General features: G+C 51.5%; 29 protein-coding genes across 29 annotated transcripts; 15 read left to right on the top strand and 14 right to left on the bottom strand.

The window, feature by feature from the left end:
* Nucleotides 1-4934: 4934 nt before the first annotated feature.
* Nucleotides 4935-6775, top strand: CkaCkLH20_12657 (amino acid permease; the record flags this gene model as incomplete). Its single annotated transcript, XM_038895370.1, has 3 exons — nt 4935-5335; nt 5395-5688; nt 5746-6775. The coding sequence occupies 3 exons, from the start codon at nt 4935-4937 to the stop codon at nt 6773-6775; spliced, it is 1725 nt and encodes a 574-aa protein (XP_038739319.1).
* An 814-nt stretch (nt 6776-7589) lies between these two features.
* CkaCkLH20_12656 (amidase) lies at nt 7590-9391 on the bottom strand (the record flags this gene model as incomplete). The annotated part of the gene is made up of 4 exons (XM_038895369.1): nt 7590-7737; nt 7787-8655; nt 8705-9258; nt 9316-9391. 4 exons carry the CDS (start codon nt 9389-9391, stop codon nt 7590-7592), a joined length of 1647 nt encoding a protein of 548 aa, XP_038739318.1.
* Nucleotides 9392-12510: 3119 nt separating this feature from the next.
* On the top strand, nt 12511-13532 carry CkaCkLH20_12655 (uncharacterized protein; the record flags this gene model as incomplete). Its single annotated transcript, XM_038895368.1, has 2 exons — nt 12511-12608; nt 12662-13532. 2 exons carry the CDS (start codon nt 12511-12513, stop codon nt 13530-13532), a joined length of 969 nt encoding a protein of 322 aa, XP_038739317.1.
* A 6222-nt stretch (nt 13533-19754) lies between these two features.
* On the bottom strand, nt 19755-21943 carry CkaCkLH20_12654 (major facilitator superfamily transporter; the record flags this gene model as incomplete). The annotated part of the gene is made up of 5 exons (XM_038895367.1): nt 19755-20359; nt 20463-20915; nt 20965-21033; nt 21090-21330; nt 21410-21943. The coding sequence occupies 5 exons, from the start codon at nt 21941-21943 to the stop codon at nt 19755-19757; spliced, it is 1902 nt and encodes a 633-aa protein (XP_038739316.1).
* Nucleotides 21944-23070: 1127 nt separating this feature from the next.
* CkaCkLH20_12653 (uncharacterized protein) lies at nt 23071-23986 on the top strand (the record flags this gene model as incomplete). The annotated part of the gene is made up of 4 exons (XM_038895366.1): nt 23071-23713; nt 23765-23841; nt 23892-23900; nt 23951-23986. The coding sequence occupies 4 exons, from the start codon at nt 23071-23073 to the stop codon at nt 23984-23986; spliced, it is 765 nt and encodes a 254-aa protein (XP_038739315.1).
* Nucleotides 23987-24229: 243 nt separating this feature from the next.
* Nucleotides 24230-27505, bottom strand: CkaCkLH20_12652 (major facilitator superfamily transporter; the record flags this gene model as incomplete). The annotated part of the gene is made up of 3 exons (XM_038895365.1): nt 24230-25232; nt 26001-26072; nt 26124-27505. The coding sequence occupies 3 exons, from the start codon at nt 27503-27505 to the stop codon at nt 24230-24232; spliced, it is 2457 nt and encodes an 818-aa protein (XP_038739314.1).
* Nucleotides 27506-29281: 1776 nt separating this feature from the next.
* On the bottom strand, nt 29282-30411 carry CkaCkLH20_12651 (uncharacterized protein; the record flags this gene model as incomplete). The annotated part of the gene is made up of 6 exons (XM_038895364.1): nt 29282-29729; nt 29852-29937; nt 30000-30051; nt 30118-30181; nt 30242-30259; nt 30312-30411. The coding sequence occupies 6 exons, from the start codon at nt 30409-30411 to the stop codon at nt 29282-29284; spliced, it is 768 nt and encodes a 255-aa protein (XP_038739313.1).
* A 2069-nt stretch (nt 30412-32480) lies between these two features.
* CkaCkLH20_12650 (major facilitator superfamily transporter) lies at nt 32481-34095 on the top strand (the record flags this gene model as incomplete). Its single annotated transcript, XM_038895363.1, has 5 exons — nt 32481-32777; nt 32831-32845; nt 32900-33301; nt 33355-33538; nt 33596-34095. The coding sequence occupies 5 exons, from the start codon at nt 32481-32483 to the stop codon at nt 34093-34095; spliced, it is 1398 nt and encodes a 465-aa protein (XP_038739312.1).
* A 388-nt stretch (nt 34096-34483) lies between these two features.
* Nucleotides 34484-35638, bottom strand: CkaCkLH20_12649 (uncharacterized protein; the record flags this gene model as incomplete). Its single annotated transcript, XM_038895362.1, has 4 exons — nt 34484-34839; nt 34897-34966; nt 35031-35275; nt 35332-35638. 4 exons carry the CDS (start codon nt 35636-35638, stop codon nt 34484-34486), a joined length of 978 nt encoding a protein of 325 aa, XP_038739311.1.
* A 3858-nt stretch (nt 35639-39496) lies between these two features.
* On the top strand, nt 39497-41963 carry CkaCkLH20_12648 (periplasmic beta-glucosidase; the record flags this gene model as incomplete). The annotated part of the gene is made up of 3 exons (XM_038895361.1): nt 39497-39767; nt 39818-40127; nt 40187-41963. The coding sequence occupies 3 exons, from the start codon at nt 39497-39499 to the stop codon at nt 41961-41963; spliced, it is 2358 nt and encodes a 785-aa protein (XP_038739310.1).
* Nucleotides 41964-45972: 4009 nt separating this feature from the next.
* Nucleotides 45973-47535, bottom strand: CkaCkLH20_12647 (choline-sulfatase; the record flags this gene model as incomplete). Its single annotated transcript, XM_038895360.1, has 1 exon — nt 45973-47535. One exon carries the CDS (start codon nt 47533-47535, stop codon nt 45973-45975), a length of 1563 nt encoding a protein of 520 aa, XP_038739309.1.
* Nucleotides 47536-48315: 780 nt separating this feature from the next.
* CkaCkLH20_12646 (MFS sugar transporter) lies at nt 48316-50162 on the top strand (the record flags this gene model as incomplete). The annotated part of the gene is made up of 6 exons (XM_038895359.1): nt 48316-48511; nt 48571-49072; nt 49124-49350; nt 49405-49715; nt 49765-49996; nt 50056-50162. The coding sequence occupies 6 exons, from the start codon at nt 48316-48318 to the stop codon at nt 50160-50162; spliced, it is 1575 nt and encodes a 524-aa protein (XP_038739308.1).
* A 610-nt stretch (nt 50163-50772) lies between these two features.
* CkaCkLH20_12645 (uncharacterized protein) lies at nt 50773-51892 on the bottom strand (the record flags this gene model as incomplete). Its single annotated transcript, XM_038895358.1, has 2 exons — nt 50773-50832; nt 50882-51892. 2 exons carry the CDS (start codon nt 51890-51892, stop codon nt 50773-50775), a joined length of 1071 nt encoding a protein of 356 aa, XP_038739307.1.
* A 1632-nt stretch (nt 51893-53524) lies between these two features.
* Nucleotides 53525-55045, top strand: CkaCkLH20_12644 (FAD binding domain-containing protein; the record flags this gene model as incomplete). Its single annotated transcript, XM_038895357.1, has 1 exon — nt 53525-55045. The coding sequence occupies one exon, from the start codon at nt 53525-53527 to the stop codon at nt 55043-55045; it is 1521 nt and encodes a 506-aa protein (XP_038739306.1).
* A 1049-nt stretch (nt 55046-56094) lies between these two features.
* Nucleotides 56095-57310, top strand: CkaCkLH20_12643 (uncharacterized protein; the record flags this gene model as incomplete). The annotated part of the gene is made up of 3 exons (XM_038895356.1): nt 56095-56142; nt 56191-56284; nt 56337-57310. The coding sequence occupies 3 exons, from the start codon at nt 56095-56097 to the stop codon at nt 57308-57310; spliced, it is 1116 nt and encodes a 371-aa protein (XP_038739305.1).
* A 1828-nt stretch (nt 57311-59138) lies between these two features.
* Nucleotides 59139-60224, top strand: CkaCkLH20_12642 (uncharacterized protein; the record flags this gene model as incomplete). The annotated part of the gene is made up of 1 exon (XM_038895355.1): nt 59139-60224. One exon carries the CDS (start codon nt 59139-59141, stop codon nt 60222-60224), a length of 1086 nt encoding a protein of 361 aa, XP_038739304.1.
* Nucleotides 60225-61579: 1355 nt separating this feature from the next.
* On the bottom strand, nt 61580-61951 carry CkaCkLH20_12641 (uncharacterized protein; the record flags this gene model as incomplete). The annotated part of the gene is made up of 1 exon (XM_038895354.1): nt 61580-61951. One exon carries the CDS (start codon nt 61949-61951, stop codon nt 61580-61582), a length of 372 nt encoding a protein of 123 aa, XP_038739303.1.
* A 358-nt stretch (nt 61952-62309) lies between these two features.
* Nucleotides 62310-63115, top strand: CkaCkLH20_12640 (uncharacterized protein; the record flags this gene model as incomplete). The annotated part of the gene is made up of 2 exons (XM_038895353.1): nt 62310-62577; nt 62634-63115. 2 exons carry the CDS (start codon nt 62310-62312, stop codon nt 63113-63115), a joined length of 750 nt encoding a protein of 249 aa, XP_038739302.1.
* A 133-nt stretch (nt 63116-63248) lies between these two features.
* Nucleotides 63249-64578, bottom strand: CkaCkLH20_12639 (uncharacterized protein; the record flags this gene model as incomplete). Its single annotated transcript, XM_038895352.1, has 4 exons — nt 63249-63694; nt 63753-64194; nt 64258-64362; nt 64414-64578. 4 exons carry the CDS (start codon nt 64576-64578, stop codon nt 63249-63251), a joined length of 1158 nt encoding a protein of 385 aa, XP_038739301.1.
* A 3838-nt stretch (nt 64579-68416) lies between these two features.
* On the top strand, nt 68417-69439 carry CkaCkLH20_12638 (uncharacterized protein; the record flags this gene model as incomplete). Its single annotated transcript, XM_038895351.1, has 1 exon — nt 68417-69439. The coding sequence occupies one exon, from the start codon at nt 68417-68419 to the stop codon at nt 69437-69439; it is 1023 nt and encodes a 340-aa protein (XP_038739300.1).
* An 824-nt stretch (nt 69440-70263) lies between these two features.
* CkaCkLH20_12637 (uncharacterized protein) lies at nt 70264-73978 on the top strand (the record flags this gene model as incomplete). The annotated part of the gene is made up of 3 exons (XM_038895350.1): nt 70264-70409; nt 70458-70672; nt 73866-73978. The coding sequence occupies 3 exons, from the start codon at nt 70264-70266 to the stop codon at nt 73976-73978; spliced, it is 474 nt and encodes a 157-aa protein (XP_038739299.1).
* Nucleotides 73979-74502: 524 nt separating this feature from the next.
* CkaCkLH20_12636 (duf1337 domain-containing protein) lies at nt 74503-74960 on the bottom strand (the record flags this gene model as incomplete). The annotated part of the gene is made up of 2 exons (XM_038895349.1): nt 74503-74674; nt 74773-74960. The coding sequence occupies 2 exons, from the start codon at nt 74958-74960 to the stop codon at nt 74503-74505; spliced, it is 360 nt and encodes a 119-aa protein (XP_038739298.1).
* Nucleotides 74961-76663: 1703 nt separating this feature from the next.
* On the bottom strand, nt 76664-77797 carry CkaCkLH20_12635 (60s ribosomal protein l16; the record flags this gene model as incomplete). Its single annotated transcript, XM_038895348.1, has 5 exons — nt 76664-76802; nt 76858-77116; nt 77170-77223; nt 77375-77510; nt 77699-77797. The coding sequence occupies 5 exons, from the start codon at nt 77795-77797 to the stop codon at nt 76664-76666; spliced, it is 687 nt and encodes a 228-aa protein (XP_038739297.1).
* Nucleotides 77798-78773: 976 nt separating this feature from the next.
* On the bottom strand, nt 78774-79892 carry CkaCkLH20_12634 (BAG domain-containing protein; the record flags this gene model as incomplete). The annotated part of the gene is made up of 1 exon (XM_038895347.1): nt 78774-79892. The coding sequence occupies one exon, from the start codon at nt 79890-79892 to the stop codon at nt 78774-78776; it is 1119 nt and encodes a 372-aa protein (XP_038739296.1).
* A 2320-nt stretch (nt 79893-82212) lies between these two features.
* CkaCkLH20_12633 (glutaredoxin) lies at nt 82213-82643 on the top strand (the record flags this gene model as incomplete). Its single annotated transcript, XM_038895346.1, has 2 exons — nt 82213-82414; nt 82474-82643. 2 exons carry the CDS (start codon nt 82213-82215, stop codon nt 82641-82643), a joined length of 372 nt encoding a protein of 123 aa, XP_038739295.1.
* Nucleotides 82644-82944: 301 nt separating this feature from the next.
* On the bottom strand, nt 82945-84156 carry CkaCkLH20_12632 (chalcone-flavanone isomerase; the record flags this gene model as incomplete). Its single annotated transcript, XM_038895345.1, has 1 exon — nt 82945-84156. One exon carries the CDS (start codon nt 84154-84156, stop codon nt 82945-82947), a length of 1212 nt encoding a protein of 403 aa, XP_038739294.1.
* Nucleotides 84157-87818: 3662 nt separating this feature from the next.
* Nucleotides 87819-91556, top strand: CkaCkLH20_12631 (putative F-box domain-containing protein; the record flags this gene model as incomplete). The annotated part of the gene is made up of 6 exons (XM_038895344.1): nt 87819-88715; nt 88911-89843; nt 89954-90634; nt 90718-90829; nt 90875-91254; nt 91302-91556. The coding sequence occupies 6 exons, from the start codon at nt 87819-87821 to the stop codon at nt 91554-91556; spliced, it is 3258 nt and encodes a 1085-aa protein (XP_038739293.1).
* A 1117-nt stretch (nt 91557-92673) lies between these two features.
* CkaCkLH20_12630 (3'-5' exonuclease) lies at nt 92674-97369 on the bottom strand (the record flags this gene model as incomplete). The annotated part of the gene is made up of 5 exons (XM_038895343.1): nt 92674-93639; nt 93693-93898; nt 93954-94166; nt 96205-97104; nt 97150-97369. 5 exons carry the CDS (start codon nt 97367-97369, stop codon nt 92674-92676), a joined length of 2505 nt encoding a protein of 834 aa, XP_038739292.1.
* A 520-nt stretch (nt 97370-97889) lies between these two features.
* CkaCkLH20_12629 (helicase required for RNAi-mediated heterochromatin assembly 1) lies at nt 97890-99500 on the top strand (the record flags this gene model as incomplete). Its single annotated transcript, XM_038895342.1, has 1 exon — nt 97890-99500. One exon carries the CDS (start codon nt 97890-97892, stop codon nt 99498-99500), a length of 1611 nt encoding a protein of 536 aa, XP_038739291.1.
* Nucleotides 99501-109152: the final 9652 nt, after the last annotated feature.

Raw genomic sequence — 109152 nt, 5'->3', positions numbered from 1 at the left:
TGCGAACCTCTTACGAGATATTTACCCCATCAATTCCATCGATACCCTATTTCCCCAACTGTGCGCTCTTTTTGCCCGGTCAAGACAGTGAACCAGACTCCAATGGACTCTTGGAACACCGCGCGCATCCATTGGCAAGATCCATCTTGCATTTGCACTGCCCAGTCCTGGGGAAACCGGGGTTGTTGTGAGGAAGCCTGACAAAAGGTACGAAAGCTCACTGGAGACTGGGGTAAGGTCCACTGGGCGGGCTCTTAGGATCAAGCGGGACGTGGAATGACATCGACGACATCGACAAGAGTCCAAATGGGTGAGGTGACAGCGACGGAAACGCTAGAAAATGCATGGAAGAACGCTATGTTAGCGACCCAGAGACGCAGAGAAACTCCCCGTCGGAGGCTGGAGAGAAAAGTTGCTGTCCGTCGCTAGCCGAAGAAATCTTGGCCAGGCATGATGGAAAGGTCGTGCGATCGATAACTTCAGTTGATTGGCAGTCATTGCGATAAACATCTCATTGCCCAACATAGGGAAATGAGCTGACTGACAACTTACTGCTGCACAAATCTCTAGGTTGGGGCATGCAACTATCGAACCCGTAGACCTGCGAGAGTCATGAAGGCGGGTGAAATCTCTTCAGGTCTCCCAAGAACGCAGCTCAGCGCTTATCAGGTTGTGTTGTGGCGACAGGTCTACTTTCCAGCTGCCGTCTCGGTTCAACCGGGCCAAGATAATCCTCAAATATTCAAAAGGCACGCATACGAGCGCGATGGAGCAAGATGGGCAGGAATGCCTTGGATTGCCGCGAAAATACCTCATCTAGGACTTCTTGGCGAAGCTGACCCGGAGCACGATGGCGCAATTTCAATCTCCAAGTTGGCACTAACAAGACCGGAGCGGAGGACCGTTATCGACTTCGGGATTCTGGAGAGGACGCGCACATATCGTCCCGGGACGCCGTACGGTGCCGTCTGGTTGGACGGTGTTTGCGGTCGGCCGTTGTGGTGATGAGATGAAATTCGTCATGAACAGCGGGCCCAGGCGAAGGGTTCGTTCACCGACGCGAGAGAGGGCATTATCCCTGACTCTTGGTAGAGGGGCCAAATGGATGGAGACCCGCCTCAGATGCCAGATCTCGCAGTATGTATCCGTACGTGGGACCTACGGACGCCGGGGATTAAAAACCGGCGCACTTCGAGTCGACTGTCGGCAAAGACTGAGACCCGGGGATGAAGCTTAGAGTCTGGAGATGGATGGAGAAACATCGGTTGCCGAGAAATTGTTACGAGCTGCCTCTTGTGATGGCAGTGCACTTGGCAGACATCAAAAAGCACTGCGATCTAGGTTTGGTCGTTGCCATCGAAATTTTCACTGCCAAGTCGGTGCCGTAGTCGAGATGGCCTACCTGAAAATGTAGTATGTGTGACGGCCCTTGCCACCGTTGCATCACATCTTCATATCGCCCGTCTAAAGAGAAGGAGGCTGACCGAAGATATGGAAACTCCCGTCAGCCCAAGCTGATGGAAATGCGCCAACGCCAGCGCTAGCTTGCAGGAGTTCCGAGTTGTGCAAAATCGGACGATGGCCTGGAATGTGGGAGACGGCAGCACACCTATTGGGAATGGCTCCCGCTTGTCAAACGACGCCAACTGATTCGTGAAATGCCAGAGACGGGGACAGGGGGCTCGATTCCGGCCATGTGCCCGTCTCGACGGTGAAGTCAACGGTGGCCCGAGGCTGACGTTGGCCACCAGTGAAAGATTTTGTAGGAAATTGCTGTGCATCTTGGCTTGGAGAAGACAGACCGAAACATTCCATCCACTGACCTTTGACAGTAGGGGACAATCTGCCCGAAGCCATCCCAAGCCATCCGATGTGGTCCTTCGGCAGTCTAAGCTAAGAACAGCCAAGGGCGAGGATAAGCTCGGCCAAATCCATGCCCCAAGCCCACTAAACAGTGACAAGGCCCGCGGCCAAGGGGGGGCATGTGGAGGAGATAAGGACCTGCTTATTTGGGTCAGAGATAAACGTCTTGGCGGGGAGACGAGAAGCTCTTCTGAATGGTCAATAGAAAGCTGGGAAAATGATGGATGGAGGGGGGAGCAGGGAAGATGGTGGCGGAGTCGTGGGTGGTGCCCTCGTTTCTAGAACGCACAATGGAATCTTGAGGACGCGATATTATCAATACGTGTTAGTGTCGACTTGCGATTAGGCCTGGAAACACTCCCCGCAAACAGCTGAACACCTAACAGTTTCCAGTAATGAGTACGTACGACGCGAGATGCTCGCTGAAATGCACCTGCAGTGTTTGGATACACCGTGACTCGAGAATGCCTCCCGGCGAGGCTCTCTCTCTCTTCCGGGCCTGATAAGATGAGCTGAGGTACCAGGGCATTCTTCGGTGAGACAGCCGGGAGAGGCTGGAAAGGCGTCCAGTCCGTCTCCTCCTAGTCGTGCTGGGCGTTTTTGCCGCCATTTTCCTCTTACTCTCCACGAGTACAGGCAGCTAAGCAATGCCTAGCTGCGGGAAGATGAGACCACAAGAACTCACAAGAGATGGACAAGTCTCTTGGGAAAGCCAAAGCACACGTCGCTCTAAGATTCTGGCGTGCTGGCGTGCTGGCCTAAGTCCCAAAGCAGCGGCCGTTCTGTGCTACTTTGACAGATAGCCGCAGCTCAAGGAGCTATGATCAGCATGGTCTACCGTCTTCGTTGCTGTTTGTGTCATTTTACCTTTTTTTTTATGCACCTTTGGGGAAGAATGCCACTGGATGAACGGGCATGCCGATATCTATCGTGTCTCGTGCACCTGCTGAGCTATACCAACTCGCCAGGCTCTCCCAGCAAGCTGATCCGGGCGAAAACGTCTGGGCGTGATTGGCGAGATGGCCTGAATCGTGGCTGAAATATGCCCCCGCAGATTGCCCGAATGAACGTCCATCGCGTGAGCGTTCTATCTCTTGGCTCTCTCTGAGTTGCTGGATGAAGACGGGGTGGTGTCGTGATGGTCCTGGAACAGCTCCCGTAACCGAGTTGGAGGTGCGCCTTATCCGGTCGCCCAACGCCTGAGGACGCATACAATGTGCTAGTTCACGTCTTGTAGGCTTTCTGAATTCTAAAGCGACCGACGTCTTCGGCTGTTTCGTGCGGTATGAGCTAGGCTGACGAGATATCCCGTGTCTTACGGGCAGATTTTCGTGGTTGACAGCACCATACCAGCAGGGTTGGCTCGGCCGCTGAAGCCACCGTAGTAAATCTCGCGATGAATGTAAATCAAGCGCGAGGAAAAGAGCTTTACTGAGTGCGCCTTAGAGATAAGCGACGCCTCGTCTCAACGGTGCGACGCGCGATTCGTCGAAGAAAATTTATGGAATTTTCAACAGCCAAGTTGGGGGCAGCTGAGCGAGCTGCCTGATTGTCGCGTACCTGCGGGCGTTTCTCAGGGACTCCAACAGGGCAGAAAGATGCGTTCGGTCTCGAAGGAAGCCCTCGCATTTGGCCATTTTCTTGGTGTTTTCTTGGTACCACTGGTATTCCCCATCGCGACTAGGGGTCTCTCGTCTCGACAGGTACCTCTTTGCTTGTCCCATCTAAGCTTTTTCCAACTTTTGGTATTCCCATGCAGAGAACTCTTGGAGAGACTGGGCAATCTCTAGGCAGAGCCGGTGACCAGCTCTCGATTCCACGACTCGTGCTCGGCGTCTGGCGATACTTGGCGTTAAAGAGTGACTTTGTTGCCAAGTCCCTCTCTCTTCACTGCCCTCACAGCTGCTGTGTCGATTGAGAATTGCCCCCAACCTGCTCCGCGTTCACCACCCCCGCACCAGGACAGCCGAGTTACTCCAGAGGGCTTCACTTTCTTGTGACCTGCCTTCCATGATGCTCGCCAAGGCTGAACGACGCTTGATATGTGTCCAATCATGATCTCAGACTGAACTCACTTGAACCGTTTTGCACTTCCTCCAACACGACCGCGGCCACCGAAAACGACTGTCTCCTCACCCTTGTTGCCACAACATCTTCCATTCGTCCCACCCCTGTCGTTTACCCTCGTCTCTTCTCCACGTCCGGTCTAGTGCCTGACAGACGCCGTTCCTCCACTCTGTTGCCAGTGGCATCCCCTCACTTTTGCCCGCTGTTCTGATGCCCAGTTCTTTCTCGCTGAAAGAAGAGATGGGGAAGCGACTCGAGAGACACGGACGTACGCACGCACGCATGCGGCGGCTCCCTGTCCAGTCTCCACGCATGAGCAGAACCGTAAGTGCGGTGCGGGACATTGACTCCATAATGGGGAACTTGTCTAACCCACAGAGATACCGCGCAACTTGGCAAGATAGCAGTAACTAAACGCTAATATCACAATTGTAATACATACAAGTCAGGACCGTTCGGTACCTCTCCGTCCGACCAGTCAACCCAACACATCTCGGCGGCGTCTGCAGGGATCGCCGGACGGGGTCTATCTTAGCGTTGGATACGACACGATTTCTCTCCCCCAGTCCGCAGCCAGGCCAGTCCGCCAGGTCCAGCCCACGAACTGGCGAGGCGAACTGCCAACATGGAGGAGGTAAGCTACGGGACGGAGGGGAGGTACAGGACTGGGGTGAATGCGCCGAACTTCAGTCCACAGCATGCAAGCTCTTACGTTACGTTCTGTCTATCAAGCTCTTACGTTCTCTGCTTCCGTCTCACATGCGGCACCTTCTATCGCATCCGTTCCCTACCCCCCCGTCTTCCGTCCCGTCGACGCGGCACCCAGAACTTGATTAAAGAACCTCCAACCCCCCTTCACTCTTCGTCGCAATCCCTTCTCTTTCCCCTCATCCCTCTCTCGCTCCCAGAGCTCTCTCGTCTGCCATCCCATTCTTTGATACCACGACAGAGAGTCTCCTCCAGTGTCAGGACTGTAGTAGCGACCACTCGTTCACGCAGCAACCATGAGCGACGGCCTCGTGAAGCGGACCTCCTCTTCGGAGGGTCCGCATGACCCCGAGAAGACCGCCTTCCACACCCAGACCTACGACAACGGCGATGCCCACATCCGCGGTTTCGAGACCAGCGCCGAGACGTCGCTACACCGCGGCCTCAAGGCCCGCCACATCACCATGATTGCCATCGGTGGCGCTATCGGTACTGGTCTTATTATCGGCACCGGAAAGGCCCTTGCGCAGGCCGGCCCGGGCTCCGTCTTCATCTCGTACACTCTCGTCGGTTTCATCGTCTTCCTCGTCATGGCTGGTCTCGGTGAGATGGCTGCCTGGCTGCCCATCTCTGCTGGTTTCACTGGATACGCCTCGCGATTCTGCGACCCCTCTCTCGGTTTTGCGCTCGGCTGGACGTGAGTTGCTACCGTGTTTCTGCTCGCTCATGTTCGACGCTAATCATGTCGTATGACAGTTACTGGTTCAAGTACATCATCGTCACGCCCAACCAACTCACTGCTGCTGCTTTGACCATCCAATACTGGGTTGACCGCGATCGTGTGAACCCTGGTGTTTTCATCGCCATTTTCCTGGTCGCCATCGTGTGCATCAACTATTTCGGCATCAAGTTCTTCGGAGAGTTCGAGTTCTGGCTGTCCAGTTTCAAGGTCATCACCATCATCGCCATCATCCTCTTCTCGCTCATCCTGGTTTGTGGCGGAGGTCCCAACCGTGACGCGACTGGTTTCCGCTACTGGAAGAATCCTGGGTAAGTCTTCACTCGAGCCATACCTCGGTCACGCCGGCGATCTGACACGCTTTCTAGTGCCTTCAAGGAGTACATCGACACCGGTGATGCCGGACGTTTCTTCGGTTTCTGGTCCTGCATGGTCAACGCCACCTTCGCATACCTCGGTACTGAGCTTGTCGGTGTTACCGTCGCTGAGGCCCAGAACCCGCGCAAGACCGTCCCTCGCGCCATCAAGCTTACATTCTACCGCATCCTGTTCTTCTACTGCCTCAGTGTCCTCCTGATCGGCATGCTCGTCCCCTACAACTCCCCCGATCTTGTCTTCGCCAACAAGGCTCAGACTGGCGCTTCCGCGTCCCCCTTCGTCGTCGCTGCCAAGGTTGCTGGTGTCAATGCTGTCCCTGACATCATCAACGCCTGTATCTGCGTCTTCGTTTTCTCCGCCTCCAACTCCGATTTGTACATTGCCAGCAGAACTCTGTACGGTCTTGCCTCTGACGGCTCTGCCCCCGCGATCTTCAAGCGCACCGACAAGCGCGGTGTCCCCGTCTACGCCCTCGGTTTCTCCGCCATGTTCGCCCTGTTGGCGTTCATGAACGTCTCCAGCGACTCGACCAAGGTCTTCGGATACTTCGTCAACCTGACCACCATCTTCGGTCTGCTGACCTGGATTTCCATCCTCGTCACCCACATCTGGTGGATGAAGGCCCGCGTTGCCCAGAACATCCCTAACGAGATCATGCCCTACGTCGCTCCCTTCGGTATCTGGGGCTCCTACGTTGCTCTCTTCCTCTGCTGTATCGTCGCTCTCACCAAGAACTACGACGTCTTCACTGGCGGCAACTTCGGCCAGGAGAAGTACAAGACCTTCATCACCGGTTACCTTGGCATCCCGCTCTACCTCATCCTCATTTTCGGCCACAAGTTCTACTACAAGACCCGCGGCGTCAAGCCCCACGAGGCCGACTTCTACACCGGCAAGGACATCATCGACCGCGAGGAGGAGGAGTTCCTGGCCCGCCAGGCTGCCGAGAAGGAGGCGCGCGGTGGAAAGGAGAGCCGCGGCGGATGGTTCTACAGAGTCTTCATCTCATGGCTGCTGTAAGCGGTTCGGGGAGTGCGTTTTACTGTCGTTGAATGAATATCATGTCCTGCGAATATACCACGGTGTGTTGGTCCGCCTAGTCGTTCCATAGATATACCAATCTAGACCAAACCTGATTAATCTTGCGCAATTCTTTTCTGGACGTTTTGTGACGTTGTGGTGTCTGTTTTGGTGTGCTTCGGAGATGGTCGGCTTTGGGAGCGCAAATTGGCCCCCGTTTGTGTGGGGTCGTCGTGGTGAATCCTACCCACCCACGATGACTCACATCTTGCAAGGCTTTATCAATACACAGAAATCTTTGCCGTTTATCTGTTCATCAAGCAACATTTCAAGCACGGTAGCTCAGGGGTAGAGCGCTGGGCTCATAACCCAGAGGTCCCTGGATCGAAACCAGGTCGTGCTAGAATTTCTTTTGCTTTTTGTTTCTTTCACAGTCTTTTGCTTTCTAGTATCATGACGTTTGGGAACTGGGCCGGCATGGCTTCCTGCATTGCTCCTACTGGATTATTGAGCTTTTTTGCCCCATGTATGTCTCAGGAATACGATAAAACTGCCCCCAAGAGAGTGGTTCAAGGCTTCAGGTACAGGGCCATTGCCATCGGTAAGTTCACCAGTTCCACGGTAGGTTGACTGGTTGCACCTGGGAGCGCGAATGAGGTATGGCTTCCGGCTTCTGCCTTTGAAAACCAAAAAGGTGTGCGTGAATAGGTTGGATCTGGGTTGCCCAACTCTGTCTACATCGAAATTGTGGTCATGACCTCGCAATCCCGACCGGACATCGCCATTATATTTATTCTATGCTACATGTTTGCGTTCAATAACCAGCATAATCCCCAATCTCAATATTGGGTGTAATGTACGGCTGCACCTTGGACCTGGTCATCGTCCTCTGCTCATAGGCATATGCTAATCCGATGAGCTTCGCCTCCTGGAACTTAGCCCCCAGAAAACTGATTCCAAAACTGGCTTTCGTTAGTAAGACCTCAGCGGGTGCTGGATCAATTGACTCACGGAACGTGTGGCCCAGTGTCCACTAGATTGCCCCTCCTGTTCATGGCCACTGTCGCGTTCGCGGGGTAGAATCCGAGCGGAACCGTCACGACAGGTGCCCCAACAATCGCAGCCCATGTACTCGAAAAGCTGGTCGGCAATATCACTGCGTCAAGGTTATGCCTCGCCAGCGTACCAAATAGCCCACCTTCGCCGCCGAGGTATTCGCTCTCCTGCAATGCCGCCCAGAACCGTGGGTCAGTGTTGTTGAACCCCTGCTCGTCGAGAGCCTCGTCCCAGATGGCCGTATTACGATCGGGATAATCCTCAAGCTCGTGTGATTGCGTGAACTCACGCAAGTCAGAGAGTGAAGTCAGGTTGTTGGGGTTGTAGTTCAGCTTGCCGAGGTAGGCGGCCAGGTTGGTGATGAAGTCGGCATTAAGCACGATGGTTTCCGAATTCGACTGCGCTAACTGCTGCGCAGCCGTGAAGTTTGCATTATCCACGATCGTAGCCCCTGCGGTTCTGAACACTCCCAGAGCTTTCTCGAAGGCATCGGTCTCCGTCCCTGTCGTGTTGTCGGAGAACAGCTCAATGGCGTTGCGCGGAATGCCGATACGAGCTCCACGGAGGGCGTACATGTCGCAGGCCGCAGGGTAGTTGGGGATCTCGCCGTTGTTGGGAATCGCAGACGTGTAGTTGTCTTTGGAATCTGACCCCGCGATTGCGTGCAGGATATATGCCGCGTCCTTGACCGTTCGGGCCATCGGTCCAATGGTATCTTGGTGCTCGCTGATCGGGATCACCAAATGTCTTGATGTGAGACCGACGGTGGGTTTGATGCCCACAAGGTTATTCCGTTGAGATGGTGATACGATTGAGCCATCGGTCTGGCGCGCATCAGCTTCAACTCATGAAAATCTCAAGACCCAAGCGTACCTCAGTGCCCAAAGAGGCGAGGGCAAGGCCTAAGTCGGAAGCAACTCCGCTGCCACTGGAGCTTCCACTGGGGTCTTGTTGAGGATAGTACGCAGCATATACTTGCCCGCCGTAGGCGGACCAGCCATTGCTCGTGTTATTGCTTCTATAGTTGGCCCACTGGCTCAGATTGGTCTTGCCGAGGATGATGGCGCCAGCTTCGCGAAGTTTCTTTGCCATGAAGCTATCCTGCGGCACTTTGGCTCCAAGCAACGCCCATGAGCCGGCAGTGTTGTTCATCTGATCAGCAGTCGCGATGTTGTTCTTGATGAGGATGGGGATCCCGTGGAGAGGGCCTTTGATGGTGCCATTGGCGCGCTGAGCGTCCAAATCGGATGCAATGGAAAGTGCATCCGGATTCACTTCCGTCACGACATTCAGTGTGCTGTTGACTTGACTGATGCGACCTAGATAGGCATGCACAAGGTCGACGCTGGTGAAGAGGCCATTTTCCAGGCCTTCGGCCAACTCGTCAATCGTGACATCAAGGAGGCTTGGGAATGGGATGCCCTTGACTGAGACAAAAGTCAATTCACGCACGTGAGAAAGATGACTGGTTAGAGGACACATACCAGTCAAACAACTCACTATGCTGGCGATTCTCAACCAGATCAAGGCCACGGCCACGAACGACCGATGCACAGCCATGACGGAGAAGTGTGGGCAGGAGAAAGTACCCAGGCTCCAATTTGACGAATCCGAGGTCCGACGATGCTTTACAGCTTGGCTGGTTGGCTTTGACGCCAAGTGGCATGGACTTCGGTCTGATATATGTACTTTGACATCCTGGTCAACGTAGCTGTGGCCTGCATGCCTAGCATTGTTTACCGATGCATCGCGTGGTCTAGCGTCGCTTCCAGCACGGCACCGATCACGGCAAACGAATGATAAGCAACTCAGGATCGCGTAGCCTCCAGTCCCGCAGATAGATGGCATCTTTCACCAAGACAGGCAGCTCATTTTGATAAGAACTTGGCGGGGAAAAGTCATGACGTAAATAATTGCAAAATGGTTCGGCTACCTGCAGAAGGCCAGTAGGCGAAGTGGTATTCCGTCCAGTTGTACGGATAGACTGAAGTGCCGTCCACCTCAACATGCGTGGGCTTGCACAGACGAAGGGTCATGCAACATGCTCATCAAAAGTGACCTAAGGAAAAGGATCGCGCGGGGAAGCAATGCCGGTGCGCCGGGGTGGAGCGGGGCAAAACTCCGTTGGTGGAGGCCGATACGTGACTCCACGTCCGGCGGCCTGAGATTCGGCTTACTAAGCCGGCTCGTTCTTCGGGTGGAACCGCCGAGCATGCCGTGGCGGAGTAATATTCTTCCGAAGACTATCGCCATGATTGTGGAGATCCCGGCCCCGTCGGCTCAGGTCGCATCCAATCGAGTCCGCGGATTCCGCCGCCTGCTTCAGTATGCCCCGCACAAGTGATGATGCCCTCATTTCCAACGTTTGGCATCATTCCCTACTTCCACACAACGCACGCGGGGACAAGCTGTGACTAGCTAATCTCTCTCGTATATTTCTCTACACCCGAATTCTGGCAAGAGTCACTGTCTTTCTCTACCTACTGGCTTACCGACCCTCGCTGTCTCAGCGCTCTTCTTGTCTCGATAACCTGCGCGAATGCGATTGGAGATTACGATTGGTTCATGCGTGGGCATCGGATACAAACCTGCGTCATATGCTGGGGTCTTTCTGGCAAAGGTTATGACAAGATGTGCATGAGTGGCTGTGTTGAGGCCTGGGCCCATATGCTCATTCTCTCACAACTCTGCGACCAATCGCTCGCGTGAAATCTGTTTCTGCGCGGACTTCTCGCAGGAGCTGATCTTCAGCAATTCACTGATTAGCATTGCCGAGACCTCCGCTCCGAGGCGGCAGGAGGCGGACACCATCCGCGACATCTCGCGAACTCTGTCGTGGGATGCCGCCTCATGGGATAGCGAACATGGCAGACAAACTTCGCCGTACCTGCATTTGCGCCTGAAAACATCCAGTCTTCCGATACGCTGATTTTCGCCGCATAAGGCGGCCACCTCCCATCGGCCAATGACTCTGGCACAACACCCAAACATCCAACCCGCGCAAGTTGTCCTCGGCCAGTCTTGCCAGCACCTCTCATTCGAACAGCCGCTTGAAACGATTTTCGCTTGGCGTCGATCCCGGTGGGTGCTTCCCAGTATCCTGGGTGACCAACTTCGGGCACATGAACTCGAGCCATGCCTGCTTCCGCCGTTGTTATGCAACCGGGCCAAACACGGTCGTGCGATCTTCTGCTGGTCTCCGAGCCACGTCCGTGAGCAGCGTCGCTTTGCCGTCTCAACTGCAAATGGAACTGCCATCACGTCCGCATGAGGGCGCCCAGTCTTGTCATCTGACTGTCTCTTGTCCGTTGTAATGCGGTTCGCTACGAGATGCTACTTTCCTCTTGACGCCATCTGAAGCCCGTACGGCCGTTCCACACGGCAGCTGTCACTGTCGTAGGAGCACCTTGACGTCCAAGGAGCCGCTGTCACGATGATTGATGCGGTCGTTAATCAGTCATTTCCTTGGAGTTGACGTTGGTTTTGCCTCGCTCGTGACGCAAGATTGCATTGCGTGAGCATAGGCAAAACTTTGGGGCAGAGCCGCGAGCTAATCCGACCATGTCGACCATGAATTCTGCCTCTCCTCTCCCCAGAACGTGGGTTCTTGGATGAGATGCTTCCGCGGCGAGTATGATTTTCTCCCGCGCATGGGCTGAGAAGTTTAGTTTCCTCGGCAGACGGTGAATAACTTCCCAACCTGCAGGTGGCCAACCAAGGACCACGTAGGGCGCCCTCGAAATTTCAAAACGTTTTCGAGGTAGAGCTAACGCAACTCTACTTGAACTATCGTCAGAATCAGGGAAAGACTGAGAGTGTAAGCTTCCCGAAGCCTCCAGCCTGCATCGGGGGATGTCGAACCGCCAGGTAGTGTCCCTCAGCCACGACCACCATCCCTTGCCTGGACGCTCCTTGTTCTCGCATCACTTTGTGTAGGTAAGCTTAAGACAGGGCTCCGCTTGCCGAAGAGTCTAAGGAGCTCGCTTCCAGGCACACCTCCAATAGAGGGGAGTGAAACCACATTAGATGGGACGAATCGATATCTCTCGCGTCCTCCTGCAGGAGTTTGCCTGCGGCCGACATCAGACGAGAAGTGCCTCCACCCACGAAACACCACATCGAAACGCCATTTCGCCCGAATAAGTCAGGACATCGGGCGACGCAGGGAGATGCCTTCATCCATGAGGATCCGTCGCAAACTCCAATTTAGAGAGCCATCCTCGTCTTCGTCGATCCGGCAGCATGCGGAGGCGTGGCTCACGCGGGGTCGGGCACTTCAAGCCGGTGAACTTTGGCACCTGTCTCTATGGACTTGCAATTACTGGTTTCAGAGACTCGCGAGTCGTCCTTCCGGTGAATTTTAATCTGAAATCGCGGCCAATCGATCGGCAAGCCCGCTTGTTGGGATAGTGCGGACGAATTTACGCAAGGTTTGGACGAGGACTGAATATCCTGGACTCCAACCAGAGGTCGAGGCCATTCAGAGAGAAGTACTAAAGGCAGATGGCCCGACCCAAATTATCATGCTGTTCGTCAGGCCGGTCCCTCAGTTCACGCCCACCCCCAGGCATTGCAGATACGAGTATAGTCCTCCCAGCAAGCACCAAGCTTGACTTGGTCAGCAATATCTTATCTTTCATTCACCATTAGTATTATCAACATTCAGTTCACTCACTAAGATGAGGTTCTCAACTCCACTTCTCTTACTTGCCTCGGCCCTCCTCGTCGGCATCAACGGTGCCCCCGCCGGAACCGACGTTGCTGCAAGAGAGTTCAAGTATGCGCATGACGGATGGTCCACGACAATGTTACTCAACTAACACACCGCAGCGAACTCGGTCCCCAGGCCGAAGTCCCCCAACTTGACGCCGCCGCCGCTGCTGCCGATGCTGCCGAGGTTGCTGCTGTTGAACAGCGGAACGCCGCCTTGGCTGAGCGGGGCGAAGAGGTCGAGCTCCAGTCCCGACAGCTCCTTGGTCTTCTGAAGAAGGTCCTCAAGAAGAAGAAGAAGAAGAAGGCCAAGAAGGCGAAGAAGGCCGCGAAGAAGGCTAAGGCGAACGCCAACCCAGCGAAGGCGAAGGCCAAGGCCAAGGCAACGACACCTCCGCCTCCCAAGGGCAGTGTCGCTCCTCGGCCTGCGGCTCCGCCTCCTGCTCCGGCCACCCCTAACACGCCTGCCACGCCTAATACGCCTCCTGCTCCTGCGGTGCCTCCTGCGGCTCCTGCGGCTGTTCCGCCCGCCGCTGTTCCTCCCGCCGTCCCTCCCGCCGGTGCTCCGAAGAAGGCCTCCGGCGCTGGAGCTGCTAACGCTGGTGCCGCGGCAGCGGGCGCCTCCAAAGGTAAACCAAACAACAATCAACCCAATCAACCCGCCCCCATCCCTGCCGGTGCTGTCGCGGCCGGAGCTCTTGGCGGTGGTGCTGCTGGTGCTGCTGCTGGAGCTAAGCCCAAGCCGGGCAATGCACCCGCATCGAACCAGCCGCCGCCTGCCGCGGCTCCTCCGCCGGCGGCCCCGCAACAGGGCTCAAATCCCATCAGCCCCGCTCCGGCTCCGGCAGGAGCAATCGAGGCCGGTGCTTTGATCGGTGGTGCTCAGGGTCCTAGACCCGGTACACCGCCGGCGCCCGGTGCCGCCCCTCCCCCGAAGCTGGCCGGAGCAGGAAATCTACCCCTTGCTGTTCCCGCGAGAAAAGCCGAGTGAACTTTTGTGTTGACGAGTCACTTTGTGCAGGGAATTGAGTCGGCGTACTTTCGGAGATAGCGATCACTCGGGAGAAGACGGATATGGAACTAAATCGACACGGTCCTTTCATTATTCATGGGTAATCAATCTAAATTCTTTCATCAACTCGATAACTCAATCTGGTGGTACATACCGAGTGACGACTTGTGGGGGATCTGAGGGTGCAACGGGACGGAAGGCTTTGGCCTGACAGGGAATATGGCACTGTGTACATAGTCACGACCTTAAAAATCATGATTTATGACTGGCGATCTCAGTCCATCTGTCCGCGGTGCCATGACGCGACAAGGGTGTTCCTCTTCGGCGCTCGCCGGTCCCTGGCTAGCGGAGAATAAAGTGAAGCTTAGCGTGTCTAGTGAGAGTTTTTATGCATGTAGGAAAGTATGAATCGTGGCAAGCTGGGCGATAAAGTTTGTGCCTGGAGCGGCTTCATACTCGAATGGGTGCGTCCTTGCGTGTGGCCTTGGGCCAACGACCTAGCCAAAATCGCAGCCTACCCCGATGAATTGGCCTTCGAGCATTGTTCGGCGAGGCACGATGGCTCCCTGAATAAGAGATCCCCTTACCGAACCTAGATATCCCTCGGGGGGATGTAAAATACCCACACAAGGCGACACAACATATCGTCTCTGCATCTTGAACTGTTTATTCTGTGATCTTACACGTTAAACGCCCAAGATAACGGAGGCAATGAATGAGGAGTAGATGGGCCCGACATCCCGAGGGAATGTGTCATGGGGCTCGGCAATCGTGGTAAATGTGCTAGATAGGGATCGTAGTCAGCATATAATAGAGGCAATCTGTTGTGATAGAAGTGTCGTTAGAAACAAATCCTGATGTTAGAAAAAAGTCTTGCCCGCCATACCTGTCCTACATAGTAAGTGAGGTACGGATACCGACTTCTCAAATTCACTGTGACGGCTGTGGCTTGCGCCCAAAACATCACCGACCACCCGCGCTAATGCTACCGGTCGCCCAGCCTGTCTTCTCCCCCAGAAGGCCACCCTTACCACACACGACGTTTTGAACCTTAGATGACGCCCTATCTGTAAAAGGTTTTGTGCACTTTTGCGAACTCCCGGGCCATTTGTGGCAATGACCGGCGCGGGCGACGATGTGGGGCATTTGGCCGGGTGGGACACGGAGACGGACGCGTGGGGCACCGGTAATGTGCCGGGCCCGGGCTGTTGCAACATCGAAAAACAACACAATCGTCGCGACAGGATCGGAAGCGTAACTCACACCACATATGCAGGTTCGTCAGGCAGACTAACTTAGACCTGAATCTTGCCTAGATAAGAGTAGGCAGCAAATAACGGATCTGTCATCGATTTACATTGCAATTTTGTAGCGTGGCACGAAGACTGGTCGCATCTTTTCCACTGGGCATGATTTCCATGACAATACCTGCCTGCGGAAGACAATATAAGAAACCAGGGATTTTTTTCATCATTGATTCAATACATTCGTCAACCACGGAACACGCGTACTTAGTTGTCAACCATACCGGAGAAAGGACCTTCGACCTTCTAGGTAGTAGGTAGGTAGCACCTTCGAGGTTGTGGATCTGGCTGAGTTTGTACGGAGATAGGATCTTCTAGAAGCCACTTGAGGACTCTCAGTGCCGGGTTTAAATTTTAGGAGTCCGCCGTCACTAATCAATGTCATTGCAGGACAATCGCATTGTTGCAACTTGCGATCAACACCAAGGATCGAAACCCGCGAAATTTTTATCGAGACCCCAGCCCTCACGCATTATGAACCAATCCGAAACCCGAAACTTGCAGAACATGCCTGCGGAAGTGATTCTTCTCGTCTTGGACGCCTTGCTCGGAGAACACCCCAGAGGTGGATACACCCTGCCAGAAGTCATCGAAGAAGATTCCTTCGCAAAAGACGAATTCACCACTCTCAACAGCGTTAGGCACGCCGTTCATCTTGGTGCGACGTGCAGAAAGCTTCACGCAATCATCAATCCCACCGTAATCAAACACGACATCAAAATCAACTATTCATCCGCATTGCTTCGTTCCACCAAAATTGGCACAATTGAGGGGGTAGCCAACGCTCTGCATCATAGCGAAGATGTCAACGCCCCAGACCGAACAATTTTCTACCACTTCCGGCTTCCGAGCGAGGTCAAGGACAATATCATGGATCACACCAGGTTCCCAATACTTTCATCCTTGACATCGCTGCACTGGGCATGTTTCCACGGAAACGCCCTCTTGGTCTCTTTTTTGATTGAACAGGGTGCCGATGTGTTGCGACGAGCCGATCTTGGATTTCAATATTATCGCGAAGAAAACGACGGCAGGTTAACAATATGGTGGGAGGAAGAGGAACTGGGCCACTGTCATCCACAACGGGCGATGTTCTGCAATTCAGACTCGGAGTATAAGGCTTTCAAGTGGGGTGCGGACGAGTACGCTTGGGACGACCCTCTACCCTTCCCGGTTGGAGCCAACGCCCTCTTCTTCGCTCTCAAAGGAAGTTCAGCACCCGGTCACAAAAGAAGATGGGAGACTCAGCTTACGCCAATTGTTTTTGCACCTACCACGCGGATGCACCCTATGATGCCTCGATGCCCATGGTGGCCGAAGACAGCAGTGGATGCCGCCTTGCCATAGCAAAGGCATTGATCCACAACGGGTCTTCCCTCATAACCCGTGAGAAGGGTCGCGTGCATGCTTTGCACCAAGCATGTACCTACCGAGAGATCGAAATTGCCGAATTTTTGATTCGAGAGAAGGCAGTTGACCCGAACGTCCGGGACGCAAAGGGAATGACCCCCTTGCATCACTTGGCAGCCAACTTGGAATACGCTCCTGCTCGTCGAACGAATGAGATGGTTGAGCTTCTCTTACAGTATGGGGCCGATATCAATCTTACAGATGTGGATGAATTTACGGCGATGGACTACGGCTTGCCTCAGTCGCCTCGCTCATTGTGAAGATCATCGTCCATGCATTAGGGGCCAAGAGTTTGAGTTGGGGGAGTTTCATGAGAGCAAAGTTCATCTGGATGAGAAGTTCAACTGCATAGGCATTGTGGAGTGGGCGTAACGATAGTAGGATTGCTAGCCCTGGTAGAAGAAGCATCGAGACAGACGTGAACACCATTTTACTGTCAGCTTAACATACTTGCATAACTCTTATAGACCAGCATCCCTCATCAAGGTCTTGCCCCCTCCGACCTTAAGAGTGAGGCCATTCACACGCCACCACGCACGCTATAAAGCTTATTAGGATAGAGTTTTATTCTTTTAGAATATTAAATATTAAATATATACTCATTAGGTATAGCGAGATATCTATAACCAGATTATAAGGGTGGCTGCATTGTATTACGCAGCGTATTGCATTTGTTAATATACTTGCATAAATCTTAACCCCGGCAGAACACCAGCTTGAAGGTTTCTTATGAGAGCCCTGAGCTTTTGATTGAGTAAAGTGCTCTTCTCATGTGATGTCGCGAAAAACATGTTGTCCATGTGTCGACGACACTTTGGAACCAGTCAACAAAGCGAAAAGTAAGGTGACTGAGATTTTGATCTCCAGAAGCAAGCTTTTACTGTGCTGTTATAGTTTTGTCAAGATGACATAGTCATGGAGCTCAATCATGGCATAGTCCAGCCAAGGATCGCTGGTGTTCTCGTACGAAGCATAGAGATTAGTCACAACTCAAAACGATCATAGGCTATTACCACACCATACACTTCGGCTTTTGACTTCCTGGTGTATAAAGGGATGTTCTTATTGTAGGAAATCTGATGTTACCTATCAACTGGGTTGACTGGCCTAGTCTGGTGCAGTAGTTGAATTGCTACCTAATACGCGAGATAGTTTTCACGACTGTTAAAGACGTCGGCACGCCTAATATCAACAATTTCCGCCATACACATGCCCTCAAGCCACTCGGTCCGATATCATTAGTTGTGATATTGTCGGTCGTGAGTGCCCTTGTAAACATTTGTACGTCACTTGCACAGCATTCTTGACGTACAGCTTAAGACAAATCTGCGACTTGAAAAGTCAGTATTCTTGACAAAGATGATTTAGAACACTTACCACGAACAGGCGTTCAATGTACTTGAAGACATTAGTCCAGATGGACCATTTCATTTGGATCAAGGCTTTCCATCTTGGTTGAAGGGATGGATACCACAATACGAATAGCTAAAGTGTCCGCAAGAAATAGCAAACCTAAGGTTCCTTCATTAATCACTGCTTCTTTCTAGAAAGTAAGGCCTGGTTAAAGGTGCGTGGTCGAGCTACCCCAAGAGAGAAGAAGAAAAGATCTTGTAGCTCCCAATGCCAGACCGCCGCTATAGATATAACTTCGACACTTAGAAGCAAAATCGGGTAGTACTAAATCCATCATAAGTGAGGTGTCTTTAAAAAGCTCAAGCAAGGCCAGCATTTATGGCGACCTCTCATCAAAAGGACGAAATAAGCACAGTTCCATCTGGAATCAGAGGGTTGTATTAAGATAATTATGGTCTAAACACGTCAGTCTGCCTACGGTTTAAGTGTCTTCAATGTCGTTCATGGCGCTAAAACACATGAAGATGAACTGTTACCCGGCTCGGAATGAGCTTTACGGTGGTTTAGCAATACGAGGCTCCACAACACACTTTTCACAATACTAGCACTCTAGACCGTGTTATCTCTCAATGAAATAAATGGATATAGGCAGCGCTACAACACATACGGCTGTCTCACTAATAGGTATGATATGAGCCTCTGCTTCAATATATAATACACATGAAATAATATGAAAGACGTGAAAGCGCCATTCACTCGAGTGCGTAGTCGAAGACGACTTTAGGAAGGCCCAAAGTAGCCCATCCAGTCTCTATTTAGTCGTCTGATGAATCCACCATGTATGCAGTCATCAAGTAGTGCTAGCTTCAGAATGGCTGAGAATGGCGTCAGTCTCTAAACCAACGTCGCCATGGACATGACTGAGACCCAAGTTAGGCACTTGCTTTGACTAGACAATCTAAGCCTATTTGATGATCGAGACTTCAAGTCTCCTCAACCTTGTCTTTGACATGTTCTCATGACGATTGTCAGCAGTTCATTACTTCAATCTTGAGTTACTAGACTGAAGTCAAGATCACCTCCAGATCAGCAAATCACAGGCCGTTTACAGTGCAAGGATCTCCCGGCTCAAGCATGCTGAACCCTCCATTCTTCCGCACGGCTTCGAGGGATCAGCAGTTAGTTCGAGCGACTCCTTACAGACTACATGGCTCAGCCGGGAGGCAAAAGCTTAAAGGCTAAAATATTTGATAAAAACATCGATGAAGAATAACCTCCAAACTGGAAAAGCAGATCACGAGGAGTTCATTATACATCAAGAAAACTGTGTCTATTGTAGCAGCATGATGTGCCGACATGCGCAGCCTTAGTACAGGTTCAGCCATCAAATCATTTGAAATCCTTCCGCCGGACTTTGACAGGAGCTGTCCAATCTATCAAACGTGACAATGCCAGTGAGCCGAGATGCCACGTGAATGCGACTTTCGGCGCACGACGACTCTTTCTCTGGAGCTACCCCTCTTTTAGGAAATCTATGCGCAGCAAACGCACGACCATCAGACTGCCGGTGTTGTGCTGAGGCGAACAGAGCTGGGATCTCCATGTTTCCATGCCGGCCCTCTCTGTTTCAACGCAAACACCAGACGACCCATGCCGGACATGATCAGCCCTGGGTATCTCTGAATTCTTCTCTTGTTGTGCAGGGTAACCGCGCACCCGTTCTCGTGGAGGATTTACCCCGTCAGAGTACGTTTACTATAAGAGGTATTCGATTGATCGATCGTGCAAGATATCATGTAAAAAGGTTTGCATGATCGACCATTTGAATAATGTGGTGATAGTGCCATGTAATGCCCAAATCTGGTCACATAGGTATCTCGATGTATTGATCTTTCGGCTTAGTTTGTGATCGAAGCCTTCTCCGTGAATCACATACAAGATCCCGAAGCTTGGTAGAGAAGACGCTGGAATGGATGGCGATAATTATCTTGTTTGCAGCGTCAGCCGCAATGGTTATTGGCCAGCCGCACTCGCTTTGCTTTGCTACGTTGTCGTGTATGTATGTAACTTGGGCTGAATGTGCCTGCCAACCAGATGTACTTGACTTTGTTTCCCGATATAAGACCAAACGTCTCTAAGCTTTTTGCCGATCCTCTTCCGCCTGCGAAGCCTTCATTCCTCCGCGTCTCGCCCTCTCCGCGCGCCACTTGGGTCCCAAGAACTGGTTGACCACCTGAATAGGTGAAATCGCAATGACTACCATGGACAAAACCAGAAACGCCGTCCCTGGCCCCACAGAGTTGATCATCTGTTCGGCAAATGCCACCCCCAGAGCAGCCAATCCGCACCGCACCAGATTGTTGATGGCTGTCGCACTTGCGCCTTGCCCAGGGCACAAATCCGAAATAATCGTCTGATTCAGAGCAAATATGGCATTTGCTGAAGCCGCGATGAGAAATTGCATGGTCAGCGGAAGCGCAATCCATCCGTTGCGTGACGTCGCCGTTGGGTATGCCAGGGAAAAACCATAGCCAGTAATAGATGCGGTGAATAAGGCCACGATCCACGGCAGCCGTTGTAGCCGAACCTTCTCAAGAGGGAAATCGACAGGTATGTCTTTCGGTGACAGTTCCTCGTCTTCTCTGATGTTATGCGTCGCTTTGTATTCGGCGGCAATAATTTTGTAATCTCGAGTCAGGAGCTTTCCAGCCAAGACGGATCCAACAATGGTCCCAAAGCCTGTTCACATGATTTATTAGTTCCATTCACACGTGTGCTTCCCTCGGTTAAGAGGCTTCAAATTGCGTTGCATCTGATGGAAACGGGGGGCAGGTTTACTTACCGTTAGGCAAGAACGCAACACCCAAGAGAAGCTCGTTCAAAAATGGAAAACGAGCTTTGAAGACTGGTGTTGTGCTGGTTGTAACCATGTTCCAGATGGCGTAGATGAAACCACCCCAAATAAGATTGATAACGAGATCCTTCTCTCTAAAAAGTCTGAAAGGTCTTAAAAACGTCCAGATCGTCACGCTCTTGCGGTTCAAAGGGCCATCTGGATCCTGCATGTAATGAGGCTCCGAGGTCACGTATCTGATGAGAGGTTTGTAGACAGGGCCATCGAGTCTTAGTGAGCCGTCTCCGGCAATGCTTCTCATTGTTTCCGGTAGGAAAACAACAATGGCAATGAGAATCAGTGACGAGGCAATGAGCAAAAAGACAAACACGGACCGAAACCCGAGTGAATTAGCCAAGGCCCCGCCGAGGACAGGACCGATAGCTGTGGAGAAGTTCCGAACTGTTCGTTGCATCAGGTTTCTGATCATGATTGACAAGATTTGACATACTAGCTTGATAGAAGCTGATGAAAGCTCCACGCTCGGAAGTCGGAGAGATATCCTGGATGACTCCATTGCCTGCAACAGTCGTCAGTTACCATTCTAGGGAACTGAAGGGAAGGCCGGCGAGTTACCGATGCTGACAGTCGAAGCACTGCCCGCGGCCTGGATACCCCTGAAAATAAGCAACACGGGGTAATTTGGCGAGAAGCTAAGCGCGACGTTGGCGCCAATGTAAACTGCAAAAGATGCGATGTAGGTAGGCCGCCGACCCAACGTATCAGACATGGGACCCCATAGAAGAGGGGAAATAGCTTGCATGACCAGATAAGACGTGATTGTGAGTGAAACTTGTGAGGAGTTCACTTTGAGATCCTGCAAATAATAATCAGCGTCTCGATAACCCTCGCACTCTCAAACAGGACGGGAATCCGCGGGCCACGCTTGCTCTTACCCTCGCAATAGCATCGAGAGAAGGGTTGTAGATATTGGACGACAAGCCGCTGAAGAGTCCTGCAGTGCCAATGATAACAATGACCACCCACTTTTGTCGCTTCGGGAAGACATGATATGGCTCGTCGTTACTGGACTCATCTTCGTCTTCCTGTTCTTCCACCTCATTGGCGTCATCAAATGGGTTTCGGCCGCTTCCTCCGCGTGCTTCATCGTATGGGTGACTGAACTGTGACTCCTCAAATGATTTGCTGCGTAACTCCCCATTCACATCCCTTTGCCATGTTCTCTTTCGAACGGGCGGCGGTCTTAACGGGTAGTTGTTCCGGCCTCGAGCGCGACCGAGTCGGATTCCAGATCCCGCCCGAGATAGCCGTGTTGGTAAGAACTTATCGTCATGATACCGGTCCGGTACGAATTCAAAGTCGTGAGCAAGAAAGTTGTAGGCTGCCGCTGTAGCTGCCGACAAACTTCCCAAAGCACTCTTCTTCACGCCGGGCCTTTGCTGCTGTGATTGAAGTCTGTTGGGGTTCATAGCTCTCTTGAATCCGGTTTCTCTTCGGTTGTTGTCGGCAAAGAGAGTCTACAGAACCTATCTCAACGGCATCACAAATTATTGCGCTCGGTTCCTCTGAAGCATATAAGTGCATCGCCGGCGATGGTCGCCCGGAGGAACGCTCCTAGCCATTACTTCCACCGCCACGCAGTGACGCAGCCGGCTGGCCGCCATCATCGGGCTTGACGTCAGGGAGATCGCGAATACTACAGAGCAAGACGTGCTTCATTTAAGGTAAGCAGTTCAAATTGGGAACCCAAGGAAATGGGAAGGGTGGGGGAACAGGTCCAACCCCTGGCTAGGCTTTGACGAGGGTGGCCTGCGACTCAACGCACGGCCGAGCTCCCACCCCTCAAATGCACGGCAAGTGCAAGTTACAGGAAATGGTTTCGAAAATCACAGAAACTTATTTGGCATCCCATATTTTGAGCCACATCTTGCAATGTCATGAAACACCGAGGCTGCTTCGACACAGCGTCGCGGTCGTTACAAGCATCGAGGTGTGGCCCAATCTCCCCCCTCTATGGCATCAACACAAATCAGAGGAGCCGAACCTTGGATCCTGAGTGAAAGATGAGAAAATTGAGGAGAACGAGGGGTCGGGGAACGCACGTTCTATGCCTCAAGGTCCACAATTACACCTTCTTTTCCTCCAGTGTTCGGGGATCTAGAATTTGACACCCAAATATCAGCAACTTCACGCAGAAACCTGTTGCCCACTTGCCTCATTGGGACATACCACATCCCGTAGACCAGTCCGAAGGCCCGAGAGGTGGCGCCTCGGTGCCTTGAGTTTGACACGAGCCAGAAGTCAAATAGTCTGGCATGTCTGAAGGTCAAAGACAGCCCTGGATAAGAAGTGCATGGGTGCCACCACGGCTGCTGTTCTCGGACTACAATCATCCGCTCCCCAGTCAGACGCTTCTTTCGGTTGCTCAACAATCGGTCACTCGCGGCAAGCAATCTGTGATATGCTTGCAAGTGCGTTGTGAAATCTCGGTTCGTCTACCGAATAGGACATCGGACATCATCCAGATATCACGACAGCCGGGTTTTCAGGAAAGCAAGAACACCTTCAGTCTCGAGGAGGATCAAAGGAAGCCAAAATGACGGAAGTTGTCAAGAGGGAAGGCCAGGATGCGAAGCCTGAGCCCGAAGCCGTGAAGGCGGCGGCAGCGGCGGAGGGCAAGCCCAACGCCAACGCCTTGCCCATCGATCCAAATCAGCTTCTCTCTGTTCTCGGCCAGATCACGGGGAATCCAGCAGCACCACCGGCTAATGGGCTTCCACCGAATAACAACGCCAACGTACCGACTGTGACAATATTCGTCACGCAACCACCTGTGACGGAGACGGTGATGATTATGGTACCGACAACAGTCACCGTTACTGCGACACCGGCGCCGGCGCCTCCCATCGTGAATCCCTCACCTGCACCACCACCACCACCGCCTCCAGCTACGAGTCCGGCACCCGCACCAGCACCACCTCCTCCGCCTCCTGCAAACACTCCGCCACCACCTCCTCCACCGGTCAATAACCCGCCGCCGCCGCCGCCCCTGCCTCCTATGAGCTCTTCCTTGGGTCTCCCTCCACCTATCCCCCCTGGTGCTACTCCTGCACCTGGTGGGTTGCCACCTCCGGCAGCCGCGATTCCACCTGTTTCTTCAGCTTCTTCAACCATGACGCCCAAAGGCGCTGGTGGTACATCAACAGCTGTCGTCCTCCTGGGTGTGTTCGGAGGTGTCGGTGAGTGAAGCGTCTTTGCATTGTCATATCTCCTGCTTACATATGTCACAGCCGGTGTATCACTCCTAGCGATGGGCATCTTCATCTACGGTCTAATGAGACGAAGAAAGGCCAAGGCTGAGGCGGAGGTAGGTTCTCAGCTTTGAGGACGTCGCTCGTTGTACTGACATGAATGCAGACTGCCAGCGTTAGTAGTTTGCAAATTGGCAGGCCGATGCCTAACTAAACTATATCTAGGAAACGGAGGAGGTGACAGAGATTCGTCAAATCTAAAATAAATACCACGCGTCAGCCAGACGGCAAAAGTCCTCAGGGACCACGACAGCAAGAACAAATGTAGAGAGGTGGATAAAATTCGATCCAACAGTAGCATTTGGCACGGGGGAGTTATGGAGAAAAGAGGGTATGCCAAGAGCCTCCAGCAGCAGGACGGGCGTGGAGAGTTTGAGTGAGATACAACTATTGTCTATTGTCTAGTAATACACACTTTCAAATGATCGTTGATGAAACCCGCCTTCATGAGCTGCTCTGTGCCAAACCATCCCACACTTCTCTGAGCCACTCTGCCACCTTCTCAGCCACCACATCGCTGTTCTTCTCAGTAGTACAGAACGCGTGAGGAATTCCCTTCTCATCAATCTCCACGCGCGCTCGTCCGTTCTCAATATGCTTCTCGCGAGCTCGAAGGAAATGATCCCGAAAATGATCCGCTACCCAATGGTCCTTCTTCCCGAATAGCATATAGAACTTGGGGGTGGTTCTTTTACCGCTGCTGATGCCGCTGCTGGCGTCTCCTTCTTCTTCCTCAATTCCCCACAACTCTTGATCCCACTTGTCTTCTGTGATGACTTTCATCTCATCCTTGCCCATGTGAATGGCTTGCCATACGCTGTCGCGGCTCTTCAAGAATCCCGTAGTGACCTCCGCCGCCTTCGGGCCCATTCCAAGCACGTTACTCACGAACCATCGCAAAGCCCATGCAGGCCACAGATCCAGAAACCTTTGCGCGACGATGTGGGCGGTGTTATTGAGCATCGACGTCGTACGGATAAGCTCTAGCCTTTTGCCGCTCGGAGACTGCGCCATGTGCGTGACGGTCGGGAACAGCAGCATACCCGCATGAAGCTTTAGATGCGGTGCGCGTGAGGGGTCCTTCAGGTGTCTGTGAAAGATCTCAAGCGCAATGTAGCTTCCCACCGAGTGCCCTGCCAGGATGATGAAGTCATACGGCTCGCCCGTTTTCCCCGGCGTATTCCGAGCTGAGTCTGTCCGTCTCAGAGACGCCAGGTGCTTGAAGATGGCCTCAATTTGATGCTCCACATCGTATGGGGGGTTATCGTTGCTGAAAGGCTCGTGGCTCTCATCACGAAACCCAAAGAGATCACGGCCGTGGACGTGGATGTGGCCTTCTGCCCACCCGATGCGAGTCTTCAGCGAGTCGAAGAAGTCGGTGTAGTAGTCGACCAGGCCTGGATTGCCCGGAATGAAGAAGAGAAGACCGTGAGCCGTCATCTTTTCCCTATGCAAGCTCTGGTGAGATCCAGCTCACGACACACAGCACGGCCCGCACAGATTGTCTCGGCTACGTGCCGGCGATGGTGTCGTCTGAAGTTGAGAGAAGCAGTGAACAGTGGTTGGATTGACGGGGGATCCACCGCTGAATCGAAATTGTGTTTGCCCCTGACTGTCAAGGTGTGTTTTAGCGTTGCTGCCATCGGCTGCAGAAGCGCGGAGATAACCGAAGGGGATTCGACGTTTACGCGCGGGGGCAGCGCACGTACCTTCAGCTTGAACAAGATGAGCAAGTGAGGCAATGAGTGAGATGCGATGAGCTGAACGTTAGGCAAGAATGTATAACAGTGCATGGTTGATTTTGTTTTCTCGATAGCAATGAGCCTACTTTCTAATCAGTTCATCGGTACAGAATGAGTGAGATAGAGACGGACCTCTGAATTATGTCTGAGCGGAACAACTGACCTGACCTGCGAGTGAGAAAGCCAACCTGGGTGAGGTCCTCTTACAGGTTGCCAGCTTCAAGACACACATGTTGTACTTTCTCCCAGGATTGAGTAATGACCTTGTGATTTCTTTTTCTATAAAACTCTTAACGTTTGCTGGTCCTACTACAGGTTTATGGAACCCAGGTTATATTTTGAAACGAAATCCAGGATGCATCCACCCAAGTCTGAACTCATGTTCTTCCTTTGATAACCCATTGCGGCGACTCTCGTCCAGGCGGTAGTCTCGTTGACCCCTATCACGCTTTCTATTCTCTATTCTCATGTACAGTGGGAGGGCAATGCCGATGAGAAGAAGACCAAATAAGCATCCAAAGTTGATGCAGTGTCCTTTCAAGTATCTTATCATGAAGGTTAGCCTGATGACTAGTATTGATGAGAAAAGTACTTACTGAGGCGCTTCCGTCTTAATATACGTGAACGATGCGAGGAAGGCCGCTGCATTTCCGATGGACAGCACAAAGCCGAGGGCGATGGCACGAACATAGTGTGGCGACGCGTTGATGCTGAGCCAAGTGAGGGCCAAAGGCGGGGTGGCGTTGACGGCCATGGCGACAAGGAAGCAACCAGCATACTGGAGCTTGACATTGAGAAACAGGGGCGCAGGGCCAATCTGCGACCCGATGATCAGGAAGAGATACCCAAGAGCTCCAATGATGCTGCAAATGTTGAGAGGTAGTGCTGCTTTCCCCGACCGTTGACTCCAGAAGCAGATCGCAACAGTGAAGATCAGAGCGAGAAGGTTGGGAGGCGCCGTCATCAAGGACGCCTGGAGCTTTTCAAAACCCATGACGGAGATGATGGTCGGAAGAAACATGGAGAAGCTCATGATGGCCTCGATGGAGAAGAAGGATGCCACCGCAATGGTCAGTGTGACAACATTGAATATGGCGCTCTTGACTGTGGCCCAGTTCAGAGGGTCCTTGGCGGCTGCCAACTCCGTAGAGGGGTCCTGTTTTAGAGACTTGTGGTTGCCCGTTTCTTGAGAACCTAGGAAGTGCCAGCGATCCTGATTCTGCATTCGACGCACAGCAAGTGACCTTTCTGCCGGGGTCAAGAACTTCGCGTCTGCCGGGGTGTGTGGAAGGAAAAACAAGAGCCCAATCCCAAGAATCACGGTCAAAGCCCCCTCGATGAAGAAGATCCAAGGCCAGCCATTGAACCCTTGGACTCTGATCTGCCCGAGACCGCCTGCCATAAGGCCACCAAGAAAGCCAGCCAGGGCCGTGCTTGAGTAGAATAGTCCAACACGAAGGACAAGCTCGTCAGCGGTGTAGAAGAATCCGAGATAGATGAGCACACCGCCAAGGAAGGAGCTTTCTGTGAGTCCCAAAAAAACGCGAGTGAGGCATAGGCCGGTGAAGTTTGTGATGAAGCCGCTGGAAATGGTGACAATACCCCATGCGATAACCAAGGAGGGCAGCCATATTGCTCCACCGACACGTCGGACGGCAAGATTGCCTGGGATGTTGAAGAGAATGTGCAAGATGGAAAATACGGCTAATGACGTGTTGAACTGGTTGCCGACAAGGCGGAGGTCTCGCTCAAGGCCGTTGATGCGAGCAAGGGCGATATTGCTTTTGTCCAGGAAGAATAGAAGGTAGGCCAAAAACATTGCTGGGACCAGACGAAGATCGAACTTGCGGACGAGTGACGATCGAAGCCTTCCATCGTTCTCATGATCAATTGGTTCAATTGATTCGATGTTGCAAGAGCTAGTTTTCTCTTTCAAAGACGCATCTGGTGTGGGATTGCTGATACCAGCGTCGCTCATTTTGCCATCGTGGTCGGAAGAGAGAACAAAATCCCTATCTTGAGTGACACCATGAGGATCGGGCATGTTGACGCCTGCACGAAGAACCGACAGACAGAGGTCTGGACTGATCAAATGTGGTCGACGATGACAGGTAGGCCAGCAACAGCAGCCCGCGCCGAGATAAACAAAAGAAATAGAAACAATAAGGATGCGACTAATTTTTGAGTCCGAAAATCTTGATAATGAATGGGACTTAATGCCCGAGAATTGTAACACTGTGCCCCGCGAGATCGACAGAATGGCACCTCGGAGCAGGAACCCCTTTTCAATCAGCTAGAGGACGGCGGTCAAGTGCAGTTGGCATTCAAAGTTGAGTAACGACCGCCTGCAGGATTTGCTGGCCCACAGACACGGGCATCTCGCGTTCATATTGCAGCGCCCAGTCCGCAAGGTGTGTCTCACGCCTCATGAGCTGTCTTACTCCTCAGTACCGAGATACCAGGCCCTGCCGTAGGCAGTAAAGCCCCAACATACTCGATACGACACGCCAATCGCAGATTTCTTCTAATTGTCTGGGCATCTTGACAAACGATCCATTATCGTCTTGGCCCAGGTAAACAAGCCATCATTCCCAGACAATTGATCATCCACTCGCTCTCTTCATGTCACACAGCATTTCAGCTTGTTGCACAAACAAACACATGCGTATCTTGGCAAACCAGGGTAAACGCGCGACCGGGATGTGGAAAGGGTCAAGTCTTGAGACAATGGGGAAGCACAATCGGTAAACTGCATCCTTCTGTGCCACTCGCCTCCCCATGCCAAATGATTGACCATTGACCGCCTGCTTACCCGCCTCTCAGGCCAAACTCGGAACACTTATGGAAGATTGCAACGCGACACAAAGCACCGACTTTCATTTACCCCTAGGTTTGACCCAAGCCTCACGGGTAGAACTAATATAGACAAATGAGAGGAAACAGCAGTGCTTGCTGTGACTGAGACCGTCATTCTCGGGTCTTGGCCAGAGTCTGATCAACATATTTGGTGGCTGATGCGCCAGAAGGGAGAATTATTTCTCTTCACTTTACTTACGTTGGTCCGATCCTTTTGCTCCAGAATATCTTGATGATCGCTTCTGGTTGATAGGCCTCGTACGAAGAAAGGTTTTGACAGAAAAAACGCGAGAACAGAATGTGATGAGAAGGGAGGAGCCAGATCATTAGCAGGCTATGTGCGATTCATACTACGTAGAATGAAAGTGAGCATGATAGATCGATTAGCCAAGAAAACGCTGCTGCGGCTGGGACAGAAGTCTTCCTCGTCATTCCAGATTGTTCTCTCTTCCGAGACAGGTCTCTTCCTAAATATCTGACTCGGGCAGTAGAACGATGGATTTGGGACTGAAGGAATTCATCGAGGTAACTCCACTTGCTAGGGATCATAAACAGCTCCCATTAAAGGACTTCCAGAAGTTCCATGAGCCCTTAAGCTAAATATCTCCGTCGATCCGCTGCTTTACTGTCAGCGCAGTCAATTGAGCCCTTTTTGAATCCTCAACTAATCCCAACTTCCAAGCCTGTGGGGGTGTCATGTAAACCCCATTTCAAAATAGCTTTTACCTCTCCCAAGCTAGCAGTGTGGTCACATAGACATCTTATAACCACATTGAGTGGTGACTGCACGTTCGCATGGATTAGATACATGTTGCAAGTTCATCTGATCCCGTTCGTCTCTCGAAATTGCCAAGCAACCATATATTCTTCGCAACAAGTCTTGCTAGCTTTTGCCACTTTAGTATGGCTTCTGTCCAGCCCAGGAGAAATATGTGCCGTAAGCGTGCACATTACGATCCCTGAGCGCTGATCTAACAGACGCCAGGAAGATTTCAATCTCAGTCGCACCCAATCCCAACTTCAACAGCGGTTTGCTAGCAGCCGCGCCCAGGAGGTCCTCCATGATGGTACGCATGTAGTCGCCTACAAGATTGAGAGTGCGGTTCTTTGGCCAGGCCCCAACAGGTACCTTGTAAGCTGTTCTCTTGACGTTGACAAAGCCTGCCTTCTCCATCAGATCTCCAATCCGCGGAGCGATTCGGATATCTACGTTGAGCATCAGCATAGCCTCGTGAAGCTGCGCCCAAAACTGTATGAGAGGCCAATCATCAGGCATTGTGCCATCATCACACCCCACATTGGAGTTGAAGTCTTGAGTCTCAACCCAGGCTCCGGGTTTCAGGTTCCTACAGCCATAGTGTTAGTTCCGTGTAGCATTTAGGAAATGGAATTATTGTCTGTCAAACCCATGTACGGCTTTGAAGATGGGAAAACAAAAGACATTTCCGGGGAAATATGTTAGCCTTACTCAAAACAGCGTTCCAGCAGTTTAGGGAGATCATGAACCCACGTGGCGAGGTTTCGCATGTGGATGAAGTCAAAGTCGTTGGGAAACTATGTTAGTTTTAGTGATATTAGCATAAATTTAATGGTGGAAGCAGAAATTCAGTTCTCACCAGCCACTCGTCTTCTACGTCGTCGACAATGAAGCGGACGTTGGGTGGCACCCTTCTCAACGTCAGTGACCAGTTGCATGACGCTGTGAGGTTTTGTCGACGGTCGACCACTGCTTACCAACCAGGCTGGATTGGGGACAAGTCTGCTCCAATTACTTCGGCGCCAGGGTACTTGTCGCCAACTGTGCGTTGTTACAATCGCGTCAGAACGAGAATGTTGTCTTTCTATGAGTTTGATATACCTTCCAAAGCCCAGATTCCTGGTTTTGTTAGATTCATGATCTTAGCGGGCAGCAAGCGAGTAACATTTACCTGTTCCGGTTCCAAGATCAATGATTTTCTGAGGATTGTTGCCGATGGGTGCATGGAAAAGTTTTCCATCGGACAGCTCTAGGACCATGGCATGCTTCATATCCTCGCGATTCTGTTCGGTTTCATCATTTGGAATAGGGTATCTTCCATCCCTATAGGAATGGTAGCTGGTGAAGACTGGTGTGAGCGAGGTAGTTGTTATTAAGGGCTAGCCAGATCTCGTACCGTCTGCCATTGGCATACGCGTGCCTGTGGACCGACGAAGCCAGCGAAGTTGAGGCCGAGGAGCGCCCGTCCCATTCCTGGGGCCCAAAATCATCGTCAGACCCATCCGCACTACCTGCCTCGATGAACTCGGGCGGTTGACCTGCCCTCGTTGCTCTTTCCTGATTCGCAGCCATATTCACTATACTTGGGCGACGTTGCTGATTGCTGTTGTGATCTTCTTGTCGATGGCAGACAGCGCGCCCAGGAGGTTTTCGGAAATTCTCTAACGCGAGCGGGGAGTGGAGGGGAGGATCGAAGAAAAGGAGCGTCGGCTGGCGTTAAGGATGGCACGTTTTCTACCGGACGCCGGGTTTCGAAGTGGGCCGCTTGTAGTGATTCTTCAAGGGTAATGAATGATACGTTCATGAATTACCACGTGAAAATTGAAATGGGATGACGAACCCATCAAATTGATTCTTCATTTTCATTTTTCTATCTACATCCCCAACCCTGTGATATGTACACAATGCAATTACCCAAATAACACCCAGATTCAAATTGATGCTTTTTTGTGGTTTGTTGGTGTTATTTCCGGGCGGAGTTGGGCTTCAGTTTCGTCTCAACTCAGGAGGCTCTCCACGCATCCTGGCAACATCGTCTGATTCGCATTGGGAAAGAAATTTGTGGAGATACTAGACTATGAACAAGGGGAAAGCTCCCATTTGGGTTGCTGGCGAATGAAAGAACCTGGACTTTTCATGTGGGCATGATGACAGAGGCTTACAGAGCAAAATGGCTCCCACATTCCTTCTCATTGCGCAATCTGCCGCATTGCTTATCGTGAGCGTCACGCACTTGATAGAGCTACCAGTGCGTTAGTTCGGCTCTAATCCATTTTGGAGGCCGCGAAGACGTAGAAGCTAAATTGGATGATTGTGATGCGTTCATGCTGTTCACGCAGGTGCTTACGCATAATTAATGATCACCCAATTGTTGACGTCTTTTTCATCTGCTGTCCACAACAAAACTCACTCAATCGTATTGAGATTGCGATTCCTACCAGTACTTACGCAGTATCTTGAATTACATCGAGTGAGATTGTCTTATTGGAATATTACTTATCAGATCGGCGAAAAATGAGAGCATGGCAGATTCTTTGCTATTGCTAAACTCATGGAGGTTGACCACTTATTGCGCCCAGTCTTGCTTTCAGAAAAATAATTTGACGACACAAGAGGCATCCTGATGGTTATTCTGACAGCATTGGCCACCAACTCGCGAAATCGATATGAGCTACTAAGTCTAGGTTATATTAGCCTCTCAGACAGGAGCTTAAATATCGAGACTAGACGGATCAAGCGCAAGGCAGACTTTCCGACTCATATGTTGTGCCGGAGAATCATTATGCGCCCTCCCACTTTTATGTTACTGACTGGCTCGGCAACTGTATGGAGTTGGCGAGACTCGCACCCTGCGAACCATCGTTGTTCGGCTTGCGTTGCCACATGCCGTTCAATCAAGCTCTGTTTCAGGAGATAGGTAGAGGATTAGCTACCTAGCCACGTGAACAGTGAGATCTGCCATCTCGGATTCGCCTTCGGGAGGCTCAAACCGCATACCCGGTGACTCGGCTCCCTGGAGTCAATCCGCTTGCAGAGCCGAGTCAAACAAAACATCGAATCAAACAGCTTCAAAGCCGCCCGGAAATCACATTAGTAATCGGAAACTCCGCGCGACATTCCGCTAGCGCCTCCGGTCGAGTGTCCGATCGACCGGGTAATTATCGGGGCAAGGACGCCGGTTTCCCCGCCCCGCTCGTGACGGGAGGCGGAACGAGTCAGACCGCCCATATTTCTATGCTTCCCGCCCCGTCCCCTTCAGCCGTTCGTCTTCCCCAGATTCTGGTCGAGCTGTCGAAATTGTTCTTACCGAAAGATTCAATCACCAGGTCCGACTGCCAAAATGTCGCAAACTGCCACAGAGACGCGGCAGGAGGCGCATCATACACCCTTCGGCCCTGAGGCGGTTGAGCTTGCCCGTCTGAGCTCCAGCCACGGCCGTCCACTCGGCGATATTTCCCCGAAAAAGGACGGGCCCGAGGAGCACCAATCCACCGATTCGAAAGGCGGCGGCACCGAACCCCCCGAGAATGCCCACGGTGAGGTTGAAAGATGGAACTCACCGAAGGGCAACATGGGAAGGCTGGGTTTCGCATTCGTCTCTTTCATCATCGCTGGCATGAATGATGCGGCAGTTGGTGTAAGCTCATCGTATCAGGAACTTCTGTGCATTCACTAATGTCAACTTGATAGGCTTTGATTCCATACGTATGTCATCGCTATCCATGCCCAACGGTATAACATCAGCTCACTAGTAAACAGCTTGAAACCTACTACGGCCTCAGCTACACGATCGTCTCTCTGATCTTCTTAACCCCTTTCGCCGGGTACTCTGTTGCAGCATTCACCAATGCCCGCATCCACCAAAAGTTCGGCCAGCGTGGCGTCGCCATCATGGCACCTATCTGCCACATCATAACATACATCGTTTTAGCCCTCCACCCACCTTACCCTGTACTAGTCATTGCCAACATGATCAGCGGTTTCGGAAATGGCCTCACCGATGCGTGTTTCTGCGCATGGATTTCCACCATGGCGAAGGGCAATACTATCCAGGGGTTTCTGCATTCGTTCTACTCTGTCGGTGCTCTCATCGCGCCTCTTATTGCTACTTCCATGGTGGTCACGGCTGAGCTGCCTTGGTACAACTATTATTACTTCATGGTAATTGCAAAGATCACACTGCACGACCGAGCATGACTGCTAACCAACTCCAGGTGGGCATGTCCGTGGTGGAGCTCGTCGGTCTTACCATCACTTTCTGGCAGAAGACAGGCGCCGTCTACCGCGCAGAGCATGCACACGAAGACCAAGGAGGTGGTGCTGGCACCCGGACTGCACTCAAGTCCAAAGTGACCTGGCTTTGCTCCCTCTTTTTCTTCGCTTACATGGGCGTCGAAGGTATGCGGCAACACTCATAGTAACACTTCTCCCATGGTCAGGACTAACGTCTTCTAGTCGGCCTCGGTGGCTGGATCGTAACTTTCATGCTGCGTGTCCGCAAAGCATCTGCATATGCTTCCGGTATTTCCGCAACGGGTTTCTGGGCAGGCCAGGCAGCTGGCCGAGCAGGCCTGGGGTTTGTGACTGAGCGCTTCGGCGAGAGACTTTGCATCACTATCTACCTCGCCTGCTGCATCGCCCTCCAGTTGCTTTTTTGGCTCGTCCCACAGTTCATCGTCTCAGCTGTGGCGGTCGCCTTTCTAGGATTCTTCCTTGGTCCGATGTTCCCCGGTGCTGTCATGATGACAGCTAAGCTGCTTCCGAAACACATCCACGTGAGCGCTATCGGCTTTGCGATGGCCATTGGAGGCACTGGAGGAACTGTCTTCCCATTTATCATCGGTGCTATCGCAACTCATAAAGGAGTTGGCGTTCTCCAACCAATTATTCTAGCACTCATTGCCGTAGTTGCTTTGGTTTGGCTCAGCTTTCCTCGCATCAAGAAGAAGGACTAGGCCATTTGGGTAGATTTCATGAATAGAGTAGAAACCTAGGCCGAAACAGAAGTGGCTAATGTTGGACGACGAGCGCGTTTAACCAGGTTCTTAATATACTCAAAAGAGAATCTTCACAATAAGTTTCCACAGCCATATTCACACATACCGAATACCGCCGACGTCCAAATGTTTAGGGAGAAATCTTGTTCAGTCTACGTGGTAGACGGCAGATTTATATACAATGCCTCCAAAAATCCAGCTCTGGCAAAACATCTTAACCCCGTATGTACACATCAGGGGCGTATATCAACAAGCCATCGCCGTCACTCATATATGCTGAGTCAAGTATTTACAAAGAAAGGTGTTCATCCCAAGCAGCTCAGTCCAATTCAAATCCAAAAGCCGCTTACAACTTCTGGCCAGCAGCGCCAGGGACGGTACCGGCAACCTTGGCGGAGCCGAGGGCGGCAATCTTGTAGGGAAGGGAGGCGGAAGTGAGAGTGCCCTTGGGAAGAGAGTTCTCAGAGCCACCGAGGTCGACGTCCTCAACGACAGCGTAACCAGTCTCCTTGGAGTCGGCGAAGAAGATGGCCTTGGCGGGGCATTGGTTGAAGGCGGAGCTCTGGACAAGGACCTGGGCACCCATGCGAGAGTTGACACCGGTCAGGAGAAGCTTGTCGTAGTAGTTGTTGACGATGTGGACGGTACCGAAGCGAACGAGAGGGGCGCGGCTGTTGACGTTGAACCAGTGGTTATTGGCGTCTAAGGGTGTTGTCAGCATGCGCATCCTTCAAGTGTCGAGGTTTGTAGATGACTTACAGGTGACGTGGAGCTTGCCCTTGTCCTCGCTGCCGTTAGAGTCGGAGTGTCCGACGAGAGATCCCTTCCACTGCAATCACGGGTCAGCATGCGATCGATTAGGCAGTGTTGTATAGTGTAATGGGCAGGCTTACGTGGTCGTGGAAGTAGACGTTGGACACGGTGATCCAGTCGGCACCGTGAGAGACGTCAAGGAGACCGTCCAGGTCGTCCTTGCCTCCGGACAAGTCACCGCTGAGGTCGCAGTGGTCAACCCAGACGTTGAGAGACTCGTCGATACCGATAGCATCGCCGTTGGTGGCCTTGACGCCACCAATCTTCATGTTGCGAACGATGACGTTCTTGACCTGGCGAATGTACAAACCAACACCGGTGAGAGCTATCAGTAGTATGTCAGTCTTGAACCAAAGCAAGCAAAGGTCATTCGATACTTACAGCTGCCCTTCTCTCCGATGATGGTCTTGTCAGCGGAAACGCGGACCTTGGCACTGCCAGTGATGGCACCAGAAACGATGATGGTCAAGGGACCCTCCTGCTTGGCGGCGGCAACGAGCTCCTCAGCGCTCTTGACAGTGACCGTGTCACCACCAGCACCTCCTGTGGTACCGCCGTTCTCCGTGCAGTAACCGATGTTGCAAGCCTCGGCCGCCTGGCGACGGGCGAGCTCGTTGCGAGCGCTGATGATGTTGGTGGGCGAAGCCGCAGCCAGGGCGGCCATGAGAGTGACAGCGGAGAACTTCATCTTGAATAGTTGTAAGGGGTTGTTTGGATAATGTCGTTACAAGAAAGAGATTGGATAGAGAGTCTGAACTGAGTGACTAGCACTGGAGGTTGATCTGAAGAATGGGATGAACTGAAGAAAGAACGAAAGAGTGTGAATGGGTGCGAATGAGGATCGAAAGGAACTGTTGGTCTGATCAGGCGATAACTGATCTTCTTATATACAATATTGAAGAACAGCAATCTTGGCTTTAAGCTCGGTGGGGTCATTGATGATGCTTGAAAAGCGCCACACGAGGTCACCGACAACACCAACAATACCGCCGTTCCGATCCAAGATGTTCCCGTACAGACCCATCGGAGCCCTTGCTTATTTCCTCATCTGCGAGGGCCAGGATAACCTCAACAACAACCCAGGATGCTGGTCATTGCAGGGCGAAATATCCGTGGACGGAGAGCTGGGTGCGGTGGAAGGTGATTGGCCTCAAACAAGACCGTCACATTGAAATGACCGCCGCGAGTAAGGGAGGATCACTTTTCGATTCATTCTGGTTAGCCGGAAGGCCTGGGATGCCAGAACCGGTGGGCTGGGCATGGCCTCACTGCCCAAAATGTGTAAGAAACAAATAGAATATGAAGGGGGGCCTGCAGGAGTAAGCTTGCCATGCAGCGTCCAGATGGTCAAAGGTCTAGCAAGTCACGAATTCGATGTTGGGACGAAGTTGCAGGGGTTGGGAATAGGCTCATTCGGATGCCCAGCCCATGCCCACACAAGGGCAGAAGAACGAACCAGTCAGCCCCCAACTCGACATTACCACTGCCCAGCGCGTGATGATGCGACCCTGCGCTAGAATTGCCAGCTCGCATGTTTCGAGTGTTTGGGAGTTTGGTAGCGCGCGCGGCACTCCAGAGATAGATGAACGCCAAGAAGCGGCCCAAATGATCGAGGACGGCCGTTGGAGGAAGAACTCGATTAAGAGTGTCGCCGTGCAGTTACAGCGGGAACCGTCGCCTATCTTAGCAGATGCGTCGCTGATCGGATGGGCGTTGAAGACAAGGGTGTTGGCGTGCTGTCTCTGCGGAGGATCATCCTTGTTCCCCATCGCTTCCAGATATTAGACAGCTGCCAGCTATTCTTACCTTAAAGAGAGTCCAGCAGCTTACGGCAAGCGAACCGAGATCTCTACAGCTCCCTTCCTTGAAGCATTAAATGCGTGCGTTATTAAGTTGAAGACTCACGAAACTGCGGATGGAAATGCGACTGGCAAGGTGAGAGACAGAGTGAGTGAGTGAGAGGGGCGGTCTTGGCGTGTTGCACTATGAAAAAGGGGGATTGCTCGCCAAGACTGTGTGCTCGCCAAGACTGTGTGCTCGCCAAGACTGTGTGCTCGCCAAGACTGTGTGCTCGCCAAGACTGTGTGCTCGCCAAGACTGTGAATGTTGGCATCCTGCATTGGCAAATCTCTCTTGCCAATCACTTTTGAGTCTCGCGGCTCATCCGCCCTTTCGACTCCGTTTCTCACCTCTCATCAGCGCAGACTTTCCACACGTACGGACAGGCTTCGCCCGCCTGGTCATCCTTACCACGGCCTCCCGTCGGTCCAACCAAACAACTACGCCAAGACGTTTATATCGATCTCGTCTTGGCGTGTCTTCACGGCTACAACGCAGGAAATTGTACCTGAAACCAAGTACTGAGGAGAGTTCGTATTCGAATTCACTGAAATATTGAAACTCCACAAAAGACGGAAATCGGATTGCGAGTTAAGGAGGGAGAAGACTGGAGGGATCCCGCGAATGGGAGAACTTTTCAGTGTTGCGTGAGAGACTTCGAACGTCATACATACGGACTTGCCTGTACGACAACTCGAAGGGCGGCAGCCTTCGCTTCTGGAGACCACGCAACCCATCCCATAACTTTCTTGCCGCAGGTCTGACGCGGACCATGACATCTCAATGCCGAGCCGAAGCGGGAATGCAGGCAAAGACCCCGAGACGTTCAACGATGCGGCTAAGTCTAGTGTGCATTTTGATTTTGGCACCTCCATCATTGCCCAAGTCGGGCGGTGATCGTCATCCCCGGATTTTCGCACGAATGGGGCAAATGCTGTTCTCGCCGAGCGTCCATACGGAAAAGCCGCCGAGTCAAACCCAAGGTACAGGAGGGGAACCGCCAGCATCTTCGGATCCCGCCTCGTGCCACGCGATACCCGTCGGCAGCAACCCGTATACAACGTAGCCCCTTTTTCGGACGCGATTCGAGTATCCATCCAGTGTCTACCGATCTCGAACTAGCGATCGCCATGGAGAGCCACCACTGTCGATAATTTCGACTTCATGTTAATTCGGGGGTCTGATCCGCGCCTCCGAGAACATTATACGACCGAACTATCCGCACATGCAGCCCAAGGACAAAAGGCTTGGCCAAATGCAGTCTGAGACTTCGAGTCAGTTGCTGAAATCAGAATGTCAAGGGGCTCTGGGCGTCATCTATTCCGCAAAGCAATAATTCTTCCGTTCCAAGTGGGTATCGATGATAGTTTCTCAACCTCGGGATATCTAGCACCGCCGTCAATGGCTCTGTCTATTCAGCAAGCTCTGGCTTTCAAACTTCCGGAACCAAGTTCGCAACTGTTGTCTGATATCAAAAGATTGCTCGCCCTGATCATTGGTTTTCCGGGGACTTTCACCGCATCAAAGGATCGTCCGTGCAATGCACCAAGGTTCTTTCTACTCAGATGGGTCTTGCATAGAAGTCATGAATTCAACTGTGCTGACTCTTTCTCCAAGACAGTATCTATGTCGTCGACCAACCATCTGTTAATCTCGCAGAACAACTGACGAGAATCCTACACGTACGAATCGAACGAATACACGATAATAGACTCCAGCGTAGATTCTCTGTTTTAAGTGAATCGTACAAGAGAAGAAGCCCAAGTGGTAAAGGTATTTCTTGGTTGCCGTCGTTAGCAATCGTCCGCCGGATCAATAGAGAATCAATGACGATGATGTGGGAGTCATGCGTTTTGATCAAACTGCACTGAGAGGACTGAGAGAAAGTATCTTCGAAACAACGCGATTCATATGGAACTCACCAAGTTTAAATCCCCGGCTTCGATATCTCTGATCAATCCCGTTTTCTGCATTTGGTCATGGCGTCTTGTTGTTGGATTCGTAGACATGCTTGTTTCTGGGTTGTTGGCACACATGATCTTCTTTGAAGCTAGCCTGAGCAGGTCTCAGTATGCTGTGGCTTCCCAAGTTGATAACCTCCGTGTCACGCTTGTTTTCAAGGGGCAGCCGATGTCAATACTGCAAAGTCAAGCGCGCGAAGTATGCGGTTTGTTTGCCCGACGGCGCGTGGGAGCACCATGAAGGCTTGCGAGCTCATTACTGCCGATTTTCAACGATATTATTGCGAATGAAGAACTCGGGAATGATAACCTCCATCTCCAACCTGCCTCGGCAAGAGAAATGATTGGATAGAAAAGGAAAGCTTCAACCGAAGTCGGTGTCCTCGAACGGCATAAAACTTGAAGCTATACCGCCTGGTGAATGCGATGGCGCCATTTTAGAGTCGTTGAAGGAAGCGGGGCTGCTTGACTCCAACCCGCTGTAGTTCATGCTGTTTCGGGACTGCCGACCGACATCCGACGCTGAAATCCGGAGGCCCGGTCGACCAAGTGGGGCCGCAGACCGGCCTTACTTGCCGAACTTCTCCAAGTGACTGCTTAGTGTCCATGTCATGGCTCAAAGTGGACCGAGCTGCGATGACGTGCTTCTGTAATTTGAAGATAGCAGATATAAAAGTCATTGCTGATGTCGAACCCAAGTGCTGGTGTTGAGGCCTATGCCGCAGTAGCCGGGAAATTCATCTAAAATGGTCAAGCTCGCATTCTCTTTTGTCGCGGCTACCATATGCCAGCTCGTCTCCAGCGCATCTGTGGCTTCCCAGACGAAAGTCTCAGCCAGACTGGATGCATCTCATTCCCCGAAGGAGCGTGCCGATGAACTTCTTCGTCTCCTTACCTGGGATGAGAAGGTGGGCCAGCTGGGCGGCATCCGTCGGCTTGCCGAGAGGGTCAATGGCCAACTTTCCTACAATCAAACTTCTTTTGATGAAATACGGAGGACGCAAAACGGGCAAATCGGTATGTTAGCCTCATTTGCGCGCGACTAACTTAAGGCTAATGGATTGCAGGCTTTGGAGCACCGACGAATTATGCTCAAGAATTATTGCCGATTGCTAATAATGTTCGGCTCGAGCAGATCAACAATACTCGCCTCGGTATACCGTATATCACCATCGCGGACTCTGTTAATGGCTTGATGGTGTCGGGGGCGACTCTGTTTCCCGGTGCCATCTCCATGGGCTCGACATGGAACATCCCCCTCTACGAGCAAGCAGTTGCTGCTATCCGTGACGAGAATATGGCGATGGGAACTCACTGGGTTCTTTCTCCGGAGGTTGATCTTGCGAAAGATCCTCGGAACGGTCGCAATGGCGAGATGTAAGGAGCATATCTGAGATACTTCGTCCATCAACCCGGCTAACCACGCATGGCTTCAGGTTTGGCGAAGACCCTTACCTTGTGGGGGAGTTTGCTACTCATTACATCAACACGATGCAGGAAGAAGACGAAAACGGTTTCATTAAAGTTGCGACGACGATCAAGCATTGGGTCTACGGCTCCAGCAGTGGTGGTGTCAACACTGCCAGCATGCAGGGTGGCCTGAACCACATTCTCAACGACATCGGTGCCCCATACGTCAAGGCCATCAAAGAGGCCAACCCGCTCTCACTGATGGTTTCTTACGCAAGCGTCGATCAGATCCCAATGTCCCGAAACAAGTACCTCAATAAGGATGTCCTGAGGGATTTGCTTGGTTTCAAAGGGCTGATTATGTCTGATGCCGGATCCATCCGGAACATGTACACCCAGTCCCAGGTCGCCAAATCGTTCAAAGATGCAGGCTTGAAGGCTCTACGGGGAGGTTTGGAGCACGAACTATCCCCTCGCCCACCATCAGTCTTTCCTACTCTCATCGAGTCTGTGAATAACACAGAGATCGCAGCACTGATCGACGAAGCAGTGCACGCCATTCTTGAGATTAAGTTTGCCACAGGCACATTCGATCTTCCTCTTCCAACCGTCGAAAACCTGAACGCAACTTTACGAAACCAGAAACATCTCGAAACCAATCGGAACATCTCGCGCGAGGCTATTGTCCTCATTCAGAATGACGGCACATTACCTCTTCAGAGAGACAACGGTCCACGCATCGCACTTCTTGGCCCGTACGCTGACATCCTAAACACTGGACAGTACGCTGCCAATAACGCCTCCGATCCGTCTTACGGCGATACCTTCCGTCGCAGTCTGGAGCATAAACTTGGCGCCGAGAACGTCAAGTTCGTCGCTGGAATTGACATCCTCAGCACGAACGACAGTTCTGGGATTGATGAAGCCGTTGCTGCTGCCAAAGACATTGGGCTAGCCGTAATTGTACTCGGCTCCGGATGGGGATCTTTTGACAACTCATACGAATCTTTGCATCGGACAGATGGCGAAGGCTTCAGCCACCCCGATCTTGGTTTCCCCGGTCTCCAGCAAAATCTTCTCGACGCCGTTCTGGACGCGGGAGTCACGACGGTATTGGTGCTCAGTGGCGGCCAAACGTTCCTGCTGGACGAGTCAACTAAACGAAGCAACGCAATCTTTCACACTTGGCTTGGAGGAGAGTTCACTGGAGATTCTTTAGTCGAAATTCTCTTTGGCGATGTCACCCCCAGCGGCAAACTCACCATCACCTTTCCCGAAGCTGAAGGCGCATTTCCAGTTGCTTACGATTACTTCCCCTCCGACGATGAGGGCGGTTTTGGTGCCGCCACGGAGTACGACTGGCATTTGCCTCAGCTTACTCGTTACGCACCCCTCAGATTTGGCTTCGGCTTAAGCTACACATCTTTCAACATTTCCTCTCCTACGTTGACTTGCGGCCCTGTCGGCCGAATCGGAACTTCCGCTGCATGTGATCAGAACAGCCAAGTTATTGTCACTGTGCAGGTGTCAAACACTGGCGAAGTATCCGGTAAGGAAGTTGTACAGCTGTACTATCGCCCCGAGTATACCCAGATCGAGTTTCCTGTCATGAAGCTTATCCGCTTTGAGAAAATTGAGGTTGCAGCCGGCGAATCGAGAGACGTCAGGCTGGCAGTGCCTTATGAAGAACTCGGATACTTCGTCGACGGCGCATGGGAGGTTGAGACTGGTCTGTATCACTTTTGGGTCGGAAGCAGCTCCAGGACTGAGGATTTGCAACAGTTGAACGCGACTTTGGTCTAACTAGGGATCGGCGATCAAGTCTATTGCTGCGCACTTGTTTACTCTGCGGAATTGACACACATATAGTTTCATAGTAGTAATTTCCTAATCATGCATAGCTCATCCTGCACAACTCCCGTCTTGCTATCAAATACGTAGGCCTATTGACAAGACGTAACCAATAGAAGGCCCAGTCATCCGTACTGAGGGATGTCACAGAGATGCAAATACAGAACACTGGGACAATTTGGAAAGCTTGAAGAGAGACTTTATTGTCTTCATTGCAATAACAGCGTCTCACGTGCCGCAACCGAGTTTACACAGCGGAAGTCCCTTCCGTATCTCCAGCTCTCTTCCATCTGCCATCGAATTTTGGCAGCTTTGCTTTGATGTTGTTTCTAATGGGTATCTGGTGATGCGTCTGTCGTATTGGGTCAGTAACATATTGAAGCAATGGCTGATGAGCACGTACCGTCGTTATGGGGATTGCAAAGCCGACGTTATTTACTTCTTGCAGCAGCCATCGAGCTCACACTCAACGTTGTTGTTGGGCTTGCCCGGGCAGAAGTTCAGACGCGCACAAGCTCCACAGTCAACACCACGTCGGCCGGGCTGGCTGAGGTGCGGAGAGACGTCGGTATCCAGAGCAACTGCGGCGACGGAAGCGATGAACAGGCAGACTGCGGAGAACTTCATTTTGAAAAGATTTAGAAGAGACTTTGACCAGAAAGTCGTAGATGTAATTATATGTAGTGATTGTAAGGTGAGAAACTGATTGCAACTTGATTTGAGCTGATGGCGTGATAAAATTCAGACAGCTTCTGTGATATTTATCCTCTTCAGGATCTCACTTACACGGCATCCCACCAGAGGCGTTGCTATCTTGTCGCGACATTGAGTCAGTTTGGCAGGGGTCTTGAGACGCCATATGACAAGTTGGTAGTATGCCATTCTGAAGTGACGGGCACGCCGTGAGGCGGGCTGAAACGCAGAACGGTCACAGACCAGAGGGTCCCTTCAAGGTAGCTGCACAAGAAATAAGATCGCTTAAGTCTCCTGCGGGGGATGTGAAAGCTTATTTCGTGGACATGAACGGTTGTCTTGGGGCTATATCGAGATTTCCATATACGGAGACGGCATTCTGCGCCTCAGTTTGCGTGTACGGATGTGTCAAGTTGCGACAGCAGGCCGCGCCATTCAGACCGTCCGCGGCTTCCTACTGGTTCCCCTCGGTCGGTAACCTTTGAACTTTTGTCTATCCTTGCAAGTTTGATTACTTGCGAGTTGCAGAAGCATTTGGAAGAAGTTGTCAAGTCAGACTGAACTACTGGCCTTGCAAGTAGAATATCTCTGCCCACGCAACTGCATCACTCCATTCTTTGGAGGTTCATTGTACCAGTCTGGAGCCATACGAGGTAGCTGATGTTTGTTTTTGAGTTGACTCCCACATCCCGCTGCCGCGGGACACTGATGGATGCTTGTTCGATGCTCAGCTCATGGTGTTCGTCTCGCCATGACAGGGGACAAGCCAACAGTTGACATGGAGGAAGAACATTCTCCGTCGTCTTCGTCGGTAAAGTCGGCTTGTCTAAGAAGACTGTGTATGGCCAGCCGTTGTCTCGCCTTTGCCGCTGTAGATAGTTGTTGCTCCAGATTCCGTCTGCCTTCTTGAAACTCTGGGGAGGAAAGACCGCCAATTCCAGCTTCTTGCGGCGCATGACCTTGAGTCAATCTCTCCATGTCGTCGATGATCGGCTTCACTAAGGCGGAGGAGGGAAAGAAGCGCTTCAGAGCAGCAAGACAGAGGGCCGCCCGGCTCATTGCAAACTCTGGAGACGGCCGATCTTGCCCTTTGCCGGAGCGGGAGATAAACAGCAGAAGCCTGGTGGCATGATAGGCGCATATGGCCGTATCGAATTCGAGAAGCAAGTGATTTGGGCTGTGTTGATTCAGATTTGTTAAGATCTGAATGATTGCCGTTGCATGCTTCAGACAATTATATTCGGCATTTGTGTTATACCCATCGTCCACGGCGTCGAGGACTACTCGAGGTGCTGCTTCGGGATATCCTGATAGCAAGATGCGGTAAAGATCGCAAAGAGCCTGATGAAATGAGACGTGCATGAAGATTCGTCTCCGCAACCAAGGATCGTCAAAATGTGCTTGGATTTGAGAAAGAGGAAAGTCTGTGCCGTCGGGCATTTGGGAGCCAACTTCTGTCAAGTCTTTCTCGAAGTCGCCTATTAGTTTCGCCAAAGGCGTGAAGGGTTGGTCGCAGAGAGCAACTCCTCTCGTCAACTTCATAATGTCCCTCCGGATAATCTCCAATCTGACGTACAGCCTGTAACAGCTGCGATCGCCAGGCTCATTGCTAACTGGGCAAAAGTCCTCTTCCGCGGACGGAAACTGCAGGTAGATTGTTTCAATGGGGCATGCCTCAAACTCCGGCAGCCCTACAGAGAAATATCTCTCTGTGATCTTCAAAGACCACATGATTCGCCGGCGGATCTCCTGAGTGACGAGGTCGAGATCAGGCCGTTCATGGTTCAACCGCATGGCAGCGGCAAACCTAGCCGCCGTAGCCGTCAGCATGAATGCTCGCTGAAACCGTCCGGTCTCCATCTGATAGTGAATAACCAATAATAGAGCCTGTAAGCGGGCTATTGAAGGGCACTCAAGGTGGTGCCATATTCTTTGTTCGGCCGTCTGAACCCAAGGCGTGGCTCTGTCTCGGGTTTGGGGATCCGAACTGGAGTGAAGGGTTGCCAACGCGCAGATAGCATAGGCCAAAGCCGGGTCGATTTTGCCATCTCGACACCGCTCCCTCGTTGTATCAGGGTGCAAGAATGCGTGAGACGAAAGCGGATAGACCTTCTCGAAGAAGCTTTCCACGCAAGCGGGGAGATGCTGGGCAATCTCGGCCCCGCAGGATAGGTCATCGCCCTCGGTGGACGTACTCTGCGGAGATGGAGCCCGGATCGTGCGTGCAGGATTCGGATAAGTGCATTCTCGACCGTGACGCTTGCAATTAGTACACTGCGGAGATGTACCGGAGCATCGGATCTTCTTGTCTCGACAAGTCCGGCAAGCTCTCGTGCCTCGCAGCTTTCGAGGCTTGCCAGAAGACAACGGCTGATGATCTAGCCTCTGTGAGTTCTTTTCACAGCCCGCCCCCGCAGCGGCAAAGGAACAGTCGAGTCCTAACCGGGAACAATTCCCACAGCATAGTTCAGAGCCGTCATCACATCGAACCTAGGTCGAGTTAGTCAAACGAGTCGTTCATGTGCACCGTCCATGGAAGGACGGCAGATATGCTTGGCGATCCAAGCTGTCGGGGCCGGCTCACCTTCCGCCATCTGCATTGTGAGCAAGTTTGACGCGTCGAGGCTGGTCCTGCCTGGAAGCATCCCACGAAAGAATCCATCATCTGATTGTTGAAACAGTGGCATCCTGGTGTATATCATCTTCGTTCTCGTCTCATCTTGCAACTTCTGCCGCAACTCAACCAAGCTGTTGGTTCCGCGCGGCTTGCAAGAGAGGCGGGAAAATCTAGAAGGTTGGAAACGTATGTCTGGAGAAGCGTTTGGTCGATTCGTTTATGGGCTTGCTCCTGTCTTCCCACATGACGACCCCGTCTCTCGGTGCCGACAACCCCTGGATGTTGACCCTCTCTAGGCATGCGGAGAACACACACTTTGCCTACTCAAGTAAAGCCTACATGACGCGAGGAGTGGGTAGGGTAACGACATCCAGGATGGAGCTTCGATGAGCCAATAGCGGGAATTGGCGGGCATGAACACCCTTGCTTGACATCAAAACGCGCTGCCGAATTTCTGGGGAAGATTTCGCGTCTCCATTCCTTTCAAATTGCATCACTCGTCTCGTTGGTTCGACGTGTGATACTGAAATATCACCAGTATCCGCAAGATCCAATTGAAAGCGAGAGCATTGAAATTGTTTAGCACCAAAATTAAACTTTTATCGATTCATGATTCCCATGTAAACACCAGACGCGCCTTACGAGGCCGTCTCACAACTTACTCGCCAGCTCGACCGACCCACTCGTCGCACCAAGCCTTGGATGAACAGGTTCATCCCCGATCTGCACCATCTTCAGCTCCAACAACTCTGTCATGTGCTTCACAACTTCCGCGTACTGCGGATTGTGATACTCGTTGAACAGCTCCAACGGATCCTTCTCGCAGTCAAACAACTCCCATTCCTTATCGTTCTCGCCGCCTGGCCTCGCCCCAGCGATGTCCAGAGGCTCGTTGTACCAGTAAATCAGCTTGTATCGTTGGTCTCGGACGCCATAGTGGGCGTAAGCATGGTGAATGATGTCGTTGTGCATCCAGTAGCGATGGTATGCGATCTGCTGCCAATCTGCCGGCGTCTTGCCGTGCACAAGTTGTCGGAAGGACACGCCCTGCATGTAACTTGGTACCGGCAAGTTCGCGAAGTCCAGGAATGTCGGGGCGAAGTCGACGTTGCAGATAATGTCGTTGCAAACGGAGTTTTTCGCAATTACTGCTGGGTATCGAATGAGGAATGGCATCTGGAAAGACTCCTCGTACATGAAGCGCTTGTCGAACCAGCCATGTTCACCCAGGAAAAAGCCCTGGTCCGACGTATAGATGACTATCGTGTTCTCTGCTAGACCGTTATCTTCGAGGTAATTCAGCATCCGCCCAACGTTATCGTCAACAGACTGAATAACGCGAAGATAGCGCTGCATATACCGCTGAAACTTGAAATGCGCAAGATCGTCGCCGTTTCTGAACGTGAACACCGTCCCGTCCTCCTTGTCGATCAGCTTCTTGGCGTCGGTCGGGATCTTGCGCTGCGCAGAGCCGGACTCCTGAACCACGCGCTCGCCGACCTTGTTTCCGCCGTCCGGCTGTACGAGGCCCAGGTCCTGGTACGTCAAATCCTCGGCGACGCGCATCTTGGCAACTTTTGCCGCCTTGGCACGGTTCTTGTAGTCGTCGTCGTATGTCTCGGGAACGCGAATCGGATCGGTGTACAGGTTCTTGTGTTTGTCGTCACACTCCCACGATCGATGCGGTGCCTTGTGGTGACACATGACGAAGAAGGGCTTCTCGGTGTCTTTGGTCTTTGCGATCCAGTCGAGGCACTTGTCAGTGATGATATCCGTGACATAGCCTTCTTCGACATTTTCGCCGGATGGTTCGATGAACTCGGGGTCCCAGTAGTCTCCTTGGCCGGGTAGGACGGACCAGTAGTCGAAGCCCGTCGGCTCGTTTGCCTTACCCTCGCCCAGGTGCCACTTTCCCACCATGGCCGTGCGGTAGCCACCAGTTCTGAGATGTTTCGCGACGTTCGGTAGGTGCTTGTTGATGTTGTCGTTCAGCGTCATAACGCCGTTTACATGGTTATGTGTTCCCGTCAGGATAGCCGCTCGCGAAGGCGTGCAAATCGAATTGGTGACGTAACAGTGGTTGAACTTCATTCCCTCTGTTGCTAGGCGGTTGATATTGGGGGTGTGGTTGATTCCAGCTCCATAGGCGCTTATCGCCTTGGAAGCATGGTCATCAGCCATGATGAAGATGATGTTCGGTCTCTGAGCCGTCATTGTGAATATTGTATGCTAACAATAACCTGTGAGGATTGGTTTCAAAGCATTGAGAATGGGCTAGAAAACACGCAAGCCTCTCAGTGAACGCGTCAAGCTCATATATGTGAGCTAGAATTCGTTCCACGTCAGTGCTCAGAACAGCTCCGATTCCGCGAAAAGACCCCTCCAAAGGTGCCCCTCATTGTCCCATCGATGCCCCTCCTCTTGCTAAATGGGCCGTACAAATCTCAAAAGGGATTACTTGCGACAACCGACATGAAGCTGTGCAAGCACGTTGTACCGAGAGACCAATCGAGCGGATGAGCGGCGCTCCTAACTCTCGCCGGAGTTGTGCCCCGTCACCGGCCGCGGGTCTCGGTAGTCGGTCCGGTCACCCAAAACGGCATGTGGATACTCCTCCGGAGATGCAACCTTGCCAGATTGGGTCCTCCGACCGATATCCGGCAGGATTCTCGAGAGTCAAGGAGGAAAATAACGGGGCTAAAGCATCAATGTTCATGGCAACCCCGGCCTTGGAGCACCAGGTTCACATGGCGTGCTTGAAAGGCTTCGACAATCGCCCGAGGAGTTGCGGTTCTCGACCTGCGCCGTTGGATCCCACGAAGATTGACTATTGGATCAGCTTGATATGGCGTGCTGAACACTTGGAAATCCTATGGCTACGCTTTCTATTTACCATGAATATTTCAACAACATGGAAGCCACTTTCTGCAAACAACACAGTCCTCACCGGGCTTCTGCTTGACGAAGTCCGTTGTTCGACTTAACCGCTTCACTATGTCGAAAACTCTCGGAACCTTTCGAGCTGTATACCTCGTAGCTCTTTGCTGCGTGGGCTCCTTTTTATTTGCATACGACACCGGCATCATCGGCGGTATTCTCACCTTTGAGGGCTTCCAAACCGACTTTCGATATGGTCCCTCTCAGAAAGCAACTGTCGGCTCCAACTCGACCAGTCTTTTGCAGGCAGGCGGTGCGTGACTACCAATTGAGGTTCTTTATGGCAACATGCTGATTCGGATGGTCAAACAGCCTTCTTCTCGTGCTTCTTCATCTGGCCCTTCACGGCAAAGTATGGGCGCAGATGGTCGATCATTCTCGCCTCAGTGATCTTCTGCGCCGGTGCCATCGTCCAAACGATCAACACGCACTCCCTGGCCGCCTTCTACGTCGCTCGCGTTATTAGTGGTGTTGGCGTTGGCATGGCCACCGTCGTCATCCCTATGTACTCAGCCGAGATGGCACCCAAGAATATCCGTGGCATGCTCGGCAGCATGTTCCAGTTCTTCTTCACCATGGGCGTGATGACGAGTTACTGGATCGACTACGGCGTGAGCAAGCACCTCAAGCCGTCGACTCTGCAGTGGCAGATCCCGGTTGGTTTACAACTGGTCCCCGGTGCCATCCTAGGACTTGGTATGCTTCTCTGCAAAGAGAGTGTGCGCTGGTTGGCCAAGACCGGACGGAGAGATGAGGCCTTGGAATCTCTAGTTTGGGTACGCGGTGGTGAAAATAAAACTGATGTCCAGGAAGAGTACGTGAGGCTCATCTCCAAAGCCGAAGTCAAAACACTGACATTTCCCAGGTTTGCCGAGATTATTGCCAGCATTGAAGAGGAACAGGGCCAAAAAGAAGGTCTTACTTGGAGAGAGCTGGTTGAACCAACCAACCGTTACCGCATCATTCTCATCATCTCTCTGCAGATTGGTCCGTCTCCTCCGAGCCCTCTCCACGATACATCCGATTATCGTTTCCGTAAGCTAACTCTAGCATCAGGTGTGCAACTCACTGGTAACACCTCTTTGGCCTATTGTAAGTCCAGAGCCTTACTTCTTTATCAAGTCTCGCCACTGATATCTCTCGCAGATGCTCCTCAAGTCTTCGCAGCCGTCGGCGCCGGACAGGATAATCTCTTGATTACAGGCTTCTTCGGCTTGGTCAAAGTCGTGTCTTGTCTCTTCTACCTCCTGTTTCTAGTCGAGCGTATGGGACGCCGCGGTTCTCTCTTGGCTGGAGCCTTTTTAATGGGCGCTTACATGCTCATCATTGCCTGCTTGACGGCTACCAACCCACCAAAGTCTGTCGATCAAGGCCTGACGTCCACAGCCATTGCATCCATGACTATGATCTATCTAGAAGCCATGTCTTACAACATTTCATGGGGCCCAGCACCATGGGTGAGTCTATCTTCATGTTCGGCAGAGTACTCAAGCTTATCCGGAGCAGGTCTACATGGGGGAGATATTTCCCTCGCGCATTCGTGAGGCTGGCATTGCAATTGGAACGTCGACGCAATGGCTTTTCAACTTTGTGTTCTCTCAGGCGACCCCTCATGCCGTCCAAAATCTTGGTTGGAGAACGTTTTTGATGTTCTGCATCTTCAATTGGGCCCTTGTAGTCTTCGTTTGGTTTTTTATTAAAGAAACCAAAGGAAAGTCTCTCGAGGAAATGGATATTTGTGAGTCGAACACACCTCATCTGACTTCTTATGCCCTTAGATTAACCTTTCTACAACAGTATTCTCCGGGGGGAAATCTGGGAATGACAGTGAGAATGCCCCTTATGACAAACGTGAGAAAGCAAATGTATCGCCTATTCCTCGGAACATTGGACGAGACAACTAAAGGCGATTTCAGCCTCGTCGTTGTAATCAAATGAGGCGATAGCGTGATAAAAGTCATATCTTAATTCCAATTCTCTTATAATGTTGCCGTTTCGTTTGAAAAAAAACCGCTGGTTCAACGCGCCTCGCTTCTGATGCCATGTCCAATGCACTCCTCCGATACCAGAATTCTCTAGTGTTCACAACAGACGCCAAGCAAGACTCCCTTTGAAACCATACTCTAGAACCAAAAGCCCATTTTACCATCTCTGTTATCAGCGCGGTATTTGCTTTTCCCGAACGCCGGCCAACTGTTCCGTCAGCTACAATGATTGAGCTTTCCATCTGCAAAGTACACCAGGGTCATCACCACTTCGTGGTATGCGGTCTGACATCATCTGCCGAGACGGATTTCCGGAGAGGGCTCTCTGGTAAGTATTTCTGGGTAATTTGGGTGAAGCCATGGAATTCACCCTGCTTGGCCTTGCGGGCTGCGTGTTGTTCGTCCACGTTCACCTCAGGCCTGCGAATGGACTGTGTAGCCAGTTCACGTCTGCTAGCCAGGAGCCTTGTTCGCGCAAGTTGAAACTGCTCTCTTTTTTGGTCTTTAGCTGCCTTTCGCTCTGGGGCAGCTAATACTTGGGAGGATGGCGGCGACGCTTGGACTTGATTGGCCTGAGCCTCATCAGGGGCTGCCCTTTTCTTAGACATGAAAGCATGACGCCAGCGTTGGTGACGAACTTTTCCCGGCATTGCAGGCTCGGTTTTGTTGCTGTAATAGACGAAACCATTGAGGAAGTCTCCGGCTGCCTGTGCACCGAGGTGTGCCCAGTAGATATATTTGCCAGTGATCTCATGTTGCGCTGGGTGTTTTGCAGGAAGTCGCTGGAAAGTTTTCCAATAGACTTCGACGTCGGCCACATCATTCTCGAGGACAGTACGGCGTCTTTGTATAGGATCTGTGTTTGATTCGTCATCGGTGTCTTCGTCGTCGGTGCAATCGCCATCGTCAACATCGGCATTCTCAGTCTCGGCATCCCCAACATCTTCGACGTGCTCAGTGACACATTGGTCTTCCTCGCTTACCGCAGGGCTTTTCCTTCCACTGTCATTAACGTCTTCGATATGCTCGAAAGTTCCTTTGTTTTCGTTTTCCTGGAAAAGATCTGATGGCAGGGCTTGCTCGGCTGTATCTTCGGGGGATCTCGAGTCTTGCACCTGCAGATGACCAAATGCCCTCGGTATGTCTGAATCATCGAGATTTTGCACCGGGGCAGCCGAACCTGGTGGTGTAGAACTGAGAGCTTGGTCGAGTGTCGACATGTCGGCTTGGCCGTTATTTCCGCCTTGGAAGTAGTTGTCCGACATGTAGTTGGATCCCGCGGAGGCAGATAAGTCTGGGGCGTCCGTCATCTCGATGTCCGTATCTGCCTCTGGCATGGTGGGGTCCCAGGTAGCATCCCCGTCATCCAGGGGACCATCGAGAGCGTCGTCTTCCCAAAGTGAGGCGACGTCGGAACCGGACGACTCAGAATCTGTCTCCTCCAGGTCCCAGTCTCTATCATCACACGGAGCTGACAGCATGCAAGCGAAGTCGAATAGCGCGTGGGGCGTGGCATTCCCAATGGCGTAACTTATGCGGTCCATTGCTTCGCCGGTGATTCTCCAGACCCGTGTCGCGTAGTGTTTGCGGACCATCTTGTCTCGGTCTAGTAATTGTCCTTGGTCGCCATACTTGTAAGCGAAAAACATTGCGTTTGCTTTGGAAATGGTGTATCGATTGAAACCGGATTCCAAGGCGCGGAAGGATGGCAAAGGCGGAGCGATGGAAGGTGAGGAATAAGAAGATGGTGAACAGTGGTGAATGGACACCTCTGGCGCTGTTCTTCAGCCCAAAAAGATAGAAATAACGCTGGCGATGTGAACTGAACGTAGGAGTGATTCACGGAAAATACTACGAGCCTGAGTACAAGGTGAGGCGGGAAGTTGTCAGAAGATGGGATCAAAACCGATGGCGACGAAGGAGAGGCCAGGTCCTCTTCATGGCTGATGTGCTGAGGTAGGTGCCGATCGAAGGAAAGGGGCAACCAGCATGCCTTCCTCGCTCGATTTGATCCCGTGATGACTTCCTTCCTTGCTCTTTCTTGGGGCAATATTCTCTTTCGAATCCAGAAGGACCGAGTCGTTTTGATGGTCAACCATGCGTGATGGAAGGAGATGAATCTCGGTCGTCCCTGAAAAGAACACACGCTGTACCTCGGAGCGTTTCCGGTATCGACGGTGAAGGCTAAACGCCACTGACGGTTCCTCAACGACCTTGAGAGATGTTCAAACGTCGACACCTATCAGGCAATACCGCAAACTTTGCAATGTCTTGCATGAAACTCGACGTTTCCGGCGTTGGTGAGCATTTCGTCAAGATACTTCGTAAGGTGTTGTAGATAGTAAGGCGAGGATGGGAAAAGTCGGTAGATTTATAATGCAGCTCTACCTTGCGCGGCCTTTCTTCAGATACCAAGCACTTCTTGTGGGACAACACTGGATTTAAATCGAGTAGTAGACTTTTGATCTAAAGTGCAGAGGTTCGCTACTATGAGTTGGGTGAGTGGTCTTCACACAAACCATCGACTCATGTTCTCAGCATTCTAGTGCATTCAAATTATTTATTTCAAGAGCACTTTTAACTGTTTTCAAGTCGCATTTTCATTCACCCAGTGCCACCTTTTGGAAAGCTTTAGGTGAAACATCCACCTACTTCCCCTGAGATATCTCCTTTGAGGTCAGTATATGTTTTGGTGGGATTGCTGATGAAGGGAGTACATTATGGACGCTCTCACATTTCTTTCAGGCAATGTCTTTCTATCATTAACTCAGAAATTGACAATATCTTTGATCATATTACTAAAGAAAGAGCCTATTATTATGTCCTGGTTTTAAGACATGCTCTCAAGCGTACGTGCTTGTTTGCTCCTTTTCTTTGTTCGTTTTCTTCCATACACACTTTACTCCCTCAAGAAGTTCCTTGTCGCTACTCCATTCATCTTTTCTTGGGTTTGTCTCCTTTTACTTAACCCCTTTTCAATTCTTGCCTGTCACAAGTGGAACTCAGAGACGCCTGCCACACCGCACACGATCATTCCGAGTTCCATCAAGTTCCGCCCTTTTCCGGACTCGTCTTCAGCCTCATCCCTCTGTTACCTGAAGTGCTTAGTCGTCCTCTTGTTGTCCATTTTGCCATGTTTTACTCCTTCCATTTTCTGTTGCAGCTTCCTCCTGAAAAGTTTTTATCCAGAACCGATTTTCGGCGACCCTCGAATTTGCTGCTGCAACTGCCGTCCACATATCACTTCATCAGCTTTCGCCGTCGGGCTATCACAATTCAATATGGACGACGAGAAGATGAAGAAGCACAATCGTGCTGTTCGTATGCTCGCTGGAAAAGTCAAGGATTTCGCGACTGCCGGCGTCAAGTTCCGTCTCTATCACGGTGAAACGAACAGCACTCGCTTGAGCACTCGCAAGGCCGACGAGGTCCTGGATATCAGTGCTCTGAACAACATCCTGAAGATCGACAAGAATCACGGTATCGCCATCGTCGAGCCCAACGTATCCATGAGCGCTCTGGTTGCCGCTACCCTCAAGCATGGTCTCCTGCCCCAGGTCGTCCCCGAGTTCCCAGGTATCACCGTCGGTGGCAGCTTCTCTGGCACCGCTGCCGAGTCCTCCTCGTTCAAGTTCGGCTACTTCGATCAGTCTGTCAATTGGGCTGAATTCATTCTCGCCGACGGCCGCGTCGTCCGCGCCTCCGCCAAAGACAACTCTGATCTCTTCCACGGGTCTGTTGGCGCCTGTGGTACGATTGGTATCGGAACTCTCTTCGAAATCAAGCTTGTTGAAGCCCGTCGCTTCGTTGAGTTGCGCTACATCCCCATCACCTCGATGTCTGATGCCGTCGAGAAGCTTAGCCACTACACCGGCAACCTCACGTTCGTCAACTTTGTCGAGGCCATTCTCTTTGGTCCCACCAGCGGTGTTGTCATTGTTGGAACTCTCACCGATGAGGCCAAGTCCGGCGTTCCCATCGTTCGATTCTCTCGGCCGCAGGACCCGTGGTACTTCCTCCATGCCCACGAGTCGGTCGCTCACGCCCGTCACACGAACTGCGACACCTGCGCCTACACCAACTCTCGCAATCCCTGCTCCAAGGGCACTGTCGTCGAGGTCGTTCCTGTTGCTGACTACGTGTTTCGCTACGACAGAGGCGTGTTCTGGATGGGCATCTACGGCCAGCAGCCGTCGACCTTCAACCGGCTTACGCGCTTCCTCATCGACCCCCTCATGCGTACCAGCGCAATGTACAAGACCATGCACCACAGCGGCCGCTCGCAGTCCTTCATCATCCAGGATCTTGCCATTCCTCAGGAGTCAGTGGAGAAGTTCCTGACCTGGGCCGACGACGCCCTTCACATCTACCCGATCTGGCTTTGCCCCATCAAATCAGACACCAGCGCCCCCCTTCATCTCGCCAATGGCCTCCCGACCACTCGGTCTATCATCAACGTCGGTCTCTGGGGCTTGAAGACCTCGGCTTGGCCATTCTTCGAGAACCCGATCGGCGCCGCGGCCTTCAAGCGTTTCATCGAGGACAACCGCGCCATCGAGGCCAAGGTTCGCGAGCTCGGCGGTCTGAAGTGGCTGTACGCGCACAACTACTACACCGAGCAGGAGTTCTGGGGTATTTATGACAAGGGAAAATACGACGGCCTTCGCAAGAAGTATGGTGCCGAGCATCTCCCCAGCCTTTGGGATAAGATGAACAACACCGACGTCGAGTACGTTGAGAAGAAGTCTTTCTGGAAGTCAATTGCCCTGACCATCATTGGTCGCGAGCACCTTTTGTCCTAGATCAAATCTCACCAGAGAACGAATGGACTGGAGGAGTGGGCTTCTATGTACGTACTTGATACCACGACGGCGAGGACTTCCACGAGCTGTGAACTCGGGAATCAAATGGCTAGGCAGCATCGGAATTGAAAAGGCACACTTTGTGTCACTGCGATCAAAGTGAAAACACATCCCATCCCCGTGACTGCCGGTCATCTCCAGATTTTGTCATCGGGATCGAGCGTTCCCGAACATCGGACGATGTAGGTGTCTGCGCTTCCCCGGGATTTGAATGCACGTAACACCAGACCCCGGCGCCCCGCCACCGGCGATGTCCCGGAGGAACGCAGATCAAATTCTGCGCCGCCGGGAAGACGGGAGCTAAATTAAGCCATCCACAGATCTCGCCTGATCGATCCGGAGAAAAACGGCGGTCGGTGGATTCTTACGTCACGCAAATCGTGCCACAGCAGCCCACGGCTTTTGCTCTCTGCACCGCGTGACTCCGGACGAAGTTCGTCAAGTCTCGGAGTTACGTTTTGCTTAGGGAGCACCGAAAGATTAACCCGGTAGTAGTCTTTGACGTGTCTGAACTCCGCAAAACTGATGCGTCTCCAGCTGTACCGTAACCGTCTTTTGCGTTTGGGCGCGGAAGCTGCTCGATATCGATCACGCCATGAAGTTGACAGCGGGCTATGAAGCTCGGACTTGGGGAAACTTGCTCACATGGGACCAAATTTCTCGGTCAAACATCATGAAGCATTGAGGTAGACGGCGTTTGTATGTCTTTCTGCTTGCCTGAGTTGACAACACAGACCATACTCACTTCCAGCTCAACCCAGACGGCTTGCTGGGAGTCCTCAAAGCCCGATGGCAAAGATGAAGCCATTTGACACCTGAGTGATTGTTCTTCGAGACGTCAAGATTGCATATAAGTACAATTGAATCTTCTCAGCCTTCTGTTTGTGTTTCCTTCAGAGCATCACACTCCAACACAATACAACACACTTCAAGACTTAAGTCTCACACAAGCTTCTTCCTCTCAGACTCGTTCAAACTCCACCGTCAATATGCCTATCACCAAGTACAAGGCCGCTGCCGTCACCTCCGAGCCCGGTGTAAGTCACCAACCGCTCGACCACATCAATCAATGCTAACTTCAGTAGTGGTTCGACCTGGAGGGTGGTGTCCAGAAGACCATCAACTTCATCAATGAGGCGGGCCAGGCCGGCTGCAAGCTTGTCGCCTTCCCTGAAGTCTGTAAGTAAAACATTCAAGTTTGCTTCATAGTCCGCATGCTCATCTTCATCAGGGGTCCCCGGCTACCCCTACTGGATGTGGAAGGTCACCTACATGCAGTCTCTTCCCATGCTCAAGAAGTACCGCGAGAACTCCCTCCGCGTTGACTCTGAGGAGATGCGCCGCATCCGTCGCGCCGCCCGTGACAACCAGATCTACGTCTCCATGGGTTTCTCCGAGCTCGACCACGCCACTCTCTACCTTTCCCAGGTTCTGATTGACCCCACTGGAACCGTCATCAACCACCGCCGCAAGATCAAGCCTACCCACGTTGAGAAGCTCGTCTACGGTGATGGCTCCGGCGACACCTTCATGTCTGTTTCCGAGACTGGCATCGGCCGCGTTGGCCAACTCAACTGCTGGGAGAACATGAACCCCTTCCTCAAGTCCCTCAACGTCTCCATGGGCGAACAGGTCCACATCGCCGGCTGGCCCGTCTACCCCGGCAAGGAGCGCCAGGTCGCCCCCGACCCGGCCACCAACTACGCCGACCCCGCCTCCGATCTCGTCACTCCCGCGTACGCCATCGAGACCGGCACCTGGGTTCTTGCTCCGTTCCAGCGCCTCTCCGTCGAGGGCCTCAAGAAGAACACCCCCGAGGGTGTTGAGCCCGAGACCGATCCCTCCGTTTACAACGGTCACGCCCGTATCTACAAGCCCGACGGCAGCTTGGTCGCCAAGCCCGACAAGGACTTCGACGGTCTCATGTTCGTCGACATCGACCTCAACGAGAACCACCTCACCAAGGTCCTCGCTGACTTTGCCGGCCACTACATGCGCCCCGACCTCATCCGTCTCTTGGTCGACACTCGCCGCAAGGAGCTCGTCACCGAGGCCGATCCCGACGGCGGCATCGCCTCTTACAGCACTTACCACCGCCTCGGTCTTGACCGCCCCTTGGACTCCAAGCCTGAGCTGCATGACCATGTGTCTGTCAGCAAGCGTGTTAACAAGGAGCCCAGCGACGAGCCCGCCAAGAAGCTCTGAAAGCTTGAACCAGTTCTCCACCAATGTATTAATCCCAACTCATCATAGATCTATTTGAATTTTGTACTTAGAAAAATCCTACTTTGGTCATTGTATTCATTCCTTGGGTACTTCGTTCTCGCTGTGGTAATCTGTGACTTTTCGGAGATCTCGACGCTGATGCAGACGTGTTAGTGTTCCATGGATATTTGGGAACGACTTGAATCTTGCTCGTCGGGAAATTGGGACGGACGTTGTTCTCCCCACTCATCTAACCGGTGAAAGTGACACGGGCGGGGTTTGAGTGAGGGGTTGCTCTTATAGAGTTTGATCGTGAACCTCGCGACGTACATCTCTTTTTTTGAAGTGATATGACCTCGGTGCACTCGGACAATCTCCTTTCCACACATCTTATTTAACCCAGCCGACAAAATGTTGACAAAGTTGATTTTTCCATGGATCTTTATTGCTTACTCACTTATATATCTTTTCTTTACCGCTGCTAAGCTGCTCGTGGCCGGTGACGTCAAGACGTTGCTGTCATGGTCCAGCTTTAAGGAAGCATGGTTTGGAAACTTCTGGGTGGTAATGGGCCCGATGGCCAAAGCTGCGGCAGAACCGACTGTTCTCCCGCTTCTCGAGGGTCGCGTTCATGATGGAAAGACCTCCGAAGAAATTATCGGCAAGCCGCTTGAGGGCGTTGTTCTTGAGATTGGAGCGGGGAGCGGCATGTGTGTGGAGGCTCATTCGAAAGTCATCAGCTCTACGAGGGCTCGATCCCTTCGAGGCCCAACCAAAATCTACGGCGTTGAGCCAAATCCGACTTCTGCAGCTTCCTTGAAACGCCGAGTTCAGCAAGCTGGGTTGGACACGACTTACGAGGTGGTCCCCGTTGGCATCGAGGACCTTCAAAATGAGGCGGCTTGGGGCGGCCGGATCGCGCCAGGTAGCATCGACTCTATAATGACGGTTCATTGTCTCTGCAGCATTCCTGATCCGGAGAAGAACATACGTCTTTTATACGGCTACTTGAAGAAGGGAGGACGATGGTATGTCTATGAACACGTCAAAGCTGAACGCGGTATCTTAGTCCCATACTTTCAACGTAAGTCCCCTCACCAACTTCGATTGAGAGCTTTTTCATGACACACTCAGTTTTCACAAATAATATTTGGAAACATGCGATGGGTTCATGCGAACTTTGCAGACAAACAGGACGAACACTTCGTCAAGTGGGCCAGTGGACGGAGGTCGATTTGGCGCAACCGACAGAGGAATCGAGTAGTGATGTAATTCCCCATATCGTCGGAACCCTAACCAAATGACTGAAGTCGACTGCCGATCAGGATAACGACGCAGATACTCTCTGCCGATACAAAGTCAGATTGACCAAGGTTAGGGTGACGCTAGAGACGCACAAGCAGCATGCTACAACCAACAAGTCTAGCATGCTTTAAATGCGTAGTACTCAGGAGGGGGATTTGTAATGAGCACAACTCAAGGATCAAACATTTAGTTCATAATTCATCTTTATCGTGCACAGCAGCATTTGTTTGATCTTTATGATCGACGCATCACACCAGACACCATTTGCTTGGCAGGCGCCTCGGACTTCTGCCGAAGTCATCATGATACACTATGAGTCATCAGTAAGTCACTATGAGCCTTCTGGTGTAAATTTGAGAAGAAGCGAAGAAACATTTCACGAGGACTACTCTTAGTTGGGTTGCAGAATTAATGTTGCATGCTCTGAAGGAGTCTTCCTACATATAGAGATGATCCCCAGCAACTCCAGACAAGTCAGATTGCACTCTTCATCGATCCGACTACAAGGCCCAAACAGATCACCATGCTCGCCAACTTTTTTTCGAGCGTTCTTGCGTGTACTATCATTGCCGTTATAAGTAGAGTCTACTTTCTTTGCACCAGGCGACGTCGAGATTTCCCTGTTGTCAACGATTACCCCGGAGACCTTTTCCGCAAAAGGGCTTATCAAGATTACAACGACAATGCCAAACAATTGATCGCCAATGGGTTTTCCCGGTACAATGGACCCTTCGCTATTCTGGTTCCCGGAGGCATGAAGATTATCCTACCCTCTTCCCTCAGCGACTGGGTCAAGACGAACCGAAATCTCGACCATCACCAGCTTGTCAGGGAGGAATATTTTGCAGGATATCCGGGTTTCGAAGCCCAGCAAGCGGTACACAGTTCCGACAGAATGATGATAAACTTGCTTCGCGGCAAATTGTCTCAGAACGAAGCAGTTCTTCCCATCGTCAACCAACACATTGCGACAGCTTTGTATGAGCATTGGGGCGACAGCAAATCTTGGCATGTCATTGAGTGGAATGAAGACACTACTGGCATCATTTCAAAGGCAGCGGCTTGCGTCTTTGTCGGCCCAGAGAAGGCCTGCGACCCCGAGTGGCAAGTACTGATCCAGGCCTACGTACGCGAGTACTTTGCAGCGGTGGGTGAGCTTCGATCTTGGCCGGCGCTTCTCAGACCCATTGTACAGTGGTTTCTGCCTCACTCTACGGCATGCAGGGCCATCGTCCCAAAGGTTCGCGCCATCATGCGTAGCGTGGTCGAAAAGAGACGTCAAAAAGCAGAAGCTGCGGCAGAACATGGTGCTGAGCCTCCTCAGTATAACGACTTCGTGGCCTGGAGCTGTAGTGCACCGACGAATACCCTTGAACCGGGCGACTTGCAGCTCGGTCTTGCCATGGCAGCGCTCTTCACTACTTCCGAGCTCCTCAGGCAGATTCTCATTGACATTGCTCAGCATTCTGAGCTGATAACGCCACTCAGAGAAGAGATCACACAAGTTCTGAACAGTTCGGGACTAGGGTTGGCAGGCCTGGACAGCTTGGAACTGCTGGACAGCGTCATGAAAGAATCGCAACGGCTGTCTTCTGCTATCAGTAAGTGATGAATATTCTATAAATAATTAATCTCCATCTAACTACTTGTGCCTAGTTGGTCTTGAGAGAAAGGTCATCAGAGACACTGCTCTTCCAAATGGAACAAAACTTTCAGAAGGCTCACACATCATGGTTGACTCCAGCGATCAGTGGAGCTCAGAAATTTACGAAAATCCCGAGTCGTTCGATGGACAGCGATTCTTGAAACGGCGGCAAGCTGACGAGCCCAATGCTCTTTTTGTGCAGTCGAGCCGGGAGCATAATGTCTTCGGAGGTGGCAGGCATATCTGCCCGGGGCGTTTCTTCGCTGGCCAGGAACTCAAACTTTGTCTGGTTCATGTTTTGTCTAAGTATGACATTCGAATGAAAGATGGCTATATCTCAAAGCCTCACACATTTGGCGTCTACACTGCAGTGGAGTCCTTCGTACAGTTGGAGGTCAGGCGGAGGGACATGACTGAAGGACTCTCTTCCCCTTAGTCCACGCAATATTAGACAAGAAAGGATTTGCGCAACTGATAATGCGACGGCCTAAGCTCATAACCGCTGCCATATAAATCAAAATAATTAGAAATTCATACTTTGCATCACAATCTCCGAAATTCTTTATGCAGCGCATTTTGGAAACATTGGTGGGGTTTATTGCATATGGCTGCGTTAAGCTTACCTCACATGATTCCGGTCCCAGGCTTATGTTGACAACCACAATCTTAAAGAGAGTTATGTGGGGGTGATTCTATTCTGTCTAGAGAACCTTCACATTGGTAGGCATAGACCCTAGGCAGGTTACTTCCGCAGAACTGTACCTGGTTATAGAAGCTCTACCAACGATTCTGTCCTATTGACTGTTACCCAAGATACAAATGGCTATATATCCTCTAAATCTTCCTTATCTATTGATGCTTCTTGGATGGAAAGCCTCACGTTGCGTCCATACTACGGTGTTGGGAACTGGAAAGCGCCACCCCTCACCGAGGCTCGTCACAGCTCCCCTCGTCATGCGAAGCTTCATATTCAACTCTTTGCCTCGGATCTGGCACATACGACCATACCCACTGGAGAACTCGGGATCCCGTCCGCTCTCCCATAGATAAGCCAGTGAGGGCCGGATTAGTAGTTGGGTCGGTGACGACCAGCGAATACCTGGTGTTGTATGTTTTTTGCTGGCCTTTTTTGTTTAGGATATTGCTAATAAGAGAAATTCAATTGGAAATATATACGTTGTGGAAATAGAAGTGTATGCTCCGGACTTTCCCTTGTTTCTAATTGACGCTTTACTCTCTCTACTATCTGCTCTAATTTTGTCCCATCCCCTCAACGTATAAGGGGGCTCACGCTGAGACGGCAAGACACTCGATGTGTCCTAGGTGCTCGAGGTTGTTGCGTTCTTGGCGAGACGGTTCTTGAAGAAAGAGGTCAGCTTAGCCCAAGGAATAAGACCGACACGGTCATAGAGGTCGACGTGGCCTGCGTTCTTGATCCAGCATAGTTCTTTCGGTTCAGCCGCACGAGTATAGGCGTCCTCACTGAACTCCTTTGAATGCGCGCGATCGCCCGCCACAAAGAGTACCGGTCGAGGAGAGATCGTCTCGATATCGTTGAAGGGATAACAGTTCAAGAACTTCACATTCCTGACGAACGTGCGGTGGGAGGTGCGGTTCGGTGTTGTGGTGTTGGGGGTGAACTCACCACGGCTGGTCCAGTAGTAGTTATAGAACTCCACGTCGACTGCCAAGCTGGTGGAGTTGATTTCAACAGGAGCACCCTTGGAATATATATAACCTCAGCGCCATCCAGCTCTGCACACCGCTTCTTTGCGACAGCAGCAGTTATCTTCTTCCTCTGTTCGTCGCTATGCCTCAAATCCAAAAGGTCTTACCAATCATTCACTATACATTCTAGTCTGCTATTAGCACTAACCATTATCCTGCAGCTATCTATCACAGCTTCGTGGACAACGTCAAGAGCCTTTCCGAGATATTGCGCTGATTGTCATAGCCACCATACCCAACGTCTCAAACCTCAAAAACGTAGCCTTACGCAACAATGGCGATATCGTGGCGTCGTCATCCAGATCATCACTTCTTCATCTCATGTCTCCCACGGCCAAGCGTGTCAGCGTAATCGCCACCATCCCCAACGCCTCTAGCTTGACGGGAATCGCAGAGTTAGAGAAGGATATATTCCATGTTACCGTTGCGAATGTCACCGGCACACAGCCCACGGCTCTCGGGACAAATGCTGTCTGGCGCGTTGATCTGCGAGGCCTCGGGGTCGCTGTCAACGGCACCGTGACTAATCCCGCGAAGACATCGCTAGTTGCCAAGATCCCGACTGCCGGGCTGTTGAACGGCATGACCCGTCTATCACCAAACGATACTTCTCGCCTCCTTCTCGCCTCCTTCTGTCCGACTCAGCACTCGGACGCGTCCTTTCCCTCGACGTCGAGACCAAGGCTTACGAGACGGTCATCGAGGATGAGACCACCGCCGGCCGTCCCGAACGACTTGTCGCGGTCAATGGCATCCGCACACACGGCAATGACCTCTTCTACGTCAACCAGGTCCGTAACCTGTTCTTCAAAGTCCCAATTTCGATGTCTACTGGACGTCCCGTTGGACCGGCTGAAGTGCTAGCCAACGGCACGGTACCGTTTGCCGACGACTTTGCTCTGTCTCAAGACGCGAAGCGAGCTTGGATTGCCTTGAACTCCCAGAACGTGATTGTCGAGGTGGATGTTGCTGCTCGTACGAGTACTGTCATTGTCAACTCCACCACATTGGGAGAGGGTTCTTCAGTGGCTGTGACGGGTGGCCCGGGATCAAGAAGCTTGTACGTCACAGGTTCTACGGTGGTTGGCAGTGCATCTGTTGGTGCAGTTTTCAGGCTTGACGGCTAGATATTCTGTGTATTGCCTCCAGACAAGGACTTGATGCATGAAGTTGAACTCTATGTTTTGGTACTTTGGCTCGTTATATTAATGTATTAGGTACATTTAATAGGTCCCCGTCTTTGAACATGATCCACCTAGTTCAGGCCCTTGAGCCTTGCTCGGCGTAACTCATATGAAAGTCTGTAGTTTTTCGGATTGCCCTTCCATCCTCAATCTCCTCGCTTGGCTGCCGAGGAGTATTGCCACTGCTTTTAGATGTTGGTTGCAAGATGTACTCCTCACTCGTGTCGTCTGCGACCCTTGGTCTGCCTGCGTGAACATTTGTAAGGTGAATCGAGGCCTTCTCCTCACGTCCTTGGTACGGATGCCAATCATTGCGACTTGTTCCGGCATGGACGAAATTGAAATTCCCCTTGCTCGAACGTGGTGCTGAACCGTAGCCGGAGCTGCCGTTGGACGATCCTTGCTTGGAGGCGAAGACAGTAGGAAAGACGTATGTCAACGGTAGACGGCACATGGGCAGGCAGGCGCAGATGATGGCCAGGTTATCCTCGATGAGGGTCCACAGCGTAGAAGCGATGTCATCTGAACGGATTGGTCAGTACTTCAGACGCCTGGATAATGCGACATCGCGGCGGCTTACAGGTGGTATCAGGGCTGGTAGTTGAGAAGTCCAACGTTGTCATCCGTAGGACACTCGTGATGGTGACGAATAAACCCAGGGCAAAGACGACCATCAAAGCCCTCTTCTGGTTTGTGGGAAGCTTAGACTTCCACAGAACATGCTGAGGCAGTGCCATGATGAGGATGTCGGTGGCGATGGAAAAGCCTGCATTGGCGTACCAGTTCATGGTAAGGCTGATGCAAGTGCCGGGTATAGACTTGTCCCACGCGCGGGGAATAGGATTGCATTGCCAGACAGAGGAGGCTGAAGTTGCGATCATGTATGCCAGGATGATACTAAGAAGAGCATAGCAGAGGACCCTGAAATACTTCTGAACGAAGATGCGTAGGTACAGCAACAAGATTGACGCTTTCGTGAGATTAATCGTGATCTTGTAGAATATCTGGGCGACGTAGAAGAGCTGTTGATAATCAGAATGCGGCCCATGCAAGCAAGATCAAGAGTACAACGACGATTCTCCTACCTTCAGTGTCATAAGCCTGTTGGGTTTCGACAAGTTCTTGATGTGTTCACCGAACCCATATTCACAAGAGATCATCATCAGGATCGAGACGAGGAGACAACAGACCTGGAAGATCGTCAGTCAGGGAACGTAAAATCAACAGCCGAACAAACCTACAAACGAGAATAGAATTGTCCAATCATCCCACCCTAGGCCAGATCTCATCTTCATGCGTGACCAAAAACGGATGCCCACGAAGATTGGCGTCAAGACGAAGAAGACAATAGCAGGCGCACGAACCATGAGAGCATTGCTCTCGCCAGGAATGTTTCCGTCGACCATGATGAGCAACTTGCCTCGATCAGCGTACGAAAAAGGAAGTCTGGTCGACGACGGGGTAAGGCCGGTAGACCTCAATGGGCCAATTCTGAGAGGACAAATTCCAGAGAACAATAGCCGTGCTCCATGGGAACCCAGAGGTCTGGGACAGATGGGTCTTCGAGAACGGGGCTAGTTATATGCTCATGCCCAGGCTATTGAAAAAACATTCCGCTCGGGGGCTTGTCTTAGTCCACTTTGCGAAGGAAAACGACCGTCCGTCTGGACCAAGTAATCGGCAGCTATCCGCAGCGTTGTGAGCGCGGGGATTTCCCATTGGGTGACTTCCACAGGGAGGATCCTTCTCGTGCCGGTTGTCAGATACGCATGCCGGTAAGCTTCTTTTCTTTTCCTCCTTCCGTCTCTGCAGGGAGATGGAGATGGTGGTGGTGGCATGCAACGGCGTGACAATATGCAGACTGCTGCAGCGATGCGAGGGGCAACGGCTTCAACGCCGAGACGTAGGAATTGGTAAAAGCAGACCACTCGGCCACTCGTCATGACGGATATCGAAGGACAATTGGGGATGCGGAGGCCAAGCCTGCAGGCATAGAAAGCGCCGGTGAGGAAGATTATTGATCTTAACGCAAGACGGAGGAAACAATTGAGATCCCTGTTTGGTGCGGTTGGGAGGAGTTGCCAGAGCAGAGGCCGACGACAAGGAAAGCCGCTCGTCGACGTTGTCCGGGCCAGACTCTGGACCGTCCTGAAGTTGCACCCACCTTAGAACGTTCGACTCTGTAGCATTTCAGGTTTCGGCGATATCTAACCTTCGGCAATAGTCCGTTAGCAGCGGCGAAGAAACTTTCAGATCCGTCACGAATCTTTTGTTTTCCTGTCTCGCAGCTCATTGCCGCGAAAGATGAGTCCAATGTTGGGCCATGGGCAAGACTTGCGTATGCTTGGAAACCGACGGGACGGATGACGAAAAACCGGCCAGTAACGGCGCTTCAACCTGATACCGCATCAAATACCCGGGCTACACACCCCCTTTGATGGTGGGTGGCTACTTTACCAAAACGTGCGACGAACCCGTTCCTGGCAAATGTACTCTTTTTCTGGCATGTTTCCTCGCATCTCATGTGCCGTACGGCGCGGCCTGCACAGGCGGACCCGGAATCGGGTTGCGGACGATAACAGGATTCTCAGCTCCTTACCTTAGGGAAAGGGAAAGCCATTTCCTACTTGATCGTCGGTCGAAGTCTTGCAAGGGGTAATGAGGCGCAGAGCGGTGGCCTGCACTATTGATGTTCTACAGACAGGGTCTCACTGTTGACGTGGTCGGGAATTTTCTTCTTTTGCTTCAGCTTTGGACAGCTGTCTGATCATCCGCCTTTCTTCTCCTATTGCAGAGCTGATGACTCCAGGTGTCTGGGTAGCACCTCATCAGCCCGGGCCGGGAATTCTTCAGTCAAGATAGTGCATTGCCGCCAACATCGGGCCTCGTGCAGCTGACAGAAACGTTGAAGGGAGTGTTTTCCGTCCGCGCCGGAGATTCAATCAAGGCTTCGTATGCCTCTACGGTGATTACTTCAAGAGCGGCGTACCATTGAAGTCTCATCGAGGAATGCAGTTCATCCGGACGGTAGACTTCCTGATAGATGGCATTTTTGAACAGAACATCGTTCGTTTAAAGTTCCCGAAATATCCGTACCATCCGGGGGCCCGTCTGTGCGCTGGAAACATCATATTAGGGCACTGATATTGCCCTGTTCTAAGAGCGAGATGGGGCTGGCGGCGCTAAATGACCGATGCTTCATCCCGTTCCCGCTGAGTCTGTTCTCGTGGCGATTGAGAGATCTCACACCCGACGCATGGCTGTACGATAGTGTCAGCCACGAGAGAAACAGAGGCAACATATAGGTGTGCGTGAAAGCATTATACGTTGAATGCTTCATGGGGATACCACCTACCTTGACAAGCAGTTAGTTCGTGCGTCCATGATGTTTTCTTGCATCTTGGCCACCCAAATGCGTATAATGAACCTCGATCAAACCTCGGCCAGCAACGCGACGCGGCCGTTGCCTTCCTCTCCGGGCAGCGATGGTCGTCACTCACAGGCGTTGTGGTGTGTGGAAGTGCCCTGGGCGCGGGGTTTGCATGAATCCTTCTTTCTCTCGATCCAGGTCCTCTTCTCTCAATGCTGCAGATTTCAGGGCAATGAATCCTTCTCGTTACTTCTTCCCGATTGGGAGCCACATTACATGCAATGAAGAAACCACAGCCCTGGGGGTCTAGGATCATTGGCATGTGTCTTTCTAGTTATCGTCTCCTCCGATCTGGCGGCCCTGGTTCTGTCTTCAATGACACCCAACGTCTGTGCAGCCACGAACACGCTGTTCCTCGTAAGGTCGGAATAACAGGGGTTCATCGGACAGAGACACCCTTCTGAGAGAAACGCCGACCCCATCATTGGCGACAGGCGTCGGGTGTACGGGACGGTGCGCTAATGAAGCAGGGATCCTGGTTGCTGACGGACACCAAAAGACGAATTTCTGCAGAGGAAATGGAAGAAGTTGTTGTGGTTCATCTGAATATCAGCTTTGCTGTTATGGTGTGGTCGGTCCCATATGACGCGAGGAATACGAGACGTTTTTCACTTATTAACCAGGGCTGATGTTATTTGGCATTCAATGTGATAGCCAAGGTTCAGAGGCATCTGTTGTTCATGAGATGGGACTATTGATTTGGAGGTCTTGCGTTGCCACAGTTGTCTCTCATCGCGCACACAGGCTGGAATCGCAACAGGCTGGAATCGTGGCTTGATGTAAAGAGACGATACTCCGTCAACAACAAAACTCATCTTGTAAAGAATGTGAGTTCACATGAGACTCATGTCTAGTAGCCCGCGATAGATCGCTGCCTGTGCTTCGGGGCATCTGAGTCGCTGAAGTGACATTCCGATCTGGCCCTGCAACATTCCCTCCATCTTGTTATTCCCGGCATGACACCCATATTAACTGACCGCTCGTGCCCCCATCGCGACTACTATGAGCTCAACATGCTTCCCCAAACCTAGCCAAGAACAGTCTCGCAATGTTACCTCACTATCTGGAGTCTTATGATTACGTAGACACGGCTTACCCAAGATGGTGTCAACCGTCGCTCTTTCTGCCTCTCCCCCTCCCAGTGCCTTGTCCAAATTCAGCGACGGCTAAGATCTCACCTGAGAAGCCGAAAGAAGCCGACCCGTAATCATCACCGGCGAGGGCGTTGAGATAATGGCGCCAGCCCACCACTACCCTGGATCTCTCACCAACGTAACTGACCTGTCAGGCCCACTGAAAAGCGGAAATTAGGGCGGTGTTGAGCCACTGAAGTCGAAGCTATCGAAGTAATCCTGTCTTGCCGAAGAAAATCGGTAGGGCGTCATGACCTTCATGCTCCCTCTCCATGTTCATGCCTCCCCTCCCTCATCCACAATCCACACCACCAACACACGTGGTTACAAAGGTTCCTAGCAACCGAGCGACGGTTACAATGAGTGGAATATAAACACTCTTGCCCGTCCCGGGCCGTAATTTGCTGGATGATCTCCCAAGCACGCACCAGCCGCTCGCGTCAACGGTCGGGGTTCCTCGGGTCAGTCAAGGTTGAGCTGTTATTGCATTCAGGTATGGAACTTTTCTGTCTCTCTAAGCTAAGAATGACTTCAGAGCTTTTCGGTGGCTCTGCGGGTGACGAATATCTCAATCAATGCTCCTACTTGGCTCATGTCGATGATATGATCATTCGGAAGAGCATCCTGCGCATCTATCGCCTTACCATTTCACGAAGCTAACATCACTTCAAGGTCGACAAGATGAAGGTCTTTTCTTTCCTCGCCACCCTCTTCGCTGCGGGCGCGGCCCTCGTGTCCGCCCAGGGGACCATCGACGACAACTCCGAATCCTTCCCCGATGACCTTAACGGTTCCAACTTCACCTACCCTTGGCCCGTGAAGCTCTACAAGTTCACATCTCAGCTCCAAGAGCTCGAGATGGCCTTCATGGATGTTCCGCCCAGTTGTGAACCCAACGGCAAGACCGCTATTCTCTTTCACGGCAAGAACTTCTGCGGCCCGACATGGGAGGCTACCATCCGCGTCCTGGCCCAGAAGGGGTACCGCGTCATCGCCCCGGACCAGATTGGCTTCTGCAAATCCTCCAAGCCTGAGCGCTACCAATTTTCCCTGCAGCAGTTCGCAACCAACTCACATGGTCTTCTCGAGACTCTCGGTGTTGAGAGCGCCACTGTCATCGGTCACTCCATGGGCGGCATGCTCACCACTCGCTATGGCCTGATGTACCCTGAAGAGGTCGATGAGATGGTCCTCGTCAACCCCATCGGCCTGGAGGACTACAAGGCCCTCGGTGTACCATACCTACCCATCGATGATAACTACAAGACGGAGAGCGCCAGCTCTTATGAGTCCATCAAGGGTTACGAGCAAGCTACCTACTACGTGGGTGAGTGGAAGGAGGAGTACGACGTCTGGGTGAGAATGCTCGTCAACGTCTACAAGGGATCCGAGGCCAAGACGTACGCTCTCAACCAGGCGCAGATCGTCGACCTCGTCCTGACCCAGCCCGTTAGCTGGGAGTTCTCTCTCGTCAAGCCGCGTACGCTGCTCATCATCGGCGAGAAGGACAACACTGCCATCGGCAAGCAGTGGTCTCCTCCTGATGTCGCCGCAAAGCTGGGCCACTTCGACGTGCTTGGCCCGGCTGTTGCTGCTCAGATCCCCAACTCGACCTTGCACACTTTCCCTGAGCTTGGACACGCTCCTCAGATCTCGCATCCTGAAGAGTTTCATGAAGTCCTGGTGGACTGGCTCTCGTCATGAGTGAACGGATTGAGGCCTCGTCATGGGCATGGCCATTTAGGCTAGATATAAGTTATAATACAAGTACATATTCCTCGTTCGCATTTTGAACTTGTAGACAGAAGCGCAGATGTTCTAAGCCAAAAGTATCACTCATTCGGCGTCGGCCATTCGCAACCATCTACAGCCAATGACCAATCTGACACCTAAGACGGCCCATCGTCTCCGAGATCCAACCATACAGCTTCGGTCCTGCGCGGCTTACACGGCGCATTAAGGCGACCTGTGCCCGAGCCACGTACATTGTTGGTTCGGGGAGAACTGGCATACTGGATTACAACGGTTCGCCGTCACAAAGGCAGCCTCCAGAAACCAGAATGTGGAGGGGTCCAATGAAACATAGCCACATGGGAACCTTTGGCCCCCGGGATTAATGCTGAGCCGTTTCGGCGCTGATGATATGCAGGCTCCTTGTCAGCGGCATCGAAAGTGCAACTCCGGTGCCATATTACTCGTCAATCTCGTCACATGTATCATGTGGGATGGGCCAGATTATGGCAGTAGCCAATCGCATACGTCGAGTCAGCGCTGCGAGAAGACATACCTCACAGCTCAAGATTTTGGTTTGGGCCAATCATAAGTAATTAGAGGTTTCCTGACGAGTGTCAAGTTTGTAGAAACTTAAGCAATCGGGCCCCCCAGGCCGTCTGGACTCGACCGTAGAATTTCGTGGTCTTTCCCAGAAAATCGCGTCCCCCAGAAGTACATCTTCAGATTTAATCCTGCTCCAAGTTCATCATTTTCAATGTGTCTATGAAAGATCAGACACTATCAGTCGCTGCATCATGCCTACTCGGCCGAGGAAAGTTGCGATCAACGACAGGGAGTGGGAGAAGCTCAGACATGTCATTCGCCAGCTTTATTTGCAAGAAGACAGGACTCTCAAAGACGTCCTCGTCATACTCGGAACTCTGCACAACTTCCATCCAAGGTCAGTCAGCAGACGCCATCTCACAAACTCAATGCTAACAAGCCATAGCAAGTCACAGCTGGAAGGGAAGCTGAAGCAATGGCACATGACCAAGAACATGACTCCCATGGAGTGGAAATACCTTGCCAAAAGGATTCAGAAGAGGCGCAACCAAGGAAAAGAGAGCAGTGTCTATCTTTCAGGAATGTCACTGCGACCAACGAGGATTGAGAGATCCACGAGTCGATATTGCTATGAGACCGCAATTGAGAAGGCCATGAAGCGTAAGTTGGTCATGCGGAGATAATGATCCTTCCTTCTTGTGGATGATGTGTCTAACTTACAAAAAGTGCCCCCACCGCCATCCCCAACAGATCTCTCTCTCATCATTCGCACTCCATCGCCGGAGATTCAGACTCTATTCCATCATTGCAACGTGCAGAATCTTCCTTGGGTACAAACTCAAGACTTCTTGAAGGGTGCGTTTTCTGGGCGAACCAAGTCTCACCAATTCAGTCTAAGGGCATGACTGACAAGAAACTTCAGGATTAAGTTTGACGGTCCCGCGACGCAACCCTGGTACTGACTTAGAGGATCACGAACTACACCTTTTGAGCGAAGGCCTGCTCAACATGACATTGGATCCCAAATCTGGACTTCCTTCAACGTATACTGCGAGATTGCAACATACTTTCGAGGCCTTGTCTTTGGTAATGCCCGAAGAAAGCCAGGAAAAGCACGTTCGCAGAGCCGAGAACCTATTGCACCTATCCCATCTCCATGAAACAAGCTTAGCTTCTTTGGAAGTGCCATTGTTTCTCCTTTCCAACAACCTATTCGACAGACACGATTTAAAACCTGAGGAACGAAGATCTAGAGTCGACATGATTCTCAGGCTAATGGATCAATCACGCGGCTGGGACCTCCTCAAAACATATCGCCTCCCAAAGCTTCCTTGGAGCTTGCAGTCGGTTTTCTGGGGGCTTTTCAAAGAGGTTGTTGTGAGGTCCGATCTGAAGGCGGTGCAGTTATTACTGGAGGCAGGGCTTGATGTCAACCTCCCACTACGCCAGATATGGTTTGAGAGCATTTTTCTGGGCAGAGCAACGGCCTTCCAGGTCGCAGCCTTGATGAATAATCAACAAATGATGCGGCTACTCCTTCAATTCAGAGCCAGCACTCAGTTCAATGATCTGAGCTTCTTTTGGAAGACTTGGGTATATGGCGGGCGCAGTGGTCACCGGGAAGAGTCCATCAGTGCCTTGTTGAATGGTTACAACTACAATCCGCGAGATCCGACAGACGAGCGGAAGGCGCGAGAATGTCTTTTCTATATCGGTCATTCTTCATACTGCCGTGCTTCAGAGGTGGTCATTGAATATTTTCGCTCTCGTGTTCGGACACCGGAATCTATTCTGCAACTTCTCATCACAGCGATCAGAACCAACAGCGTTCACGCTGTATCGCTGCTCTCTGAGCACAAAGAATACGTCAACTCGACAAGCACCTTCTTGGAGACACCCTTGGCAGCCGCAGCTTCGAATGGTCTCTGTGAGCACTTAGTAGGGCTTGGGGCTTTGCATGAACATGTACTTGATCTAAGCGACACGACCACTCTGACCGTGGCTACACCACTCCAGTGTGCTGCGTACTTTTCGCAGCTGGAGACTGTCCGCAAGCTTCTGGCCATGGGAGCAGATATCGATTTCTGTCAGAGTTTGGATTCATTGCATGCCAATGTTGATTCGGAACACTATATTGGCCCTGTCTATCGCAAATATCTCGACCAGAGTCATGACTCCACCAACTTTGGCAGCTTGGGAAAAACTGCCCTTCAAGCAGCTCTACTCGGTCCAAACTCAGAGACAGCTCTTTTTCTGATTGAAACAGGATGTAGTCTGACGGGAGGAGAGCTTTCCATTGCCATCCACAAAGGTTCGGATATTCTCATCAATACCCTCCTTTCTCTGGGAGCTTCTATTCTCGATTCACCAAATCAATCTGTGTTCGGATCGCCCCTCGAAGCTGCCATCTTAGTCGGAAGACTCGATTTCGTCCCATACATCGTCGAGAGGGACTCAACAGCAATTACACCCCGTGTCCTTTGGGCGGCTATTTTCATGTCTGCCATTCACTCAGACTCGTCTACCTTGGATTACCTATTCAACCGTGCAGCTGACTTTCCCGAATTTGATGCCTTGGACCTTGAACTCGGAACAGCTATGTCCATGGCCGCAGTTCTCGGGGTTTCGAACATCTCAGAGAGAATTCTCAACATGGGATACCACCCCGAAACATCTTTAAAGCCAAAGGTCTCATTTTCAGGCCAACAACTTCTGCAGAAATCGAAATATTCACCAAACGGACTCCCTTATACTCCTTCTCGGTCTTACAGCCGATATCTCGATTTCTGGGGTTTCTACGACGACGACGACTACAGTTCTGGCCCCTATTCCGTCATCGAGGTGGCTGCCTACCTAGGGCAGCACAAGTACATGAATTTTCTATTAGCGAGTGGATATCAGCCATCCTTCATGTGTGGAATACACGCGCTCGATCACGGAGACATTCAGTTCCTTCAATTGATTCACGAACATGGGGCACGGCTCACATCTGAAACACTCGTGGATAGCATTATGCTACACAAACGAGAGTGTACATAGTGGCTTCTCGAGACGAGCATTGATTTAAATGAGACTATTGTTGTCGATCGCCGCATGAGAAGACTTCTCAGACCAAGTACACCCTTGCAGGCAGCCGTTCTGCAAGGTGACAGAAATCTTATGGAGAAGCTCATTGTAAATGGTGCAGACATCAACGCACTCGCTTTCGAGGATCAAGGGGCGACAGCGCTCCAATTAGCCTCTAGCAATGGCCACTTTGGCACCATACAACGACTTCTGGAATTGGGTGCAGATCCCAACGCTCCCGGTGCTCACGTATTTGGCGTCACAGCGCTTGAAGGCGCTGCACAATCGGGTAGGCTGGATGTTGTACAATTCTTACTGAATTCAGGGGTTCAGACACGTGGCAGCGGCCGACGACAATATGTTCGAGCTATCAAATACGCAACTCGACAGTGTCACCATGTGATTGCGAGTCTCCTAAGGTCCCACCGGCCTTGGACCGAAGAAGATCAAGAGATATATAACGAGAAGTGGCTTCTTGCAATCGATCACAGCCCTCGTGCGCTAAGAAAACGTCAGGAACTGGGGGACGACTCGAGTAATGAGTGGGAGAAGTATAGAGTGCACTATTGGGACACATCCGATTCCGAATCAGAGTCCTCTGACGGAGACTGTTCGTCTGATGGGGATTATCGAAATTTCCGAGATTGCTCAGATTCGGAATCGCTGGATCTCGAGCACGCGAGTGACGAATTGTCACATGAGGAATCCTTGACTGAGTCTCTGGATAGCGTGGAAGAATCTGGCGACAACGAGCTTCAGATAACGTCACAAGCCGCCCAAATAACAGAGGACACCGAACCTTGGGGCGAGTTTACGGGAGACTTGGTGGACAGGGTCTGGGACGACGCTTACAAGAACTTCTTAGAAGTCGTGCAGTCGCAGGACTGCTCGGCCGCGTGAAGAAACTCAAGTCAATGTCGGAGAGTCCGAGTCTTAGGCGAGGTTGCATCAAACAAAACAGGCGGTCTTCAATATATTGGCTTCAACTCTACACCGAAAGCCACCGGGGACAGTCCAGTTCAGTCGCACCGGAGGGGGCATACTCATACGAGACGAGGAGCTACAGGTACCGGGACATCAGAAAGCCAAAATAAAGATACGTTATATGGAGCGGACAACGTCTGAAACTCAAACAATAATGGCGGAGATTCTGCCGAGTGAAAAAATGTTTTTTCTTTCGTGATTACATGGATCATCATTTGTATGAGTAAAATAGACCACAATAAAATCAGCAAGAAAAAACCACACAACCTCTTCAACGCCTCTTTCCGATCATAAAACCTCAGATATCAAGTAAACCGAGACCAAATATCATATTCCATACGTTTTTAACGCCATTACTCTCATTGCGTTGTCATTTCTCACCCAGAAGTCACCTCCGTCACCCGCCAACCCTCCCCCATCCACCGACATCACCAACACCCTCAATCCTTAGGCCCGACCCCAAACTCCCCCGTCTCATACAGACTACCCACCGTAACGCCTCGATTCTCCGCGACCAAGCCCATCAACTGCTGTCCCACGTCCTTCATCTCGTTGTACTCCCGCAGCAGCCTGACGTGCCTCGCCACCACGGCCGAGGCCTCCTCGAACTCCCTGCCTCCCGCGTCAGCTTGCCGACTTCCATCATACACGGATATGAGATGTCTTTGACGTAGAGATATGAGTCCGTAGGTGGAGGATGATGGACGTACTTGTCTTTCTTCGCGGCGTCAGCGACGGCGTCCTTGTCTTGGGAAGACGCGTCTCCGGCTGCCTGACCCACGGCCGCGGTACCGCCCTCGGCATCGCCAGACCGTGATTTATTATTGATAGGAGGATTTGTCTCGTCCGCAGGCTTCTTGGAGTGCTCCTTCGCTGGTGATTTGGTCGGGGAAGCCATCTCAAACGTCGGGTGTCGTTGATCTCGTTCCGCAGCACGGCCCACCTGGAGGAAGGAAGGCAGAAGAAGGCAGAACAGAGTCACTCAAACAAAAGCGCACCTGCCCGCCGCCGACCAAAAGCCCAGTACACAAAAGCCCAGTACACAAAAGCCCAGTACACAAAAGCCCAAACGAATGCACATGGAAATAAACAAACGAGCGATAGCCACAGCAGACATACCTTACTCTCGCAACATGAGCAAAAAGAAACAGAGGACCCCGGAGAGTCAAAAACATTGGACGAACAGGGAATCGAACCCTGGACCACTCACATGCTAAGCGAGTATTATACCACTAAACCATTCGCCCTTTGTTGAAGAGACTGTCATTATTGCTACCTCAGTAGCCTCCGCGCGGGGGCATCGCCAATCCAGCGGGGCAAGCTCCGTCTCCAGCCCCTCCTCTCAACCGCGCGCGGTGACATACTCTCCCTCAGGGAGCCATGTCACATCATCTAGCAGCCCATCGCAGCAGCGACGTCAAAATGATGTCTATCCGGGTTCACGGAAAATCCTCACCAAGGTTCTCGCCTCGTTGACGCGGCCAACTCTGCGCCAGAACCCTGCTGAGCCATGAGTAATCCCAAGCCCGGGCAGCCAGAGCAAAGCACATCCATCCCGGCAGCATTCATGTTAGGGCGTGGAAGGTCACCGGGCTAGGGCACACGGGGCACGAAACGCGTGAAATCGCGATGCCCGACACGTCCACAGCCGGAATGGGTCATGTGAACGGGGAGGCGGACGTCATCGATGTCGAGTCTCTGGCCCATCGTCTGCTGCACACACGGCTTGTCGTTAGAACACAGGCAGGATCTCACTTGGGGACCATCTCATCATGATTGTAATGCAATTACTTCTACCGATGCAAGCACAAGACGCCTCGCCAAGTCTGTTTCCCCCTCCAGAACCCGTGGTATACTTTTTGTGTGAAAATTCATCATTTTTTCCATCCATCTTCATATCGCCTCATCTGGACTATCGGTTGTTCTGCAGGGAAAACAGTCGGGGTTGGGGGTAAAAGCATCTAGGGGGGAGAGGAACTACTTTTGGTGTCGTCTTCGAGGGAAAGAGGGAACAGTTTGAAAAAAAGGTATTGTGACCGTTGACCATCGTTTCTTTTGTTTGTACCGTAAAAAATTCAAGGATGCCCAGAACCCATTTTTACCGAACCGCCGCATTACCAAGCAAATGAAATCCCACGTTGGACATGAATCATCTTGATTGATTTCTCTTGTGTTTGTGTGACTTATTGCGAGAAGGGGGGAAGGTTTTTGTTTATGAACCGGACGGGGGGGAAAAGAAGAGCGACGATCAAGATGAACACGAACAATTCCCCAGCGAAGTCCCCTCCCTGAAACCCACGGGAAGAGACTCACCAAAGCAGTAGTTTTCCCCCCCAAATGTGTGTTTTGGTTGGTTCCCCCCACCCTTCCAATGACCAGCCCATTGTGCCATCAGCAAATGAAGAATTTCCCTTGAACCGCCACGCCAATCTATGAGGAAGCACGAGGAAGAGGACAGAAATGCGCGAGCGAAACCCCGGTGTCGTCAATGATCGTTTACCGCCGCCTTGCGCCGTGTAGGGTGGTGGGGATTATCCTCCTCCCTGAGGTGCCAGCAGCAGTTGGGATCTCTTCGGACGCGGGATTCCGGAGCGGCCACGTTTAGTAGCCGAAGGCCTCGAGGGCCTGCGCCGTCTTCTGGTCGACCTTGGCGTTCTTCTTCGCATCGGTGAGTTGGCGCTGGGCGACCTTCTTGCGCTCGTAGTAAGCGGCACCCTTGGCCTTGCGGCGCTCCTCCAGTCTGGGGTAAACGTTAGTGACTGATCCATCCACAAGATCGAGAAACCAAAACCAACCTAGCAACAACGTCCTGGTACTTCCAGCCGACCTCGTGGGAGAGACGGCCGACGGTGCAGAACTTGCGGCCGGGCTGCAATCTGAGGACGCGGAGAGCCTGGGGAACGACCATCTTCTTCTGCTTGTCGTAGGGGGGAGGGACACCCTCGAAGACCTTGAGGCGCTCCAGGGCGGCGGCACCACGGGCGGTCTTGTGGGGAATCATGCCGCGGACGGTCTTGTAGAAGATTCTCGACGGGGCGCGGAAGTGGAAGGGACCTAGACGGGTCAGACTGTGGCCGGGAGGGGGTCATCGGAGGGTGGAAGCTTACCACCGCGGGTCGGGTTGTAACGGGTCATCTTGCGGAGGTAGGCGTGGTACTTGACTGTAGGGCCATCATCAGTATTCGGTTCGAGAGATCGAGTCGACGTCCACTCCAGTCCTCTGCCTTCGCTTCGTGTTGCTCATCCAAGGCTGATAATCCTCCTCTTGCTGACTGGGTGCGACGTGGGGGTTTGGGGGAGGGATCGACGTACGCTTGGCACGGAAGAACTCGCCGGAGATGTTGAGGGCCTCGCAGCGGACGACGACGACCTTCTGGCCGTTGAGGAGCTGCTTAGCAACGATAGAGGCGAGACGACCAAGGAGATGGCCCTTGCCGTCAACGACGACCTGTGAGGTTGGAGTCAGCGATCTGCGAATCCCAATATCGAAACGGCGGCAGGGCGGAGGGTTCTCTCGATTCAAGCGGCGATGTTGTTGACGGTGCTGACGACGGCGACCCTATCTTCCATGCCTCGAAGCCCTCCTTCACTGCGCATCGCGTGTCCTCCTCTTTCTGTCCGGCCACACACAGAAACACACATCGCGAGAACCCTCATGTCGCCCGTATCCCACGCACTCGGTCGAATCTCGAAAAAGGGAACGGAGGAACTCACCACCGGCTCGAAAGAGGACATCGTTCCTGTTCCTTTGGACACCGATCGAGGTGCTCTGCTGAAATGAAGGGAAAGGGACGAAGAGAACTGCAAACCTCTGGGCGGGTAGAGATTTGTCGCTGGCTGGGTGCTGCCGTTGGGGTTAGTAGGATGTCGGATGGGAAGTTTTGGAAGAAGCCGTCGCGACAATCTTGAATTCGGGGCTGGCGGAGAAAATTAGCACACACGCACACAAATTGGCCCAACGCTCTGCGGTGAGTGCACCTGCGGGACGCGGCCTAACCTGATTGGGCATGGCGCTTTCTCGCACAAGCGAGGGCAGCTGTGGAGGCCTGAGGCAGGTTAGGGCTGGGACCTACCAGATTCACCGGCCGTGGCTGGCCCCGCCTTCCGACGCTCACCTCGCCCCGAAGCCGGTCACCTCGGTGTGGCAGCTGGAGGTAGCGGGGTGACACTCCGGCCAGACCCCGATCGCCCATGGTTTTCCATTCCCTAATTCCACGATAACAGCGTCAATGACCTATCCGCAGCTGATTAAGCAACTGCCAGTGCCCACCGACCAGGATATACCCTCGAATTAGCCTCGGTGCTCACGTCACGCTGCAGCCCTGCTTGGACGACACGCCACAACCAGATCGCTGTTCCAAGGCTGCAATTATCATCATGTGCGCAATTGTAGGAGCGAAGATCCCAGAACTTTGGGCCATTTTTACCATTCCTGTCTACGGCGAACGATGCGCCTCGTCATCTCGATCAGGTAGCTAGCTGAACGACCGACTTCTTCCTATCGTACCAACTCGTGCCTCCGCAATACGTAAAGCCGACCGCCCTCTACGCGGCGTCTCTCTCTAGATGCAATTCTCGCTGAAAGATGCACAAAGCCGAAGAAAACCTCCAATGCGTCCCGCAAAGTCTCGCGAACCAAATCCTTGCTAGTAATATCATCTTGTCGAAGAAACCATGGGCTGAAACGCGCCGGGTATCTCGTGAACGTATCTTAACGCAGTCTAGAGTCTAGACGCTTCAGAACATCTTGAACGTGCTGGACCAGCGCCTTTCTCTTGGCTCTGGCCTCCTGGTCGCCCTCCGTCTCCACCTCGTCAAGCTTGAGAAGCACATGCTGCATCGTGGTCTCGGACAGCTTGCGGTGCTCATCCTCTCGCTTCTTGGGATCCGGGGGCGGGGCCGCGATAAACTGGTCGCATAGAGGGAGCAACTCCGTCTCGAAGTGCGTGGCAATGGCATCGAGCTTGGCGTGGGGTCCGCTGGCTTGTCTGACGGGCGAGGGCGATCTGCCGACGTTGGCGGGCGGGACGCCGAGATTTGACGCGCTGTCGCGGGGACTGGTGTTGTTGCTGCTCTTGCCCTTCTTTGACTTGCGGCCCTTCTTCTTGCGACGCTTCTTGCCGTCGTCGGTGCCACCGGTGCTGCCAACGGCGCTGGCGCCATCTCCGGCGACGATTACCATCTCCTCGTCCGAGTCTTCGCTGCTCTCGGGATCCTCGCCCTCGGGCAGCACCACCATGACCTCGCTGTTGTTCTTGACACCGTAGTCGCGGACTGGCGCCGCCGGCTCCTTCAGCTGGCGACCCTTGTAGAGGAGCTTGACGCGGCGCGCGCGACGCTCCGAAAGCTCCAGCAGAACTCCGACTCGGTCTCTGACGTCGCGGACTCGAAGCTTGCCGTCGCCGATGGCGTAGGCGGGGAACTTGGAGGGGTATGTCACACCCTTGTGCTTGACGAGCAGAACATCGTCCTCGGGCACGTGGGTGTTTGAGCGTCGAGGGTTGTGGGCGTACGATCTCGTGGGGACCGAGCCGTCAAGGGACGACGATTGGAGGTCCTCGGTGGTGATGTAGCTAAAGTCTTCGTCCCTGACGTCGGGGACGCCGCTGAGGCCAGAACCGTAGGGTGATATTTGGTCCCGATTTGTCGACCAGCCGTATCGAGACATGGTGAGGGGCACGGCAAGCAGTATGCAGCCGAGGGTACTGTAGAGGATGATGTTCGGATCGACACCGGTTTTATCGGAGACGTAGTCGGAGGAGTCAGCGATAACGGTGGCTAGGTTCGCGATGGATTTGTCGAGATAGACCTGGAGCGTGGTGGGCAACAATGCTGTGATGTTGGACAGGGCACCAGAAGATGCCAGAAGAGGCTGACTGGAAGCCACCTTGGCGGGAGTAGGCGGTCCTTAAAGCTAAGGACGCAGACTCGGGTAAAAAAGAGGGAAGTGGAGGAAGGGTGGAGGAGAAAGTGAGGCTTGGGTCGACGGCGGACGACACGATTCGAGGGTGCGTCACGGGCGAAGCTCCAGATGAATGTGGATGATGGTGGTGTCGTGGGGATGGCCTCGTCTGGGATTTTCCGACTCGCGGGGTTGGCAGATCAGGCCGTTCTGCAGTAGGTCGCAGGTGGTGGCTAGATGCAGAGCGCCGAGCAGTGGGGTAGCCGGAATGCGGCGAAGTTGGACTTTGCTCGCGGCGGGCGATCACCGGCCTGGTTCAAGGATGTTGGAGAGAAGCCTTGGTGAGGCTGTTGGGAGAGGACTGGAGAGATAGACGATGCGGTGTCAGCTTTGGTGAGCAGCAAACGGCGAGCGGCGGGCAAGGGTTGGGTTGGTGAGCAGTAGCGGCGGCCCTATGGGATGAGTGGTGCGTGGTATGGCGCGTGAATGTGTCAAAGTATGTGTGTGGATGTGGAGGAGGCTTCTGGAAAACCGGGAAGCCAGCGAATGACGGGGATGCGGAGGGAGGAGCCGTGATCATTGGCCGGGCCGATCGCGACGGCGTCTGAAGTGGATAGGTGTCCGGTGCAGTCTTGGGATCGAGGACGAGGCGATTCGGACAACGTACCTGAACGGCGCGGAAGGCTGGCTCGGCGGGGAAGAGACCGGAAGATAAGTAGCGAGCGCTAGACGGGTGCGAGGCGTCGGATTGGTGTAGAGGTTGTTGTTTGTAGTCGACGATGTTTGGCGATGCTGTCTGTCCTACAGCAAAGTTTCGAGATGTTGACTTTCCAAAAGATTTTCGGATGATTGGATGGATGGATGGAAACAGGATCTGAAAGGCGATGTGGCAGCTGGCGCAAAGTGGCAGGTGGCAAGAGGGACTGGAAATCAGCAAGCTCCAGGTCCTCCCCCGGACGCCGGACAAAGCAGCGACGGGGCCCCCTGTTTGCTGCAACTGAGCTGTATCCGTACGGACGGACAGCTTTACCGAAGCGGCTGAGGTTCAGAGCCTGGGCTGGCATCTCGGATTTCGGACAGGGGTGTTACATGACTTGCCTGAGATCACCAGCACCATCACGAGTTGGATTCTGTACGGATGCCCAAGGATGCGATCGGGCGCTAAACGCGGGACATCTACGTGGTGAGATCTAACCGTGTGTTCCTCTGGCTGTAGTAGCCTCAGACGAGGACCCTGAATCCCTGAATAAAGCACAATCAGTCCCTGGATGCACAGTTCAGACACTTGGACCAAGATGACGGGGTGCTTTACAGGTAACTTACCTATCTGCGCCATGATAATACAACGTTGGATACCGGGCTACCTTACAGGCCTGCAATGACTATAACGATGGCGACGGCAACGGTAAGGTAGTAACAATACCGATGCTAATACCGATGATGATAACGAAGAGCACCGACGACGACGGCAATTAACAACGATGGATAGACTTGAATGGGTACGGGTGGCTTATCGTTATCGCCATCTATCTTATCGCCTCGCTTTCTTTTCGCCTCACCTTTCCCAGCGGCAACGGCCACTAAAGCCATGCGCCCTCAGTGACCTCATCAGCAGGAGCTGATTGCTGACAGATACAAGCGTGAACCTCGCAATTAGGTTCTTACAGTTTCTAAATCCAACAAACGCCTCCGTCTTTTATTGGTCAGCTCTTCCCAGTTTGCCAATTGCGCTATTAGAAATTCCATGATGGAATCAACCTGCACATTGATTTCAAAAAAAAAAAAAAAAAACTCAGCCGCGGCAACCCGCAACAGATTGCCTCAATGACATTCATTCCTGATTACTCAGTGTCCCCTGTCTCGCCCTGTGACACAAATCGCCAGCCAGACCGCCCGTAAAACGGAACCCCCGAAGAACCCGCGTTTCTGCCGCCGCGGGGTCTACGCTACAGAGAAGAAAAAAAAAGTCCCAACCCAACCGGCGGCCATTTATTCCCGATTGCATCATCCACTCGGCCCCCGAATTCGCAACGTGCTTCTGCTGCCCGTCACAGATCCCAAAAAAAGGAGTACATCCGTCCTTGCCCCGCGTCGCAGCCCTTCTAGAAGTACCCTACCGTAACTGCCTCCGCCTTCCAACCTGACAAATACCCACTCTCCCGGGTCTGCTTTACCTGACCTTCCCGTATTTATAAACATCGACAACCCCTCCCCCCCTCTCTTTGACATCTCGAACAACTCAAGACAAATGTCATTCATCTTCCGCCGTCTCTTCTCCTCCACACCAAGCGCAGCAAACATGGCCGTCACCAAGCAGCAGGTCCAGTCCATCATCGACGAGAACAAGGTCGTCGTCTTCTCCAAGTCGTACTGCCCCTACTGCCGCCAGACAAAGTCCACCCTCGACGAGCTCAACGCCGACTACAAGGTCATCGAGCTGGACCAGATCTGTACGTCCCCCTCCGTCCCCTCTCTACTAAAGTCACCCGACACTAACACGTACCACCAGCCGAGGGCAGCGAGTTCCAGGACGTCCTCGAGCAGATCTCGGGCCAGCGCACCGTCCCCAACAGCTACATCAACCAGAAGCACATCGGCGGCAACTCGGACATCCAGGGCCTTCTCAAGGGCAACAAGCTCGAGAACCTCCTCAAGGAGGCCAACGCTCTCAAGGCGTAAGGCACATTTCCTGTCACGTGTCGAAATGAATTTGGGATGCGATAGAAGGCAACGGCAGAGGCTGACGGGCGCGTCGCGAAAGGTCGTCCAGGCTGTAGTCGAGGTGCCGAGTGTTTGATAGGTGTGGGAGGACGGTTGGATTCACGAGATACCACCATGCGATAAACGAGGATAGAGGATAGATAGTATTTCTAGACCTCGACGATGCGCTCCAGTATAAATACATGCATGTCTTTTTTTCCGCGACTCTACGGCTGGCTGTGAGTTGAAACTTGGTGATTTTACAGTTATGGCTCCACATCTACACAACCTGCGCGGCGACCGTGCCGACAGGCCTCTCGACGAACTCCATGACGCCATCAATGATGCTCGTCCTTGCGGCTTCAGAGGCGACCTTATTACCGGCCAGCCAATTGAGCCACAGGAGCCTCGACACGCGCTCGTCCTGCACTTTACCGCAGCTCTGGCGCCCGAAACTCCTGCCGTCGTCGAAGATGACCTCCAGCGCGCCCTTCTCGTCGCGACAGAGCAGCAGCTCCCTCGACTTCGGAACCTTGCCGCGGCTGAACAGCCTCTTGAACTCCTTCATCGCCTCGCCGAACGCCTCGTCGCCGTACGCCTCCTTATCGGCCGACGACCTGTGGGTGATCGCCCTCACGAACCCGTCGCGCAGGTGCGGGAAGTCGGTGTCGCGGACCGGCACGATGCGGAACGCGCTCCGGCATCCGACCTCCTGCAGCAGGGCCGTCCACGCCTCCTCGCCCTCGACGGGATCCCGCAGCTTCTGCTTCAGCTCGTCGCGCTCCGAGGGCACCAGCGTCGTGGCGATCGGGTTGATCTTCTTGGTCAGGTAGTGCTGCAGCTTCGCGACGTCCTGGGTGGCGACGTAGTAGCCCACCATGTACACCTGGATGCTCAGGAAGCTGACGGTGCGGATGCCGAGGCCGACGAGGGTGTACTCGACGCCGTCGCTGTCCTGGACGGAGGCCGCGATCGGAGCATTGGCTGCGGCTTCCGGGTCGCGCGAGGTGGAGGAGTGCTTGGAGGAGAGCTCGACGGTGCGGGGGAAGCTTGGGACGGTCTTGTTGCCGGTGGGCACGAGCTCCCTGCCCTCCTCGTCGTGAATGACGACCTTGCGCTTACTGCCAGCCTCGGTGGTGAAGGTCTCGCTCGGCACCGACGAATCGAGTTGGATCCCGGTACGGTTATCCGTGGAGGGTGATTCCTCCGCGCCTGCCTCTGCCGCCTTGCGCTTCTTCTCCGCCGCGAGAGCCTTGCGGAGCTTGTTGGCCGTGTATATGAAGGAGATGATTCCGGCAATGGCGCCGGCGGCGAGGAAGTAGGTGCGGTCGCGGTCGTAGCTGGAGCGGGCTTCACTCAGCTGGGCGATGTTGTATTTGTCGGTAGGTTGGTGAACGAAGGACCGCTGGCGGTTGAAGAAGGTGCGCCGAGGGGTTCGGACGGGCTGCAGGCGACCCTTGGGCAGGGCCCGGAGAGTGCGCGGGCGGAACATTTGGGGTAGCTCCTGTGAGGTATGTCGTCGTCGGGGGAGCTATCGTGGAGGGGAAAGGTCGAAGGTGGGCTGAAATGTGCAGGATCGAGACGTTGATTCTTCGGATGGATCGTTTTTCGACGGGACGTTCGGGCGGGGAGGACGGCAGACGGGTGCTGTTAGATGGGTTTCGGTGCCGACGGGGCAGGGCGACTACTCATGGCCTAGTCATGTGGGATCGTTGAGCGTGGTGTTCCTGCTGCTGCGCTGCACAGACTGGCGAGGTCGCGGTGAGTGTGGTGTCGAGATCAAATTGGAAGTCTGATCGTGACGGATGGAATTATGCAAATGGCCAATTGCCAATTGGAGAGCTCGAATGATGCCGGCTGTCAGCGGTGGGCCGATGCAAATGCATGGAGGCGGGACTGCCGAATGACGTCTTGACTGTCACGTGTGCGGGATTCTCCGCAGGTGGTGGCCTGTGCAGCGGTACGTACTCCGGAGCTCAGGTCCCTGAAGAAGAACACACTCAGCAGCAGGTCAAGTTCACACCCTCCACTTCTCACCAAGACAACCACTTGGAAGAGCCGCAAGAGTTTGCGACGTTGTCACCCTTGGACGGTAATGCTGATTTGCTGCTCCTTTTTCATGGGATTCCCAAGGCCTGGATTCAATCAATGGTCCGTGCTTTGGGACCAACAAGCGGGAGGAATACCCCGGCATTGTGATCGATCTAAGGATTCGATGCTGCGGACTTGACACTTGACCTCTGCAACGGCCTCGCTGCGTTTGGTGCATTTTCATGGATTGAGGCAACTTGTCATTCTTCGTGCAGGTTTCCGGCAAGGCCTGACGAGGAGGAATCACTCCGCGAGTTGTCACCGGGGCTGGCAGCGAGGCTGAGCAAATTAGCTCTACCGGTGACGAGGGCACAGAAGAAGCGGCATGTCCGTGATATGGCAAAGGCTGCGAGATAAGGCGAGGAGCCGAGGTGAGAGGATGATGTCGACTGTCTAAGCGCCCACGCGTGACGGCGTCCCAGGATCCGTGATACGGTACACCGTCAAGCTGCGCCTCGAAGCGACGCTCACTTTTACTGCAGATGGCTTTAGTCGAAGGCTACCGACGGAAGACATCTCGCATACGCACACCGGTCTTCACCTTATCGATCCTGCAGATGGATGTTCCTGCGGTGAGATGCTTGCGTATTCTGCATACGACTGTCGCCGGTCATGATGACGATAGATTCGTTGTTTATGATAAACAACCTATTAAGAAGACACTGCGTCGACTCATCCCAATGACGACGAGGTGAGACCAGGCCAGGTGATTGTCGTCGCGTCTCAGCCGCGGACCCTGTCCACGTTGAACAACAGCCCAGTTGTTGCTATTCTTAACCCGGGTCTCACGAAGCTTTCTTCTTTTTGCCCAACTCAATCGGCCGGTCTGTACCGTATCTCCCTCCCAGGACCTCGGAAGCCCGGGAGTCAACCTCACTGACCGTCAGCGTAGGCAGCCGTCCATTTTGTTGGGCTGGATTAACATTCGAACCCTCGTTCACATATTTGCATGCCCGTGTTGGCCGGCTTGGCATCGCGCCCAGGGAGGGATGCAGCGATTTGACGACATACCGAAGACGCGAACCGCTGTTCGTAACCTCCGACCACCGACCTCCCGACATTGAATGAGTGGCATGCGGGATATGCCGTCTATCGAATAATGAATTACTGAATCGGTTTGACAAGTGGTTCAATGCTTCCATATCTGGATTGCTATTGGGGGTAGACGAGAATCAGGCATGGATAACCCAGGAAGAGCAGGACTGCTTGGTATCAGGTGTAGGGCGAGCCAACGCCGCATCTTGATGAACCCTCCCTGGCATGATACTAGGAAAAGTAAGCAAGAAACCGAGATGCAATCTGAAAAGGGGACCTCGAAACAGGAATGAAGGTCTGGCTAACCCGTCTTGGGGCGTACCGCATTATGGTCAGCATCCGAGGCCCTGACATCCCGTCTCAACGGTGTTGTAAGGCAGGAGGATTCAAGAGATTGGCACCGGACTTGTCAATGGAAAGACGGGAAACGTCTGTGCTGTCCTTTGATGAGTGTAACTTGTGAGGCGCCCTGAAGCAAGTCAGCGAGTGAGTTGGAGTTGAATCGTCAAAGCGTTGGGCAGACGTAGGGCGGAGGGCGGAAGACGGGTATCAAACGCAGCTTTCGTCTCCGAAAAGGCGAAGGCGAGGCACAATCACGCTCTTTTGTCTTTTTGTTCTTCATCAGTCGGTTCGAATTATTGGATGGTCCCTCCATCAAGAACAAGGTTGGCCAGGCCCGAAAGCCGTCAACCCTGCGTGCCGAAGACCACAGACCAATATCGGAGGGAGGTTGAGGGAAGTTGAGGTCATTTGGAGCCAATTTCCAGCATCGTCATCGCGCCTCAGTCGCCTCGTTCTCGTCTTGGCATCCTATGTTGATTTGTGATATGCGCATATCCCTAAGAAAGGGGAATGCGGACAATTCGAAAACGTGTCTCCCATAATAGCAACTTTGATGAAAAAGGACTCGTGGTACATGCCAGAGCCAGTGTCGCCCTTTCCCTTGTGAGATAGCGTCAGGTACAAGTCGACGACTCGTTGGGTTGTAGATTTGGGCTGGAATATCGAGGTGCAGATGTGGAAATGTACGTATTTCCGGGAGGTGACGTCCGGCTCCAATGTTAAGCGAGGTCGAGGTATCTTTTGGCAGCCACAGTGGTCAAAGATACATGTAGAATGCTGAGAAGGTTTCGCTTTCCGGCGGCTCTGGGACGGAACCCCGCTATAAGCAGGCCCGGGGCTGTTGGGTGCCGTAATTGCACGTCGAGCTTGCATACAACCTCGAATCTTGAATTTCGAAGTTCCAGGTCCCGTCTTCACGCATGAACATCTCAACGAGGCTGAAAAGATGGCCCCACGTTCTGTGTCGGGGAAATCGTCTCGTCTCCCTCTCGCCTGGTTTCGGTTCTCTCCGTCCGGCCAGTTACATTGCTGCTGCTGTTGTTCCCTTGAATTTCGATTGAAGGAGTCTCGTCTCGTCCATGGCCTCTTACACCGTACCTACCGTGCCTGCCGGTGTTGTTACAGCGAATAGAAATGGCAGTTGCGCCTCCAGTAAATAGAGCCTCTCTTTGGAGGGAAGGTACTTGGGTACCTCAAATAAGGTACCTTGAAAATAAGCGCTGTTGCTGACGTGAAAGTATTGTCCTGCTTGATTTCCAAGGGAAGGTACGGATACGTGACTCTCCCTGAGTTCCTTCCTTTGTCACTTCTTTTTCCCGGTGTCACCCTCGAGTAATTACGGTATTCGATTTCCCATTCTCGTCGGGTCGCAACTGTGCTTCCTTCCACGCGTTCGCCAGGTACTACACGAGAAATCAGCAAATCCCTTACTCGTCCGTACTACAAACACCAAATCCGGCATATTCGACTCTTTTCAAGCATAAGGGTCGGCTTCCAGCATTACTCCTGCTTCATCCGCTTGATTGCTGTCCCTGTTTGCTCGGACTCCCGCCTCAGTCTGAAGATCAGCATCGCGAACTCAGCAGAGAAAGACCGGCAGCTGCAAGTTGGTCACGCGGGGACCCTTTTCTTCCTATTTACGGACGCCCACGCCCACAGCCCTCGCCCTCGCCCTTCGCTGCTGCGTTGCAAAGTCACCGGTGCCTCCTCACGACGCCCAGAGGTACATACCTACCTGACCAGACCGACACACGAAAGACTCCTACCATCGAGAGAGAATACCTCCGCCGAGTCACCTCCGCCAGCAACCGCGACTCCAACGTCTCCAATCCCGAGCACAGCACGCCCTCGACCTCGACCTTTCCTTGGGCATTCTCCAGCCAGACGCCGCACGCCGCCAACCTTAGTCAAGATCCCGCCGTCGAGTTCCAGAGCAAGCCCAACCGCCCCAGGGGTGTGTCACTCTCTGCTGTCGCTCCCTCCACCACCGCACCAGAGGCCCCATCCGCCTTAGCCTCATCCCCGTCGTCCGTCGTCATTCGCCCTGAAGTTGTGTTGGTCACTGCTGTCGCTGTCGCTGCCGTTGTTGCTGCTGTCGTCGCCTCCGCTGGCTCCTGGTTGCCGTTGATTCTACAAAGACGAATCGGAGAGATACTGCCGCGGTGCCATCGAAAACCTCGAATCACAATCACCACACCAGCAGCTGCTCCCACGACAAACTCTCGTCGCTCCCTCCGCCGTCCGTCATTGAGTTCAGAGGCTCCGTTCACAGCCTCCACACCCACGTTGACGTTTTTCGTCTCCTCTCCGTCTCCTCCGTCTCCTCTCTCCGAACCCACCGTGTCTCTCCCTGACGTCGACTCAAACTCGTCGTCAACTTGGCGCCTCGTCCGTCACACAACAAATACAAGCCTGCCCTGCTGCCCTGCCCTTCCGAGCCCGGCACAGCGCTGCACCGCACGGCACGAGCAAAAGGTACTTCCAACCCCCGTCCCGCTGCTGCTAGTCATCGGCCACCAATACGACCACTTCAAAGTACCTACCCAGCCTAACCGAGCATCCTTCTTCTCCCAGATCACCCCCGTCCCGTCCTCTCCAGGCGTCTATTCGTACCTACGCTCTTCAGCGTACCGCCGGAGCCTCTCCACTACCATTTTTCGTGGGTCAGGCGTAAGCATCAGCGTCCGCCATCGACCTCGTGGGACCGGTCTGCCATTACTCAATAGAGTCAACCTCGCTCTGGTGACAAATCCCCCGCCATTTGCTTGTCGACATTAGCCGGTTCGCGACACATCGACGACAAACACTCCGCCCGTCATCGACGCTGCCGACCGCTCTTCCATCGATCGGGGACTCGACTCCCCTCCCTCCCCCAAGCCCGAAAACCCCGCGACTCCCTCCTCGACCGGCCGACCGATTCTTTGCTCGCTCGACCGCACCCGTCGTCGTTTGTTGTCGTCGCCCATGATGAGGCCCGCAGCCCCCTCAATAGAAATCATGGCTGGCCAGTCAGTCACTCCGGACTCCCGCTCCTCCTCGTCCACAAACTCCCCCGCCCCTGCCGACAACGAGGAGTCGGATTTCTTCATCGCCGGCAATGACTCCCAGTCGTCCTTGGGAGTCCCCAACATCGAGGACATGCAGGTCAACGATGACCCGTGCCAGCCCGCCGTCAACCGCCTGCCGAGCGAGATTCTCATCTCCATCTTTGCGAGGCTCAACGGCCCCTCCGACCTCTTCAACTGCATGCTGACCTGCAAGCGATGGGCAAAGAACTCGGTCGACTTGCTTTGGCACCGTCCGGCGTGCGTCAACTGGAAGAACCACTCCTCCATTTGCCAAACGCTGCAGCTCGAGAACCCCTTCTTCGCCTACCGCGATTTCATCAAACGCCTAAATCTGGCGGCCAATCATCTCGCTGATAAGATCAACGACGGCAGCGTCATCCCTTTGGCCGTCTGTACTCGCGTTGAGAGGCTTACCTTGACTAACTGCAAGAATATTACCGACCAAGGGTTGACGGCCTTGGTGGAAGGCAGTTCCTCGTTGCTTGCCCTCGATATATCCGGCGATGAGAACATCTCGGACGTTTCCATCAGAACCATCGCACAGCACTGCAAGAGGTTGCAAGGCTTGAACATTTCGGGTTGCCGAATGATCACGAACGAAAGCATGATCCTGCTCGCCGAGAACTGCAAGTACATCAAGAGGGTAAGTCTGCTTCTTTCCTTTGTGCATCTTCCAGCTTGGTGTCGCAGCGGGCCAGATCATCGCGGTACCGCTTCGTGCTGTGGACTTTGCTGACATGACTCTTCCTCTAGCTCAAACTCAACGAGTGCTCCCAGCTGCAGGATAACGCGGTCATGGCCTTCGCCCAGAACTGTCCGAACATCCTCGAGATCGACCTCCACCAGTGCAACCAGATCGGAAACGACCCCATTACCACCCTTATCACCAAGGGTTCCTCTCTCCGCGAACTTCGCCTTGCAGGCTGCGAGTTGATCGACGATAATGCCTTCCTCAGCCTACCGCCAAACAGGACATATGACCACCTCCGCATTTTGGACTTGACATCGTGCGCTAGACTCACCGATCAGGCCGTACAGAAAATCATCGAGGTGGCCCCGCGTTTACGCAACTTGGTGCTTGCCAAGTGCCGCAACATCACTGACGTTGCCGTCAACGCGATCTCGAAGCTGGGGAAGAACTTGCATTACCTGCACCTGGGCCACTGCGGCCACATCACCGACCAAGCCGTGAAGACACTGGTCGCACAATGCAATCGCATTAGGTATATTGATCTGGGATGCTGTACGCTCTTGACCGACGACTCGGTCATGCGCCTCGCTCAACTTCCCAAACTCAAGAGAATCGGCCTCGTCAAGTGTAGTAGTATTACCGACGAGTCCGTATTCGCGCTTGCTCGCGCCAACCACCGACCCCGCGCACGTCGGGACGCCAACGGCAACATTGACGAGTACTACGCCTCCAGTCTTGAGCGTGTCCACTTGAGTTATTGTACCAACCTAACCTTGAAGGCAAGTACTCGAATTCTCGCTGTGCAGCGTTTGGCTAACCGAAACAGAGCATCATCAAACTGCTCAACTACTGCCCTCGCCTCACGCATCTCAGTCTGACTGGTGTAACCGCATTCCTTCGAGAAGAGTTCTCGTCCTTCTGCCGATCTCCTCCACCTGGTATGTCTCCTCCACTTAGAGACTGGATCAAGCTAACAAGGGCAGAATTCACGGAACACCAGCGCGGCGTCTTCTGCGTCTTTTCCGGAAATGGCGTTTCCAAGCTTCGCGACTATCTGAACAACTCTCCCGAATACGAAGGCCTTCGCGACTCTCCCGCCCCTCGGTTCTCCGGCACGGGCTTCGTATCGCGCAGAAACATCGGCCCTCATCCTCCGCAAGCCGTCAATGGTGGCCCAGCCAATGGCGACGCCGAGATCGATGACGGAGAAGTGGCAGAGGAAGACGAGTTTGAGGGTCTAGACGGCAGCGAGATGATTGTGGACGGACAACCACTCCTGGCTCAGAATCTCGTGAACGGCGACGCACAGCAAAACGGCATCCCTCCGCCGCCGCCACCAAACCATGCGCCCCCGACCGGTACGGTGCCGATGTTTGCGCAGCCTCTTGCTCAGGCTCCGTTGTTGTTTAGCCCGACCAGCCCCAGCTTCCCTCGGACAGCTCGCTCGCCAACGACGGCAGGCCCGGCAAATCACCCACCCCCTCTGGTAGTGAGCCATTACTCCCCCACGTCCCCAACAGCGCCAGGCGCATCAACTGCCACCGCCATCTCGCCGCAAGGAACGAACTTGGGCTTCCCCGCGTACACAAACAGGCGACCCGCGCCGTTGGGTGCCAGCACCGCGTCCATGGAGGCCTCGATGTTGAGCCCTGCACCTCCTGGTAGCCGACCGGCAAGTGTCATATCGATGGAGGCATCCATGTTGGGACCGGCCGATCCGGACATGGCAGAGCCATCCACACCGAGCGCGTTGCAACATTCTTAAAGTTGAGCGAGAATGGGATTCGACGAAACCAGTCCCGTCCAGAAGAGGGAAGAATACGACACGTACGGCATGAGATAGGCAACGACAATTATACCCAGGCGCGCGCGCGGAAACACGGAATACAGTAGACTAGCACGGGGAACGTGTTGATAGCCTTATGACCTCGGGGCTGGGCTTTTTGGTCCCTGTAGCCCCCCCTTTTGGCATTGTTTGGCGGAGAGAGAGACGGAGAGAGATGAGGTTTAGGGATATATTCTTCTGAGGCGTTGACTGGTCTTCCTCGATGGAGGGGTGACCCATTGGTTTCTTTCGGTTCTCTTACAAATATTCTATCGGGGGGCGGATTTTGACAGTGTCTTTTGGGTGGTAGACGAATTGCCTCCTTGATATTTTCTTGTTTTTGAGCTCGTCTTTCCTCGGCCTTCAGTCTGGTAGTGGTGTAGGGTACCCAGGAACGAACATGGAACAAGCGGAAGTGCCACCAAAGTCAAAGCATAAAGCATCGAGCGTATTGGTATTGGGGGCGGGCGGATATAGAGAACACCGCAGGGTTTTTGACGAGGTCGCGGGCCCGAATGCCATTGTCCTTTATTCAACGGTATTCTAACGCTAAATTGAACGCCATCGAGAACGTGACTGTGGTTGCGGCGGTGATGTTGGGATGTGTGGGTGTTTTCCGAATCATACGACCATACCCGCCGGAAGTCCTTCATCCGCGTCTTGTTCCCTGGGCAGGGAGGGTGTCGCTCGGAAGCCTTCAAGTAAACTTTTCGGAATATCGTCTTTGCATGAATTAGTCGATGGGTAATTGCGCTGATTACATCGGAAGACAACTTCCCAACACCGCTCATTTATCTGTTTCTTAACAACAAAAATGGAAAGACTCGCGCTTCCATTTGTCGTGATGCAACCCGCTTTCGCCGACGAACGCCAATGCTCCCTTAAGATAGAAATTACATGCCAAACCATCATGTTGGAAAACTCGGGATCCCGTTTCCTCCCTCGCCCGACCATTATTTACCAAAACCCCGGGACGGTGTCGTTCTCATTCTTGCCCAGCAGCTCCTCGGTCTTCCGCATGACATACCAGTGGACCAGGTCCCGCGCGGCCACTGCGTCTTCGAGGCTGTCGTGGCCCGTCTTGCCCATCTGGATGTCGCGGCCCAGGAGCTCCTTCGTCAGCTTCTTCAGCGAGAGGCCGCCGCCCTTCTGTTTCTTCGCCTTCTTCTCCTCTTCGTCCTTTTTCTTTTGTTCCTTGGTCTTTTGCTCGTCGTCGAAAGACATGAGATCCTCGATATCTTCGCCAGTCGCCCGGGCTCTTGCAGCTGCATGGAGCGCCTCAATTATCTGCTGCTCCTCTTCGGCCTCCTTGCGCGCCTCCTCCTCCTCTGCCTCCCGCTTGTCCTTCTCGGCCTTGGCAGCGGTTGCGAGCACGAGAGAGTCGACCACGAGCGGATGAATCCAGCGGAGGGAGGCGAGGTCGTTGTGTACCGCGTGACCGACAACAACGGTGTCGGGACCGACCCATCGCCAGACGGCTTCCCGCGCGGCAGCGTAACCACCGTGAACACACTTACCCTTTCTGCGGGCCTCATCCATGTCCTGTCTGGAAATGCCCGAGTAGCGGGCGTTGTAGTTTTGCATTGGCACGGCCGGGCTGATCAAGCTGTCCAAGAGGATCTCGGAGGTGAAGTAGTCGATCATGGTGAGGCGAATGAGTTCCGATTCGCCGTCGAAGGCGACGCCCATTTCGCAGTCAAGGGCGACCGCCTGGCGGGTTTCTCTGGAGCCGGAGGGCGTGTAAGAGTCTACCGAGGAAAAGGAGATGAGAGGGGCGGGGTTGAAGTCGAAGAGCTGTGCAACCGGCGTCTTGTGGAATTGGTAGCGGATTTGGAGCTCCTGCGGCGAGTATACCCTCGTGAGATGCTCTGGGGCGAAGGTGCATCCCGGTGCGGAGACGAAGTTCCGACAGCAGTTCCAGTGCTTGAGCATGTTAGCCTAGAGAAAGCAGAAAGAGGATGAAGCATTGCGCCTACCATGCGAACGACATGGCCGGTGTGGTACTGGCACTTTAATCGCGGCTTGTCGTCCTTGTCGTCCCTGGCCTTGTCGGGACCGTCGACGCCGGGAATGGGGACACCTTGACGTTGGGCCTTGGGCGCGGGTGATTTCTGGAAGGGTTTCTTATTCCCATTCCGTCCTTCCCTCGCGTCCGGCTTGCCTCTGTTGCCTCCGTTGTTGCCTGTGTCGTGTGAGCAGATGGGCCAATACAGCATCGAGAGAGAGAGGTGACTCACAGCGAACATTACACCGCTGGCAACGCCTCTTCCTGTCGAACTCGGCATGTGAGAGCTGGGCGATGACGAAGCCGCTCTTGGCCAAAATATCGCGGTGATGGGTCATGGAACGCAGCTGCTTGAGGTAGGCGGGCGTCGGGCTGATAGCTATCGAAGGCGCGCCGTACGGGTTCTGCTGCGGGGCCCGAAACTCATTAGGGACCGGGACCTGGACTGGAAACTGTCCGGGCGCCGACGTCTGAGGATAATAAAAAGCCATCTCGAGAAGGGCGGATGGAGGTGGTGACTTTGGCGACTCTATCTTGGATCGGAGCTTTGTAGCGCGTGAACAAAGAACTAGCGGTGGAATGCTGATGAATGATGGTGAGACTGGTGATTGTAAAGGTAGGGTACTGGTGATTGTAAAGGTAGGGTACTGGTGATTGTAAAGGTAGGGTAGCAGATGGTGATGAGTGACATGAAGAGAAAAAGTTTTTCTTTTCCCTTTCAATCCCACAGTCACCTTGCTGTCAAACCTATTGCTTTTGCTTGGGCTGTCGTGTCCTGATTTGGTCGTGGCGGTGGGTTGCTGCAGGTTTGTTTGTCTTGGGAGGTCGCGGCCGCCTTTTTGACCGTTTGCTTCTTCCACTTTCCATTCCCGTTAGCAGCGCTCCTTCCGTGATGCCGTCGTCTTTCCTTTCTTCAGCTCAGCTTACCTGGGTATCTTCGTTGATGGCAGGCGTGATGTGATTTCGAGTCGCGTCGATGAAGTCGAGGAAGTAGAGACCCACCTTGGTGATTGTTTTTAATGACCAGGAGGTATCGCTGCGGCGACGGAGAGTCGCGCTCGGCCTCATTCCCGGTCTTGCCCGCGGATATCTATACCATCGACTGCAGGTGACATGATTGCAAACTCGATTCTCAGAGTGACTTCCTCATCGAGGAACTTTGTTTGGGGCTCCGACGACTCATGAAGTGTAAATAAGTACCTAGCAAAAAAGCCGAGCGGGGGTCTCAAGTGCTGGGCGCTGCTTAAGCTTTCACGCATCAGAGATCAGCCTAGAGGCTGACCAGCTTCGAGTATCACTTCGGATTGCTTCAAATACCCTTCATCAATAATAAATACACATATATCCGTTCAAGGTTGCTGATTCAATGATTTGAGTATCGTTCCAGAAGTTCAGTCCAGAAGTTGATGTGATTATCATCATGCCGGTATTGATTCAGTATTAAAAGTGCACAAAAAAGGTATTAAGAAAATCATAACCAACGAAGGACTCAGCGGATATGGCGCAAACATGTCCAAACCTCTAATTTGACCCCTGAGAACATTACCAAAGCCATTAGTAACCCTCAGGGTCTGCTGCATGCTGTTCATAGTTCAACTGAAGCTCCGGGAGGGCCTCCGGCAGTGAACGCCCGGCCGACGTGTCAGCTTTTGGCAAGCCGTTGGGAACCTCTCGAGATAGACGCATATTAAAAAAAGGTTGAGATATGCCCCAATGAGTTGAAGAATACGTGAGATACGCGCAAGTCCAGTCAACACCGCAGGGCATCTCTCATCCGGGGCTAGCTATATGGTAACACTAGTGAAACTACGTGGTCCAAGATCTCGCGGGTGTCCAACTAAACACTCTAAACCAAAACACTGGAAATATTACATGAGGGTTTTCAACAGATGTGCAAATGCATGTGCTTGGGGCGTAGGCGGAATTCCGACGATGCCCTCGGTGAGGAGAATGCTCACCGATGTGTCCTCACCGTGGGTGGGGGGACTGACTAATCCACACCCGAACACTTGCACGTGACCGCGGCTGATCGCGTTGTCGCGCGGGTTCCGTTTCTTCACCAATTGTTGTGGTGGCATACGTCGCGAAGCGCGTCACATCGCCTCGCACTCCTGGTTCATCTGGTTGGTCGCGTTCATGGAACTGTGGCGAAGAACGCCAGTTCGATTTGCATGAGACGAGAATGAACTAACTCAAGCGATACAGACCTCGTCAAAACATCGCCGCTAACAGCACGACACGGCTTCAATACGTGCAACGGCCGCAGTACGAGCACTCTTGTGAACAAGCAGTATAGTCGCCACAATCGTCATCTCCATCGCTCCAAGTTAACTCGCCTCCTCCCACTTCGTCACTGTTCTCGTCCTCACTGCTCATCGTCTCAGACCCCAACCACTCCTTCCATCTGTCCATCACCTCCAACGAGCACACAGGAGACAATCCTGGTACTTGAGCGTGAACATCTAGCACCCTGGGCCTCTGACGACTTATCTCCATCTTCTGGTCTGCTCTGGACAGCGCAAGGTCGATGATAAGGTGCAGAAGAGCGGCGAGCTGAGAAAGTTCCTTATTCTTCTCCTCCTCCCACTGCGCCATCTTCGCAGACACGTCCAAGACCTCGATGTCGTTGAATGTGCCACGGTTATGGTATGCCAGAACGAAGTTCGGGATCTGCGCAACCCACATTCGAGGAATCTCTTCGCCGAGAAAGTCCTGACCTTTTCGCATGATGGACCTCGTCTTGAGGTCGAAAATTGCCGTCTGGGGCACTTCGAAGCCGCCGGGCTGTATATTGAGCCGAGATGAGCCGTTCAGAGCCGCTGAACTCATCTTGTTGCCACCGAAGCTGGCGATGAGTTCATCGACGGAGCCTCGCGAACCTTTGGAGGGCTGTTTTGGTTGTTCTGGCATTCGCCCGACTTTCTCCTTGAGGTAACCGTCACCTTCGTGTCGGACGAGGCAACCGAGACCGCCAAAGTCATACCGGAGAATTCTTTGATGAGATGCCGAGTTGCGCACCCCAGAATCCCAAGTTGTATAGGCCTCTGGGAAAGTATGCCCGTAGCCTTTGACGTTCGGAATGGTTTCCTTGGGGGAGTTTTCTCGGCGGATCAGGTGTACCACGCTACCGACACGCCAAACCAGCATGCGGAACGGCCGTTCGTCGCCTCGAACGAAACGAAGGAGGTTGCCGAGAGTACTACCGCACGCGACAATATCCACTTGTTTCCCAAAAGGCCGTGGGTGCATTTCCAAGACGGCTTGGACTGCAGGCTCCATGGGGTGATCTGGGTATCGAGCGGCATTCTTATCGCGGTAATAAACTCCGTCGTCTTCCCGCAGCCTGACAGGATCCGCAAGCGGAGTCCATCTAGCTGGTGCACCTTGGTCAATTAGCAAGTGTCAGTGCCAGAAGCGTTGCAACACACCTGGAACCATGATCGTTGGACTTCCTTCGTCGAGCCAGTTGTATGAGGCAACTAATTCGCAGCCTGTGATCCGAGCAGACGACACATACGCCTTCGCTCGTATCCCCAAGTCCGCGATGGTGACAGACTCTATGAGACGGCCAAAGGGCGGAGCCGGCGACGATTCCTCTAACTCAGGACGTCGCCAGTGGTGGTTGCGTCGGTACATATTGCCCCTCATCTGGTGTTTGGTTATTGGCAAAATGATTGAAGAGGCAATAAGACCGAAACCCGCCAACAATGTTATGTGTCGTGCGCTCTTTATGAGAAGCCACCCGAACACCCTCCGAAGGTTTTGGAGGCAGATGATGAGCCAGTCACAGGCCTTTCATGCAGGAGGCCGACCACCGCTCCAACCGCGGAACCAACGGCGGCCCAGATCAACGTTCGGTTGAATTCCACGGGACTTTTTCTACTTGCATTTCAAGCTGCCCCCAACAAAGCTGTTGGAAGCTAAAGCCTAACCTTCAGTTGCCTGCTTGATGCTGCGCGGCATGTGATAAGCACTCGCAACCCCGCCAGAGCAACGTCAAATGTTTCCTTCGGCGTCGTTGTCGAATTACTGTCTTATGCTCTGAGACCAAGCAGTCATTCTGGAATCTCTCACTGGAACTATACACTCCAATTTCTGTTATCTTCGATATCACGAACCAACCTTCGCGTGACGGCCGTGCCCAAGGGAACTTGCCTCGTCTGAAATCATGACCGCCAGTCAAGCTCATCAGCCCGATCCTCGTCGTGCTTCTCGTCTGCTGAAGGTGTTTGGGGACGTCACCAAGGGTGGACGAGTGCTCGCAACGGCTGCCGATGCGCGACTTTTCCTCGAAGCAGTGAGGATGAACGCCTCACCTGCTGCATGCTTGGAGATAATTACGGCCAGGGATGTCGCGCAGAATGCTCTTCGGCATAGCCTCCGTGTCGATTCTTCGGTCTCTTTCATCAACTACCACGTCATACCATTCATTGCCTACATGAGCGATCCTGGAGTGAAGCTGATGTACAATGGCCAACTTCTTCGCCAGGTTCTCTTACTTGTCGTTCAGCCTCCCATCCTTTGGGGCAATCTCTTCAATGCCTACAAAGAGTCTCAGCTCAGCGGGGAGAACCTTCATATCTTTGCCTGGCTGTGCCTGGAGCTGGCGAGCCTTCCCGGGGAAGACTACAACGACATTATTTCCGATATCACGTCAGCCCTCCAGCTGAAGCCGTTCCGGGAGGCCCAGGACCATAAGACTCGGGATCTTCTATACAGAATCAAGAAGGTTCTCGCCCTCAGGGCCACGACCTCGCCCGATGATGACCCCGAGACGGCCGGTGGCCGTCATGACAATGATTTCGCCAACTTTCGAGAGATCTCAATCTTTCCTACCAGCGACGAATTCTACTCGGGCGCACAGCCATTCTATCGACGCGCGTCTGAAGTCGCGGCCGCCAACTCCTCCGAAAGACCGCGTATTCATCTCGACAACCAGTTCCGCCTCCTGCGTGAGGACATGCTCGGCGAACTGCGCGATGACCTGAAGGTGGCGATCGGACGGAAGCGAGGCAAGAAGAATTCTCAGATCCTCGGCGGACTGCTCCCGATCGGTATTGACACCGGCGACGAGAAACGAGGGCGCCGTTGCGCAGTGCTTCTTAGCTGCCGAGCCATGCCAGGTACCTTCAAGTCGTTGAACCTGGCCAAGCGAAAGAAGTTTCTTGAGAACAACAAGGCGTTCCTCCGTCACCAATCTTTCGGCGCCCTTTGCGGAGACGACCACATCATCGCCTTCGCTTTCGTATTTCGAGATGTTGATCAGTTGATGAAGTCGCCTCCTGTGATTGTCTTACAGTTCACTAGCAGCGATGCCACTGCTAGGGCGTTGGATGCCCTCCAGTCACCTGCCAACCTTCGCTTCGTCTTGGTTCATACCCCGGTTTTCGCCTATCAGCCGGTGCTGGAATGCTTACAGGAAATCACCGAGATGCCTCTTGAAGGAGGTCTTCTGCGATTGGATACCAACAGCGACGATAGTTCGTGCTCCCCTCCGATTCTGTCTGCTTCTGTGCAAGCTTGCGTGAGGCAATTGGAGGACCTACTGGCTGGTGGAGGACGCACACAGTATCGCCCACAGCGTCGATGGTTTGGTCTAGGATCACGGCACTTCGTTCTCGATGAATCACAGAACAAGGCGGTGTTGCATGCGTTGAATAGTGCTGTAGCTCTTATTCAAGGTCCTCCTGGTAAGGAAATCTTCCCTCAACTGCTTTTGGCCTCGCAGCGACCACCCTTGTCCTATTCGATGCCCACGACGGCGGAAGAAGTCATCTGACAGTGAGCTTTATTAGGTACTGGCAAGTCATTCGTCGGAGCGTTGGCGGCCATGATACTCCTGTCAGACCCTGGTACTCGCGTAATGGTGTTAAGTTACACAAACCACGCTCTGGATCAGTTTCTCGAAGATCTGATGAAAATTGGCATTGTTCCTGGTTCCATGATTCGCCTTGGATCCAAGTATACCGATAAAACGGAAAGCCTTCTTCTTGATCGACAACTGAAACGCAGTGAGTTCAGAATGACTAGAGAGATGTGGATGAAGATCGACGCGGCGAAGAGTGATATGGCTGGATTGCGCCAACAGATCCAGATCTCCCTTCGTGCTGTCGTGGAGAGAAAACTCAGTCATCTGGAACTCTTGAACACCCTCGAGTTTTTTGAAGATGCGCAAGATTTCCACGAAGCATTCGTTTTACCTGAGCAGGAAGATGGATTTCAACTTGCAGGAGGTGCGCAGAAGGTCATGTCACCGGATTATCTGCTCGACCGATGGGCCCAGGGAAAAGACGCGGGCGAGCTCGGCAGGGCCATCCCAGAGGGCAAACAACACATCTGGAACATGCCTCAAGCTCAGAGACAGCATCATATCGATGCATGGCATGAGCGCCTCCGAAAAGAACACGCCGAGACGCTTCGGAACTTGATAAAGCATTTCGACAAAGCCCAACGACAACTGGAAACTCTCTTCAACGAATCCAAGTGTTCGGTTGTACAAAGCAAGCGGCTGATAGGATGTACAACGACCGCTGCTGCCAAGTACAAGCCCCTGATCAAGGCGGCCAAGCCCAATGTGGTCATTATCAAAGAAGCCAGTGAGATTCTTAAGGCCTATATCTTAACTACTCTTTATCTAGTAATATAATGTTACGGCTAGCTAACTGACAGTAGGGTTTGTATTAATAGTAAGTTAGGTAATAATAATAGTAATAGTTATTAGTCGTTCTATAGGTCTAATTAAGTAATTATAGGTCTTTAAAGGGCTTAGTAATTAGTTAAGTCCTTAATAAGATTTATAGAGTAATTATTACTTAGGTATAGCTAAAAGTCTTAAGTAAGAATTATAAGTTAATTACTGAAGAGCTATGGAAGTTTGTCCTTGAGCGGACTTAAGTCCATCCTATATATAGGTCCTGGGTAGTCCTATTGCTGGGTGCTATATATGCCCTGTACGGCTCCCGTATCCTTGGTATATAGCTTCCGTCTTTCTGGAATATAGATGCTATATCTTAATTATATGGATCTAATCTTTTATCTTATTGTTATGTGACCTATACTATAGTTCTTTTGTTCCTGAGGGATCCTTATGTGTTCCCGTGATCCTATATATAAATATATTATTATAACTGCTTAGTATCCTAGTGGGGCGTCCTTTATTGGTTATACCTAATAGGTTATAATATTAGGTCCCCTCTTTAAAGGTTTAGTCCCTTAGACTAATATAAGTAGGTAGTATCTCCTAGGTTAGGGAGGCGTTAATTATGCTTCTTAATCTCTATAATGCTAATACTATATTAAGTTATATTTAAAAATTAAAAGATTTAAAATCCGTTCTTTATTCTACTTATAACGATATATTTAAGCGCTTTAGTTCTTCTAACGTTATGCCCTATACTTACTGTTTCTAGGTAAAGCGTCCTTATTATATAGCGGAGGGTTTAAAGGTCTATTATAGGTATAAGAATTTAAAGCGTCCTTATAATAGACTAGTTATTACGTTAAGCTATAAGTCCTATTATATCTTTCTTTATAGGCTGCTTCTAACTTATTATAGTGAAGCGTCTTAGTGACTAGCATTAAGAGTAAGAGGAAAAGGAGGAGTAGGCTAGTAATGCTCTATTAGCGCTCTATAAGAAGCTTACTTAGGTATAATTAGAGGTAGCTAATACGGCTAGTTATTTAGTTTATATTTATATAACTTAGAAGTTAATTAAGGAGTATTATATAGAGACGTTTGCTTAGGGGATATAGGAGCTTGAGGAGGCTAATGACGTTCTTCCTGCGTTGGATGCTTATAAGCGATACGTTATGGAGGATCTTTAGGCTAGAGGTATTGAGAATAACCCTTTCTAGACTGAGTTTAGGATTGGGGAGGAGTTTATGGACTTAGGTCCCTTACTTGGTGATACTCCTGTAGTAGCTGCTGGGAGTGCTGGAGGTTCTTGATGGGTTCCTATGAGTTATCTTTATGTCTATACCCCTTCTATTTAATGAGGTATTTTATGTTTCTATTGTTTTTGTGGTAGTTAATGATTTATTTGACTTTATATTCTAGTTCTAGTGGTTCTATAATGATGTAGTCTTCTATATATGAACCTGCTGGTGCTTTTTTGAGAAGTAAAATATAAAAGACTAGATGATACTTTATAGTATCTAGTAGTATAAGTTTAAAGTTAACGTTAGATACCTTCTTTATAATCTCAAAAGGTCTAAGTTTCTTAAAGTCTAACTTATTACTTAGTTATTTTATCTTGATGTTTTAGTGGAGAAGGTATATACTATCTCCCTCCTATAGAGTTAGTCTTTTAACTCTTAAGGTGTTAGCGTATTTATGTATTTATTTGCGTATGAATTTGAGTTCTCTAGGTAGCTCTTGCTGGATTTCCTTAAGTTTGTTGATATCTACTATAGCTTTTAGAGCTGCTGGGCCTTATTGTGGTTCTCTATAGGCTATTGGGTTAAATCTATAGTTTAGATAGAATAGTGATTCTTTTATACTTTCTCTTACTATGCTATTATAGGCGAACTGGGCTATAGGTAGTAGTTAAACCTAATTGTCTTATTGGTAGTTGATATAGTAGCGTAGATAGGTCTCTATGATCTAATTGATTTGTTCTGTCTAGCTATTGGTTTGTGGATAAAAAGCAGTAGATATCTTATGGTTAGATCTAAGCTGTAAGATTAGTGATCTCTAAAACTTAGAAGTAAATAACTTATCTCTATTAGATATAATTTCCTTTAGCGTTCTATATTAGCTAATAATTATTTATAGAAACTTATAGGTAAGGTCTTCTATAGTGCTAGACTCTATATATAGGATAAAGTATAAGTACTTTATGAGTCTATTGATGATAACTAGGACGCTATTATAGTGGACCTTAGTTATTAGTTTTTGGGACTTAAGTAACTTAGTGATAAAGTCTAATGAGATAGATTCCTATGCGGTTTATAGTACTAGGAGCGGCTATATCTTACTATAAGGCTGGTGTTGGCTAGGTTTGCTTTTTGCGTAGACCTTATAGTCCCTAATTGCTAAAGATATTTCTTATTGTATAGCTGTTTTATTATAGTGTTGTTTAATACGTTTCTATGTCTTAGTTACGCCTTAGTAGCCATATATAGGTGTAGAGTGTACCTCCCTAATGGCTTTAGGAGACATTCTTCTAGTTATGCTGGTACTGTCTCTTCTGGCTATTATTAAGAGTCTGACTGCTAGCATAAGGTCTCCTTCCTTGTCCTTCTTGAGGATAACTTGGGTTTCCTTAGGTACCTGGACTTTGTGGTTTGGTCTCCTGCTGAGAGCGTCTACTCTTCCGTTTTCTTTACCTTTCTAGTAGATAATTTTAAAGTTAAATTCTAAGAGGAATTTAGACTATCTAATCTATTATTTATTAAGTTCTTTTAATATAGTAAAGTAGGTAAGATTTTTATAATTAGTATAGACCTTAACTTTATACTTTATTCCTAATAGTTAAGGTCTCTATTCCTTAAATGCTTTAATAATTGCTATAAGTTCTTTATTGTGGATTTAATAGTTGAGTTTTAGGCTATATAGCTTATGTGAGAAGAAGGTATATAGGTATAGCTATCCTTTATTGTCTTGTTGGCCTAGCTATCCTCCTATAGCGTAGTCTAAGGAGTTGGTCTTAACTTTGAATGGTTTCTTAGGGTTAGGTATAATAAGTATAGGTTCTAATATAATGTTACGACCCGTTGGGCTTAGCTACCAACACAACCCCGCCAGGCTCTTGGCGGCTAACGTGGACATATGTAACCTAGTGACATAAGGACGGTCAGGGATCCTCGGAAGGGAAGAACTATGGTGCAAGTCACGTGACGATAAGATAAGGATCATTTTGGATCAAGATGATCTAGATAGACTTGGGGGCTAAACGATCATTCTCGATTAGAATGATCTAGCTCGACCTAAGGTATAAAGAGCATGTACTAGAAAAAGGACTTGTATATAGGATGGACTGGAGCTTGGCTCAAGGATAGACTTCTATAGCTCTTCAGCAATCAACTTTGTGACTACTCTTACTGGTACTTTTAGCTATACCTAAGTGATGACTACTCTATGACTCTTGTTGAGGCCTTGACTGATCACTAAGACCTTTAAAGACCTATGATTACTTGAATAGCCCTATAGAACGACTTGATACTGTTTATAGTTCTTAATCCCTAACTTACTGCTAATATAAACCTACTGTTAGTTAGCTAGCTGTAACACTTTGATTGCTCCTATTTAGTAAGTTACCCTTTGAAAACTACTAATAGTATTATGATGTCTTTGTAACTCTCTGGAAAGACCCCTAGCACTGGATCCTCCTCTGGCGCTGGGAAGGCCCCCGTTAAGAAGAACCTTGCTTAAGAACTTGGGGATTAGAGAATGAAAGACGATAGCGATAGTGACGACGACGATGCGCTTAAGGAACAGCTTGAACGAGCTAACTACGATATCTGATAGATGTAGGAAATGTTTAACGCTAACGCCCGCGCTACTGAAGAACTTTAGGCCGCTATGCGCCTGTCTAACTAGCGTACCTAGGAACTTAAATAGTAGAACTGCACTCTTTAAGCTGCTGCTAATATTGTTACTACCCCTATTATGGAAGGATGAGAGAAGCTTTGACTTAACTCTCCTAATCCTTTTGATGGATCCCTAGGATAGCTTAAGGGATTCCTTATCTAAGTTAAGAACTACTAGAATTTCTATTATGGTAACTTTAAGAATGGAACTGAGAAGGTTATTTATGCGTCTACCTTCCTTAAGGGATGAGCCCTCTAGTGGTTTGAACCCTTCCTTGAAGAATACCTTAATAAGGAAATACTTGACTATTGTTCTACTGAAGTTAGAGATATTTTTAGCAGCTTCTAGGGCTTTGAGTCCGCCCTGAAGTCTCTATTCTAAGACCTTGATGAGAAACGATAAGCTGAATGAGACTTGCTTTGCCTTAAATAGACCAAGTTAGCTAAGGACTACGCTGTAGAGTTCCAATGGATCTGCGCCTAGCTGGACTTAACTGATGAAGGTAAGATCTTTATGTTCTATAATAACCTTAAGGATGAAGTTAAGGATGAAATTATTAAGGTTGATAGACCTAAGGACTTCCTCTAGTATACTGAGCTTGCTATTAAGATTGATAACTGACTATATGAGCGACGTAAGGAGAAAGGTGAATGATGATAACCTGCTAACTCTGGCTGTAAGTACTAGTGGCAGCCTAGATACCATAATAATAATCAATGTAACGAACGTAACAGCACCGCCTATGGACACTATAGCGGACCTATGGATCTCAGTGCGGCCCAGCGCAATGATAACAATAAGGGCAATAGCTGGAAGAAGAACATTAAGTGCTATAACTGCGATAAGAATGGATACCTTGTAAAAGAATGTAGAGCACCTAAGAAGGAACTCTTCTAGCTGGTACCTGAGAAAAGATAAGCTAGTGCTGCTACTAAGGTAATCCCTTATGAATAACTTAGTTGGGCTACCTGCTTTGACGATAACTATGGAGTTCACTTAGACTCTAAGGAATATGTAGGATGGTACCCTAAGAACCCCAGCAGAATGGGATATGATACTACTGGAGTGAAGAATATTAGTGGACCCCTGAATTAATGAACTATTGCTGTAGGATATAGAAGTAATAGCAAACTTGAGCGTAAGGCTTAAGAATAACTTGATAGCCTCCTAGAACACAGGGCCCTTAAAGAAAACGGATAGTTTGAGATGTCTGAATATATTGGCCTTAAATAAGAACTAACCTATGACTTAGATGAGCCTTGCGACGTTGCATGATAACGTGCTTAGATGGTAGCTATCTATAGGTGTGAACCTAGTATTAATGATACTAGCTCTGAAGAGGACTCTGATGATGAAACCACTAGGACTAGTGAACGCCTTTAGTACTAGAAAATTGATCCCATGAAGGACGAATAGACACTTGAATTCTTTGGCACCTCAGGAGAATAGCGTGATAGAAACTATAAACTAGAGTTTGGGCTAGACGACTACCTATATTTATATGTGGAAAGCAACTACTACTGATACCTCTACTGGCTATAGTGCTTCTTTGATAACTGTAAGGAATATCTTGGAGATAAGTATGTATATTAATTCTACCCTAGAAGGTATAACTAAGAACCTATTAAGAAGGTCTATTAAATTAACTAAATATATGGATGGGAACTTAAGCTGTTTGATAGATAAATTGTAACCTTTAGACTAAGCTAAGAATACCCTATGAGATGCCTCTACGATACCGATATGAGCTGGCAAGATTGCTAATAAGATAAATGTATGATCTATGGAGAAAATAAAGCCAAAGCGTGGCGACTTAGCTAGAATGGAGCGACCCCCCCTATAGTAAAGTATAAGGAGAGCTGGCTCTAGAAAGCATGACGCGAAGGGAAATGGATTACCTACTATGGAGATGACTAGTCAAAAAACTAGGATTGCCTACCGAAACCAAGGGATAACGATAGGTAGATAAGATAAGGTCCCTATGTAGTGCAACTAGGGCATACCCGGCTCAACGATATGAGCATATCTGAGTTTAGATATAACTTGATGGAAGACTGGCTACCGTAATGATAGATAGTGGAGCCTAAGGAAACTTTATATTGCCACGAATGGTGAATGAATGAAAAATAACCTGGAAGAAGAAAGCAGTAGAAGACTGCTACGAACTTAGCACTGTTGAAGGAGAACAAGTCTAGTATGGTGGAGGACGCATTACAGTGGAGACAGCGCACCTCCCTATGCAGATCCATGGCTAGAATGAGCGACTGAACTTCGATATTACGGAAATAGGAGACAAGTATGATGTTATCCTTGGAAGACCATGGTTATATGATAGTAACCTATGGATAGATTGGAGAACCGGCTAACTCCATTGGGACTAGGATTTAGTTACTGAGCAGCAGCCCAGAAGAGGTGCCTCAAATGAACCTTTCAGAACTCCTGAAGCGAAGAGATTTTTAGTATACCTATGAATTAAGGATGTAAACGCTAGGACGTTATTAGTAATAGATATTGATAAGGAAGATTGACTTCTGTCTATCCTAGAAGAATACCGGCAATACTAGAAGCTATTTGCTGAAGAACTTGAAATAGGACTGCTAGAACACAGCAACTACGACCATGAGATACCCCTAAGAGAAGGGAAGGAGCCAAAGCTAGAAGCAATCTATGGACTTAATCAGAAAGAAATGGAAGCACTTGACGCTTACCTTGAAGAAAACCTATGGAAGGGATACATCAGACCCTCCACATCACCAGCAGGATATCCGATCCTATTTGTGCCCAAAAAGAACGGCAAACTACGACTCTGCGTCGACTATAGAAAACTCAACGACATCACGATTAAGAACTGCTACCCGCTACTGCTCATCTCAGAACTCAGAGACCTGCTATACGGAGCCTAGTGGTTTATAGCACTCGACTTGAAAGGAGCCTATAACCTGATACGTATGAAATCAGGCGAAGAATGGAAAACAGCGTTTTGAACACGCTGAGGACATTATGAGTACCTAGTAATGCCCTTTGGACTTACTAATGTACCCGTAATATTCTAGATAATGATTAATTACGTCCTATGAGAATACCTAGATGTGTTTGTTGTAGTTTATCTTGACGATATACTGATCTTCTCTAAAACACTGGAAGACCATAAGAAGCATGTATACTAAGTGCTATGGAAACTATAAGAGGCTAAACTCCTGGTGGAACCAGAAAAGAGCAAATTCCACGCGTAAGAAGTTGAATTCCTAGGCTTTACTATAGCCCCTGGAATCCTTAAGATGTCAAAAGACAAAATTGTAGCAGTATGAGACTGGCTAACGCTATAGAACGTTAAAGATGTATAATCCTTTATTGGATATATAAACTACTACTGATGATTCCTAGAAGGATACTTAGATAAGAACGACCCTCTCATGAGGCTCTTAAAAAAAGATACCCTATGGCAATGGGAAGAAGAGCAAGAATAAGCCTTTAATGAGATTAAGCAATAAGTTATATTGGAACCTATACTTATTATACTTAACCCTGAGAAACTATTTGAAGTTGAGACTGACTCTTTAGACTACGCTATAGGAGGATAGCTAGGCTAATGAGATGATGAAGGATAGCTACGCCTATGCGCCTTCTTCTCACGTAAGCTATACGGCCTAGAACTTAACTATTAAATCCACGATAAAGAACTTATGGTGATTATTGAAGCATTTAAGGAATGGAGACCTTAACTATTAGGAATGAAGTATGAAGTTAAGGTCTATACTGATTATAAGAATCTTACCTACTTTACTATGTTAAAAGAACTTAATAAATGATAGATTAGATGGTCTGAATTCCTCTTAGAATTTAACTTTAAAATTATCTACTGGAAAGGTAAAGAAAATGGAAGAGCAGACGCTCTCAGTAGGAGACTGGACCACGAAGTCTAGGTACCTGAGGAAACCCGAGTTATCCTCAAAAAAGACAAGGAAGGAGACCTTGTGCTAGTAGCTAGACTCTTAATGATGGCCAGGAGAGACAATACTAGTATGACTGGAAGGATGTCTCCTGAAGCCATTAGGGAGATATACTCTGCTCCTGCATATGGCCACTAAGGCGTAACTAAGATATGGAAACGTATTAGATAACACTATGATAAAACGGCTATATGATAAGAAGTATCTTTAGCGATTAGGGACTGTGAGGTTTGCGCGAAAAGTAAACCTAGCTGATATTAGCCTTATGGTAAGATATAGCTGCTCCTAGTGCTGCAAACTGTATGGGAATCTATCTCGTTGGACTTCATCACTAAGTTACTTAAGTCCTAAGAACTAATAACTAAGGTCCACTATAATAGCGTCCTAGTCATTGTTAATAGACTCATAAAGTACTCATACTTTATCCCGTATATGGAGTCTAGCACTATAGAAGACCTCGCCTATAAGTTTCTATAGGTGATTGTTAGCTAATATGGAATGCTGAAGGAAATTGTGTCTAATAGAGATAAGTTGTTTACTTCCAAGTTTTAGAGATTACTGATCTTATAGCTGGGATCTAATCATAAGATGTCTACCGCTTTTCATCTGTAAACTAATGGCTAGATAGAACGAATCAATTAGATCATAGAAACCTATCTACGCTGCTACGTCAACTACTAGCAAGACAACTAGGTGTAATTGCTACCTATGGCCTAGTTTGCCTATAATAGCGCAGTAGGAGAAAGCACAAAAGAATCCCTATTCTATCTGAACTATGGATTTAACCTAACAGCCTATGGAGAACCACGACAAGGCCCAGCAGCTCTGAAAGCTGTGGTAGATATCAATAAACTCAAGGAAATCCAGTAAGAGCTACCTAGAGAACTTGAATTTATGCGCAAATGAATGCGTAAATACGCTAACACCTCAAGAGTTAAGGGACTAACTCT

Source organism: Colletotrichum karsti (assembly GCF_011947395.1).
Source record: "Colletotrichum karsti strain CkLH20 chromosome Unknown Scaffold63, whole genome shotgun sequence".
Lineage (NCBI taxonomy): Eukaryota > Fungi > Ascomycota > Sordariomycetes > Glomerellales > Glomerellaceae > Colletotrichum > Colletotrichum karsti.
This window is presented reverse-complemented; position numbering and strand designations above follow the sequence as displayed.